Source organism: Hemitrygon akajei, chromosome 2 (genome assembly GCF_048418815.1).
Source record: "Hemitrygon akajei chromosome 2, sHemAka1.3, whole genome shotgun sequence".
Lineage (NCBI taxonomy): Eukaryota > Metazoa > Chordata > Chondrichthyes > Myliobatiformes > Dasyatidae > Hemitrygon > Hemitrygon akajei.
The window spans coordinates 179,517,588-179,649,832 of record NC_133125.1 but is presented as its reverse complement, the minus strand read 5'-3'; the positions used below and the strand labels follow the sequence as shown (position 1 = coordinate 179,649,832).

Below are 132,245 nucleotides of genomic sequence, written 5' to 3'. Positions count from 1 at the left end.
GCATAAAGATAACAGAAAATAAAAATGAAAACCAAGAGGAATAATGAGGTAGTGTTCATGGATTGTTCAGAAATCTAATGGTGGAGAGGAAGAGGCCGCGTCAGTATCATTGAGTGAGGTTCTTCAGGCTCCTGTATCTCCTCAGCGAAAGAAGTAACAAGAAGAGAGCATGTCCCATATAACCATATAACAATCACAGCACGGAAACAGGCCATCTCGGCCCTCTTAGTCCGTGCCGAACTCTTAATCTCACCTAGTCCCACCTACCCGCACTCAGCCCATAACCCTCCACTCCTTTCCTGTCCATATACCTATCCAATTTTACCTTAAATGACACAACTGAACTGGCCTCTACTACTTCTACAGGAAGCTCATTCCACACAGCTATCACTCTCTGAGTAAAGAAATACCCCCTCGTGTTTCCCTTAAACTTTTGCCCCCTAACTCTCAAATCATGTCCTCTTGTTTGAATCTCCCCTACTCTCAATGGAAACAGCCTATTCACGTCAACTCTATCTATCCCTCTCAAAATTTTAAATACCTCGATCAAATCCCCCCTCAACCTTCTACGCTCCAATGAATAGAGACCTAACTTGTTCAACCTTTCTCTGTAACTTAAGTGCTGAAACCCAGGTAACATCCTAGTAAATCGTCTCTGCACTCTCTCTAATTTATTGATATCTTTCCTATAATTCGGTGACCAGAACTGTACACAATATTCCAAATTTGGCCTTACCAATGCCTTGTACAATTTTAACATTACATCCCAACTTCTGTACTCAATGCTCTGATTTATAAAGGCCAGCGTTCCAAAAGCCTTCTTCACCACCCTATCTACATGAGACTCCACCTTCAGGGAACTATGCACTGTTATTCCTAGATCTCTCTGTTCCACTGCATTCCTCAATGCCCTACCATTTACCCTGTATGTTCTATTTGGATTATTCCTGCCAAAATGTAGAACCTCACACTTCTCAGCATTAAACTCCATCTGCCAACGTTCAGCCCATTCTTCTAACCGGCATAATTCTCTCTGCAAGCTTTGAAAACCCACCTCATTATCCACAACACCTCCTACCTTAGTATCATGGTGAAAGTCTTTAATGATGAATGACATCTTATTGAGGCACCTCCTGAAGATGTCCCTGGTAGTGCGGAGTAGATCAGTGTGCTAAGCACACAACCTTGAGGTGCACCTGTGCTGACTGTCAAAGAGGAGAAGATATCATTGCCAATACACACTAACTGTGGTCTCCTAATAAGGATGCAGTTGCAGAGTGAGGTAAAGAGGCCTAGATTTTGAGCTGTGATCTACAAACAGCAAGCTGATGCAAGTTTTGCTGTCATCCAGGTGATCCACGGCCTAGTAGAGAACCAGTGAGGTTGCAACTATTGTAGACCTACCATGACGGCCAAGGTGCTTGCTCCGTCAAGAGTGAATTCTAGCCATGATCAACTTCATTACCAACCAAACCAGTTCATTATGGTAGATGTGACTGCTTTCTGGGCAGCTCACTCTGCTCTTCCTGAGCACCAATAGGATTGGTGCTCCTTTGAAGTAGGTGAGAACCTCTGACTGCAGCAGTGAGAGATGGAAGACGTCCTTGAGCATTTCAGTCAGTTGGTCGGTGCAGTCCCAAAGATTGAAGTCATTTAAAATCAAATTAATGATGAATGTTCAAGCTTGCCGATGCTCTGTCATGCCAGAACTATTCAAGTCCTGACTTGATTCCAGCTTTGACCTAGGGCTTCTTATATTAAAAAGGTGGCGTCTGCAGGAAACAGGAGTGAAAGAGAACAAGAAGTGAATGGGTATGGAAACACGCACAAAAACAGACGGATTCATAGGAAAAATGGACAGGAGCAGAGGATTTGTCTCCTGAAGTCTGCTCCACCGTTCGAAATGACATGCTTTCTCTGCGTTCTTGCCGGGTGGGGCAGGAGGAGTTAGCACGTGCTACACCTTTGCCAAGGGTGACCTGCAGGCTAGTGGAGGGAAGGAATACCTTGTACCTCTTTTGGTAGAGATGTATCTCCAGGTGCTTTCAGCTCTGAAAAACAGAGGGCAATGGGTAACCTTAGATAATTTCTAAGGTAAGTACATGTTCGGCACAGCATTGTGGGCTAAAAGGGACTGTATTGTGCTATAGGTTTCTATGTTTCTATTATTGATGTCGTTCCTGCAGGTAGATGACCGGAACTGCACACAACATTCCAAATTCAGCCTTACCAGCCACTTCAATGTTATTGTCCTGCACCATCCCCAGATCCCTCGATCTTCTAGACATCCAGATACCTATGACCTCTCTTTTAAATGAATTCAGACACTAAACCTCTATTCCTTCCAGGATAGAGAATTTCAAGGTTTCGCCATCAAAGAAATTTCTCTCAGTCTTCAGTGGTCTGCTCGCTATTCTGAGTCTGTTGCCCCAGTGCTAGACTCCTCAGCCCGAGGAAATACCCCATTTCAGTGACATCGCCACTCATCCTTGTAAGTCCGTGAGAATATAGGTTTATCAGAATCAGGTTTATCACTAATGTCACCACCATCATCATCATCATGTGCCAAGTCGAATGTTGAGGACAATCATGGTCTTTCCATGACCATGATTGTTCTGGGCAAATTTTTCTGCAGAAGTGGTTTGCCATTGCCTTCATCTGGGGAGTCTCTTTACAGCCATTATCAGTACTCTTCAGAGATTGTCTGCCTGGCGTCAGTGGTTGCATGACCAGGACGTGATATGCACCGTCTGCTCGTACTGCCACCCACCGCCTGCTCCCGTGGCTTCATGTGACCCTGCTCAGGGTGGGGGGAGCAGGGGGTTGTAAGCAGGTGGTAGACCTTTCCCAAGGGTGACCTGCAGGCTAGTCGAGGGAAGGAACACCTCACACCTCCTTTGCTAGAGACGCATCTCCACCCTGCCACCCATTTACTGACACACAGTCTGCTGTGAAATGTTCTGTTTTCTGGCAGCGGTACAATGCAATACATAGTTTACAATAAATAAATAGATAGATAGACAGATCAATAAATAAATAAATTGTGCAAAAGATGGATGATGAAATATAGTTAATGGACTAATGGATCATTCAGGAATCTAATGGCAAAGGGAAAGATACTGTTCCTAAAGCATTGAGTATAGGTCTTCAGGCTCCTGTACCTCCTCCCCAATGGTAGTAACTAGAAGAGGGCCTGTCCCAGACAGTAATGCAGCTGGTCAGGATACTCTCCACAGTACACCTGTAGAAATTTGCTAGTCTTTGGTGGCGTACCAAATCTTTGAAACTATGAATGAAGTAGAGCAGCTAGTGTGCCTTCCTCATGTTTGCGTTAATATGGCATCCTCTGAGATGTCAACGCCCGGGAATTTGAAGCTTCTCACACCTTCTGCCACATACCCCTCAGTGAGGATTAGTACGTTCTCCCATCTTCCCTTCCCTGAAGTCCATGATCAACTCTTTGGCCTTGCCGGTGTTAATTGCCAGGCTGTTGTGACACCACTTGACCCACTAATCTATTCTGACAAGCACAAGAAAATCTGCAGATGATGGAAATCCAAGCAACACACAAAATGCTTCAGGCCAGGCAGCATCTATGAAAAAGAGTAAACAGTCAACGTTTCGGGCCAAGACCCTTCATCAGGACTGGAAGAAAGATGAGAAGTCGGTGTAAGAAGGTGAGGGGAAGGGAGGAAGAAGTACAAGGTGGTAGGTGATAGGTGTAACTAGGAGAGGGGGAATGGTGACGTAAAGAGGTGGGAAATTGAGAGGTGAGAGATAAAAGGCTGGAGAAGGGGAAATCTGATAGGAGAGGACAGAAGGCCATGGTAAAAAAGGGAAGGGGAAAGAGCACCAGAGGGAGGTGATGGGCAGGAGAGGAGATAAGGTGAGAGAGGGAAACAGGCATGTGGAATGGTGAAAGGGAACAATTGATGGAAGTTAGAAAAATCGGTGTTCATGCCTTCACATTGGAGCTACCCAGACAGAATATAAGGTGTTGCTGTTCCATCCTGAGTGTGGCCTCATCACAGCAGTAGAGGAGGCCATGGACTGTCATATTGGAGCGGGATTGGCTGGCCACTGGAAGATCCCGCTTTTTCTGGTGGATGGAACGTAGGTGCAAAGCAATCTCCCAATCTACATCGGGTCTCACCGATATACAGAATCAGAATGAGGTTTATTATCACTGGCATGTGACGTGAAATTTGTTAACTTAGCAGCAGCAGTTCAATGCAACGCATAATCTAGCAGAGAGAGAGAGAAAAAAATAAAACATAATAATAAACAAACAAGTAAATCAATTACGTATATTGAATAAATTGTTAAAAAATGTGCAAAAACAGAAACACCCTATATTTCAAAAAGTGGGATAGTGTCCAGAGCTCTAATGTCCATTTAGGAATCAAATGGCAGAGGGGAAGAAGCTGTTTCTGAATCGTTGAGTGTGTGCCTTCAGGCTTCTGTGCCTCCTACCTGATGGTAACAGTGAGAAAAGGGCATGCCCTGGGTGCTAGAGGTCTTTAATAATAGAAGCTTCCTTTCTGAGTCACCGCTCCCTGAAGATGTCCAGGGCACCTTGTAGGCTAGTGCCCAAGATGGAGCTGACTAGATTTACAACCTTCTGCAGTTTCTTTCGGCCCTGTGCAGCAGCTTCTCCATATCAGACAGTGATGCAGCCTGTCAGAATGCTCTCCACGGTACAACTATAGAAGTTTTTGAGTGTATTTGTTGACATGCCAAATCGCTTCAAACTCCTAATACAATATAGCCGCTGTCTTCCCTTCTTTACAACTACATCAGAGGTTAGATCCTCAGAGATCTTGACACCGAGGAACTTGAAGCTGCTCACTCTCTCCACTTCTGATCCCTCTGTGAGGATTGGTATGTGTTCCTTCGTCTTACCCTTTCTGAAGTCCAGAATCAGCTCTTTCGTCTTACTGATTTTGAGTGTCAGTTTGTTGCTGCAGCAAACCAGTTGTCTCACTCCTGTACGCCCTCTCGTCAGCACCTGAGATTACCAACAATGATTGTATTGTCAGCAGATTTGTAAACGGTATTTGAGCTATGCCTAGCATGTGTATAAGGAAAGCTAAGCCACACCTCATTGGCAAGTTAATTAGATGTCTTGCCTGTCAGAAAGTAGATCCTGTCTCAGATAGCAAAACAGACTGAACAATATTCAGCCATGAGATTTACCTGGTAAATAACATTTCAGTCATACAAGTGCAGGACAATGATCAGCTCAAGCAAGAGAATCGAACAACCACTTTGATATTCAAGACCATTCTCTTCCTACAAGTCATTGTTAATCAGGAATTTAACTAAAGCAGCGGTATTAATACCATGACTGCAACTGTCCAGGTAGTCTGGAGCAATTAACTCACCAGAAAGGCATGTTGGTCATGAAATGCAACATGTTCTATTCGCCTGGGTGAGCTGTAGCAACTCTCAGAAACATCAGCATTATCCAAAATACAGTCCCATCTTTTAAATTTGCAACCAACAGGGCCGCTGCTATAGCACTTTTCAAAATGTTGACTTTCCAAGCCTGAAGATATCAGGGCAATGCCCACAAAATGATAAAGGAGTTGAGAAAGTCCAGCAGCATCTAGGGAGGGGAATAAATACCGTAGTCAATGTTTTGCCTGAGACCTTTTATTGGTACTGGAAAGGAAGGGGGCTGAAGCCAAAATAGGAAGGTGGGGTGGGGGGAGTACAAGCTGGCAGGTGATAGGTGAGACCAGGTGAGGGGGGGAAGGGGGTGGGATGATGTGAAAAGCTGGGAGGTGATAGGTGGAAAAGGGCTGAAGAAGAAGGAATCTGATAGGAGAGGACAGTGAATCATGGAATAAAGGGAAGGAGAAAGGGAAAGAGGAAGGTGATGGGTAGGTTGTGATGGCAGGAGAGGACAGGAGAAGAGAAGGGATGAAGGAACTACCAGTTAAATAAAAGGAAGTGGTGGTGAGGGAAACAGAGGGGAGCAGGTACTGTAACTCTGATGAATTGATATTCATGACATCAAGTTAGAGACTACCCAGACCGAATATGAGGTATTTCTCCTCCAACTTGAGTTTGGGCACATTGTGGTAGCAGGGGGTGCATTTGGTAGACATGTTGATGTGGGAATGGGAGGTTGAATTGAAATGGTGGCCTCTGGATGATCCTGGATTTGCAATGTACAAAACCAAGGTGCTTGATCAGATCGGAGCCAGGTGACATACTCTCCTGGTCTTGAAAAGTATTAACAATCTTTCACCATCACGAGGGATTTGGCCTAAAACACCACACTCTGTTACAAAGGCTATCACAGTTCAACTGTGTCTATTTCTCACTACACTACAAATGACTGTAAGCTCACAAGAGTGAAGAAAAAGGCTAAGTTGTTAATTCAGCAGTCAGCTAATGTTACTTGCAGAACAATTCAGGAAGTGCTCAACTTATCAAGGCTATGTGACACTAAGATGTGACGTACAGTGTGATAAATTAATTTGACACACTGTTTGACACTTTGAAGTGTGGCAAAACCCCATTGGATGCAACATTTAATTCTGCAGAGCCCATGGTCACTGAGATTATAAATGTTACTCATTCTGTTCTGCATGTACTCTGCTCACAGTCCCATTGCCAACGCACTGAGGAAAGCAACCAGAATTGAGTTTGAAAACAAAATGTGTGAGTTGCTTTCTGAGAAAGAGGAGCTGATGAAAGCAGAGCTGGAGCAAGAGGAAGATAAAATAATAGATGAAATAGAAAACAGTTTAAAAAGGACAAGTGACGAAATGGCTTCCCTCGAGAAAGCTATAAGAGATCTACAAGATAAGGACGATTTACACGAAGCCTCAGAGCTTCTCAAGGTAAAGATGCCCTTTCTACTTAGGCAGCTCACTCCTGAAAGTGAGTAACACATACAAAATGCTGGAGGAACTCAGCAGATCAGCAGCATCTATAGCATAGAATAAACAGCTGGCATTTCAGGCCGAGAACCATCATCAACACTGGGTGTTGGCCTGTAGCATCAATCTCCTGTCCGCTCCATAGATGCTGCCTGACCATTTGAGTTCCTCCAGCATTTTGTATGTGTTACTCTGGACTTTGAGCCTCTGTAGAATCTCTTGTCTTTCTGAATGTAAGTGTTATGCCCTGGTTAAGGTTTTGACTGCTATCCCGCAGGTATTTCACTTCAGCAGTTCTGTAAGTGCAGTCTGTTCTGCTTTCAGCGTGTTTGGGTTTGAGCTGAGATAAGCAGCTTTGTTCTTCATCTTAGAAATGCGGTGTCAGCTGATCGGTATTTATTTTTTTAACTTTTTTGGAGAAGTCTCTAGAGAAGGCTGGGCAGAGAGGATTTTTTTGAGGGATAATAGTGTGGGTTGAGGTATATTTTATGGTGGGAGCTGGGATAGGACAGGAGGGAAGGTGGGTGAGGATGCCGTCCCTGTTGCATTAGGTGCTTTGTGCAGATGAATGGCTTCAAGGAGGAAGGACCAGCACTCCCGTTAGTTTGAGGTGGATTTCGACTGACTCTCAGATGGTGGCGTGTGCTTTCACACAGTCTGAGGCTCCAGCGCATGACTGACAGGATCAGGATGAGCACAACTTATGTGCACATTTGACTGTTTAGTTATAATGGGCCTTTATTGTTTTTTTTTCTTTTATCTAAGACTCTTTGGTTAAGTTAACATTCATAAATACACTTTCTTTATAATTGTATGCAGTGTGCGATCTGCTATTTATTGATGACGTGCAGTTACAGGGGTAGGTAAATCACACAGCATTCACTCAAACCGGGGTTTGGGTGGGTGGGACATCCCAACCTCATGGATTTGGCAGAATCAAATTTTTATGCACCCTAGACGTACGTAGCCTGAGAAAGCTGGGTTTCCCTCTGCAGAGTCCAGTGGCTGTCAGCAAGGGACCAACAAGCTGCAATTCCAGAAACACCCAATAAAAAGGGGTTTCATAAGATTTTTTTAAAATGAAGATTTATTAAATAGGATAAATCAGTTTCTACAGTAAAAATGGGTCGGTTGTTCTTGTGGTTTGTAAATATTATCTTACAAACCTCCATTTGCACCCTAGCTAAACTTAACTAACTGTGATTTTGTGTGTGTGTGTGTGTGTGTGTGTGTGTGTGTGTGTGTGTGTGTGTGTGTGTGTGTGTGTGTGTGTGTGTGTGTGTGTGTGTGTGTGTGTGTGTGTGTGTGCACTTGTTGAAAAAATGGGTGAACAGTACACAAGGCTGTAAGTCTTCCAATTGGGCAGCATCTTTAGGCAAAGTCAAAGTAAATTTATTATCAAAGTACACATATATTGTATATGTCACCATATACTACCCTGAGATTCTCCTCACCTCCATTCTAAATCTACTCCTCCAAATTGGAGGTCTATCTCTTAGTTCTAGTCTACCTACCAGCGGAAGCATCCTCTGTGTGAAAAGGCTACCCCTACCCTGAGATTCATTTTATTGCAGGTGTTTACAGGGAAGTAAAGAAATAAAATGGAAATTTATGAAAAACTATAATTAGACCCTAAGACACAGGGCAGAATTAGGCCACCTGCCCCATCAAATCCGTGCTGTCATTCTGTCATGGCTCAGTCAACCCCTCTCTCCTGCCTTCTCCTAAAAACTGATAAACATCCAGTGTATAAATTGTGCAAATACTACAAAAAAGTTAAAAAAATAAATAATACTGAGAACATGAGTAAAAAATAAATAAATAATACGGAGGTCAGTAGTTAACAGGTCTGATCCATGCCTTTCATGTGCCTGACTGAAACACCAGCAGCCTGAAATATTGTCTTCTAGAAATGCAGAGGATTTCTTGCCCCATGTCTCATTTCATCAGTTTCAATAAAACCAAGTCTGACTTTGTCAGAAGGGCCCTGACTCTGCCCCAGGGCAAGGGAATTGAACTAGGGGCATAGGCTTAAGGGGAACAAACATGAGGGGTAGCCTTTTCACACGGAGGATGCTTCTAGACTAGAGGTCAGACGAGAACTAGGGGATAGACCTCAAGGTTCGGGGGAGTAGATTTAGGTTGGAGATGAGGAGGATCTGCTTTTCCCAGAGATTGGTGAATCTGTGGAGTTGTCTGGCCGATGAAGCAGTGGAGGCTACCTCAGTAAATATATTTAAGACAGTGTTGGATAGATTTTTGCAAAGTAGGGGAATTAAGACTTATGGGGAAAAGGCAGGTAGGTGGAGATGAGTCCATGGCCAGATCAGCCATGATCTTACTGAATGGCAGAATAGGTGCGATGGGCCAGGTGGTCTACTCCTGCCCCTATTTCTTATATTCTTATATGCTATATATCATGAACGAGCTGCTAGAATTGGATAAGGCAGATCTAATAGCAACATTTAAAAAGGATCTGGACTGGTACATGGATAGGAAGGGCTTAGAAGGATCTGAGTGTACTGTAAGCAATGGGATTAGACTAGATGGACATCTTGGTTGGCATGGGTGGATTGAGCTGAGGGACAATTTACCATGCTGTGTCTCTCTGATTCTATGCACCTTCTGTGATGTAGGACTCCTGAAAATATTGGCTGCACCGCTCACTAATCTTTTGCCTTTCGTTTCTACTCCAGTCTCATTTGGTTTGCTGGGGCGTATTCTGTTCCTTCAAGGATGAGCATCTCTCTTTTCCAAATGATTAGTTAAACGCAGTGCAGTTGTCAGCCTGGTGCTGAAGATTTGAAGCTGCCTCTTTGTAACCAGAATCAATGACGTTTGCTCTGTTCCTTTCTTTCTCAGCGCATTGAAGCTGTTTTGAACTGGTAAGTAGTTCCAGTCCATCCACTCGGTCACCTCATTGTTGCAGTAACTTTTAACAAATTTATTTATCCTACTGCACTTTATTTATTTATTTATTTATTTATAGACCTTTTTTTTTATTTTATTGAATGAACACATATCTACAAACAAGCCCCGGCTATCGGTCCACAATTCACTGCACAATGGTAAATGCCTGTATTAACAATACCAGGGGTGGAAGAGTGTAGGAGCAAGAGAATGTCAAAATAAAAAGCACATACCTGCAATTGTACACATACACAAACATACACACGATCTACATACTTTACATCACCCCTCAATGTAGATTTACATCCATTTTAAATAAAATCACAGTCCTCAGTAAATCAACTCAAGTCCCATATGTTACCAGGCCCCTGTATGGGCCTCTCATTGTGCCAGGTACACTATAAGAGTCCATTTTCAGTTGTTAACTTGCTGTGATATTCTCCATACAGTTCACTTCTCTCAGTCTCTGTATCCATTGTTCCAAAGTGGGTGGGTGAGATTTAAGCCAGTTGACTGTTATCATTTTATGATCAATCAGAATCAAAACTCTTAACATGTATACCGTAGATTCCGGACTACAGAGCGCACCTGATTAAAAGCCGCTGGCTCTAATTTTAGAAATAAAATCAATTTTTTAATTGTAAAGGCCGCACCGGATTTTAGGCCGCACCGGATTTTCGGCCGCAGGTGTCCCACGTTGTAATATGAGATATTTACACAGAAAGATATTACACGTGAGGATTTTTTTAACTTTTAATTAAATCCATATGGTAACAAAAACAAATACATATTGCAAATGCTTTTTTTCGAACCGTGCCCGTACGCGGCTACTTTTAAATATACGTTGCGTATACTTCTTTACTGAACAACATTCCAATATCTCCTAACGACTGGTAAAAAATATATATATTGCAGCCTACCAGGAAAAGTTATTGATCACCTTTAACTTAAAAGCAGCGTTCGCTCAGATCCAAAGCCGCTCGCGTAATGCGCTCCCTCCCTCCGTCCCGTTTCATCGCAAACCGGCATTTTCCCACAAGACACCGCGAAACCGGGTGTGACGTCATAGCATCCCGCGATGTAGTACAGAAAACAAATATAGTTAAAGCTCTTCTAACTTTAACTAGAAAATGAATTACTAAGCGAAAATATTATAAACTAAGTAACTGCCATAAGGCAGCACAATGCTTCGAGTGTTTTCCATGTTGATGAGGGTGAGTACAAATGACTGATTTACAATAATTTAATTGTGAAAGTGCGCTTGATTTATCGTACAATTTCATTGGACCTCTGTGAACTACTCATCAATTTTATTGGTCTACTGTTATGAGGCAAAATGTTTACGAGGCGGCATGAAAAAAAACCATGTATTAGCCGCTCTGGATTATAGGCCGCAAAGTTCAAAGCTGTTCAAAATGTGGGAAAAAAGTAGCGGCTTAAAATCCGGAATCTACGGTAGTTTATTCTTCTCTAATGCAGATTGTGTGAGATTGCCTAAAATTAAGTGACTAGGTTCAAAGGGTATACTTATGACTAAAATGCTTCTTATTTCTTCAGTGAGCTTGTACCAAAACTCCATTAATTTGGGACAGTCCCAGAATATACAGTATATGCAAAATCTCCCACTAGGCCACATCCTCTCCAGCAAAGTCTGCTGTTTTTTTCTGCGTAAATATCTCACTGCAATTTATATTTTATGTATTGCACTCTGCTGCTGCAAAACAACTTTCATGAAGTGCAGCCTCCTGTACCAAGAAAGTGGCCACTGACTGTGTGTGTGTGGACTTCTGCTGTAACTCATCCACCTCGAGGTTCGCTGTGTTCAGCATTCAGGGATTCTCTTCTGCACACCACTGTTGTAACATGTGGTTATTTGAGTTACTGCCGCCCTCCTGTCAGCTTGACCAAGTCTGGCTGCTTTCCTCTGACCCCTCTCATTAACAGGGCATTTTCATCCACAGAACTGCCATTCACTGCATTTCTTTTTGCTTTTCACACCATTCTCTGTGAACTCCAGACACTGCTGTGCGTGAAAATTCCAGAAGATCTGCAGTTTCTGAGATAATCAAATGGCCCCATCTGGCACCAACGATCATTCCACGGTCAAGGTCACTTAGGTCACTTTACTTCCTCATTCTGATGTTTGATATGAATAACAACTGAACCTTTTGATCATCTCTGTGTGCTTTTATGTACTGAGTTACTGCCGTATGATCGGATGATTAGATTTTTGCATTAATGAGCAGGTGTACTTAATAAAGTGGTTACTGAGTGCATGCTAATGAAAATGAAACTTATTCTGATTCTGACTTCTGAAAGGCACTAATTTTAATTCTTGCTTTTGTAGGCCTGACTTAACGGACAACAATCCTTGTTCTCACCCAGCTGAACAATCCGTGCCAAATGGCAGTGAATCATTTCAATGCCACAAGCCTAAGGCTGGAGAGACGAGTGGTAACTCTACCGGGTATCTTTGATCTATTTCTCGAACATCCAAATAACGCTTAATGCAGAGAGGAAAAGTTACTACCATCTGGGAGAGCCACATTCAGTGATTTAGGAACTGCTTCTTCCCCTCTGCCATTAGATTCCTGAACAGTGTATAAACCCAAGAACATTATCTCGCATTTCCTCCTTTGCATGGTTCAGCTATTTTCTTTTCAAGCTTATAGAAATGTTTGTTTTGTACCTGTACTGCAGCCACAAAACAATAAACATCATGACATACGTCAGTGATAATTCATCTGATTTGGATTCTGAGCAGTTGCAATGATTCTTAGCTCTTCCTCTCGCCAGTCGCTTTGCTGTTGTTATGGTAACCCAATGCCGATGAGGACAATACCAAGTTAATATTGTGGCACTCTCATTTTCTACTGATATCCATTCACTGTATTGTGAACCAGTTGTTTGGGATCATGACTTGCATACCAACATAAAGAACACAGGGAGGACAGACAAAGAGGACTCAGTGGATGTTGTTTACTTAGATTTTCAGAAGCCCTTTGCCAAGGTGCCGCATGAGAGGCTGCTTAACGGGATAGGAGCCCATGGTATTACAGGAAAGATACTATATGGATAGAAGATTGGCTGACTGGCAGGAGGGGAAGAGTGGGAATAAAAAGGGCCTTGTCTGATTGGCTGCTGGTGACTAATTGTGTTCTGCAGGAGTTGGTGTTGGGACCACTTCTTTTTATGTTGTATGTCAATGATTTGGATGGATGGAGTTGATGGCTTTGCAGCCAAGTTTGCAGGTGATGCAAAGATAGGTAGTCGGCTCAGGTAGTACTGAGGAAGCAGGGAGACTGCAGAAGGGCTTGGACAGATTGGGAGAATGGGCAAAGAGTGGCAGATAGAATATAGTGCGGGCCAGTGTATGGTCATGCACATTGGTAGAAGGAATAGAGGCATAGACTATTTTCCAAATGGGGAGAAAATTCAAAAATCAGAGATGCAAAGGATTTGTGCGGGATTCCTCAAAGGTTAACTTGCCGGTTGAGTTGGTGGTAAGGAAGGCAAATGCAATGTTCACATTCATTTCGAGAGGGCTGGAGTATGAAAGCCAGGGTATAATGCTGAGGCTTTATAAGACATTTGTCACATCACACTTGAAGTATTGTGAGTAGTTTTTGGTCCCTTATCTAAGAAAAGATGTGCTAGCATTGGAAAGGGCCCAGAGGAGGTTCTGGGAATGAAAGAGTTAATGTATGAGTACCACTTGATGGCTCTGGGCTTGTACTTGATGGAGTTTAGAAGAATGAGGGGACATCTCATTCTAACCTATCGAATATTGAAACATCTAGACAGAGTAGATAAGAAGAGGATGTGTCCTGTTGTGTGGGAGTCTAGAACCAGACAGCAAAGTCTGAGAATAAAAGGACATCCATTTGGAACAGCAATGAAGATGATTTTTTTCGCTAGAGGGCAGTGAATCTGTGGTATTCATTGCCACAGACAGCTGCGGAGGCCAAGTCATTGGCTATATTTAAAGAGAAGGTTGGTAGGTTCTATGAAGAGTAAGACTGTCAAAGGTTACAGGAGAAGAAAAGAGAGTGAGTTGAGATGGAATGGTGGAGACAACTCGATGGGTCAAATGGCCTAATTCTGCACCTGTGTCTTATAGCCTTGTGGTCTAATATATAAAGATGTAGGTAAATTTGCAAGGCCAGGTCTGAGGAAGCTGCTCCATGCCTCTCTCTCATCTGCTGGCCAGGAAAGGCCATGTGTAGGGACTGCCTGCATTTTACCTGTGGTTGCCATGCAGTGATGGTCACCTCCGTCGTGCTTATGTGTGGATGTACCCATCAGTGCTCTCCGAGCAGCAGCTCTTCAACCAGTGGAAGATGGCCGGTGCAGAGCAATGCTGCAACGGCCCCGGCAACCCTGGCCAATCCCTTACACTGCAGATTGGTTATCCCCTAACCAATCTGCAGGATCTGGGCCTACTTGTCAGGACTTCGGGGCAAGTGTTGCACCAAAGCTACCTCTATTCTAGAAGCAAAATCAGCCCAACCTTGGCAGTTATAGAGTCATAGAACACTACAGCACAAAAACTGGCCCTTCAGCCCATTTGTCTGCCAAACTATTATTCTGCCTAGTCCCATTGACCTGACTTTGAGCCATAAACCTCCAAAACCCTCTCATCCAGATACCTACCCAAAATACTCTTAAATGTTCAAATCAAACCATAACTTCCACAGGCAACTTGCTCCACTCTCTCACAATCCTCTGAATGAAGAGGATTCCCTCCACCCCCCCCCCCCCCCCCCCCCCCCGCCACCATGTCTGTCTGAGGCCTCTGTCAGTCAGAGTTGACCATGGAAGATGCATCCTAGCTGTCTAGAAATGCCAGCCTGGGCAGTACAATAAGGAGAGCAAGCTGTTGCCCATGTAGCAAGCTACCCCTCTCCGTGCATCAGATGAACCCAAAGCAATGACAGAGACTGAAATTGTTTGGTACCAGCGGTGTTGTAGGAGTTGCCAGTCGACATCGAACTCAGTGCAGGACTGCCTTAGGGAGTCCAGCTTCAGATTTTTCCCTCGGGGTTTACTCCTGAAGCCTTCTCCATGAGTGGGTGTAACTGCAAGGCAGCAGAGGACTGAGATCAGAGCTTTCCTTCCACAGATGTTATATATTTCAACTCTTACCCAATTCATAACCTCTAGTTCAAGTCTCTCCAAACCTCATCACCAAAGTCTCCTTGCACTTATTCAATCTATAACCCTCATAATTTTCTATACCCCTATCAAACATTCCCTCATTTTCCTGCATTCCAGGGAATAATTCCCAATATTCTACCATTCTCTCTAACTCTGGTCCTCAAGTCCTGGCAACATCCTTCTCAATATTCTCTGTACTCTTTCAATCTTATTGATATCTTCACGGTAGGTAGGTGATTGAACTGTACACAATACTCCAAATTAGGCCTAATCAATGTCCTATACAACCTCAACATTACATCCCAACTCCTCTGCTTCCTGCTTTGATTAGCAGGACACGAAAGGCTGAAGGCTCTTTGGGGCACAACATTTGTGTCTGAGTTTAGAATTGGCCATAGGCTGAAGTTCAAGTCCAACTCCATTGTCAAGGGCACAGAAATGAAAGGGCATAAATGCCATGAAGATCTGCTTCATGGCGTTAGACTCTCCAGCATCAAGGAAACCTTCAAAATGTAATACTTCAAAAAGGCAGCATTTATCATTAAGTACCCCCAAAACTGGTACATGCCTTCTTCTCATTGCTGCCATCGGAGAGAAGGTGCAGGAGCCTGAAGACACACACTCAATGTTTCAGGCATAAACAAGAGAAAATCTGCAGATGCTGAAAATCTAGGTGAAACGCTCTGGTTCCATCGGCTGTGTAAGTCTAGGGGAGACAATCTTTGGCCCTGCCAAATGTGTGAGATTAAGGCACGAGCCCACCCCAAAACCCCATGTTTGTGTGAATGCTGTGTAATTCGTTACCCTGTTACAAATAAGTGCCATGAAATAATAGACAGTACACTGCATACAGTTAAAAGATTTAGCTTTATAATTCTTAATTGGACTAAAGGGTTTGGAAAGAGAGAACAAAACAAAAGGTCCTGGTTTAATGAAACAGTCTAACATCCACAAGTTGGAGCTCACGGTTTCCCCGTCATCAATCCCGCATCAATCACCCCGCGTTTCGTCAAATCACGGCCCCGCCCCAGGTTGACCCCTTTTCTCCGACGTCTTCTCTCTTCATCTCCAACAAAACCCCCAAGCCCAACCTTAGTGTCCCTGACCAGAGAAACCTCCCCTTTATCCTAGTTAGACCATCCTAACTGGATGACACACAATTCTTATCTTCAACAGTAACCCAAACATAAGCAGAAAACAAGCCACTGGCACAGAAGAGCACAAAGTGAAATACAGAACAGCATCACAGTAACAAATATGAACCAGGGCATTACATAAGCAACACACACAAAATGCTGGAGAAACTCAGAAGGCCAGGCAGTATCTATGGAAAAGAGTAAACGGTAAGAATGTGGGAGGAGGAAATACAAGGTGGTAGGTGATAGATGAAACCGGGAGAGGGGGAGGGGTGAAGTAAAGAGCTGGGGAGTCCATTGGTGAAAGAGATAAAGGAGATGGGGAGAATCTGATAGGAGAGGGTAGAAGACCATGGAAGAAAGGGTAGAGGGAGGAACATCAGAAAGAGGTGATGGGCAGGTAGGAGATAAGGTGAGAGACGGAAATGGGGATGGGGAAAGGTGAGGGTGGGGGGCATTACCGGAAGTTGGAGAAATCGATGTTCCGCCATCGGGTTGGAGGCTAACCAGATGGAAGATAAACTGTTGCTGTTCTAACATGAGAGTGGCCTCATCGTGGCAGTAGAGGAGGCCATGGACTGACATGTTGTAATGGGAAGGGAATTAGAATTAAGATGGCTGGCCACTGGCAGATCCTGCTTTTTCTGCTGGATGGAGAGTCGGCGCTCCGTGAGGCTGTCTCCCAAGCTACATCGGGTCTCACCGATATAAAGGAATCCGCACCAGGAGCACCGGATACAGTATATGACCCCAACAGACTAACGGATAAAATGTCACCTCGACTGGAAAGGCTGTTTGGGGCCTGAATCGTGGTGTGGGAGCTGGTGCAGCACTTGTTCAGCTTGCAAGGATAAGTAATAGGAGGGAGATACAGTGAGATCGAGTAATAGGAGGCAGATGAGATACAATGTTGAGAAATTGATAGGTACCTAATTAGTCAGGGTATCAAGGGATACGGGGGAAAAGCCGGAAATTGGAACTAGATGGGAGAATAGTTTGGCTGATGGAGGAGTGGCAGAGCAGACTCGATGGGCCAAATGGCCTACTTCTGTTCCTTTGTCTTGTGAACTTGTGGAGATCAGTGGGGAAGGACGAATGGACAGGGAGTCACATAGGGAGCAATCCCTGCAGAAAACAGAAAGTGGGGAGGAGGGAAATGGGGCCCTTTGGAGACAGCAGAAGTTATGGAGAACTGTGTGCTGGATGTGAAGGCTGGTGGAATAGCAGCAGAGGACAAGAAGGACCCTATCGCTGGTGGGGTGGGAGGATGGGATGAGGGCCGACACATGCGAAATGGAAGAGATGCAGGTGAGGGCAGTGTTAATGGTGGAGGAAGGGAAACTGCCTTATTTGAAGAAGAAGGACATCTCCTTAGTTCGGGAATGAGCAGATGTCTCCTCTTCCTGGACACTTTGCTCTGGTCTTCTTTTCACTGCTAACTGCTAACGAGACATCAACCATCTTGACTTCACCACTCCTCTCTCCAATTCCAATCTCGCTCCTGAACGCACTGCTTTCCACCCTCTCTGCACTAATGCTAACCTCACTACCAAACCCGCAGATAAGGGGACTGACCTCGACCTTGCTGAGGCCAGGTGACAACTGTCAGATACCTTCTCTTACTTACCCCTCGGACAGGACCCCACTCAGGAGCACCAGGCCATTCTCTCCCACACCATCACCAACTGGGGATCTCCCACCCACTACCACCAACCTCATAGATCCCGTACCACATACCTCCCATTTCTACCTCCTACCAAAGATCTACAAACCTGCTTGTCCAGGTAGATCCATTGTTTCTGATTATTTTTGCCCCACCGAACTTACTGTATATCTGCACACCTTGACTCCCCCCAGCTCAGTCCCTTCCTATCTACATCCCTGACACTTCACAAGCTCGTGATCTTTTCAATGATTTCAAGTTCGCTGGCCCTGAGCATTTTATTTTCACTCTGGATGTCCAGTCCCTATACACCTCCATCCCCCATCAGGCAGGCCTCAAAGCTCTCTGTTTCATTCTGGACACCAGACCCAATCAGTTCCCCTCCACCTCCACTCTCCTCCGCCTAGCAGAACGTCCTCACTCTTAATAATTTCTCCTTTGGCTCCTCCCACTTCCTTCAAACAAAAGGTGTAGCCATGGGTGCTCGAATGGGTCCCAACCATGCCTGCCTTTTTGTCGGCCATGTGGAACAGTGTCTGTTCCAAGAGACCAACATCCGGTGCTGCTGGCAGATCATCAACTTGGTGAAAGACGCTCTTTGGTCGGCCCGAAACTTGATGGTCTACCAGCACACGGAGATGTCCGTGGGGGAATGCTGCCGACTGGCACATTCTCGGCTGCAGGAGTACGTGCTGAGGGACGCACTCAAACTTGGTGGGGAAGGACCACAGTCTAGGGTTCTTCTCCCGTGGCAGTTGAGGGGTAGGGGGGTTGGGGGTATACCCCTCAACAAGTGCATGTAAATATGAAGTAACAGAGTGCCACCTGGGTGGCTAAAGTGTGGAAATGTAAAGACCGTAATGGAAACATTTGTAAAGGACTGAGAGTCATTGAATGGCTTATTTTATATAATTTTATTTTTGAATAAAGTATATCTTGATTAAAAAAAACCACTGGTGTCACTCCCCAACTTTTCCTGCGCTACATCGATGACTGCATTGGTGCTGCTTCCATGCACCCATGCGGAGCTCGTCGACTTCATCAAAGTCGCCTCCCTCCAACTTTCACCTCAAATTTACCTGGTCCATTTTCAACGCCTCCCTCCCATTTCTTGATCTCTCTGCCTCTATCTCTGGAGACAGTTTATCTACTGATATATTTTATTAACCCACTGACTCTCACAGTTATCTGGGCTATACCTCTTCCCACCCTGTTACTTGTAAAAATGCCATCCACTTCTCTCAATTCCTCTGTCTCCACCACATCTGCTTTCAGAACAAGGCTTTTCATTCCAAAACTAAGGAGAAGTCCTCCTTCTTCAAAGAAAGGGGCTTCCCTTCTTCCACCATCAACGCTGCCCTCAACCGCATCTCTTCCATTTCACGCATGTCTGCCCTCATCCCATCCTCCCTCCACCCGACCAGCAATAGGGTTCCTCTTGCCCTCACCTACCACACCACCAGCCTCCATGTCCAGCACATAATTCTCGATAACTTCTGCCATCTCCAATGGGGATCCTACCACCAATTTTCCCTCCCCCCCCCCCCCCACCACCCAAATTCCTGCTTTTCACAGGGATTGCTCCCTACACGAGTCCCTTGTCCATTCATCCCTCCCCACTGATCTCCCTCCTGGCACTTACCCTTGTAAGCAGAGCAAGTGCTACACCTGCCCCTACACCTCCTCCCTCAATATCATTCAGGACCCCATACAGTCCTTCCAGATGAGGCGAAACTTCACCTGTGAGTCTGTTGGGGTCATATACTGTGTCCAGTGCTCCCGGTTGGGCTTCCTGTATCTTGGTGAGACCCGACATAGATTGGGAGACCCCTTCGCTGAGCACCTATGCTGTGTCTGACAGGAAAAGCAAGATCTCCCAGTGGGCACACAAAATGCTGGTGGAACACAGCAGGCCAGGCAGCATCCAAAAGGAGAAGCACTTGGCAATGTTTCGGGCCGAGACCCTTCATCAGGATCCTGACCAGGGTCCTATATAGGTCCTGACGAAGGGTCTTGGCCCGAAACGTCGACAGTGCTTCTCCCTATCGATGCTGCCTGGCCTGCTGTGTTCTACCAGCATTTTGTGTGTGTTGTTTGAACTTTCAGCATCCGCAGATTTCCTCGTGTTTGCTCTCCCAGTGGCCACCCATTTTAATTCTACTTCCCATTCCCATTCCAACACATTAGTTCATGGCTTCCTCTACTACTGTAATGAGACCACACTCAGATTTGAGAAGGAACACCTTGTATCCGTCTGGGTAGGCTCCAACCTGATGGCATGAACATTGATTTCTCAAACTTAGGTAATGGCCCCACTTCTCCTTCACCATCAGTTGTTGTGATGAGAGATTTTAACTTTCCGAATATTGATTGGCAACTCCTTAGCACAAGGGGTTTAGATGGGGTGGAGTTTAGTGGGTTTCCTGACACAGTACTAAGAGACTTTTGATAGGTACATGGAGCTTAGAAAAATAGAGGGCTATAGGTAAGCCTAGTAATTTCTAGGGTAGGGACATGTTTGGCACAACTTTGTGGGCCGAAGGGCCTGTATTGTGCTGTAGATTTTCTATGTTTCTAATATATAGATAAGCCAGCTAAAGGAGAGGCTGTATTTGATCTGGTACTGAGAAATAAACCTGGTCAGGTGTCAGATCGCTCGGTGGGAGAGCATTTTGGAGGTAGTGACCACAACTCTATCTCCTTCACTATAGTGCTGGAGAGGGATAGTAGAAGACAATTTGGGAAAACATTTAATTGGTGTAGGGGGAAATAAGATGCTTTTTGGCAGGAACTTGGGAGCATAAATTGGGAGTAGTTCAGGGAAATGCACGACAGAAATGTGGCAAATGTTTAGGGAATACTTACATGGAGTTCTGCATAGATATGTTCCATTGAGGCGGGGAAAGGATGGTAGGGTTAAAGAACATGGTGCACTGAGGATATAGGAAAACTAGTTAAGAAGAAAAAAAAAGCTTATGAAAGGTTCAAGAAACTAGGTACTGTTAGAGCTGTAGAAAATTACAAGTTTGCTAGGAAGGAGCTTAATATTGGAATTAGAGAGCCAGAAGGGGCCACAAGAAGGCCTTGGTGAGAAGGATTAAGGAAAACCCCCAAGGCATTCTGCAAGTATGTGAAGAGCAACAGGATGAGCTGTGTGAGAATAGGACCAATCAGCTGCGATAGTGGGAATGTGTGCATGAGTCAGAAGAGGTAGCAGAGTATTTAACAAATACTTTGCTTCATTATTCATCAACGGAAAAACCCTTGGCAATTGTAGGGATGACTTACTGCAGACTGAAATGCTTGAGCATATATACATTAAGAAAGAGGATGTGCTGGAATATTTGAAAAAAGTTTGTTAAGTAAGTCACCAGGACCAGATGAAATATACCCCAGGCTACTGTAGGAAACATAGAAACATAGAAAATAGGTGCAGGAGTAGGCCATTCGGCCCTTCGAGCCTGCACCGCCATTCAGTATGATCATGGCTGATCATCCAACTCAGAACCCTGTACCTGCTTTCTCTCCATACCCCTGTCCAATCCCTTTAGAATTTTATATGTTTTAATAAGATCTCCCCTGAATCTTCTAAATTCCAGTGAGTATAAGCCCAGTCGATCCAGTCTTTCTTCATATGAAAGTCCTGCCATCCCAGTAATCAATCTGGTGAATCTTCTTTGTATCCCCTCTATGGCAAGAGTGTCTTTCCTCAGATTAGGGGACCAAAACTGCACACAATACTCGAGGTGTGGTCTCACCAAGGCCTTGTACAACTGCAGTAGAACCTCCCTGCTCCTGTACTCGAATCCTCTTGCAATGAATGCCAACATACCATTTGCCTTTTTCACCGCCTGCTGTACCTGCATGCCCACTTTCAATGACTGGTGTACAATGACACCCAGGTCTCGTTGCACCTCCCCTTTTCCTAATCGGAAATGAGGGAGGAGATTGCTGAGCTTCTTACGATGACCTTTGCATCATCAATAGGGACAAGAGAAGTACCGGAGGTTTGGAGGATTGCAAAGGTTGTTCCCTTGTTCAAGATAGGGAGTAGTGATAACCCAGAAAATTATAGACTAGTGAGTCTGACTTCAGTGGTGGGCAAGTTGTTGGGGAAGATGCTGAGAAACAGGATTTATGAGCACTTGGAGCAGTTGATGTAGTGTATATGGATTTCAGTAAGGCATTTGATACGGTTCCCCATGCAAGGCTCCTTCAGAAAGTAAGGAGGCATGGGATCCAGTGAGACCTTGCTTTGTGGATCCAGAACTGGCTTGCCCACAGAAGGCAAAGGGTGGTTGTAGATGGTTCGTACTCTGCATGATGGTCGGTGACCGGTGGTGTTCCACAGGGATCTGATCTGGGACCCCTCCTCTTTGTGATTTTTTTTATAAATGACCTGGATGAAGAAGTAGAAGGGTGGGTTAGTAAGTTTTCTGATGACTCAAAGGTTGGGGGTGTTGTGGATAGACTGGAGGGTTCTTAGAGGTTATAGTGGGACATCGATAGGATGTAGAACTGGGCTGAGAAGTGACAGATGGACTTCAACCCAGATAAGTGTGAAGTGGTTCATTTTGATAGGTGAAATATGAAGACAGAATGTAATATTAATGCTGAGACTCTTGACAGTGTGGAGGATCTAAGGGATCTTGGGGTCCGAGTCCTTAGGACACTCAAAGTTGCTGCACAGGTTGACAGCGTTGTTAAGAAGGTATATGGTGTGTTGGCATTCATCAACCATGGGATTGAGTTCAAGATGGTGCTGTAATGTTACAGCTATATAAGACCCTGGTCAGACCCCACTTGGAGTACCGTGTTCAGTTCTGGTCACCTCACTACAGGAAGGATGTGGATACAATATACAGAGTGCAGAGGAGATTTACAAGGATGTTGCCTGGATTGGGGAGCATGCCTTATGAGAATAGGTTGAGTGAACTCAGCCTTTTCTCCTTGGAGTGACGGAGGATGAGAGGTGAACTGATAGAGGTGTACAAGATGATGAGAGGCATTGATAGTGTGGATAGTCAGAGGCTTTTTCCCAGGGCTGAAATGACTAACACGAGAGAGCACAGTTTTTAAGGTGCTTGGAAGTAGGCTCAGAGGAGATGTCAGGGGTAAGTATTTTACGCAGAGAGTGGTGAGTACATGAAATACACTGCCAGCGGCGGTGCTGGAAGCAGATACAATAGGGTCTTTTAAGAGCCTCTTAGAAAGGTGCATGGAGCTTAGAAAACTAAAGCGCTATGCGCTAGGGAAATTCTAGGCAGTTTCTAGAATAGGACACAAGGTCGGCATAACATTGTGGGCTGCTGAAGGGCCTGCAATGTGCTGTAGATTTCTATGTTCTATGTTATATATTCCCCATTCCCATTTCTCACTTTATCCACTCAGCTGCCCATCGCCTCCCTCTGGTGCTCCTCCTCTCCTCGTTCCCTTTCTCCCATGGTCATCAGATTCTTCCTTCTCCAGGCCTGTATCTCTTTCACTGATCGACTTCCCTGCTCTTTACTTCACCCCCCCCACCTCCCAGTTTCACCTTGTGTTTCTTCATCCCCTCCCCCCCACCTTCTCACTGTAACTTCACATCTTTTTTACAAACATAGAAAACCTACAGCACAATACAGACACTTCCGCCCACAATGCTGTGCTGAACATGTCCTTACCCTAGAAATTACCTAGACTTATCCATAGCCCTCTATTTTTTTTCTAAGCTCCATGTACTTATCCAGGAATGTCTTAAAAGACCCTGTCGTATCCACCTCCACCACCGTCGCCAGCAGCCCATTCCACGCACTCTCTACGTAAAAAAACTTATCCCTGACATCTGCTCTGTACCTGCTTCCAAACACCTTAAAACTGCGCTCTCTCATGTTAGCCATTTCAGCCCTGGGAAAAAGCCTCTGATTATCCACACAATCAATTCCTCTCATCATCTTATACACCTCTATCGGGCCACCCCTCATCCTCTGTCGCTCCAAGGAGAAAAGGCCGAGTTCACTCAACATATTCTCATAAGGCATGCTCCCCAATCCAGGCAACATCCTTGTAAATCTCCTCTGCACCTTTTCTATAGTTTCCACATCCTTCCTGTAGTGAGGCGACCAGAACTGAGCACTGTACTCCACGTGGGGTCTGACCAGGGTCCGATATAGCTGCAGCGTTACCTCTCTGTAATATCAGTCATAGAGCACTTCTTCTGTCCTGATGAAGGGACTTGGTGCAACATGTCGACTGTTTACTCTTTCACATTGATGCTGCCTGGCTTGCTGAGTTCTTCCAGCATTTTGTGCGTAGTGTTCAATGTTTTCTGAACAGCTTCTTCCCCTCTGCCATCAGATGTCTGAATGGACAATGAATCCATGAACACTACCTCACTATCTTACACCCTTTTTACATTACTTATTTACTTACTTTTACAAATAGTTCTTACTGAAGGTTATTGTTCTTTTTTAAACGTCACGTATTTCAATGCACTGCTGCTGTAAAACAAAGAATTTCATGGCATGTGCCAGTGACACTAAAGCTGGTTCTATTTCTGATCTTTCTGCAGCCACAGCACAGTACATTACTGACACGAGTTTGTACATTACAGATGTCATGGTGGTGATAGAGCCCAGAAACAGGCCACTCAGCCCATCACAAAGATAAATTATCCATAACTGACATTAAAAAAACGTAAGAAGACTAGATCAATCTAACAGAGAGATAAAGAAATATAGTCTGAGGCAGTGTTAGGGTTCTTCAGGTCAGTTCAAGAAGCTGAAGGCAGTGGGAGAAGCTGTTCCTGAATCCTGCTGCTCTCCATGAAGTGTGTCTGCCCACTGACTACAGTGTACCTGATGGTGCTGCCAGCTCCACGTACTAGAAAGTGAGATATTATGCCCAGACAATGCCAGGACCCAGCAGACTGACCTTAGCAATGGGGAGGAAGGTCCTGCACCACAGGCCACGTCCCAGGGGAAGTAGATGGATGAAAGCCTCTTTTTACTCCGCCGAGGGAATTGGTGGTCATATGACTCATAGAAACAGAAAACACACAGCACAATACAGGCCCTTTGGCCCACAAAGCTGTGTCGAACATGTCCTTACCTTAGAAATTATCTAGGGTTACCCATAGCCCTCTATTTTTCTACACTCCACCTACTCCATTTGGCTTTTTCAATAAACCACGTCTCATTCACTAACAGCATACCCAAAATGCTGGAGGAACTCAGCAGGTCAGGAAGCATCTATGGAGGGGAATAAACCATAATGTTTTGGATTGAGACCCACCATCCTGATGAAGGGCCTTGCCCCAAAATATCACAGAAACATAGAGCACTACAGCACAGGGACAGGCCCTAACACACACTTAGTCTGTGCGGCTTAGTTTTCTGCGTTGTGGCATTAACCTACACGCAGACCATGTCACTTTATACCCCTGTCAGTCAATTACATTGAACCCACACTTACCATTTCCATTGGCAACCCAATCAGCATCCTCTGAGTGAAAAGGCTTTGCCCCACCATGGCATATTTCCCTTAAATATTTAATCTCTCACTCTAAACCTGTGGCCTCTCAATGTATTCTCACCCAACCTGAAGGGAAAAAGCCTGCATGCGTTCATCCTATCAATACTGCTCATCCTTTTCTATACCTCTATAAACGTGTTCACATTTCAAACTCCAATAAATGTTTACATTTATCATCGAAGTATGTCTAAATTATACAACCTAGTGATTCATCTCCGAACAGCAGGCCACAAAACAAGAAACCGGAAAGAACCCAATTGAAAAACAATTAACAAACACCCAATGTGCAGAGGGAGAGAAAATAAAACACGAATTGTGCAGACAATAAAAACAAGCAACAGCATTCAGAACTGAAGTGAGTCCACAGACACAAAGCCCGGAGCAGGCCCACAGCCTCAGCCTCAGTTCATCACACAGCTGAACAAATCCTCTTGGAGCTCACAGACACAAAGCCCGGAGCAGGCCCACAGCCTCAGCCTCAGTTCATCACACAGCTGAACAAATCATCACGGAGCCCGCAGAAACAAAGCCTGGAGCAGGCCCACAGCCTGGGCCTCAGTTCATCACACAGCTGAACAAATCCTCGCGGAGCTCACAGACACAAAACCCGGAGCAGGCCCACAGCCTTGGCCTCAGTTCATCACACAGCTGAGCAAATCCTCGCAGAGCTCACAGACACAAAGCCCGGAGCAGGCCCACAGCCTTGGCCTCAGTTCATCACACAGCTGAACAAATCCTCGCAGAGCTCACAGACACAAAGCCCGGAGCAGGCCCACAGCCTTGGCCTCAGTTCATCACACAGCTGAACAAATCCTCGCGGAGCCCACAGACACAAAGCCCGGAGCAGGTCCACAGCCTTGGCCTCAGTTCATCACACAGCTGAACAAATCCTCGCGGAGCCCGCAGACACAAAGCCCGGAGCAGGCCCACAGCCTTGGCCTCAGTTCATCACACAGCTGAACAAATCCTCGCAGAGCTCACAGACACAAAACCCAGAGCAGCTGGAGCAGGCCACAGCCTCGGCCTCAGTGCTGAGGAGAGCAGTGAAAACATCGCATTGCAGTGGGCATAACCGGTTCCCTGATATTGATTGCCAACTGCTTATTTCCCTGCATGCTGCTGCCTGACCTGCTGAGCCCCTGAAGCATTTTGAGTGTATTGCTCAAGATTTCCGGCACCTCCTGCGCTTTTCCCTCATGTTTTGTTTCAGTGTTGGCCCAGGAGTGTTGACCTCACCTTGGAGCCGATGATAGCCACCAGATGACTGGTCTTGCCCCAGGATCTGGTGAGCGTGGGGGCTTATGAATCAGAGCCAAATGCTTCCTGACCAGCTGAAACTATTTCAAGGAGACACATTCTGCTATGGAATCCACGATCTTCACATCTAGGAGGTGAAGTCGAATAAGAAATGGTGTCCGGGCTACAAATATCTGTTAAGAGTAATCAGAAAGAAAAAGGTGTTCACACGTTCCTCAGCAATGGATTCTGATTAAGAAAGCTGATTTTGGAGTAGGTTGCAAGTTCAGCACAGCGTCATGGGCTGAGGTGTCCGTACCGTGCCGTTCACGTTCTGCGTATTGCAACAGTCACACATTCTTCGTTAGAGTTGAAGGAGGGCCTGGGGGTCTCACTCTGCCAGTTTCTCACATGCAGATCAGAGAGAGGGCCAATACCGCAGCACAGCCGTTAGTGTTGTGCTTCAGAGCACCAGCGACCCAAGATCAATTCCTGCCACTGTCTGTAAGGAATCGGCATGTTCTACCTGCTGCATGCCACCGACGCCAGATCGGAAGATGGAACACAGTGTCCTCCATCCTTCCCCACAGTTTCTCAAACATGTGTCAAGCACTAAACTACTTCAGAATACTTATAGCTAAGCTCCTATAACTTCTATCCATTTGTTTTGAAACCCAGCATTTCATCAGCTGGCACATTGTCTGATATCTCTTGTGCTTCATTTGAACTCACTGTGAACCTTCCCAGTCTCCTAACAGACTCACTGTGATCCATTCCCCTCTCCTCACAGACTCAATGTGAACCTTCCCAGTCTCCTCACAGACTCACAGTGATCCATCCCCCTCTCCTCACAGACTCACTGTGATCCTTCCCCCTCTCCTCACAGACTCACCGTGATCCATCCCCCTCTCCTCACAGACTCACTGTGATCCATCCCCCTCTCCTCACAGACTCACTGTGATCCATTCCCCTCTCCTCACAGACTCACCGTGATCCTTCCCCCTCTCCTCACAGACTCACTGTGATCCTTCCCTCTCTCCTCACAGACTCACCGTGATCAATCCCCCTCTCCTCACAGACTCACTGTGATCCTTCCCTCTCTCCTCACAGACTCACTGTGATCCTTCCCCCTCTCCTCACAGACTCACTGTGATCCATTCCCCTCTCCTCACAGACTCACTGTGATCCATCACCCTCTCCTCACAGACTCACTGTGATCCATCCCCCTCTCCTCACAGACTCACTGTGATCCATCCCCCTCTCCTTACAGACTCACTGTGATCCATCCCCCTCTCCTCACTGACTCACTGTGATCCATTCCCCTCTCCTCACAGACTCACTGTGATCCATCCCCCTCTCCTCACTGACTCACTGTGATCCATTCCCCTCTCCTCACAGACTCACTGTGATCCATCCCCCTCTCCTCACAGACTCACTGTGATCCATCCCCCTCTCCTCACAGACTCACTGTGATCCATTCCCCTCTCCTCACAGACTCACTGTGATCCTTCCCCCTCTCCTCACAGACTCACAGTGATCCATCCCCCTCTCCTCACAGACTCACTGTGATCCTTCCGTCTCTCCTCACAGACTCACTGTGATCCATTCCCCTCTCCTCACAGACTCACTGTGATCCATTCCCCTCTCCTCACAGACTCACTGTGATCCATCCCCCTCTCCTCACAGACTCACTGTGATCCATCCCCCTCTCCTCACAGACTCACTGTGATCCATCCCTCTCTCCTCACAGACTCACTGTGATCCATCCCCCTCTCCTCACAGACTCACTGTGATCCATCCCCCTCTCCTCACAGACTCACTGTGATCCTTCCCCCTCTCCTCACTGACTCACTGTGATCCATCCCCCTCTCCTCACAGACTCACTGTGATCCTTCCCCCTCTCCTCACAGACTCACTGTGATCCTTCCCTCTCTCCTGATAAACTCACCGTGATCCATCCCCCTCTCCTCACAGACTCACTGTGATCCATCCCCCTCTCCTCACAGACTCACCGTGATCCTTCCCCCTCTCCTCACACACTCACTGTGATCCTTCCCCCTCTCCTCACAGACTCACTGTGATCCATCCCCCTCTCCTCACAGACTCACTGTGATCCATCCCCCTCTCCTCACAGACTCACTGTGATCCATCCCCCTCTCCTCACAGACTCACTGTGAACCTTCCCCCTCTCCTCACAGACTCACTGTGATCCTTCCCCCTCTCCTCACAGACTCACTGTGATCCTTCCCTCTCTCCTCACAGACTCACTGTGATCCTTCCCTCTCTCCTCACAGACTCACTGTGATACTCCCCCTCTCCTCACAGACTCACTGTGATCCTTCCCTCTCTCCTCACAGACTCACCGTGATCAATCCCCCTCTCCTCACAGACTCACTGTGATCCTTCCCTCTCTCCTCACAGACTCACTGTGATCCTTCCCCCTCTCCTCACAGACTCACTGTGATCCATTCCCCTCTCCTCACAGACTCACTGTGATCCATCACCCTCTCCTCACAGACTCACTGTGATCCATCCCCCTCTCCTCACAGACTCACTGTGATCCATCCCCCTCTCCTTACAGACTCACTGTGATCCATCCCCCTCTCCTCACTGACTCACTGTGATCCATTCCCCTCTCCTCACAGACTCACTGTGATCCATCCCCCTCTCCTCACTGACTCACTGTGATCCATTCCCCTCTCCTCACAGACTCACTGTGATCCATCCCCCTCTCCTCACAGACTCACTGTGATCCTTCCCCCTCTCCTCACAGACTCACAGTGATCCATCCCCCTCTCCTCACAGACTCACTGTGATCCTTCCGTCTCTCCTCACAGACTCACTGTGATCCATTCCCCTCTCCTCACAGACTCACTGTGATCCATTCCCCTCTCCTCACAGACTCACTGTGATCCATCCCCCTCTCCTCACAGACTCACTGTGATCCATCCCCCTCTCCTCACAGACTCACTGTGATCCATCCCTCTCTCCTCACAGACTCACTGTGATCCATCCCCCTCTCCTCACAGACTCACTGTGATCCATCCCCCTCTCCTCACAGACTCACTGTGATCCTTCCCCCTCTCCTCACTGACTCACTGTGATCCATCCCCCTCTCCTCACAGACTCACTGTGATCCTTCCCCCTCTCCTCACAGACTCACTGTGATCCTTCCCTCTCTCCTGATAAACTCACCGTGATCCATCCCCCTCTCCTCACAGACTCACTGTGATCCATCCCCCTCTCCTCACAGACTCACCGTGATCCTTCCCCCTCTCCTCACACACTCACTGTGATCCTTCCCCCTCTCCTCACAGACTCACTGTGATCCATCCCCCTCTCCTCACAGACTCACTGTGATCCATCCCCCTCTCCTCACAGACTCACTGTGATCCATCCCCCTCTCCTCACAGACTCACTGTGAACCTTCCCCCTCTCCTCACAGACTCACTGTGATCCTTCCCCCTCTCCTCACAGACTCACTGTGATCCTTCCCTCTCTCCTCACAGACTCACTGTGATCCTTCCCTCTCTCCTCACAGACTCACTGTGATACTCCCCCTCTCCTCACAGACTCACTGTGATCCTTCCGTCTCTCCTCACAGACTCACTGTGAACCTTCCCTCTCTCCTCACAGACTCACTGTGATCCATCCCCCTCTCCTCACAGACTCACCGTGATCCTTCCCCCTCTCCTCACAGACTCACTGTGATCCTTCCCTCTCTCCTCACAGACTCACTGTGATACTCCCCCTCTCCTCACAGACTCACTGTGATCCTTCCATCTCTCCTCACAGACTCACTGTGATCCATCCCCCTCTCCTTACAGACTCACTGTGATCCATCCCCCTCTCCTCACAGACTCACTGTGATCCTTCCCCCTCTCCTCACAGACTCACCGTGATCCTTCCCCCTCTCCTCACAGACTCACTGTGATCCTTCCCCCTCTCCTCACAGACTCACTGTGATCCTTCCCCCTCTCCTCACAGACTCACTGTGATCCTTCCCCCTCTCCTCACAGACTCACTGTGATCCATCCCCCTCTCCTCACAGACTCACTGTGATCCTTCCCCCTCTCCTCACAGACTCACTGTGATCCTTCCCCCTCTCCTCACAGACTCACTGTGATCCATCCCCCTCTCCTCACAGACTCACTGTGATCCTTCCCCCTCTCCTCACAGACTCACTGTGATCCTTCCCCCTCTCCTCACAGACTCACTGTGATCCATCCCCCTCTCCTCACAGACTCACTGTGATCCTTCCCCCTCTCCTCACAGACTCACTGTGAACATTCCCTCTCTCCTCACAGACTCACCGTGATCCATCCCCCTCTCCTCACTGACTCACTGTGAACATTCCCTCTCTCCTCACAGACTCACTGTGATCCTTCCCCCTCTCCTCACAGACTCACTGTGATCCTTCCCCCTCTCCTCACAGACTCACCGTGATCCTTCCCTCTCTCCTCACAGACTCACCGTGATCCATCCCCCTCTCCTCACTGACTCACTGTGATCCTTCCCCCTCTCCTCACAGACTCACCGTGATCCTTCCCTCTCTCCTCACAGACTCACCTGAGCCGCTTTTCATATAAGGTCACGAGGCCCTCATCCCCGTGTTCCTTGCAAACTTGCAATCAGGGTCACATGAATTGAATTGACTTTATTTCTCACCTTCTTCACTTGCATGAGGAGTGAAAATCTTTACGCTATGTCTCCATCTGAATGTGGAATGTGTGATTTACAGTAATTTATATTAAACAGGACTGTCAATATAGCATAGAAATACAATTATATCCATGTGAGGTAATCAGACTGATACCCTGGTGGAAGAAGCTGTCTTGGAGTCTATTGGTCCTGGCCATTACGCTGCGGTACCGTTCCCCGGATGGTAGCAGCTGGAACAGTTTGTGGTTGGGGTGACTCGGGTCCCCAGTGATCCTTCGGGCCCTTTTTACACACCTAAGGTCTCACATAGGAGATTGGTGGGTAAAATCTGAGCTCATGGTATTGGGGGGAGGATATTGACATGGATAGAAAACTGGTTGGCAAATAGAAAGCAAACGGTAACGGTGAATGGGTGTTTCTCGGAATGGCAGGTGGTGACTAGTGGGGTGCCACAGGGCTCGGTATTGGGACCACAGCTGTTTACGATTTACATCAACGATGTAGATGAAGGCATTGAGCATAACATCAGCAAGTTTGCTGATGATACTAAGCTGGGTGGCAGTGTGACATGTGATGAGGATGTTAGGAGAATTCAGGGTGACTTGGATATGCTGGGTGAGTGGGCAGATACTTGGCAGATGACGTTTAATGTGAATAAGCGTGAGGTTATCCACTTTGGGAGTAAGAACAGGAAGGCAGATTATTATCTGAACGGTATAGAGTTTGGTAAGGGAGAAATACAAAGAGATCTAGGAGTCCTTGTTCATCAGTCACTGAAGGTGAATGAGCAAGTGCAGCAGGCAGTGAAGAAGGCTAATGGAATGTTGGCCTTTATTACAAAGGGAATTGAGTACAAGAGCAAGGAAATCCTTTTGCATTTGTACAGGGCCCTGGTGAGACCACACCTGGAGTATTGTGTACAGTTTTGGTCTCCAGGGTTAAGGAAGGACATCCTGGCTATAGAGGAAGTGCAGCGTAGATTCACCAGGTTAATTCCTGGGATGTCCGGACTGTCTTATGCAGAGAGGTTAGAAAGACTGGGCTTGTACATGCTGGAATTAAGGAGATTGAGAGGGGATCTGATTGAAACATATAAGATTATTAAGGGATTGGACAAGATAGAGGCAGGAAATATGTTCCAGATGCTGGGAGAGTCCAGTACCAGAGGGCATGGTTTGAGAATAAGGGGAAGGTAATTTAGGACAGAGTTAAGGAAAAACTTCTTCTCCCAGAGAGTTGTGGGGGTCTGGAATGCACTGCCTCGGAAGGCAGTGGAGGCCAATTCTCTGGATGCTTTCAAGAAGGAGCTAGATATGTATCTTATGGATAGGGGAATCAAGGGATATGGGGACAAGGCAGGAACTGGACATTGATAGTAGATGATCAGCCATGATCTCAGAATGGTGGTGCAGGCTCGAAGGGCCGAATGGTCTACTTCTGCACCTATTATCTATTGTCTATCTTTGTAAATGTCCTGTCTAGTGCGAAGTTCCCATCTACAGGTGTGCTGGGCTGTTCGCACCACTCCCTGCAGAGCAGGAAGCATACCAGGAAGCCATGGAAGCAGATGGACAATGGTGGAATTAGCAGCTGGTGCATACTCTATCACCACTGACTCCAGGCAGACAATCTCTGAAGAGTATTGATAATGGCTAGGGTCACCCATCTTTTAAATGCACTGCCCAGAAGAAGGCAATAGGTTGAGTTTAGGGTCAGTGATGTGGGTTAGTTGGAGGCTGGGTTGGGTTTAGGGTCAGTGATGTGGGTGAGTTGGAGGCTGGGTTGGGTTTAGGGTCAGTGATGTGGGTGAGTTGGAGGCTGGGTTGGGTTTAGGGTCAGTGATGTGGGGGAGTTGGAGGCAGGGTTGGGTTTAGGGTCAGTGATGTGGGGGAGTTGGAGGCCGGGTTGGGTTTAGGGTCAGTGATGTGGGGGAGTTGGAGGCCGGGTTGGGTTTAGGGTCAGTGATGTTGGGGAGTTGGAGGCTGGGTTGGGTTTAGGGTCAGTGATGTGGGTGTGTTGGAGGCCGGGTTGGGTTTAGGGTCAGTGATGTTGGGGAGTTGGAGGCCGGGTTGGGTTTAGGGTCAGTGATGTGGGTGTGTTGGAGGCCGGGTTGGGTTTAGGGTCAGTGATGTGGGTGAGTTGGAGGCCGGGTTGGGTTTAGGGTCAGTGATGTGGGGGAGTTGGAGGCCGGGTTGGGATTAGGGTCAGTGATGTGGGTGAGTTGGAGGCCGGGTTGGGTTTAGGGTCAGTGATGTTGGGGAGTTGGAGGCTGGGTTGGGTTTAGGGTCAGTGATGTGGGGGAGTTGGAGGCCGGGTTTGGTTTAGGGTCAGTGATGTGGGGGAGTTGGAGGCCGGGTTGGGTTTAGGGTCAGTGATGTTGGGGAGTTGGAGGCCGGGTTGGGTTTAGGGTCAGTGATGTGGGGGAGTTGGAGGCCGGGTTGGGTTTAGGGTCAGTGATGTTGGGGAGTTGGAGGCCGGGTTGGGTTTAGGGTCAGTGATGTGGGTGAGTTTGAGGCTGGGTTGGGTTTAGGGTCAGTGATGTTGGGGAGTTGGAGGCCGGGTTGGGTTTAGGGTCAGTGATGTGGGGGAGTTGGAGGCCGGGTTGGGTTTAGGGTCAGTGATGTTGGGGAGTTGGAGGCCGGGTTGGGTTTAGGGTCAGTGATGTGGTTGAGTTGGAGGCCGGGTTGGGTTTAGGGTCAGTGATGTGGGTGAGTTTGAGGCTGGGTTGGGTTTAGGGTCAGTGATGTGGGGGAGTTGGAGGCCGGGTTTGGTTTAGGGTCAGTGATGTGGGGGAGTTGGAGGCCGGGTTGGGTTTAGGGTCAGTGATGTTGGGGAGTTGGAGGCCGGGTTGGGTTTAGGGTCAGTGATGTTGGGGAGTTGGAGGCCGGGTTGGGTTTAGGGTCAGTGATGTGGGGGAGTTGGAGGCCGGGTTGGGTTTAGGGTCAGTGATGTTGGGGAGTTGGAGGCCGGGTTTGGTTTAGGGTCAGTGATGTGGGGGAGTTGGAGGCCGGGTTGGGTTTAGGGTCAGTGATGTGGGGGAGTTGGAGGCCGGGTTGGGTTTAGGGTCAGTGATGTTGGGGAGTTGGAGGCCGGGTTGGGTTTAGGGTCAGTGATGTGGGGGAGTTGGAGGCCGGGTTGGGTTTAGGGTCAGTGATGTTGGGGAGTTGGAGGCCGGGTTGGGTTTAGGGTCAGTGATGTGGGGGAGTTGGAGGCCGGGTTGGGTTTAGGGTCAGTGATGTTGGGGAGTTGGAGGCCGGGTTGGGTTTAGGGTCAGTGATGTGGGTGAGTTGGAGGCCGGGTTGGGTTTAGGGTCAGTGATGTTGGGGAGTTTGAGGCCGGGTTGGGTTTAGGGTCAGTGATGTGTGGGAGTTGGAGGCCGGGTTGGGTTTAGGGTCAGTGATGTGGGTGAGTTGGAGGCCGGGTTGGGTTTAGGGTCAGTGATGTGGGGGAGTTGGAGGCCGGGTTGGGATTAGGGTCAGTGATGTGGGTGAGTTGGAGGCCGGGTTGGGTTTAGGGTCAGTGATGTGGGGGAGTTGGAGGCCGGGTTGGGTTTAGGGTCAGTGATGTGGGGGAGTTGGAGGCCGGGTTGGGTTTAGGGTCAGTGATGTGGGGGAGTTGGAGGCCGGGTTTGGTTTAGGGTCAGTGATGTGGGGGAGTTGGAGGCCGGGTTGGGTTTAGGGTCAGTGATGTGGGGGAGTTGGAGGCCGGGTTGGGTTTAGGGTCAGTGATGTGGGGGAGTTGGAGGCCGGGTTGGGTTTAGGGTCAGTGATGTGGGGGAGTTGGAGGCCGGGTTGGGTTTAGGGTCAGTGATGTGGGGGAGTTGGAGGCCGGGTTGGGTTTAGGGTCAGTGATGTGGGGGAGTTGGAGGCCGGGTTTGGTTTAGGGTCAGTGATGTGGGGGAGTTGGAGGCCGGGTTTGGTTTAGGGTCAGTGATGTGGGGGAGTTGGAGGCCGGGTTGGGTTTAGGGTCAGTGATGTTGGGGAGTTGGAGGCCGGGTTGGGTTTAGGGTCAGTGATGTGGTTGAGTTGGAGGCCGGGTTAGGTTTAGGGTCAGTGATGTGGGGGAGTTGGAGGCCGGGTTGGGTTTAGGGTCAGTGATGTGGTTGAGTTGGAGGCCGGGTTGGGTTTAGGGTCAGTGATGTGGGGGAGTTGGAGGCCGGGTTGGGTTTAGGGTCAGTGATGTGGTTGAGTTGGAGGCCGGGTTGGGTTTAGGGTCAGTGATGTGGGTGAGTTTGCGGCTGGGTTGGGTTTAGGGTCAGTGATGTGGGGGAGTTGGAGGCCGGGTTGGGTTTAGGGTCAGTGATGTTGGGGAGTTGGAGGCCGGGTTGGGTTTAGGGTCAGTGATGTGGGGGAGTTAAAGGTCAGGTTAGGGTTTTGGGACAGGTGTGTGGGGGAGTTAAAGGTCAGGTTAGGGTTTAAGGACAGGGATGTGGGGGAGTTAAAGGTCCGGTTAGGGTTTTGGGACACTCAACCTTTCTCAGTTGACACTAATTCAATTTAATTTATATATATATATATATAATATATATTTTATATATATATAATATATATATATATAAAAAATTTTATTGGGTGCAATGTACTGCTGTCACAAACAGATTTCAAGACAAATGCCAGTGATATTATACTTGATTCTGATTCTGATTCAGTGCAGGAGGAAGCACGAAAGGCATTCAGAGAGTAATATAAAAACCACCCACGCCATACAAAAAAAAGGGTCAAAACTAAACGTGGTGAAGCAGCTCTTAGTTACTCTGCTCAGGAGGATCTGAAGTCTGGCCCAACTTTCAGCTCCTTTAAATTAAGGCTTAGAACTTTTCTTTTCACAGTAGCTTTCAATTAGAATCTCCTGCACTGTAACTTATTCCTATTTAAACTATTTATCCTATTTTTGCATGATTTGATTCTCTTTTATATTATCTGAAATTTGATGTTTGATGTTTATATCTTGCTCCGTGTAACGCACTTTGAACTGTCTTGTGTTTGAAAAGTGCTGACTAGTAGGGACCATTGCTTGTGCCTTGGATAGTCACAATGCATATGGATGACTTGGATGAGGAAAACAGGCGTACTGTTTCCAAGCTTGTCGGTTCCGCAAGACCCAATGGTGTTGTGAGTTGTGAGGAGGGAGGAAAGCAACTTCAAGACAACTTGTCCAGACTATGCTGGGATTAGAGAAAATGTTTTATGAGGATAGGTTAAGTGTGCTGGGTATTTTCACCTTGGAGAGAAGGAGGATGAGGTGTGAATTGATAGAGGCATAGGTAGCGTGGACAGCCATTAATATGGTTAATATGAGGGTGCATAATTTTAAGGCAATTTCAAAGTTCAAAGTAAAATTTATTATCAGAGTACATACATGTCACTACATACAACCCTGAGACTCCTTTTCTGCGGGCAGACTGAACAAATCTGTACAACAGTAATTAAACTGTAAACATCAGGGACTGTAAACTGTAAACAAACTGTGCAAATGCAGATATAGACAAATAGCAATAAATAATATGTGTGAAATTATAATAGAGTCATTAAATGAGTACAGCCACCCGCTTTTGTTCAAGAGAAGAGCCTGATGGTTGAGGGGTAATAACTGTTCTTGAACCTGGTAGTGCAAGTCCTGAGGCACCTGTAGCTTCTTCCTGACGGCAGCAGCGAGAAAAGAGCTTGGCCTGGGTGGTGAGGATCTTTGACGATCGCCGCTGCTTTTCTACGGCAACGTTTCACGTAGATGTGCTCAATGGTTGCGAGGGGTTTTGTGCCAAACCCATTACCTTTTGTAGGATTTTCCACTCAAAGGCATTGGTGTTCCCATCCCAGGCTGTGATGCAGCCAGTCAGTACACTTTCACCACAGATCTGTACATATAGTGGGATATAGAAGGGAGGGTCTCTTTTCTTACACACAGAGTGCTGCCAGGGATAGTGATAGAGGCAGGTGTATTTTGGCACATTTAAGAGATTCTGAGATAGGCACATGGATGAATGTGTGAGGGAAATTTAGATTGATCTTGGATTAGATAAATGTGTGAGGGAAATTTAGATTGATCTTGGAGTAGATTACAAAGTCAGCATAGGATTGTGGGCCAAAGGGCCAGTACTGTGCTGCAGTGTTCTATGTGATATGTTCTATTTCCATCTTTACTTTCCCCTTTCAGGGTTCTATTGAAGACCCTGAACTGGAGTTACACGCTGACTTTGGTTCTTTGCGGGAATGGGACCCGCTCTCGGGGTTTCAGGACTGGCCATTGTTCGGCACGCCAAGGGATCGGCCTGAGAGTCCGGCTCGGATTTAAAAGCCTAAAATCTTGGGGATCTGGAGACGGGTGGATCGAGGGTCGGTGTCTTGGCAGGAGACCCGTGTGTCATCAGGGAGTCGTAAATCTACTGCTGTGGGCCTGAAGACCTGAGATCTTTGCGATCTTCAGGCACAAAGCTCGGGAAAAAGCAAAGTTACAGACTTTTAACATCACAAACCAGTGAGTTGTTAGTTATGTCTCCCTGCTCTCTGGGAAAATGGAGACACTTCTTTCTCCCTTATTAGGGAGAGTGAGAGAGCCTGCGGTATGCTGAGTAGCGGGTGAAATGCAAAGTCTTTGGGGTAACTACAAGTCTGTGTCTTTGCTATTGCTTTGCTCACACTTAAGTGCTCGGTGGCAGTGCCGATGCATGCTTTTTTTTTATGCGCGGAGGGGAGATGGGGGTACTTTGGGGTGCTTACGTTTAACTGTCCTTCATTCTTTGGGGTACCTCTCCGTTTTCGTGGAACTTTGCAAAGAAAGAGCATTTCAGGATGTATATTGTATACATTTCTCTAACATTGAATTGGACCTTTGAACTTTCGACCTTTTCTAAACTGAGTGGATGGGCAAATAGAAGTAGACACTGCAACACAGGGAAACGTGAAGTTGTCGATGTTCAAACCAAATCAAATCAAATTCATGCTTAATTATCACACAAACATATTTGAATACAGCCAAACAAAACAGCGTTCCTCTGGGGCCAAGGTGCAAAACAAACACAGTACATGCAAAACAGCGAGCAAAAAATACCAGACACTTCAAAAAACACATATATAGCCCAAGACCCTGAGCATCATGTCCCACAAGGACCAAGGAGATGGTGGTGGACTTTAGGAGATCTAGGCCTCATATGGAGCCAGTGATCATTAATGGAGAATGTGTGGAGCAGGTTAAGACCTACAAGTATCTGGGAGTACAGTTAGACGAGAAGCTAGACTGGACTGCCAACACAGATGCCTTGTGCAGGAAGGCACAGAGTCGACTGTACTTCCTTAGAAGGTTGGCGTCATTCAATGTCTGTAGTGAGATGCTGAAGATGTTCTATAGGTCAGTTGTGGAGAGCGCCCTCTTCTTTGTGGTGGCGTGTTGGGGAGGAAGCATTAACAAGAGGGACGCCTCACGTCTTAATAAGCTGGTAAGGAAGGCGGGCTCTGTCGTGGGCAAAGTACTGGAGAGTTTAACATCGGTAGCTGAGCGAAGGGCGCTGAGTAGGCTACGGTCAATTATGGAAAACTCTGAACATCCTCTACATAGCACCATCCAGAGACAGAGAAGCAGTTTCAGCGACAGGTTACTATCGATGCAATGCTCCTCAGACAGGATGAAGAGGTCAATACTCCCCAATGCCATTAGGCTTTACAATTCAACCGCCAGGACTTAAGAACTTTTTAAAAGCTATTATTAATGCTTTTTGAGATAGTGATTTAGATGCATATCATATTTTTTACTGAGTTAAGTATTGTATGTAATTAGTTTTGCTACAACAAGTGTATGGGACATTGGAAAAAAAGTTGAATTTCCCCATGGGGATGAATAAAGTATCTATCTATCTATCAATTTGATGGTACAGCGAGCAGATGCATGAAATCTATACACTCGCTTTATCTAAGCAGAAGAGTGTTATTGAGAGAGTATTGTATAGTGAGAGGAGAAACATTACCGTGGAAAGGAATTTTGGTGTCCCTTTACACAGGTCACTGAAAGGGAACTGGAAGGTATGAATTGAATTGAATTGACTTTATTACTTACATCCTTCAAATACATGAGGAGTAAAAATCTTTACATTATGTCTCCGTTTACATGTGCAATGGGCAATTATATAATTTATAATAAATATTATGTACAACAGGATAGTCAATATAACATAGAAATACAGTAGTGTCAGCATGAATTAAGCAGTGTGATGGCATTCAACACCATCATGCCCTTAGTGCTAATCACCAAGCTCCAAAACCTGGGCCTCTGTACCTCCATCTGCAACTGGATCCTTGACTTCCTCATTGCATAACATAGAACATAGAATAGTACAGCACAGTACAGGCCCTTTGGCCCACAATGTTGTACTGACCGTCAAACCCTGCCTCCCATATAACCCCCCACATTAAATTCCTCCATATACCTGTCTAGTAGTCTCTTAAACTTCACCAGTGTATTTGCCTCCACCACTGACCCAGGCAGTGCATTCCACGCACCAACCACTCTCTGAGTAAAAAACTTTCCTCTAATCTCCCCCTTGAACTCCCCACCCCTTACCTTAAAGCCATGTCCTCTTGTACTGAGCAGTGGTGCCCTGGGGAAGAGGCACTGGCTGTCCACTCTGTCTATTCCTCTTAATATCTTGTACACCTCTATCATGTCTCCTCTCATCCTCCTACTCTCCAAAGAGTAAAGCCCTAGCTCCCTTAATCTCTGATCATAATCCATACTCTCTAAACCAGGCAGCATCCTGGTAAATCTCCTCTGTACCCTTTCCAATGCTTCCACATCCTGCCTATACTGAGGCGACCAGAACTGGACACAGTACTCCAAGTGTGGCCTAACCAGAGTTTTATACAGCTGCATCATTACATCATGTCTCTTAAACTCTATCCCTCAACTTATGAAAGCTAACACCCCATAAGCTTTCTTAACTACCCTATCTACCTGTGAGGCAACTTTCAGGGATCTGTGGACATGTACCCCCAGATCCCTCTGCTCCTCCACACTACCAAGTATCCTGCCATTTACTTTGTACTCTGCCTTGGAGTTTGTCCTTCCAAAGTGTACCACCTCACACTTCTCCGGGTTGAACTCCATCTGCCACTTCTCAGCCCACTTCTGCATCCTATCAATGTCTCTCTGCAATCTTTGATAATCCTCTACACTAGCTACAACTCCACCAACCTTAGTGTCCTCTGCAAACTTGCCAACCCACCCTTCTACCCCCACAATCACGAAAAGTAGAGGTCCCAGAACAGATCCTTGTGGGACACCACTAGTCACAACCCTCCAATCTGAATGTACTCCCTCCACCACGACCCTCTGCCTTCTGCAGGCAAGCCAATTCTGAATCCCCCTGGCCAAACATCCCTGGATCCCATGCCTTCTGACTTCCTAAATAAGCCTACCCTGTGGAACCTTGTCAAATGCCTTACTAAAATCCATGTAGATCACATCCACTGCACTACCCTCATCTATATGCCTGGTCACCTCCTCAAAGAACTCTATCAGGCTTGTTAGACACGATCTGCCCTTCACAAAGCCATGCCGACTGTCCCTGATCAGACATGATTCTCTAAATGCTCATAGATCCTATCTCTGAGAATCTTTCTCAACAGCTTTCCCACCACAGACGTAAGGCTCACTGGTCTATAATTACCCGGACTATCCCTACTACCTTTTTTGAACAAGGGGACAACATTCGCCTCCCTCCAATCCTCCGGTACCATTCCAGTGGGCAACAAGGACATAAAGATCCTAGCCAGAGGCTCAGCAATCTCTTCCCTTGCCTCGTGGAGCAGCCTGGGGAATATTCCGTCAGGACCCGGGGACTTATCCATCCTAATGTATTTTATGTTCTGGATGAAGATGGCACCGGTGAATCTCAGCTTGCTGCTCCACTCTGTGTTGATCTAAGGGTCTAGGTATGGACTTTCCGAGAACTTCGGTTCAGATTGTTATTTGCTGGTGCTTTTATTGGCACAATTTCTTTTCTCTCTTTCTGCACATTGCACTGTGGAAAGGGGTGAAGTTTCAAGTTCCTGGTTATCAACATCTCTGAAGATCTATTTGGGGCCCAGAATATCGATGCAGTGACAGTGGCTATATTTCATTAGGAGTTTGAGGAGATTTGGTACAGCACAAAAACTCTTGTCAATTTCTACCGATGTCCCGTGGAGAGCATTCTAACTGGTTGCATCACCGTCTGGTATGGAGGGGTCACTGCTCAAGCTGCAGAAAGTTGCAGACACAGTCAGCTCCATCATGGGCACCAGCCTCCCCAGCACCAAGAATATCTTGAAAAGTGGAGTCCATCGCTGTCACCCTGGACATGCTGTTCGGGAGAAGGTACAGGACGCTGAAGACATGCACTCAATGTTTTAGGAACAGCTTCTTCCTCTCCACCATCAAATTTCTGAATGGCCAATGAACCCATGGACTCTACGTAACTGTTTAATATCAGATGCACAAATACATGAATGCACATGTGTAGTGAAAATCTTAACTGCAGCAGCATTTCAGGCTCAAACGATCAGATATTTCTTATAGTAGCTTATAGCTTTTTTTATTCTGTATTGCAATGTACTGCTGTCACAAAACAAATTTCATGAAGTACAGTATGCCAGTGATATTAAACTTGATTCTGATTAATTGCAAGGCTCACTGCATTTGCAGAGAGCTTTAGTGAGATCACGACTGAAGTACTGTGTACAGCTCACGTCTCCTTTCTCAAGAAAGTACATGTATATATGTCACAGAGAGAATGTAACAAAAATTCTGCGGACCTAGATGGCAGGACTGTCAGATGAGAAGCAACTGGGACAACTAAACCAGTCTTCAGTAGAGTTTAGAGGAATGTGAGGGAATCTTCATGGAACTTTTACAGCACTAGGTAGGGAGTGATGATTGCCTCCCCGGGCATTGGTACATAGAATGAGATGTCATGGTCCAGTCTGGTCCAAGTTCCTTATTCCGGGTTTTCTGGTTTTCCCCAGTTTTTGTTGAGGCAGCTGATTCTCGTTTGGACTGGCTTCATAAATAGCTTCAGGATTCGGCTTTGGGCTGTGGACGAGTGGGGTGGCTGTGGAACTGCTGCTAGCTGGCTGGGGACAATCCTCTCAGTATCATGGAGAGCACTTAGTGAAATGGTTGATGGTTGTTGGTGTGTTGTTGGGTGATTGCGAAGGCTGGAGGAACTGCTGGGGTGTTGTGGGGGGACATTCTGTGGGAATATTGACCAATGGCCTGTATAGGTCTGGAATGATATTCATACACAGTTCTTTGCAAACTCCGATAGGATGGCAGTGAGGGAGACTGATGGTGACAGCAGCAGCAGCACGGAGTTTGAGTGAGAAGAGGTGGAGAGAGGGACTAAGAATAGGAAGGTGATGGGTCAGAAGAGAAAGAAAGGAGGTGGGTCTAGTGTAGGTGGATCGGAAAATGAGGGAAGAGAAGTTGAGGAGAAGGGCCTGAGGGCAAAATTGCTAAATGTAGTGGTAAGATTTGAGGGGGGGGGGTAAAGAAAATCAATCTGCTTAATCTAACAAAAATCATCAGAGGGCAAGTAGGGGAAGTGAACCATGTGAGAATTTTAGGAGATGAAAACCTGCTGATAGGATGTAAAACTAAAGAGCAGATGGAGAAGGCAATGAAGGTGACTAATGTTGGGAAAGTCAAAGTGTCCAGGGTTGTAAGAGTTGGAGCACAAAGGGTCAATGGTTGCAAGGGGGTGATCTCTGGGGTTGCCCTCAGTGTTAATATGAAGGAGCTAGTGGAGAACTTAAGGGTGAGGAATAGTTCAGTGAAGAGTGAAAAGAATGACAAGGGGAGCAGAGAAAAGGGAGACTGAAACTGTTCTGGTAGAATTTGAGGACAACGTGCCTCCAAAGGAGATATATTTTGGATTTCTGAGATACAATGTAAGAGAATATATACCAAAATCTATGAGGTGTTTCAATTGCCAGGAGTTTGGGCATGTGGCAAAAGTGTGAAAAGAAAAGAGAAGATGTGCAAGGAACATGAATATGGAAAATGTGGAGAGGGAGTGGGACCAAAGTGCTGTAATTGTGGAGGTGACCATAGTGTAGTGTACTAGGAATGTGAAGTGGTGAAAAAAAGGTGGAGGTGCAGAAGATAAGGGTGAAGGAAAAGTCTCATATGCTGAGGCAGTCAAGTTGGCAAGACAGAAGAAAATGAATGAGGGAGGATGTAGCAAAGAGCAAGTGGCAGCTAAAGAAAGGCAAGATAAGAAGAATGCATGGATAGAGAAGAAGAAATTGGTGACCTTTATAGCAGGAGCGGTAAATGCAACTTGTGAGATCATATCTAAAACTGAAAGGTTTCAGATTATTGTGAAAGCTGCAGAGCACCATTTGGGTATGATAGGATTAAAATGGGAGATGAACTTGGTACAGTCAAGTCAAGAGACAGGATGTGTGGGTTGATATTGCTAATAACGCTACTTCTTCAATGGAATACAAGAAGCCTGATTAGTAATGTACAAGATTTCAATCCAGGAGACCTAGTTAAAACCTAATTTAGATTTTGTTTTGTATGGTTATGAGGCAGTAAGGCGAGACAGGAGAAAGGGGGGAGGAGGAGGATGTGCAACTTATATAAACTTCCATCATGATTCAGTACAAAGCTCAGGCAGTAGTAAGGAGGACAATAAGACATGCTAAAAGGTTGCACTGGAAAAAGTATTGTGATTCAATTGGAAACACAACCCAAGTAGGAGAGGTGTGGGGGATGATAAAAAGGATGGGAGAGGAAAGGACAGAATGGAGGTACCCAGTTCTGGTAGATGGAAATGTGACTGCAGTAACAAATAAGGAAAAGGCAGAGTTGTTGGCAAGTACTTTTGTTATGGTACATAGTTCTGATAATTTGTCTGAGAAGGGAAGAAGAGGTAAAGAGAGAACACAAACTGAAAATATGGAGGCTTTATGTAGGAAAACTAAACTTGATGGTGTGCAAGATGTCCCTTTTGACATGGGAGAATTAAGAAAGGCACTAGATAGAACAGGAAAGACTGCACCAGGTAAAGATGAAATATGCTATAGTATGATAAAACACCTGAGTGAAGGAAATCTGGAGCAACTACTGCTTCTGTATAACAAAGTCTGGGATGAAGGGAGAATACAAGGGAGCTGGAAAGAGGCAATTATTATTCCAATAAGGAAACATGGAAAAGATGCAGCAGGCCAGGAAATTTATAGGCCAATTGCCTTGACGTCTCATATATGTAAACTTATGGAATGTATGATAAATGAGAGGTTAGTGTACTTTCTGGAGAGTAGAGGTATAGTGGCTATGTATCAAAGCGGGTTCAGGAAAGGAAGGAATACTATGGATCCAGTGTTGTGTCTAGAAGATAAAATAAGAAAAGCACAAGTAAATAAACAGACAGTGGTTGCAGTTTTTTCTGATGTTGAGAAAGCTCATGATATGTTATGGAAGGAGGGGCTCCTAATCAAACTGCATTTAATACATATGGATCAAACAGGATTTATTAAAAATAGACAATCGGCAGATAATGTTACTCGATTACTTAGCATCATTGATTTGGCACAAAAGAGGGAGGAAATGAATGTGGCAGTTGCTTTGGATGCAGAAAAAGCATTTGATCGATTGGAATGGGATTTTTTATTTAAGGTATTGGAAATATATGGGTTAGGAGTATCTTTTATAAATTGGATTAAAACCTTGAATACTAGTCCCAAAGCTAAAGTAGTGACAAATGGCCAAATTTCAACATCATTTCAGTTAACTAGACAAGGCTGTCCATTATCACCTGCTTTTTTTGTATTGGCGATAGAACCATTAGCTCAATTAATTAGAACTGATCCTGACATTATGGGTTTTAAAGTTAATCAGGAGGAATATAAGATTAATCTATTTGCTGATGACATTTTGATTTATTTAACAAACCCTTTGCATTCATTGTGTAAATTATCTTTTAGATTGGAAGAATATGGGAAAATATCAGGATATAAAATAAATAGGGACAAAAGTGAAATTTTACCTCTTTCTAAAGGAGACTATAGTCAATGTCGATTAGTAACTCAATTTAGATGGCCAACAAGTGGTATAAAATATTTAGGTATAAGAGTTGATAACAATATAAAGAATTTATATAAATTAAATTTACCGTTATTAAGAAAAATTCAAGAAGATTTTGATAAATGGATGATGTTATCAATAACATTAGTAGGCAGAGTCAATGCTGTAAAAATGAATATATTTCCTAGATTACAGTATTTATTTCAAACATTACGAATACAGCTGCCACAGAAGTTTTTTCAAGAGTTAAATAAATGTGTGAGGAAGTTTCTTTGGAAAGGTAAGATGTCAAGAATATCGTTGGAAAAATTGACATGGAAATTTGACTTAGGAGGGTTACAACTCCCAAACTTTAAGAATTATTATAAAGCAAATCAATTTAGATTTATTGCATCTTTTTTTAATGAAAATAAACCAGCATGGATTAGAATAGAGTTAGACAAGATAGGAGAAAATATACCAGAAGATTTTATATATAAATGGGAATCTAAATGGATACTGGAAAAGGAAGAATCTTTTGTATTAAAGCATTTGATTGACTTATGGAATAAAACACATGTTGATGATGAGACAAAGAAATCCTTATTAGCAAGGAGACCTCTAATTCAAAATAGACTTATTCCTTTTACAATGGATAATCAACTTTTATATAATTGGGTTCAAAAAGGGATTAGATATATAGGAGATTGTTTTGAAGGAGGTATACTGATGTCATTTGATCAGTTAAAGAATAAATATAAAATATCAAATAACACTCTTTTTTGTTACTTCCAATTAAGGGCTTATCTAAGAGATAAACTGGGTCAAATAATGTTAATGCTGAAACCTAATGAAATAGAGATTTTAATTCAAAAAGAAAAAATAACAAAAATTACTTCTTGTATGTATAATTTGATTCAAAAACAATAATTTAAACAAGGTATTCATAAGTCAAGACAAAAATGGGAAACAGATTTGAATATTAAAATTGATGAAGCAAGTTGGTCAAGATTATGTTTTGACAGTATGACAAATACAATAAATATTCAACTTAGACTAATACAATACAATTTTTTGCATCAATTATACAATACACCGCAAAAGATAAATAGATTTAACCCAAATTTATTTGATTAATGTTTTCGATATAATCAAGAAATTGGTACTTTTTTGCATTCTACCTGGTCTTGCCTTAAAATTCAACCTTTTTGGATAAATTTAAGAGTTTTACTGGAACAAAGTATTGGAGCACAGCTTCCACATAACCCAATATTATTTTTGTTAAGCGATATTGAAGGGAAAAAACCAAAACTCAAACTGAACAAATACCAGAAAGAATTTATAAAAATTGCTTTGGCAGTAGCCAAAAAGGCTATTGCAGTCACTTGGAAATCGAATTCACTCTTAAGTATAGAGCGTTGGAATAATGAAATTTTTAGCTGTATTCCACTTGAAAAAATTACTTATAATTTAAGGAATAAATATGATACATTTCTGAGAATTTGGTGCCCTTTTTTTTTTACAAAAGATAGGATTAAATATATAAATTCTCTGAATCCTTTGGGGAAAAATAAATACATATATTAAAGTTATTTTGAACTCCATGGAGCATGTGGCGATCTTCCGTTATCCAGGCAGTCTTTCTTTCTTTTCTTTCTTTTAGATAGGGATGCTTGGGGGGGAGGGGTTGAGGGGAGGGGGGAGGGATGTTATCATAGTATTCATTACCTTTTTTCTATGTATCTTTGTAACTATCTTAAAAATTCAATTAAAATTTTTTTTAAAAAAACTGCATTTAATGGGAATTGGGGGGGGGGGGGGAATGTTTAATTGGGTTAAGAACTTTAACCGGGAGAACTATTCAGGTGAAGATAGGATCAGAGCTATCAAGCCAGTATGTTGTAGAAAATGGGATGCCTCAGGGGAGTGTAGTGAGTCCAATGTTATTTTCCATTTTGATAAATGATATATTTGTAAATATACCAATGGAACTGGGGAGGTCATTGTTTGCAGATGATGGGGCTTTGTGGAAAAGAGGGAGGAAATATTGAACATATAGTTATGAAAATGCAAGATGGAATTAATCAAGTTGAAGAGTGGGGGACAAAGTGGGGTGTTAAATTTTCAGTGGAGAAGACAAAAACTATATTCTTTACAAGGAAAAAGCTCAGGGGACTTAATCTGACTCTGTATGGAAGTAACCTGGAGTGAATTGAAAGTTTTCAGTTTTTGGGAGTGCACTTTGACTTGAGATTAACATGGAGAGAACATGTTCGATATGTAGTTGCTAAAATGTAAAAATGTGATGTCATGAGGTGTCTTGCTGGTTTGGAATGGGGTGCTGATTTTGCATCACTGAAGTATATTTATGTAGCATTAGTAAAATCAAGATTAGATTATGGGAGTATTGTATATGAGTCAGCAGCAAAATATGTGTTAGCAGAACTGGATATTGTGCAAGCTCAGGCTCTAAGGGTGTGCTTGGTAGCAGTTAGAACTTCCCCAGTGTGTGCATTCCAAGTTGAAGCAAAAGAAATGCCATTGGGGCTGTGACGTAAACAGCTGGAGGCCAATTACTGGATTAATTTAAGGGGCATGGTGATAGCCGTCCTACAAAAAGGGTGTTGGAGACATGCTGAGAGAAGGAAAGGACACAAAAAGAAAGTTTTGGCTGGACAGGAGAGCAAACAGCAAAAGATATGGGCGTATATGATAAAGAGTTTTGTCCAAGTGTTCTGGGTATTAGAAAATCCCTCTGTAGATTTGGAATTGCTTAAGATTAAATGCAGCAATAAAACGGCTGATATACTCAGTGATTATCATAGGTATAGGGAATGTAAATATAAAGATGTACAGATTTTTACAGATGGATCAAAGGATCCAGAAACGGGTGCAGCAGGGTCTGTAATTGTTGTGCCAAGTTATCAAGTGGAAATTAGCAAGGGGACGCCGAATTGCTTGAGTGTTTATGCAGTTGAAATGTTTGCCATATTGTTAGTACTAGAATGGAGTGAGCAGGGAGAAGGTTCAGGAGCATGAAGATTTGTACAGCCAGATTTGGGAACAGCTTCTTTCCAACTGTGATAAGACTGCTGAACAGATCCTGACCCAGATCTGGGCCGTACCATCCAAATATCCGGACCTGACTTGCACTATCTTACTTTCCCTTTTCTATTTTCTAATTATGATTTATAACTTAAATTTTTATTATATTTACTTCCATTTGTACTTCAGGGAGCGTGAAGCGCAGAAACAATTATCGCTGTGATGATTGTACGCTCTAGTATCAATTGTTTGGTGACAATAAAGTAAAGTAAGTTCCTGGTAGTTCAGTGTATGTGTCTTGTATTTGGGTCAGCTCCCAATGCCCCCCGCCCCCCATGACATGAGAGGCCACACTCACAGGATCCAAAATATGATATTTAGGATTGAGCTGAGGATACAGTTCTTAAAACTGTGTGGGGAATCTGTGCAATTCTAAAGCTCATACTCCCCATTTCTAAACCCATAAGGCAGCATGTAATAGGAGGAACATAGAAAGGACAGCACTGCACAGGAGCAGGCCCTTTTGACTATGGTGTTTGTGCTGAACATGATGCCAAATTAAGCTACACCTCTCCTGCCTGTACATGATGCACCTCTCTCCCCTCTCTGTTGTTACGAACCCCGTAACTGGGTCACTTACCAGCAAAGATAGAGAGGTCTGTTGAAGTCTGATGGTACTATTTTTAACAGTATTTATTAGTAAAAATACACAAAAATAATATCAATGCAAACATACAGATAATATACGTTGTCAATACTAAATCTAAAAGTGCGGGTATAATAATAATCAATAAGAAATAAGCTCTATCGTTGTCTAGGGGATAATGTATTGTCCGATGGAAATATAAAAGTCACTCAGTTCATTCAGGCTGCAGCCTTTTGGTTGTCGCTGTGTTGCACTTTGTTGGAGAGAGAGAGAAATAGGAATAGAATGGGAACAGTTACCGCTGCGGGTTTTCCAACCTTTACAATTTCGATCCTTCAGAGTCTCGTTGTCGTGGCCGTTCACTTGTGGCCTCTCATTTAGCTAAGCCATTCTTCCGTGGTAAGGCCGCCAATCCCAGGCAAAGGGAAAGGACGCACACGAGCCCCCCACCGGCTGTCGCTATTAAACGCTGTCACGGGATTTCTATCGTTTCTCCAGGTGCGTCTAAAGGGGTTGTTCCCCAGACCCTCTTTTATCCTTACTCACGGGGTCTCAGATGTCAATCAGGTTGGGATGATGCAATCCCTCAACCAGCCCACTCTGGTCATTCCCTGAGGGCTTCAATGAATAGTACAGTACTCAATACACAATTCCGTCTCCAAGAGACAATAGCCGTTATCACTGGCTTTGTTTCCGCTGAGGCCAGGACACATTCCAAAACCTTGTGGATTCTCTCTCATTTCCTGGGTCCCAGACCCAAATTAATAGGATCTTGCAATTCTCAAGAAGGAGGGGGCTACTTTGTACCCTTCGGCCCCTCAGAGTTGTGGCACATTCGTAACAGTCTCCATTACTACTTCATCGGCATCACTTTCCAGTGGACCAATATCAACTCTCATCTCCCTTTTACTCCTTATATAACTGAAAAAGCTTTTGGTATCCTGCTTTATATTATTGGCTAGTCTACCCTCATATTTCATCTTTTCCCTTCATATAGCTTTTCAGTTGCCTTTTGCTGGATTTTAAAAGCTTCCCAATCATCCTTCCTCCCACTCACTCTGATTTGATTCAAGTGTCTGATGGTTGAGGGTCAAAACTTGTTTCTGAATGAGTGGTGGGGATCCCTGATGGGTCTCCTAGTTCGGCGCTGAGTTGCACATTCAGATTTTCCTCACCATTACTGAACCGCTATCTCATCAAAGTCTTCCGCATCACCGAAGGCTGGTCCTGAGGGACTTACATCCCCAGGACCTCAGATACTCCTCCCTCTCTCACAATGATCCCCCCTCCCCCCGGCCACGAGCACACTCACACACACACACTCACACACACTCTTTACTTCGCGGGCGGTCAGAGCCAGCGCACGGCGGGGTTTACCACAGGTCGGCGCGCTCGTTTAAAATAACTTCATAGGGGTTTGGTGTCATTACGGTTGTGAGAGTGGGAGCGTCAGGCTTTGGTTCAAAGGAGGCTTCGGCTCGGAGGAGGCCTTGGTTCTGAGTAAGTTATCCGAGTAAATTTTATTAAATTTTCCTTTTTTTTCCTTTCTGATGCGGGGTGGGGGGGGGGGGCGGTGTGCGGGCTTCGGGTACTGGGATCATTAGGATCTATTCTGGGGGAGGCATGACTTATGCCAAAGGGACGGGTTGCACCTGAACCTAAGGGGAGGGTTTAAACCGAGCGGGATGGGAATCGGCGTGAAGGACCCCAGGATAGAAAAGATAGCGTGCAGTTAGGCTGTCAGGAAGGCAGGCAGATGTAGGACAAAATTGCTACCAGCAGCGTGAGTATCAGTGCATTAGGGATGTAGAAGCAAAAAGGGTAACGAGTACAGTCCTCAAAAGTGTTGCATCTCAATGCGCGGAGTATAGAAATGAGGTGGATGACCTTGCTGCACTTTTACAGATCGCCAGGTATGATGTTGTGGCCATCACTGAATTGTGGCTGAAGGATGATTGTAGTTGGGAGCTAAATGTCCAAGGATACATTTTGTATCAGAGAGATAGAAGTTACGCAGAGGGGGTGGAGGGACTCTGCTGGTAAAAAGGTGGCATCAAATCGGTACATAGAACATAAAAATCTACAGCACATTTCAGGCCCTTCGGCCCACAATGCTGTACCAACCATGTAACCGACTCCAGAAACTGCTTAGAATTTCCCTCTCACATAGCCCTCTATTTTCCTAAGTTCCATGTACCTATCTAAGAGGCTCTTAAAAGATCCTATTGTATCCATTTCCATCACTGCCACCAGCAGAGTATTCGACACACCCACCATTCTCTGTGTGAAAAACTTACACCTGACATCCGCTTGGTATCTATTTCCAAGCACCTTAAAACAGTGCCCTTTTTTTCTAGCCATTTGAACCCTGGGAAAAAGCCTCTGGCTATCCACATGATCAATGCTCCTCATCATCGTACACACCTCTATCTGGTCACCTCTCATCCTCCGTTGCTCCAAGGAGAAAAGGCCAAGTTTTTTTTTATTAAACAAAATATACTTTATTCAAAAATAAAATTATATACAACAACCATTCAATGATTTTCAATTCTTTACAGTTATTACCATTACCGTTTTAACATTTTCAAAATTCAAAATTTTGCCACCCACGTGGCACTCTGTTCTTTCATATTTACATTCAGGGGGTATACCCCCAACCCCCCACCCCTCAACTCCCACGGGAGAAGAACCCTAGACTGTGGTCCTTCCCCACTGGACCCTTGCGGTGGCTGCACCGAGTTTGAGTGCGTCCCTCAGCACATACTCCTGCAGCCGAGAATGTGCCAGTCGGCAGCATTCCCTCACGGACATCTCCGTGTGCTGGTAGACCACCAAGTTTCGGGCTGACCAAAGAGCGTCTTTCACCGAGTTGATGATCTGCCAGCAGCACCAGATGTTGGTCTCGGTGTGCGTCCCCGGGAACAGCCCGTAGATCAGAAAGTCCTCTGTTACGCAGCTGCTGGGGTTGAACCTCGACACTGTCCCTTCCATCCTCCTCCACACCTTCTCCGCGAACCCACAGTGTGCAAAGAGGTGGGTCACCGACTCCTCCTCACTGCAGTCCTCCCGTGGGGCAGAGGGGTGTGGAGACGACGTTCCGGGCGTACAGGAGGGATCGGACTGGGAGGGCCCCTCTCACCGCCAGCCAGGCGAGGTCTTGGTGCCTGTTGGTGAGGTCTGGTGATGAGGCATTTTGCCAGCTGAACTGAACGGTCTGCTCAGGGAACCACCCCACTGTGTCCATCACATCCTTCTCCTGCAGTGCCTGCAGGACCTTACGTGCTGACCACTGCCTGATGGCCCTGTGGTCAAAGGCATTGACCTGAAAGAACTTCTGACCCCTTTCCCGGAGAAAAGGCCAAGTTCACTCAACATATTCTCATAAGGGACACCCTCCAAAACAGGTAACATCCTTGTAAATCTCCTCTGCACTCTCTCTATAGTATCCACATTCTTCTTGTAGTTAGGCAACCAGAACTGAACACAGTACTCCAAGTGAGGTCTGACCAAGGTCTTATATAGCTGTAACATCACCTCACAGGATGCAGTGGATGCTGTATATTTGGATTTTCAGAATGCCTTTGACAAGGTGCCACAAATGAGGCTGCTGACCAATTTAAGAGCCTATGGTATTACAAGGAAGTTACTCACATGGTTAGAGTATTGGCTGGTTGGTAGGAGGCAGCTTGGGAATAAAAAGATTACACACAGAATGCTGGAGGAACTTGGCAGGCCAGGCAGCATCTATGGAAAAGAGTATGGTTGATGTTTCGGGCTGAGACCCTTCATCAGGTATTGAGGAGTCTGATAACTTGGGGGAAGAAATTGCTACATAGTCTGGTCGTGAGAGCCCAAATGCTTCGGATCCTTTTCCCAGACGGCAGGAGGGAGAAGAGTTTGTATGAGGGGTGCATGGGGTCCTTCATAATACTGTTTCCTTTGCAGATGCAGCGTGTAGTGTAAATGTCCGTGATGGCGGGAAGAGAGACCCCGATGATCTTCTCAGCTGACCTCACTATCCACTGCAGGGTCTTGCGATCCGAGATGGTGCCATTTCCGAACCAGGCAGTGATACTTTATCAATATATAATCAGGATAAGATACTTTATTGATCCCAAAGGAAACTACAGTGTCACAGATATAGAAATATTAGAAGAGAATTAAGAAAGATTAAAAAATAAGTTACCTCAAACAGTCTAACACGGTTGACAAACGTGGGTTGTCTTCTCCGGGGCGTCGGGTGCTGAGGGCAGCCCGGGTAGACGCACACGGCCAGTATCTTTGGCTCATACAAGATTATGAGAGGCATTGATACTCAGCCAGAATATCTTCCTCAGGGTAAAAAGGTCACGCATTTAGCAAGTGTGTGCTGGGGGGGGGGGGGGGGGGGGGATTTTTCTTTACACTGTTGGAAGCCTGAAATGAGCAGGCGAGGGTTTTCCAAACTGTCAGGCTCCTGAACGTGCAAAGAACGAGCACATATGGGCATTAGAAACATAAAAAAAAACATACAGCATAATACAGGCCCTTCGGCCCACAATGCTGTGCCGAACATGTCCCTACCTTAGAGCTACCTAGGCTTTAACCATAGCCCTCCATGTAGTCATCCAGGAATCTCTTAAAAGACGCTATCGTTTCCGCCTCCACTGCCACTGCCGGCAACCCATTCCACGCATTGAGCGGACAGAAAAGATTAGCTTTAGTTCGGCATCAAACTAGCTTAATTAGTATGCCACAGCATTGTGGGCCGAAGGGCCTGTTCTGTGTTCTGTAAGAATTGGAGGCTCGAGCGGGAGTGGAGAGAATGGTTGAAGTCAAAGGTAGGGGAGGGTGTGGCGCTGACACAGAGGGCGGGAGAACATGTGTATAGAAAACTGGAGCTTTCTGCCTCTCGTCTACCATCTCTCTGTCTAGTCACTTCCTTCCCGTTCACCGGCTTCTACACAGCCGCTGGTCCCTTCTCCAGAAGGGTTTCTCCTGCCTATTCCCTCCTTGCAAAGACAAACAGAACCTGATTCAGCAGAGATAATATATAATTACTTATATTTTGTGCTTGAGTTTCAAATTTGTGATTGTGTAATCGACGTATAACTGCAAAAAATATAAGCGAGTGCATTAAATGCCGCTAATTGGTGTATTATCACGATCCCATGAGGAATATTAATAGTTACCAGCATTTAAAGACTAATGGTCATCTCATTTCAGTCACGATCATTGGATACTTCGTGTAATTAAACTGGTATATAGTCGGCAAATCCGAGCGAAATCTTGGACAAGTCAGACTGAAAAACCGCACCGTGTTACTGCGAGGCTTCAGCGCTGCCGGAACGTCAAGGAGCTTGCAAAGCAGCTGTCGTTTCCGTAATGTCCGAATACAGTTTCTACGCTATCGCCGTTTTATTCCTGCGCCTTGAGCTCGTTGTTTCAGCAGGTAAGCTGCAGAGGAGTTTTAGAACAAATCTCGCCGTTTGTGAAAGTTGTGAGAGCTGATCTCCAAGCGCGCTGCAGTGGGGTCGGTGGAAACTGCCCTTTTCTCACAGTTCGTGTTTCCCTATCCAACAGCGGGACGGGATTTGAAATTACCCGCTTGAATGACTTTTAGCTAGATGCCCCTTGCTACGGCCCCATTGTAACTGTTCTCTCCCATCGACTTCTTTGCTGACCTTTCATTCACCTGCTTCGGGCGGCACTCGGACAGACTCGTTCACCGCTTGCCGGGTTTCATGTGGTCCAGCTGCTATGGGCACTTTATCTGCTATATGCACGCATTTTATTCCTATGTCCGTGCATGGCGTAAATTCGGATTTCTCACGCCACCTTTGTCATGGGGTAATTTTTAATCCGTATTTTCCCGCCGACGCTTTGAACTTTTTCCACTGAGACCAGGTCGAAAAGCAGAAATGGAACCTGGGGCATGATGATAAGTGTTAAGGGTGAATTGAGTGTAAATCCTTTACTGGGGCAAGTCTGATGAAACATGGCAAACTGAGCGAAGCTATTGATGGGTAAAATGGTAGAGTTTTGTAATATAAAACACTCAAAAAAAGTCAAACGTGTTCAGGAACCTGGAAAAATGGGGGAGATAGGAAGAAATTCAAATCAAACTGTACAGAATGTAAGATTTAATAGAAGGAAACTGGAAGTGAATTTAATTGTTCATGCAAATTTGAACAAAATATATACAGATATTTACAGTTTAATTAAGGATGCGAGAATGAAATATAAAACCTTAAATGATATGAGCGAAATTTAAATACATACATTTGAAGAAACTCTTTGAAGCTTAGTTTGAGGCTTCACTTTTTAAACATATTATTTTGGTCTTTTGTATGATTTTTAATTTTTTCAATATACATATACTATAATTGATTTACCTATTTATTATAATTATTTGATTTTGTTTTTTCCTATATTACATATTGCATTGAACTGCTGCTGCTAAGTTAACAAATTTCACAACACGTGCCAGTGATAATAAACTTGATTCTGAGTATTATGTTCATTTCTGGTCACCTACCAACAGGAAAGGCGTCAATAAGATTGAAAGAGTGCAGTGAAAATTTACAAGAATATTGCAAGGACCTGACCTGAGTTATAGTGAAAGGGTGAATGGATTAGAACTTCATTCCCTGGAGCAGAGGAGAAGTTTTTCGATAGGGTGGCGGGATGGAGGTGTAGGTGTACCTCTGCCAATGGAGGTGTAGGTGATCCTTCACTCTGCTAGCCTACAGGCCACCCTTGGGTAAGGTGTAGCACCTGCTTAGCCCCACTACCAGGGTCAGGTGAAGCCATGGGCTGGTCGTATGACCAGCTAATGCATATCACAAGTCCTGGTTATGCGACCACTGACGCCAGGCTGACAATCTCTGAAGAGTATTGATATTGGTTGGGGTCACCCATCTTGTAAAGACACTGGCCAAAAGGAGACAATGATGAACTGCTTCTGCAGAAAAAAATTTCCAAGAACAATCACGGTCAGAGACTATGATCACACATGTTATACAACACAGCACATAATGAAATTGATAATACAAAATTATGAGGGGTATAGATAGGGTTAATGCAAGCAGGCTTTTTCCACTGAAGTTGGGTGAGGCTAAAACTGGAGTTCATGGGTTAAGGGTGAAAGGTGATATTTTTAAGGGGAACCTGAGGGAGATCTTTGAGTGAAAGTCACCTTTCACCCTCAAACCATGAAATCCAGATTGGGTGGTGAAAGTATGAATGAGCTGCTGGAGGAAGTGGTGGATCCAGGTTCAATTTCAGCATTTTGGAGAAATTTGGATAGGTATATGGATGGGGGAAGGAGTATGGTCCAGGTGCAGGTCAATGGGAAGGTATATGGATGGGAGAAGTATGGAGGGGTATGGTCCAGGTGCAGGTCAATGGGAAGGTATATGGATGGGAGAATGAGTATGGTCCAGGTGCAGGTCAATGGGACTAGGCAGTTTAATAGTTCAGCATGAACTAGTTTCTGTGCTGTAGACTTCTATGATTCAATGACTTTGTAGCAGAACAGCAGAGGAACAGAGTCTTGTGTGAGAACATAATGTCTGATTCAATTGATCCCATCTGATGAAGAGTCCCATCCCAACATGTTATGTTTGTTCCTCTCCATGGATGCTGTCTGAACTGCTGATTCCCTCTGGCATTTTGTACATTGTCATTCAAGATTTCTAGCATTTGCAGAATCTATTGTGTGACCTCTTCTGCCTGCATATGATCACTGCCCCACCAGCCCTACACAATCATTTGCCATGTCCAAATGTCTCTTAAGTGCCAGGAGTTTATTAATCAAAGTAGAGTTTATTGTCATATGCAAATTTACTTACAATTGGATCATGGGCACATATAAGGATAGAAGCAGTATTCATAAAAAATAAAACATAAATTAAATATAAATGATGCACAATAATTACAGGAAATTGGAATAAGACATTGCTACGGCCTAATTTGGAGTATTCAGTTTTGGTCATCTACATACAGAAAAGATATAAATAAGGGTGAAAGAGTACTGAGAAAATTTACAAAGATGTTGCCGAGTTTGGGGGATTTGAGTTATAAGTAAAGATTGAGTAGCTTAGGAATTTATTCCTTGGAATGTAGAAGATTGAAAGTTTTTTTCATGAAGGTTGGGTTAGAATATAACTAGAGGTCATGGGTTAAGGGTGAAAAGTGTAAAGTTTAAGGGGAACATGAGGGGAAACATCTTCACTCAGAGGGTTGTGAGAGTGTTTTACGAGCTGCCAGTGAAGCATGCAAATATAATTTCAACATTTAAGAGAAATTTGTATAGGTTACAAATGTTAGGGATATGGAGGGCTGTAGTCCCAGTGCAGGTTGATGAGACAGGGCAGATTAAATGATTGGCATCGACTAGATGGGCTGAAGGGTCTGTTTCTGTGCTTTATGTTTCTGTGACTCTATGAAATAAAACAAATAGAACAGAAAGTATTTTAATACAATGTGGTTAAACTGCGAAGATCGAAGCAGGCTGGTGTAATTCTGTCACAACTTTAAAGTTTAAATAACAATTACCTAACAAAAGGGATGATGTAAAGTCATGGACATTCTCTAAGATTAGCACCTCCTCCTATAATTAAAAAAAATATATTTTCAAAGTAGGCATATGTTATCATGTACTACCTTGTGATTTGTTTTCATGCAGGCATTTACAGAGAAGTTAGACATGCAAAAACTACGCAAAAATGGACAAAGACTGACAAATACACAATGTGAAAGTCAAATTTTGCAATTGAAAATAATACTGACAATACGAGTTGTAAAGTGTCCTTGCAAATGAGTCTGTAGCTTGTAGAATCAGTTCAGAGTAATGGTGAGTGAAGGTATCCATAGTGGTTCAGGAGTCTGATGGTCGGTGGGTAAAAATTGTCCCTGAACCTGGTGGGGTGGGACTTAAGGCTCCTGAACCTCCTGCCTGATGGTAGGATCTAGAAGAGAGAATGGTCTGGATGGGACCTATTTTTGATGATGGATGCTCATGTGAATGTACTCAATGGTGGGGAGGGCTTTGCCTGATATGTATTTGCCTTTAAATTTCAGCTATAAAATACTTTGTTCACATTGCAAAAGAAATGTATGTAAGCTTGGAGAAGCTAGGTCAAAGTCTCATTGAACCGTGCTGTGTGCTTTCCATACAATTTAAAATTGATACTGATGGAGGAAAAGGGGTTTCAGGGGAAATCACTTCCCTTTTGTCGTAGATTCATGATTTACTAGAGATTATCAGAAGTACACAAGGGTTTGGTGAGAAAGTGGTGGAAATACTTGAGCCACAATGGAATCCAAAGTCAAGGCCCATAAGCATAAGCCAATCACCTATAAGGAACATAGGAGTTCCAAGCCTGGATTGATCGGCACAATAATTTGGGGTATACACAGGAAGTACTTGGGGCAAACAGAGTGGAAGTTCTTTAGAGTAAAGTTGGATGAATATTTGAGGGAGAAAAAGATATAAGTGTATTCTTGGACATCAGTATGCTCATATGATACCAGCCTACATCAAATGGGCCAACTCCTGACTGTAAATTTAATGCAATTCAGGTGCACTTTTTACAAATATTCCTACTTTTATTTCTAGTTTTTTTCCAATTGCTGTTCTAACTTCTCACTTCTGTTTCTTCCAACTAATATCCTGTAAAGTACCTACATTACAAATGCTATGTAATGGAAATTTTTGATCTCTTATTAACAATAATTACATTACTAATTTTGCTATGGAATTTTCTCTTCATTTTTGCCTATTGCTACTCCTCTGCAAATTGCTGATTCATAAGACCGAGGGCTGAATTCAGCCATTCAGCTCATCTGATCTGTTCTGCCATTCAATCATGGCTGTTTTTTTTAATTAGTTTTTCAAAACATTTTACAAAATTAAAAACCCCAAATCCCAATGAGGAGCATTAATACAGAGCAAGGTTAAGCATACAATAACAATATGCTACAGAGGAAGAGAATTTAACAAAAAAGCACCTAAATTAAAGACAAGTGAGCTTAGTGTCCTCCCCAAGCCCCACAACACAAGAAAAAAAAACAACAATTCCAGACCAACCACCACACAATATAGAGAGTATAAGTCCGGACAGTCAAACTCCCAGACTGTGAATACACTTAGCAACAGAGGATAATAATGCCTACTACCAGAAAAAAAAAGGGAGCTGAAAGCAAGGGACCGAAAAGAAAAAAAAAACCCTCGTCAAGAGGAAGGTTATGAAAGTACTCGATAAAAGGCCCCCAGATCTTATGGAACTTTAAATCCGAATTGAGAACTGAATAATGAATTTTTTCGAGGTCCAAGCAGGCCATAATGTCGTTAAGCCATTGCGCATGAGTGGGCGGGGCAACATCTCTCCATCTAAGGAGGATCAAGCGTCTCGCCAGGAGAGAGGCAAAGGATAGTATTCGGCATTTGGTCAGACCCAGACATAAATCTGTCTCGCCCCAAAGACCGAACAGAGCAATTAAGGGGTTAGGTTCTAGGTGCTGATTCAGAATACCCGATAGTGTAGTGAAGACATCTTTCCAGAATTTCTCCAAGCTAGGACAGAGCCAGTACATATGGATGAGAGAGGCCACGCCCCTCTTGCATTTATCACAGAGCGGACTAATGCCAGGGTAGAATCGAGATAGTTTAGATTTAGACATATGGGCTCTATGAACAATCTTAAACTGTAAGAGACAATGGCGAGCACAAAGAGAGGTTGAGTTAACCGATTTGAGAACTGAGTCCCAGCTCTCCTTGGATAAGGAGATATTTAAATCCTGCTCCCAGGCCATTTTAATTTTATCCACAGGGGCCCATCGTAAGGCTGCTAGTTTATCTTGGATAATTGAAATTAAACCTTTACCTAGTGGATTAATGGAGAGAAATAGGTCCATAGCATTTTTCGCAGGCATTTCAGGAAAGTTAGGAATTAAAGGAGCAGTAAAGTGTCGGATTTGGAGATATCTGAAAAAGTGAGCATTAGGCAGGTTGAACTTAACAGAGAGCTGTTGAAAAGAAGCGAAGCGGTTATCAATGAAGAGATCTTCAAAATGTCTAATGCCCTTCCTGTACCAAACATGGAATGCTGAATCGAACGTGGTAGGTAAAAAAAGGTGATTATGTGCGACAGGGCTAGAAACGGAAAACCCCTGGAAACCATAGCATTTCCTGAACTGAGCCCATATACGCAAAGTGTGTCTAACCAGAGGATTAGCTATTGATCTGGGCAGACTGCTAGGGAGTGCAGAGCCAAGAAGTGCAGATATAGATAATTCTTTAGTGGAGCTCAACTCCATTGCCACCCAGTTAGGGCACTCAGGTTGACTGTGAAAGAAAGACCAGAAGGCAGCACAACGTATATTAGCTGCCCAGTAATATAAGCGAAAGTTAGGTAAAGCCATGCCACCCTCCTTTTTAGATTTTTGGAGGTGGATTTTATTAATTCTAGAGCGCTTATTCTGCCACAGATATGACAAAATAATAGAGTCTAAGGAATCAAAAAAAGATTTAGGAATAAAAATTGGGATAGATTGAAATAAGTATAAGAATTTGGGGAGAACATACATTTTGACAACATTGATATGACCTACCAAGGACATAGATAGAGGTGACCATTGTACCAGACTCTGTTTTGTAGCATATGAAAGATTGACAAAGTTTTCATGAAAGAGATCTTTAAACTTCCTTGTGACTGTAATTCCAAGATAAGTAAATTGATTATGGACTACTTTAAAAGGGAGATCACGAAATATTAGTTCTTGTGCTTCTTTATTAATTGGGAAAAGTTCACTCTTATGTAAGTTGAGTTTATAGCCAGAGATCTGGCTAAACTGGTCAAGAAGTGAAAACATTAGAGGTAAGGATGTAGACAGATATGAGAGAAAGAGTAGTAGGTCATCAGCATAGAGAGAGATTTTATGCTCAACACCCCCTCTCCAAATCCCGGTCAGTTCAGGACATTTTCGAAATGCTATCGCCAGAGGTTCTATAGCCAAATCAAAGAGAAAGGGACTTAAGGGGCATCCCTGATGGGTGCCACGTTTGAGATTGAATACTTGGGATTTCTGAAAGTTAGTTAGAACAGAAGCAGTAGGACACAGGTACAGCAATTGGATCCAAGAGATGAAACTTTGGCCGAGGTCAAATTTTTCTAAGACTGCAAAAAGGTAGTTCCACTCTATACAATCAAATGCTTTCTCCGCATCAAGGGAGATAACACATTCAGGAGTCCCAGTTGGGACTGAATATAAAATATTAAATAGACGCCGAATGTTAAAAAAAGGGAGACGGTTTTTAATAAAGCCTGTTTGGTCATCAGAGATAATGGAGGGCATAACGGTTTCTAATCTATGAGCCAACACTTTAGCTAAGATCTTTACATTAACATTGAGCAGAGAGATCGGCCTGTACGAGGAACACTCTGTTGGGTCTTTGCCCTTTTTTAAAAGAAGAATAATAGATGCCTCATTGAAAGAGGGTGGCAATTTGCCGTAGTTAAACGAGTCAGATAATACTGAAAGTAACTGAGGAGAAAGAAGTGAGGAGAATGATTTATAGAATTCCACAGGGAACCCATCAGGATGGCTGTTTTAACGCTATTTATTTACCTGCTCCCTGAAAACCTTAATTCCCTTATCCATCAAGATCCTATTAATCTCTGCCTTAAACATACCCAATGGCCTGGCCTCCACAGCCCTCCGTGGCAATGAATTCCACAGATTCATCACCGTCCAGCTGAAGAAATTCTCCTCATCTCATTTCTAAAGAGAATTTTTAGAGAATGGGACAGATTAGGCATTAAACAATTTCAGGATCTGTTTGTTGGAGGGAATCTTTCTTCTTTCGAGCAGCTTTCACTGAAATATCCCAAGATCACAAGACAAAGGAGCAGAAGTAGGCCATTCGGCCCATCGAGTCTTCTCTGCCAGGCCACTGGGCAGAAAATTGCGCAGCATAAGATTTTTATGCACACTGGTCACTGCCGCTTTCTCATAAAATTTGATGCCCTTACGAACATATCAACCTCCACTTTAAATATATCCACTGACTTGGCCTCCACAGCCAACTGTGCCAATGAATTTCACAGATTCATCACAATCTGCCTAAAGAAGAGGTCCTCGTTTCTGTTCTAAATGGATGTTTCTCAATTAGATGGAATTAAGCTTTGGGGCAGCATGGTATTGTAGTGTTTAGCACAACGCTTTACAGTACCATTGACCCGGAGTCATTCCCTGTTGCCGCCTGTAAGGACTGTGTACATTCTCCCTGTGACTGTGTGGGGTTTCCTCCCAAAATGCAAAAACATACCAGTTGGTAGTTTAATTGGTCATTGTATATTGTCCCATGATTAGTCAGGAATTAAGCTGGGGGATTGTTGGGCACCATGGCCCAAAGAACCAGAAGAGCATATTCCGTGGGATATCTCAATAATTAATTGATTAACTAGATTCAAAGGCTGTGCCTTCTGGTCCTAGACTCTCCTACTATTGAAAGCATCCCCTCCACATCACTCTGTCTAGGCCCTTCACTAATTTAACTTAAGATTCATTATTTGAAAAATATCAAATCAATTATTGAAGAAGTAATTGTGAAATCATAATCTGGTCAAAAAAGTCAGCATAGCATCATGAAGGGGTAATAACTTGGAATTGGTTTATCATTGCCATGTGTACTGAAGTACAGTGAAAATATTGTCCTGCATACTGTTCAAATAGTTCAATACTTTACATCATGCACCAAGACTGTACAAATGCAGCGTGAAGTGTAACTGTGGCCCAGGTAGACAATAAGGTGCAAGATTATATGAGGTGGATTGTGAGGTCAAGATTCCATTTTATTGTTACTCATACAAAATGCTGGGGGAGCTCAGTGAGTTAGACAACACCCACGGAAAGGAATAAACAGTCAACGTTTCGGGTTGAGACCTTTCGTCAGGATTGGAAGAGAAGGGGGAAGAAGCCAGAATGAGAAAGTAGGGGAGGGAAGGATTAGAAACTAGAAGCTGATAGGTGAAGCCAGGTGGGTGGAGGAGGATAATGCTGGGAGGTGATAGGTGGAAAATGTAAAGGGCCAAAGAAGAGGAACCTGATGGGAGAGGAGAGTGGGCCACGGGAGAAAGGGGAGGTGATAGGCACTTGAGGAGAAGAGAAGAGGTAACACCATAAGATATATGAACAGGATTAGACCATTTGGCCCATCAAGTCTGCTCCACCATTTCATTATGGCTGATCCAATTTTCCTCTCAACATCAATCTGCTGCCCCCTCCCTATATCCCTTCATGCACTAACCAATTAAGAATCTATCAACCTCTGCCTTAAATATACATAAAGACTTGGCCTCTGCGGCTGCCTGTGGCAAAGAATTCTACAGATCCACCGTTCTCTGGCTAAAGAAATTCCAAAAGAGAGGAGCCAGAGTGGGAATGGGAGGGAGAGAGGGGAAAATTACAGGAAGTTAAAGGAATCAATGTTCATGATCTTGAAATGGTGGGTTAGAAGCTATCCTCAAGCCTGGTGTTCTATGCTTTCAGACTTTTGTAGCTTCTGCCTGTGGAGAGAAGATAGAAGGTCAGGGGTGGGTGGGAATTTTTGATTATGCTGGCTGCTTTACTGAGGCTGCAAGAAGTGTAGAGAGTGCATGATAATTCCTTGAAGAAGAATAAGTCAGTCGATAGAGATAACCATGCCACAGAAGAAAGTGCCATGCAAGATAAGAGCTTGTGCTGTTGGAAATAATATATTCACCTGGGGGTGGATTACCAGAAAGCAATGGTGAAAAGGTCATCTGTAAGTTGACAACTGTAATGAGTGGCTGCAGAGAAACTGCAGTTGATTTCAACAACAGGCAAAATTATGCAAGTAAAATAAAAGATAGGGGCCAGGACAATTGATTTAAATAGAAACACTGACAGAATCTGTGAGTGGGCAAAAAGTTCATAAATTGAACATGGTGTGCATCAGAGAGCAGTGGCAGGAAGAACGATGAGTTGGATTGTTATTTAAATAGAGAAAGGTAGTAGGGAAAGCTAATGTAATGGTGACTTATGCTTCAAGATAGTTGGAATATAAGTGTAGGAAGTTTTGCTGCTACTGCATGAGACCACATCTGAAATACTATGCAGCACTTTGTTCTACTCATTTAAGAAAGGATTTGTTATCTTTGGAGTCAGTTTGGAAAAGGTTTACATGAATATGTGAGATTGCCTTTATTTAGATCATCACCATCTGCAGAGTTACCTTTATTCTTTGGCTTAAAAGAAAAAACTGGCTAAAGTTTTTAGCCGTAATCTAAATTACATCAGTAAATGCTGAAAACACTCAAATCCGGAAAGAGAAATTCAGATTTGGTTTCAGATTTGGTCTGTTAGTTCAGGACTGAGAAGGGGAGAAAGAATTAGGCGGAGGTGGCAGAAAGTGTTGGAGGGGTGGTTGTAGTGGGGCAAAGGGAGTTTCTGTAATGTTGTGGTTAAACTTGTTCATCTGTGCAATGCTGTGAGGCAGTATAGAAATGATAGGAAAAAGAAAGCGGGGGTTGGCTGGAAAATATAGACAGTCATGACACAAGCCAAAAGAAAGAGCAGGTTGAGTCCAGCAGACCAGATGACAGATGAGGTGTCATTCCTTGAGCTTACCTTGGGCTTTGTGGTAGCAGAGCAGGAAACCACAGAGAGATCAGAATCGATGTGAGCTGGGGAGTGAAGACACAGGAAGCTGGACATTCTAAATTGTATGTGCGGATTGAGGACTGATATTCTGCAAATCGAATGCCTGATCTGCATGTGGTCTCTCCAGAATATATGGTAGTGAATACAAGAGGCGCAAATGAGTTGACTGCTTCAGCTGGAGAGATCACTCGGGTCCTTGGAGGTTGGCAAGGGAAGAGGTGAAAGGATGGGTGTTGTAAATCCTCTGATTACGTGGGGACGTGTCACACGGTAGGGAGTGATACTCTGGAACAGAAGAGCAAGCCTTGTAGTTGTGAAAGGAGCAATCTCGCTGAATCGCTGAACGGGGAGGGGAATATTACTTCTCATGGCGAAATATTGATGGAGGTGGCAGGATGATGCTTTGCATGTGGAGGTGGAAGACGAGGGCCAAGGGAACTCCTCCAGGAGGAGAAGAGAGGGGTGCATGAAACAAAAGAGAAGTGGTAGAGGGATTCCAGGCTTCAGGAAGAAAGAAGGCAATTCAGAGGCATCTGGGGCATCTCATCATTGGAGAGAATGCAACATTGAGATGGAGGGGGAATGGGGAAAGCGAGGCATGTTTGGAGGAAATATAGTGAGGGAACATGTGGATTTGTCTGGACAATCAGAGACTGGATGAAGATGGAGAGATCCAGAAAGGAAAGGGTTGAGAATGGAATAAGTAAAAGTAATGAGCTGGTGAAAAAATGGCAGCAAAATTGTTATGTTTCTGAGTTTGGTACGAGCTGCAGGAAGCATTATGAATACAGAGTCGCTGACTCTTCCAGAGAATTTGGGGAGTGAGCTTGAGCAGGACTGAGGCAAAGCTTCCTCTACTGTGTCAATGAGGCCACTCTCACTCACGCTGGAGGAGCGACACATTCAAATTCCACCTGGGTTGTCTCCAACCTGACTACATGCACCGTACATCTACTTCTCTGACTTGTGGTAATTTTCCCTTCCCTCTCCCTTCTGCCACTCACAACTCCAGGCCCCCTCTTAACTCTTTGTATCATCTGTCTCCCACCACCCTCTGGCGCACTCCACCTTCAAATCAATAAACTGAAAGAGATCTGCATTAGTTTATCTAACCTCTGGTAATTCCCCCCTTACCTTTCTTCCTCTTTCTCTTCCCCATTCTGGCTTCCGTCTTGCTTCTCCTCTTCTCCTCGCCTGCCTATCACTTCCCTCTGCTGCTTCTCCTCCTTCCCCTTCTGTGGTTCGCTCTCCTCTCCTATCAGGCTCCTTCTTCAACCCCTTCACCTCCCAGCTTCTCACTCCATTCCGCCTCCCCCCACCCACCGATCTCACCCCTCACCTATCACCTTCTCGCTTGTGCTCTTTCCGCTCCCACCACCATCTTATTTTGGCTTCTCTCACCTCCTTTCCGCTCCTGAAGAAGGTTCTCATCCTGGAACATTTACTATTTGTTCCATTCCTTGCCTGTTGCCTGGCTGGATTCTTACTGTATTTTGTATCTGTTGCTCTGGATTTCCAGGATATAAAGAACGGTTTGAGTTTCTGAAACTAAGATCACGGTTTCTTTTTCCTCTCTCTCTCCCATGAGCAAAGTAGCTTACACCCATAATGACACTTTTGACTAGAGGAAGTGAGTAAAGGTGGAGTCTCTTTATGTGAAGAAACTCAGCTGCCAAATTAGTTTGTTTGAAAGGAGACTAGTGTTGAAATTGTAGGGGCCCTGGCAGATATATTTAACATGTCGGTATCTACGTGAGGTGAGGTGAGGTGCCGGAGGATTGGAGGACAGGCCATGTTTTTCCATTGTTTAAAAAGGGCTCTAAAAGTAATCTGGGAAATTATAGGCCAGTAAGTTTGATGTCGGTAGTAGGTAAATTATTGGAAGGAGTACTAAAAGGTAGGATCTACAAGTATTTGGATAGACAGGGATTTATCAGGGAGAGTCAACATGGCTTTGTGCGTGGTAGGTCATATTTAACTAGTCTATTGGATTTAACAAATCTATAGGATCGGAAGGTGCAGAATCTTTATGGGTTGAGCTAGGAAATCACAGGGGTAGACGGATCCTGATGGCAGTTATATACAGGCCTCCTAACAGCTGCAGTGATGTGGACTACAAATTACAACAGGAAATAGAAAAGGCTTGCCAGAAGGGCAGTGTTATGACAATTGTGGGGGATTTTAACATGCGAGTGGATTGGGAAAATCAGGTCGGCACTGGATCTCGAGAGAGAATTTATAGAATATCTTGTTGTTGAGCCTACTAGGGGATTGGCTGTATGGATTGGGTATTGTTTAATGAACCAGAGGTGATTAGAGAGATTGAAGTGAAGGAACTCTTAGGAGGCAGTGATCACAACATGATTGAGTTCACTGTGATATCTGAGAAAGAGAAGCCGAAATCTTACGAGAGACTTGGATAGATTGGGGGAATGGGCAAAGAAGTGGCAAATGAAATACAATGTTGGAAAGTGTATGGTCATGCACTTTGGTAGAAGAAATAAACAAACAGATTATTATTTAAATGGGGAGAGAATTCAAAGTTCTGAGATGCAAAGGGACTTGGGAGTCCTCGTGCAGGATACCCTCCAGATTGAGTCGGTGGTGAAGAAGACGAATGCAATGTTGGCATTCATTTCTAGAGGAATAGAGTATAGGAGCAGGGATGTGATGTTGAGGCTCTATAAGGCACTGGTAAGACCTCACTTGGAGTATTGTGATTAGTTTTGGGCTCCTTATCTAAGAAAGGATGTGCTGACGTTGGAGAGGGTTCAGAGAAAATTCACTAGAATGATTCCGGGAATGAGAGGGTTAACATATGAAGAACATTTGACCGCTCTTGGACTGTACTCCTTGGAGTTTAGAAGAATGAGGGGGACCTCATAGAAACATTTTGAATGTTGAAGGGCATGGACAGAATGGATGTGGCAAAGTTGTTTTCCATGGTGGGGGAGTCCAGTACCCGAGGGCATGACTTAAGGATTGAAGGGCACCCATTCAGAACAGAGGTGTGAAGACATTTTTTTCGCCAGAGGGTGGTGAATCTGTGGAATTTGTTACCACGGGTGGCAGTGGAGGTCAAGTCATTGGGTGTATTTAAGGCAGAGATTGATAGGTATCTGAGTAGTCAGGGCATCAAAGGTTATGGTGAGAAGGCGGGGGAATGAGACTAAATGGAAGAATGGATCAGCTCATGATAAAATGGCAGAGCAGACTCGATGGGCCAAATGGCCGAATTCTGCTCCTTTGTCTTACGGGGGTCAATTAGAGTTTTTTTGAGGAAGTTACCAAGAAAGTGGATGAAGGGAAGACAGTGGATGTTGTCCACATGGACTTCAGTAAGGCCTTTGACAAGGTCCCGCATCGGAGGTTAGTTAGGAAGATTCAGTTGCTAGGTATACATGGTGAGGTAGTAAATTGGATTAGACAATGGCTCAGTGGGAGAAGCCAGAGAGTGGTAGTGGAGGATTGCTACTCTGAGTGGAGGCCTGTGACTAGTGGTGTGCCACAGGGATCAGTGCTGGGTCCATTGTTATTTGTCATCTATATCAATGATCTGGATGATAATGTGGCAAATAGGATCAGCAAATTTGCTGATGATAAAAAGACTGGAGGTGCAGTGGACAGTGAGGAAGGTTTTCAAAGCTTGCAGAAGGATCTGGACCAGCTGGAAAAATGGGCTGAAAAATGGCAGATGGAGATTAATACAGACAAGTGTGAGTCACTGCACTTTGGAAGGAAACCAAGGTAGAACATACAAGGTAAATGGTAGGGCACTGAGGAGTGCAGTAGAACAGAGAGATCTGACAATACAGATTCAAAATTCCCTAAAAGTGGTGTCACAGGTAGATAGGGTCGTAAAGAGAGCTTTTGGTACATTGGCCTTTATAAATCAAAGTATTGAGTATAAAAGCAAACACGAGGAAATCTGCAGATGCTGGAAATTCAAACAACAACACACACAAAATGCTGGTAGAACACAGCAGGCCAGGCAGCATCTATAGGGCCGAGAATGTCTCCATTTATCTCCATCTTCCTCTGGTGCTTCCCCCCCCCTTTCTTTCTCCCTAGGCCTCCCGTCCCATGATCCTTTCCCTTCTCCAGATCTGTATCACTTTCGCCAATCACCTTTCCAGCTCTTAGCTTCATCCCACCCCCTCCGGTCTTCTCCTATCATTTCGCATTTCCCCCTCCCCCCACTACTTTCAAATCTCTTACGATCTTTTCTTTCGGTTAGTCCTGACGAAGGGTCTCGGCCCGAAAAGTCGACAGCGCTTCTCCCTTTAGATGCTGCCTGGCCTGCTGTGTTCTACCAGCATCTTGTGTGTGTTGTTGTATTGAATATAACAGTTGGAATGTTATGGTGAGGTTGTATAAGGCATTGGTGAGGCTGAATTTGGAGTATTGTGTGCAGTTTTGATCACCAAGTTACAGGAAGGATATTAATAAGATTGAAAGAGTGCAGAGAAGGCTTACAAAGATGTTGCCGGCACTTGAGAAACTGAGTTACAGAGAAAGGCTGAATAGGTTAGGACTTTATTCCCTGGAGCATAGAAGAATGAGGGGAGATTGGATAGAGGTATATAAAATTATGATGGGTATAGATAGAGTGAATGCAAGCAGGCTTTTTCCACTGAGGCTAGGGGAGAAAAAAAATCAGAGGACATGGGTTCAGGGTGAAGGGGGAAAAGTTTAAAGGAAACATTGGGGGGGGGGGGCTTCTTCACTCAGAGAGTGTTGGGAGTGTGGAATGAGCTGCCAGATGAAGTGGTAAATGCGGGCCCACTTTTAACATTTAAGAAAAACTTGGACAGGTACATGGATGAGAGGTGTATGGAGGGATATGGGCCAGGTGCAGGTCAGTGGGACTAGCCAGAAAAATGTTTCAGCACAGCCAAGAAGGGCCAAAAGGCCTGTTTCTGTGCTGTAATACTCCATGGTTCTATGGGAAGAAGCGAATCCTCTGGATCTGGAGTGGAGGCATAAAGGCACTGCACATCTTGAGTACAGGGGGGCCAGTTAGGAATAGGGAACCGGAAATCTAATTTGCAGAGGGCATCCTGGTGTCATGGCTGCAAATTGGAAGGGAAGTTATGTTGCTAATACTGCTTTAGTATTTTCTGTCAGATCTGCAGAAAAGGCTATAGGCTGCAGTCTACCATTTCTGCAGGCCCTGTATGTGTCCAGGATGAAAAAGATGGGCAGGAAAAATCATTGTGGATGCTACTGACCCTGTAAACTACCTTTCCAGAAAGTACCATAGGGATAGTAAAATACAAAAGTTATTCTGAAAAGTTTCTTCATCTCCAGTTCTGCTTCTGGTTTGTTTACCAATTTCATGAGTGCTCTGGCTATTTTAACTTGTGCTGAGTATTCAGAATTCTGCAACACAGAAGTAGACCATTCAGGGCCATTGCCCTATGGTTTAGAGTCGTAGAGCACTACAGCTTAGTAACAGGATCGTCAGCCCAACTGTATTGTTACTCTGCCTACTGAGAGCCATCCACTGAGTCCCATTGTACTGCACTTTTTATCCAGCTCTGTGTTCTTTTTTTTATCAACTTCACATTGACATTTACAATTGAATCCCCCATTTCACTCTCCGGTCAGCCATTCTCAATTGCAATATCCTTCACTGAATGAAAATATCTCCTGTTACTCCTGTACTACGTTTGCTGGAAATCTCAGACCTTTGGAAAATGCAGTTGCTGGGGCGTCCAGTCAAGTTGGCACCACCGAACCATGATTCATCGGGTGACATCTTTCAGATAGCCAGTCCCTTCACTTACTCACTTTTCTGTGCCTTCTGCTTTGTCAACAGAAGCTGAAAATTCTGGAAGTTCTCAGCAGCACAGGTCACATCTCTGGAAAGAAAAACAGGCTGAAGGGCCTTTATCAGATGAAGGGCCTTGGACTGAAACGTTGACTATGCTTCAGAGTTGGTGCCTGGGCTGTTGAGTTCTACCTGCATTTTGTGTCTGTGTTACTCATCCAGTGATGGTGAGAAATAGAGTCAAATGAGAAATTCCTCTAACGTCTGGTAAATACTTCCCACGTCACCTTCTCTTGTTTTTCCACTTTCAATAAGAAAGCAATTTTGACTGGATACTCAGTCACCCAGTATTACAGGTAACCCCCCCCCCCCCCCGCTCATCTCCCCAATCATCTGAGCATTTTCACAACAATCAGCCCCACTCTTGGGAAATGCCTCTTCAATCTCTTCAGCGCAATAACAGGAGAACTGGAATCTGCCCAGTGCTTCTACCTGGAAATGTCTGTGCCTCCTGAGTGATCACTTCTTTTCTTGGCCACCAGGACACCAGGAAACGTGGAAGGTGAACCAGGAACTCTTTGGTGCTATTGGCTTCTCCATTTTATTGCCTGGTTTCAACAATGAAGAAATTAAAAACGTACAGCATATTCGGTGGGTGTTTGGAGAGACACGGATTCTAGATTATTATGGTAAATCAAAAAACGCCAGCTTCACCATCCCATACAGGAACCGATGCACCTTCTCCCATTCCAATGGATCACTGCTTCTGAAAAATATTGTGAGTCATGATGAGGGACTCTACAGAATTACCATCAATTTAGAAGCCAACAGCAGCAAAGTCATAAAACTGAATGTCATTGGTGAGTGCAGAGTCTATATATTATTGTGTTGTTTCAACTCGAGTTTCTTGTACTGTATTGAAAGATGGCAAGCCTACTATTCCATTCTTCACAGTCAATGTGCTTTAAAGAAGAAAAACTTGCATTTATAATGTGTCTTTAATATTAATCAGAAATGCTGTACCTAATATTTGTGGCCACTGAGTGTATGTTCATGGACTTCCAAGAATCGACGTGCAGGTCAGAAATACCCCTCCATACACCACTTCTGTAATGCATGGTTATCTGAGTTACTGTTGCCTTCCTGTCAGCATGACACAGTATGACCATTCTCCTCCAACCTCTCATTACTTTTGCCCACAGAACTGCCACCCACTGGATTTTTTTTTCAGTTTTTGTAAACTTTAGAGACTGTTGTGCGTGGAAAATCTCGGGGGGTCAGCAATTTCTGACATTTTCAAACCACCCCACTGGCACCAACAATAATTCCACAGCCGACATCACTTAAAAGACAACAACACACACAAAATGCTGGTGGAACACAGCAGGCCAGGCAGCATCTATAGTGAGAAGCGCTGTCGACGTTTCGGGCCGAGACCCTTGGTCATTACTTTTCCCCCATTCTGATGTTAGGTCTGAACAACAACGGAAGCTCTTGACCACGTCTGAATACTTTTATGCATTGAGTAGCTGCCACACGATTGGCCGATTAGATACTTGCAATAACGAGCTGGTGTACCTAATGAAGATTCAATAAACCAATTGCTTGGAATCAAATTACCTTGCCAGGTGTGCTGCACCAATGCCACATCCTGCCCTGCACTCCTTCTCCGCCACTGGTCCCACACCTCTCCTATGGCTCTTCACGATGTATATCTCTCAGATTTTGGTGCATCAATGAATTTGACATAGGTGAAAGGGGTATTGTTTCCAGATTTGCAGATGACACAAAACTACATTGTGAAATTTGAAGGGAATACAGACCAGAAGACAGAAAATGCTGTTGAGTGACAGATACAATTTACAAGTAAAGTATTTTTCAGTAAATAACAGCACTAATGTAACTAGTGTTACGGACTCAGCAACAATAAATATATGAGTGAGGCAGGGTATTGATAACAAACAAAACGTTTATTAAACACTGAAAAACAAACCCCCAAAAGTAAACAAATCACGGTCGTAACCGGAAATCAGCTGCTGTGTGGCAGCTTAAACAGTTCTTAAAGCAATAATGCAAAAACAGTTCTTCAAAGTAGTGTTGCAAAAGTTCAAAATGCTTACAGTCCATTTAAGGAGAGACTTTTTAAAGACGATTTAAATTCTCCTTCACGTCGTGTCGTTGCGATTCCCAGTCGAACTATACTTTTCCCACGGAGAATTTACGAAGATGGAAAATGAAACAGCTTAAAGGCACTGACCTTTCCTTTACAAAACTGTTCCCAATCCTTTCTGCTATTCGCAGGGATTAACACGGGGACAGTCAACGAATTCCTTCCAAATGAGGATCAAACAAGGTCGAACCTGTTTCACCGTCGAAATCGACTTTCCTCGATCTTTTAACTCCCGAACTCCGATCTTCACTCTCCACTGATTCTCAACTAGCAGTATTATAAAGAAACTGCTGGCAATGACCTTTTAAACTTTAGGCATTAAATAAAACTCCATCTTTCAACTAAACTGCATCATAACACTAAATTACGCAGTGACATGAAGTCAACATGGCAAATCCAGCCACGAACTGCCCCTCCTCACAGGGAGGGGTCCTCCTTTTATACCCTGTAAAAAAAACCTGTCACATGATCTCTACTGGCGGGAAAATGACGTCACTCCACCATCACAAGACCATTACCTCAAGTCCAGTATAGCTTCAACACCTGTCACATGACAAGTACACCACTGTCACGTGTCACGGGTACATAACACTAGAAAAAACCTTCAGAAACAGTGGAAGCATGGGATTTATATGGACACATGCAAACACTTAGAAACACGTATGGAACACACACAAAATGCTGGAGGAACTCAGCAGGCCTGGCAGCATCTATGGAGAAGAATACAGCTGACGTTTCGGGCCAGAGATGCTGCCTAGCCTGCTGAGTTCCTTCAGCATTTTGTGTGTGTTGATTGGATTTTCTACATCTGTAGATTTTTCTCTTGTTTGTCATTGAAACACATGCGATCTTGCCCAAGGGAAGTCAAAGATGGCATAAAAGCAAACAAATGGAATGGAATAGAGCAAGCATCAATGGGAAGTTGAGAACTGGGAAGTTTTTAAAAACCAACAGAAAGCAACTAAAAAGCAATATTGAGAGAAACGATGAATTATGAAGTTAAACTGGCCAATAATATCAAAGTTTTTTAAAGAGAAATAAAGCATAAAAAAGAGACAAGAGAGGATATTAGTCAGCTGGAATTTACAATGGAGAGGTAGCATTAGGGAACAAAGAAATGGCAGATTAACTTAATAAGCAGTTTGCATTAGTGTTCACTGTGGAAAACACCAGCAGTATGGCAGAAATTTGAGAGTATCAAGTATTTTAAGACATAAGACATAAGACAAAGGAGCAGAAGTCGGCCATTTGGTCCATCGAGCCTGCCATTCAGCCCATCGACTCTGCTCCGCCATTTTATCATGAGCTGATCCATTCTCCCATTTAGTCCCATTCCCCCGCCTTCTCACCATAACCTTTAATGCCGTGACTACTCAGACACCTATCAATCTCTGCCTTAAATACACCCAATGACTTGGCCTCCACTGCCACCCGTGGCAACAAATTCCATAGATTCACCACCCTCTGGCTAAAATTTTTTTTCTCATCTCTGTTCTGAATGGGCGCCCTGCAATCCTCAGATCATGTCCTCTCGTACTAGACTCCCCCACCATGAGAAACATCTTTGCCACATCCACTCTCTCCATGCCTTTCAACATTCCAAATGTTTCTATGAGGTCCCCCTCATTCTTCTAAACTCCAAGGAGTACAGTCCAAGAGCGGTCAAACGTTCCTCATAGGTTAACCCTAACATTACTATTCCTTAGGCGAAGGTGCTTGAGAAACTGAAAAGTCTAAAGGTAAATGAGTCACCGAGACCATATGGATTACACCCCAGGGTTTTGAAAGAGGTGGCTGAAGAGATTATGGAATCTTTCAAGAATAGCAAGATTCTAGAATGGTTCCAGAGGACTGGAAATTTGCAAATGGCACTCTACACTTCAAGATGGGAGAAGGCAGAAGAAAGGAAATTATAGACCAGTTATAAGAATCCTGCCGAAGGCCTCAGCCTGAAAGGCTGACTGTCCTGCTGAGTTCCTCCAGCATTTTGTGTGTTGCTTGAATTTCCAGCATCTGCAGGATACAGTTTATAGGTCAGTTATCCCTGACTTAAGTAGTTGAAAGGATGTATTACTAAGGATGAGGTGTCAAGGTACTTAGCGGCACAGGATAAAATAAGTCAAAGTCAGCGTGATTTCCTCAAGAGGAAATCTTGCCTGTCAAAGCTCTTGGAACTCTGTAAGGACAATGTAGAGCCAGTGGATGTTGGATTTTCAGATGCTGTTTGACAAGGTGCTGAACAAAAGACTGCTGAATAAGAAAAGAGCCCATGGTATTACAGGAATGATACTAGCCTGGCTAGAAGCTTGACTGATTTCCAGGAGGCAGATGGGGAACAAAGCGAACCTTTTCTGATTGGCTGCCGGTGACCAATGGTGTTCCACAGGGGTCTGTGCTGAAAATGCTTCTATGTACATTATGTATTAATACCTTGGATGACAGAATTAATGGTTCGGTGAGAAGTTTGCAGACAATACAAAGGGAGGTGGAGGGGCAGTTAGTGTTGAGAAAGCAGGGCGTCTGTACAAGGACTTAGATTGTGAGAATGGACAACAAAGTGGCAGATGGAATAGAGTATTGTGAAGTATTTGGTCATGCACTTTGTTAGAAGGAACAATGGCATAGACTATTTTATAAACAGGGAGAAAATTCAGAAATCAGAGGTGCAAAGGGACCTAGGAAACCTCGTGCAGAATTCCCTAAAAGTTAACTTGAAGTTTGGGTAGGTGGTAGAGAAGGCAAATGTGATGTTAGCATTCGTTTCAAGAGGACTAGAACATATGAACAAGGATGCGATGCTAACGCCAGACCACACTTTGAGTACTGTGAGCAGGTTTGGACCCCTTATCTAAGAAATGGTGCGCTGGCATTGGAGAGGGTCCGGAGGATGTGGAGAGAACGAATCTGGGAATGAAAGAGTTAACTTATGAGGAGTGTTTGATGGCTCTGTGTCTGTACTGACTGAAGTTTAGAAGAACGAGGGGGGAATCTCATTGAAACTTATCGAATATTGAAAGGCCTAGATGGAGTGGGCATGTAGAGGGTATTTCCTAGAGTTAGGACCAGAGGGCAAAGCCTAAGAATACAAGGACCCCCCCTTTCCAACAGAGATAAGGAGGAATTTTATTAGCTAGAGTGTAGTGAATCTATGGAATTCATTGCCACAGATGGGTTTGGAGGTGAAGTCACTGGGTATGTTTAAAATGGAGGTTAATAGGTTCTTGATTAGTCAGGGTGTCATAGAGAGAAGGAGGTTGAGAGGGATAATAAATGAACTATGATGAAATGGTGGAGCAGACTCAGTGGGCCAAATGACCTAATTCTACTCCTATGCCTTGTGATCTTATGGTCTAAATACTCCTCCACAGACATGTCAAAGGAATCTTGCTTAAAATATACAATAGCCTATAATCCCTATCAGAGTGTCTGATATATTCTGATAGGTCCATATTTTCTCCAATTACTTGAGGAAATTCATCATAAATATGGCCCTTTTTCAACATACAGTATCCTAACACTACAAAGCCCAAAAGAAGCACATTCCCTGCCTATGTATTATGAAGGGAAAATTCTTTGATTCCTTAATGTCCAATGGGATAAGATATTATTGGAGTCCCAGAACAAGTTATTATAGACTATAGATATTCATGTCAATGGTTAATGTTTACTGGATGCAGTCTCACACAGATAAAACTGTTACAAAGCACATAGACAATAACAAAAGTAATTTGTATGTGGATCTGCAGGTTGGGCAGCATCTGTGAAGCAAGAGGCGAAGTTAAAATCTTTTGTCAGTAGTATTTCAGACTGGAAAAATGGGAAAAAACGTATTGGGAAAGACCAGAAGATAATGGAGCAGAATTAGGCCATTTTGCACATTGAGTCTGCTCTGCCATTTCATCATGGCTGATCCATTTCCCTCTCAGCCCCAATCTCCTGCCTTCTCCCCGTAATCCTTCAGGCCCTGACGATTCAAGAATCCATCAATCTCTGCCTTTAATCTACCCAATGACTTGACCTCCATAGTTGCCATAAATTCCTCCTTATTTTCGTTCTAAATCGACGTCCCTCTATTCTGAGGCTGTGTTCTTTGGTCTTAAGCTCTCCCATCATAGGAAACATCTGCTGCACATCCACTCTACTGAGGACCTTCAACATTCAGTAGGTTTCAATGAGATCCTCCCCTCATACTTCTGAACTCCAGTGAGTACAGGCCCAAAGCTATCAAGTGCTCCTGATAAAAGTGGAACATTGGCATGTTTTTGCCGCATATACCAAGACACATTGAAAACCTGCCTTGCATACCATTCCTACAAACCGATTCTTTACAACATTGCATCGAGGTAGCCCAGGGTAAAACCATAACAGTGCAGAACAGAATGTTACAATTTTAGAGGCTGTGGAGTGCAGGTAGACAATCAGGTGCAAGGTCATAATGAGATGCACAGTGAGGTCAATAGTTCATCTTATTGTAAAAGTAAATTATTCGATTGTCTTATAAGTGTGGTAGAAGCTGTCCTGGATCCTGTTGGTATGTGCTTTAAGGCTTTTTTTTATCTTCTGGCTGAAGGGAGGGTGCAGAAGAGAGAATTCCTGGGGTGGGTGGGTCTTGGGTTATGCCGGCTGCTTTATCAGGCAGTGAGAAGTATAGCCAGTCCATGGAGAGGAGGTTTCTGTGATAACGTTGATGCCTGTGCAAACTCTTGCAGTCCCGGGCTGAGCAGTTGCACATCTAAAAATAATAGAGTGCCGACTAAAGTGCTACAGTCATAGCGAAAGTGCAGGGCAGGGAGACAGTGAGGTGAAAGGTCACAACGCAGTACACCTGGAGATCATATAGAGACTGAGAACAGAGAAAGGAGGGACAGGGTTCCAACCAAGGCTGTCCGTGTAACAGAAATGTTGTCATTTACAGTTGATCTGTTGATTTAAGAGGTGAACGAAGGCAGTCAAGAGAAAAATGCAATCTTGATAATCGTAGCGGTATCGAGCAGACCAAGTAACATACGTGGAGGGAAAAACAAAGTTCTGTCCAATCAGGGAGGAGTCGACATAATATCCACTTCAGGACAACCAGACTCAAAAAACAGTTACTTTCCCCAAGCAGTAAGGCTGATCAACACCTCTACCCACTAACCCACCCCTCCACCACTACTTTATCATTTCCTGTCAGAGTCAACTTTGTACAGACAATCCTGTGCCTAGTCACTTCATGTACATAAAATCGATCAATCTGTACAAGCTATCTTGTGTATTTATATTTCTTGTGTTTTTTTTAATTATTGTGCTCTTTATTGTGTTTTTGCATGCTACATCAGAGCTGGAGAACTATTATTTTGTTCTCCTTTACGCTTGCGTACTGGAAAAAACATTAAGCAATCCTGAATATAAAGCTTGGATAAATAACCCAGTTTTTCACGGATAAGCCCTGTGGTACAAAACCATAATGTGGCCTTAATACTCAGACTATTTATTTTCGTTAATTATCAGAACGACTGTCAGAACCTTTCATAAGCAGTAATTCTACCTCTGTGGACACCGACATTGCACTGGTTTGCCAAACATCTGTGGGAATTCCACATTCCGTTCTCTGGATGAAAGATAATGAAGTGATAACCAATGGCCAGTACCAATTCATGGAAGACAATTGCACGTTACTGATTTCTCAAGCCGAGAAATCGGACTGCGGGATATACTCCTGCGTAATGGAAAACGCAGTGAGCAAAGTGAACAACTCTTACCAGCTTTATGTTTACGGTGAGTGAAATCTATTTCTTGTTGAAAATCAATCCATATACCTTTCCACTGGACTCAAAAGAAATTCAAGAATACACTGTGTGTTGTCACAGACACTTACATGGGAGTTCCCCAAAGTTGCCTTGAAGTTCCTGTTGAGAAGAAATGAGGCGCCAGAGTAGTGGTTAGCATGACACTCTTAAAGCTCAGGTCATCAGAGCCTGGAGTTCAGTTCCGGCGCCGTCTGTAAGGACTTTCAAAGTTGTCACGTGACACATAGATTTCCTCTAGGTGCTCAAAGACATACCAGTTTGTAGGTTAATTGGTCACTAAACAGTCTTGTAATGAGGCTACTGTTAAATAGGTGGGTTGCTGGCTGGAGCCGATTATCAGGCATTTAGACTGCCTGTTCCTTTCTCTATCCCGAAATTAATGAAAATAAATTTTTAAAAAGATTTGGTTTTGTCCACTTTCAGAGTATACATTACTTTTTGTAGATACTATAGAAACATAGAAAACCTACAGCACAATAGAGGCACACAATACAATGCTGTGCCAAAATGCACTTACTTTAGAAATTAGCTAGGGTTACACATAGCCCTATTCTATTCTAAGCTCCATGTACCTATCCAGGAGTCTCTTAAAAGACCCTATTATATCCACCTCTACCACCATCACCAGAAGCTCATTCCACACACTCACCACCCTCTGTGTAAAAATAACTTGCAATTCCTCTGTACCTACTTCCAAGCACCTTAAAACTGTGCCTTCTCATGTTAGTCATTTCAGCCCTGGGAAAAAGCCTCTGACTATCCACGCGATCAATGCCTCTCATCATCTTATACACCTCTATAAGGTCTCTTTTCATCCTCCGTCGCTCCAAGGAGAAAAGGCTGAGTTCACTCAACCTATTCTTATAAGGCATGCTCCCTAATCCAGGCAACATCCATGTATATCTCCTCTGCACCCTTTCGATGGCTTCGACATCCTTCCTGTAGTGAGGCGACCAGAAATGAGCACAGTACTCCAAGTGGGGTCTGACCAGGGTTCATTATAGCTGTAACACTACCTTTTGGCCTTTAAACTCAATCCCATGGTTGATGAAGGCCAATGCACCGTATACCTTCTTTACTACAGAGTCATCCTGCACAGCAGTTTGAGTGTCCTATGGACTCAGACTCCAAGTTCCTTCTGATCCTCCACACTGCCAAGAGTCTTACCATCAATACTAAATTCTGCCATCATATTTGACCTACTAAAATGACCACCTCACACTTATCTGGGTTGAACTCCATCTGCCACTTCTCAGTCCAGATTTGTATCATATCGATGTCCCACTGTAAACTCTGACAGCCCTCCACACTATCCACAACACCCCCAACATTTGTATCATCAGCAAATTTACTGACTCATCCCTCCACTTTCTCATCCTGGTCACTTATAAAAATCATGAAGGGGACTAAGAACAGATCCCTGAGGCACACCACTGGTCACCGACCTCGAAGCAGAATACGACCCATCTACAACCACTCTTTTCCTTCTGTGGGCAAGCCAGTTCTGGATCTACAAAGCAATGTCCCATTGGATCCCATGCCTCCTTACTTTCTCAATAAGCCTTGCATGGGGTACCTTATCAAATGCCTTGCTGAAATCCATATACACTACATCTACTGCGCTTCCTTCATCAATGTGTTTAGTCACATCCTTAAAAAATTCAATCAGGCTCGTAAGGCACAACCCGCCCGTGACAAAGGCCATGCTGACTATTCCTAAACATATTATACCTTTCCAAATGTTCATAAACCCTGCCTCTCAAGATGTTTTCTATCAGCTTACCAACCACTGAAGTAAGACTCACTGGTCTATAATTTCCTGGGCTATCCCTACTCCCTTTCTTGAATAAGGGAACAACATCCACAACCTTCCAATCCTCCGGAACCTCTCCCTTCCCCATTGATGATGCAAAGATCATCACCAGAGGCTCAGCAATCTCCTTCCTCACCTCCCACCGTAGCCTGAACATCTCATCCGGTTCCAGTGACCTATCCAACGTGATGCTTTTCAAAAGCTCCAGCACATCCTCGTTCTTAATATCTATATGCTCAGGCTTTTCAGTCTGCTGTAAGACATCCCTACAATCACCAAGATCTTTTTCTGTAGTGAATACTGATGCAAAGTATTTATTAAGTAGCTCTGCTACCTCCTCCGGTTCCATACACACATCTCCACTGTCACACTTTATTGGTCCTATTCTCTCATGTCTTACCCTCTTTCTCTTCGCATACTTGTAGAATGCATTGGGGTTTTCCTTAATTCTGTCCACCAAGGCCTTCTCATGGCCCCTGCTGGCTCTCCTAATTTAATTCTTAAGCTTATTCCTGCTGGCCTTATAATCTTCTCAATCTCTATTATTACCTAGTTTTTGAACCTTTTGTAATCCTTTCTTTTCTTCTTGACTAGATTTTGAAAAGCCTTTGTACACCATAGTTCCTGTACCCTACCATCCTTTCCCTGTCTCATTGGAACATACCTATACAGAACTCCACGCAAATATCCCCTGAACATTTGTCACATTTCTTATGTACATTTCCCTGAGAACATCTATTCCCAATTTATGCTTCCAAGTTCCTGCCTGATAGCCTCATGTTTCCCCTTACTCCAGTTAAGTGCTTTCCTGTCTGTTCCTATCCCTCTCCAATGCTATCGTAAAGGAGATAGAATTGTGATTACTATCTCCAAAATGCTCTCTCACTGAGAGATCTGACACCTGGCCAGGATCATTTCCCAATATCAGATCAAGTCAGCCTCTCCTCTTGTAGGTTTATCTACATATTGTGTCAAGAAACCTTCCTGAACACACCTAACAAACTCTATCCCATCTAATCCCCTTGCTCAAGGGACATGCCAATCAATATTTGGGAAATTAAATTTTCCCACCACCATTACCTTGTTATTATTACACCTTTCAGAATCAGTCTCCCTATCTGTTCCTCGATATTACTTTTATTATTGGGTGGTCTATAAAAAACACCCAGTAGAGTTATTGACCCTTTCCTGTTCCACCCACAGAGACTCAGTAGACAATCCCGCCATGACTTCCTCCTTCTCTGCAGCCATGCATTATCTCTGATCAACAGAGCCACGACCCCACCTCTCTTGCCTTCCTCCCTGTCCTCTCTGAAACATCTATAGCCTGGCACTCCAAGAAACCATTCCTGCCTTCTAACTCTCTGTAATGGCCACAACAACAAACCTCTGAATACTGGTCCATGCTCTAAGCTTATCTGCTTTGGTCATAATGCATTAAATAGACACATCTCAAACCATTGGTCTGAGCACATCCCTTCTCTATCACCTGCCTATCCTCCCTCTCGCACTGTCTCCAAACTTCCTCTATTTGTAAGCCAACCGACCATTCCTCCATCTCTTCAGTTCAGTTCACACCCCCCCCCCCAGCAATTCTAGTTTAAACTCTCCCCAATAACCTTAACAAACCTCCCTTCCAGGATATTGGTCCCCCTTGGATTCAAGTGCACCTGTCCTTTCTGTACAGGTCTCGCCTACCCCAAAAGAGGTCTCAGTGATTCAGAAACCTGAATCCCTGCCCCCTGCTCCAATCCCTCAGCCATGCATTTATCCTCCACCTGATCCTATTCCTATACTCACTGTACGTGGCACAGGCAGTAATCCTGAGATTACTACCTTTCAGGTCCTGCTTCTCAACTTCCTTTCTAACTCCCTGTAGTCTGTTTTCAGGACCTCCTCCCTTTTCCTACCAATATGTGCCATGAAGGGCTGTTCTCCTTCCCACTTCAGGATATCATGGACACGATCAGAAACATCCCGGATCCTGGCACCTGGGAGGCAAACTACCATCGGTGTTTCTTTCCTGCGTCACAGATTCGCTTATCTGACCCCCTAACTATAGAGTCCCCTATCACTGCTGCCATCCTCTTCCTTTCCCTACCCTTCTGAGCCACAGGGCCAGACTCTGCGCCAGAGGCACAGCCACTGTTGCTCCCCCCAGATAGGCCATCCCCAACAGTACTCAAACAGGAGTACTTAGGGTTAAGGGGTCAGCTACTGGGGTACTCTCTAGTATCTGACTCTTGCCCTTCCCTCTCCTGACTATAACCCACTTATCTGTGTCCCAAGGCACCGGTGTGACTACCTGCCTGTAGCTCCTATCTGTCAGCTCCTCACTCTCCCTGAGCAGATGAAGGTCATCGAGCTGTATCTCCAGTTCCCAAATGCAGTCCCTAAAGAGCTGCAGCTTGACGCAGTTGGCGCAGATGTCGCCATCTGGGGTGCTGGGAGTCTCCCAGACATCCCACATCTGACACCCAGTACAGAACACCGGCCTCACAGATATTCTTCCTATTCCTATTCTTCACAGGTATCCTACCTCGCCTCGACCTGTTACCGCCTAAGCCCTGTTGAGCCAAAACCCTCCTACTCTGTGTCCCTCTATTCGAGCACCCGCTCTATAAAGTTGTCTTCATTTAAAACTCTTTTCGCTGTTCTAACTCACTAACGTCCACATGCTTGTGCAGTTGTGCCTCGATCAAAGAGAGAGAGCGTAGAGGAGATTTACAAGGATGTTGCCTGGATTGGAGGGCGTACCTTATGAGAAAAAGTTGAGTTTGCTTGGCCTTTTCTCCTTGGAGACGGGGGATGAGGGGTGACCTGATAAGAGGTGTATAAGACGATGAGGGGCATTGATCATGTGGATAGCCAGAGGCTTTTTCCCAGGGCTTAAATGGCTAACATGAGGAAGCATAATTTTAAGGAGCTTGGAAATAGGTACCGAGGGGATGTCAGGGGTAAGTTTTTCACACGGAGAGTGGTGGGTGCGTGGAATGAACTTCCAGCAGTGGTGGTGGAAGCGGATTCAACAGGGTCTTTTCAGAACCTCTTGGATAGATACTGGAGCTTAGTAAAATAGAGGGCTATGCGCTAGGGAAATTCTAGGCAGTTTCTAGAGTAGGTTGTATGGTCGGCACAACAATGTGGGCCAAAGGGCCTGTAACGTGCCGTGAATTTCTATGTTCTATGTTATTCTACACAGGGTGGAAAAGTGGATAGAAAATCATAGACCCAAGAGATTCTGCCGATGCCGAAAATCCACACAAAATGCTGGAGCAACTCAGCAGCTCAGGCAGCATCCTGACGAAGGGTGTCATTCTCAAATATTGACTCTATTCCTTTTCCTAGATGTGGCTTGTCCTGCTGAATTGCTCCAGAATTTAGTGTGTGTTACTCTGAGAAGAAAATCACATTTTTAAGTTAGTATTTTAGAGAATGTGCATCTTTCACATAACTTGCTAGTGTGGAAATCTTCCCATTGTTTTCACATACCTCCAAGCGTTAAGTTCAGCTGAGAACACTGGGAACTGCTGATAAAAGTATCCTTTCTGAAATCGAGTTCACGATAAAATTAGCATCAAAGGATCCCAACAAAAGGCCTGATGTTGGTAATGAAAATTTCATCCCACAAAATATATTTCTGAGGGCTGAGTCTTGGAATAGGTTGAAAGCTTCATCTACATTGGACTCTCGCCCAGGGAAGGTGGGAACTGTACAGTAGAGACAGCTTACACTTGAATGTGAGTGGGATTAATATCTAAACAAGAAGGTTTACTAATTCAGCACAGGGAGTGGGGGGGGGGGGGGGGTGTGTGGCTAAACTAGAGTTACAGGGTGATGGGAACCAGACTGCCAGAACAGATAGTGGAGAAGTTATGGAGACAGATGTTGTTAAGCCCTCAGACAAGGTCAGGAATCAAAAGGTTGAGCATGGCGTGACTAATGTCATACTTATTTAGCCAAGTCTTAATGCTACTTTTGTGGAATATGGTTTGTACAAAAACTTGTTGCAAATGTTTTTGTGCAAAACCATATAAACCATATAATGAGCAAACACGAGGAAATCTGTAGATGCTGGGAATTCAAACAACACACACAAAATGCTGGTAGAACACAGCAGGCCAGGCAGCATCGATAGGGAGAAGCGCTGTTGACGTTTCGGGCCGAGACCCTTCCTCCTGATGAAGGTTCTCGGTGCGAAACATCAACAGCGCTTCTCCCTATCGATGCTGCCTCCCACAGACCCCGGTATAAAGGCGATTCAGGCCTGAGCCCGGCCCTCAGTCTCCAGGATGTAGTATGGTGGTCAACTACTGCTTGTTCTTTCTTCCAGTCAATAAAAGCCGATATCTCGCCTTCATGTCTCAGAGAGAGTTATTGATGGTGCATCAACCATACAACAATTACAGCACGGAAACACGCCATCTCAGTCCTTCTAGTCCGTGCCAAACATGTACTGTCATTTAGTCCCACCGAACTGCACTCAGTCCATAACCTTCTATTCCTTTTCTGTCCATATACCTATTACCTTTCTTGGATTTACTGTGTATGCCCACAAGAAAATGAATCTCAGCGTTTTACATGGTGACAGGTATGCACTGTGATAATAAATTTATTTTGAACTTTTGACATTGATGTTAATGCGACAGAAGTGTGTCTGAAGTAAAATACAGAAACTTGAGGAACTCAGCAGGTCAGGAACGGAAATGGGAGTTTCAGGCCAAGCTCCCTTATCAGGACAAGGGTTTGAGATAAGATAAGGTGCTTATTTTAGTGGTGGAGACAGTTGCAGCCGCTGATCCGCTCCTCTGTTTTCTACGTTGTTGTGAATACTTGAGGTGACAAATTCTGGATATAATTCCACAATAAATGGCATTTGAACTTCAAACTGACTGAAGACCAGATGCTTTTGTCTTCCCCATAACACACCCCTGCTTGATGCTAGATCATGTGCTTGATAAGTATGAGGAAATTCCCAGTGAGTCATTTCAGATGGTGTTGAAATAAGCATATAACCATGACAACACAGAAACAGGTCATTGCGGCCCTTCCAGTCTGTGCCAAATGCTTACTGTCATCTAGTGAAGCTTTTGTTGGAACTTTTCAGCTTCGGTAGGAAAATTTGTTGAAAATGTTTGTGCTCCATTATCACCTGCTTTATTTGTGTTGGCGATAGAGCCATTAGCTGAACTGATCAGAATGGACCCAGATATTAAGGGTTTTAGAGTTAACCAAGAAGAATACAAGATCAACTTATTTGCTGATGATGTTCTACTTTATCTAACAAACCCATTGCAATCGTTGCGTAAATTATCCTATAGATTAGAAGAATATGGGAAAGTATCAGGTTACAAAATAAACTGGGACAAAAGTGAAATTTTACCTCTTACTAAAGGAGACTATAATCAATGTCGATCAATAACCCAGTTTAGATGGCCGGCAAATGGTATAAAATATTTAGGTATAAGAGTCGATAATGATATAAAAAACATATACAAATTAAATTATTTACCACTATTGAAAAAAATTCAAGAAGATCTTGATAAATGGATGGTATTACCAATAACATTAGTAGGTAGAGTAAATACCATAAAAATGAATATATTCCCTAGATTACAATACTTATTTCAATCACTACCAATACAATTACCCCAGAAGTTTTTTCAAGAGCTGAATAAATATGTGAGGAAGTTTCTTTGGAAAGGTAAGATGTCAAGAATATCGTTGGAAAAATTGACATGGAAATTTGAGCTAGGAGGGTTACAACTTCCAAATTTTAAGAATTATTATAAAGCAAATCAACTTAGATTTATTGCATCCTTTTTTGAGAAAGACAAACCGGCGTGGATCAGAATAGAACTAGATAAAATAGGAGAAAACATACCAGAAGACTTTATATATAAATGGGAATCTAAATGGATACGGGAAAAGAAAGAATCTCCTATATTAAAACATTTGATTGATTTATGGAATAAGATAAATGTTGACGATGAGACAAAGAAATCCTTATTAGCAAAGAGATCTTTAATCCAAAATAGACTTATTCCTTTTACAATGGATAATCAACTTTTATATAATTGGTTTCAAAAAGGGATTAGATATATAGGAGATTGTTTTGAAGGAGGTATATTAATGTCATTTGATCAATTAAAGAATAAATATAAAGTATCAAACAACACTCTTTTTTGTTACTTTCAACTAAGGGCTTACTTAAGAGAAAAGCTAGGTCAAACAATGTTACTACCGAAACCCAATGAAATAGAAACTTTAATTCAAAAAGGAAAGATTAAAAAATTTATCTCTTGTATGTATAATTTGATTCAAAAACAGGCAATTAAACAAGGAGTCCATAAGTCAAGACAAAAATGGGAAAGTGATTTGAATATCAAAATTGAAGAAAAAAACTGGTCAAGACTATGTCTTGAGAGTATGACAAATACAATAAACGTTCGATTAAGATTAGTGCAATACAATTTTTTACATCAACTATATATTACACCACAAAAAATAAACAAATTAAACCCAAATCTATCTGATCAGTGTTTTCGATGTAACCAAGAAATTGGTACTTTTTTACATTCTACTTGGTCTTGCTCCAAAATTCAACCTTTTTGGACAAATTTAAGAGTTTTACTGGAACAAATCATTGGAATACAACTTCCACACAACCCAACATTACTTTTACTAGGTAATATTGAAGGGATAAAACCGATATCCAGATTGAATAAATATCAGAAAGAATTTATAAAAATTGCATTGGCAGTAGCCAAAAAAGCTATTGCAGTGACTTGGAAATCGGATACATATCTAAGTATAGATCGTTGGAAGAACGAAATTTATGGCTGTATTCCACTTGAAAAAATCACTTACAATTTAAGAGATAAATATGAAACATTTTTGAAAATTTGGCGCCCTTATTTACAAAAGACAGGATTAAATATATAGGTGCTCCGAAGATGAAATAATTGGTTACTTGGGGAAAGAAATAAATGCATACACCAAAGTTATTACGAACTCCGTGGAGCGTGTGGGGATCTTCCAATATCCAGGCATTCCTTTTTTTTTTTCTCTTTCTTTTTTTTTAGGGATGTTAGGGGGGAGGGGTTAAGGGGAGGGGGGCTGGGTAACATTTTTTTTTCTCATACACTTTTATTTTGTAACTATTTGAAAACAATAAAAAAAGTTTAAAAAAAAAAAAAAAAAAAAAATGTTTGTGCAAAACCATATAAACCATACAACAATTACAGCACGGAAACAGGCCATCTAGTACCTTCTAGTCCGTGCCGAACGCTTACTCTCACCTAGTCCCACAGACCTGCTCTCAGCCCATAACCCTCCATTTCTTTTCTGTCCATATACCTATTATCTTTCTTGGATTTACTGTGTATGCCCACAAAAAATGAATCTCAGCATTTTACATGGTGATTTTCCTGCTGAAGTAGGAACAAATATTCCTACTGTCAACTTAGTCAAGGGATATGGGGAGAAGGCAGGAATGGGGTACTGATTGTGGATGATCAGCCATGATCACATTCAATGGCAGTGCTGGCTTGAAGGGCCGAATGGCCTACTTCTGCACTTATTGTCTATCGTCTATAGTCCCACCAACCTGCACTCAGCCCATAACCTTCCATTCCCTTCCTGTCCATATACCTATCCAATTTTTTTTTAAATGACAATATTGAACCTGCCTCTACCACTTCTACTGGAAGCTCATTCCATACAGCTACCACTCTGTGAGTAAAGAAGCTTCCCATTGTGTTACCCCTAAACTTTTGCCCCCAACTCTCAACTCATGTCCTCTTGTTTGTATCTCTCCTACTCTCAATGGAAAAAGCCTATCCACGTCAACTCTATCTATTCCCCTCATAATTTTAAATACCTCTATCAAGCCCCCCCCCCCCCTCAACCTTCTATGCTCCAAAGAACAAAGACCTAACTTGTTCAACCTTTCTCTGTAACTTAGGTGCTGAAACCCAGGTAACATTCTAGTAAATCTCCTCTGTACTTTTTCTATCTTGTTGATATCTTTCCTATAATTCGGTGACCAGAACTGTACACAATACTGCAAATTTGGCCTCACCAATGCAATTTTAACATTACATCCCAACTCCTATACTCAATGCTCTGATTTATAAAGGCCAGCATATCAAAAGCTTTCTTCACCACCCTGTCCACATGAGATTCCACCTTCAGGGAACTATGCACCATTATTCCTAGATCACTCTGTTCTACTGCATTCTTCAATGCCCTGCCATTTACCATGTATGTCCTATTTAGATTATTCCTACCAAAATGTAGCACCTCACACTTATCAGCATTAAACTCCATCTGCCATCTTTTAGCCCACTCTTCTAACTGGCCTAAATTTCCCTGCAAGCTTTGAGAACCTACTTCATTATCCACAACGCCACCTATCTTAGTATCATCTGCATACTTACTAATCCAATTTACCACCAAATCATCCAGATCATAAATATTTTTATTGTTCTGTGCATTGTGTTGGCATTTATCTTTATATTGGACATGACATTCAGTACAACATACTGATAGAGCTCTTTGACAACTTCATTCTTTCCTTATCATCCAATCTGCTTTCACCATCCTTTCAGGTATTGAATTTTGGATCAGAAGAACTCACAGCTTAAACAAGTCTGCTCTGTGATTTTTTTCCCCATGGTTTACCTTAAATTTGTATCCACTAGTTGCAGACCCCATCCTTTCATCAAAATTCCTCACAATTTTAATTACTTTCAGTAAATCCAAGTAGTAAATTTATTATCAAAGTACATATATGTCATCATATACTTCCCTGAGATCGCCCTTTTGCCCTTTCTACTCTGAGTGTTCATAGTTGTGGTTTTGAGAGAAACACATTCCTGTAGCAATTTGCAATGTTGTTTTGAACTAAAATGTTTAATATTCACTCTTTCAGGTTTATCAACTCTGCAACTCTCTACCTTGAATCTGTCCATTGTAGCACTAATTTTTGGAGTTGCTGTCCTCATCGGCATAATAAATTTATGTTTGCATGAAAAAGACACAATAAGTAAGAGGACTTTGTTATTTGTACTGTTGAAATTTTTAAATGTATTACATCTTAAACATTGAGCCCTGTATAAATTGGTTTATGACATCCAAATGATCTTAAATTCTTGTCTTTGGGTGTGAAGCAATAGTTTGAGTGTGTGGATGATCTGTGTTTGCAAAGGCTGTGGACCTTAAGACCAGGGGTTCCCAGCCTTTTTTTGCCATGAGCCCCTACCATTAACCGAGGGGCGGGTGGTGTCCATGGACCCCAGGTTGGAAACCCCTGCTTAAGACCATAAGACATAGGAGTAGAATTGGGCCATTCAGCCCATCATGTCTTCTCCGCCATTCATTCATGAATGAATTGTTTCCCCCATCAAACCCATTCTCCTGCCTTCTCTCTGTAACCTTTGACACCCTTACCAATCAAGAAATTATTAACTTTTGCTTTAAATATACCCAAAGACTTGGCCTCCACAACAGTCTGTGGCAATGAATTCCACAGATTCATCCTCTGGCTAGAACCAGATTTGATCACAGCTTTCAAGTGGCATTAGATCAATAGAAAAAGTTTATAAGAATAAACTGAAAATGGCTCTCAATTTGAATTTCTCGATCAGAATTGGTTTATTATTAATGAGGTACAGTGTTCATACAGATTGAATCATTACAGAGTACATTGAGGGTGGCACAAGGTAAAATGGTAACAGATGCAGAATAAAGTGTAACAGCTATAAAGAAATTGCAGCACAGATGAACAATAAGCTGCAAGATCATAACGAGGTAGACTGTGAAGTCAAGAGTCCATTTTAATGTACCAGTGAAAAATTCAATAGTTTTATTGCAAGCAAGTAGAAGCTGTCCTCGTGCCTGGTTCGTGCTTTCAGGCTTTTGTATCTTCTGCCCAATGGGGGAGGGAGGAGCGAGAATGGCTCCTTAATTATGCTGGCTGTCTTACTAGGCAGTGGGAAGCGTAGACAAAGTCTATGGGGGAGAGTTGAACATGTTGCTTTTCAATTAAAAAGTAGACAGGACCAGATAACTGAGCAATTTCTGAATGCTAACGTTGTATGATCCTAGGTGTAATGTTGAAATGGAATGCTTGTTTTTTCCAGCTCTTCACTTGCAGAGATTGATGCTGCTATTTCCCCTTTGTGCCGGAGCACTTTCGCTCATCGTTCTCTTCGCTGCTATTTTGTGCTGGGGAGCAACTGCAGGTACAGTATGTGCATCTGTTTCTCTCTTAGCTGATAACTTTTTATATAATCTCGTAGGTAGAATAGTATAGTGAGCATTTAGTATAGGAGCACATCTACAAGGAGTCCTGCCACAAGTAGGCAGCATCCGTCATCAAGAACCCCCACCGTCCAGGCCATGCTCTCTTCTCTCTCAACCGTTGGGAAGGAGGTGCAGGAGCCTTGGGTCAGGTACAGTCATTACCCATCAACCACCGGGTTCCTGAACCAGCACAGACAACTTCACTCACTTCAACAGTAAACTGATTCCACAACCTTTGGTTTCACTTTCAAGTACTCCCCAACTCATGCCCTCAATATATCCATCTACGTATCAATTCTTATGGCTTTTTCCATTTGTCGTTCTTTCTGCATAATTTTTCATTGATTCCATTGTATTTCTTTGTTCTACTGTGAATCCCAACAAGAATACGACACATACACACTTTGACAATAAGTTTACTTTGAAGATAAGTGTGGTCAAAATCCTGCACTTTCTATTTGTAACTGTTACATTACAGGATTTTCCTTGGTTGCCATAACATTGAACCACGTAATTCCTTTGTCATACCCTCTCTTTCCTGATTTAAATGTGCTCCCTTGGCAATGGTTTCAGTTGGTTTCATATCTCCTTCAGGAGTGTTTGCATCAGATCATGTTTCATAGCACTTATACAGGGATTTGGGTTACTTTACTATCTTGTATATGCTCTTTAATTACAGCTGAAAGAGGTGGTGATAACCAACAGTTAACCATGAAGGAATAATGTGGTTTATACAGTTCTTTTCACTTCTTTCCTGCTGAAGAAGTATTTTTGAATGTGGAAACAACTAACACTGAATTAATTTCAAGTGAAAATTCAAAGTAAACTTATTATCAACATACTTATATGCCACCATTTACTACTGAGATTCATTTTCATGCAGGCATTATTAGTAGAACAGCGAATGCAATAGAATTAATGAAATCAATGATACACACAAACACTGACAAACAACCAATGTGCACTGAAGACAAACTGGCCAAATATAAAAAAAATAAACAAATGAATAAATAAATAAATAAATAAATTAATAATACTGAGAGCATCAGAATCAGATTTAATATCACCAGCCTGTGTCATGAAATTTGTCAACTTTGTGGCAGTAATACAATTCAATACATAATAATAGAAAATACCTATAAATTACAGTGTGTGAATGTATAATATATTAGTCAGGTGAAGTTTATTGGCATTTAACAGCATATAATGTATAGAAAAGAAATGTTTCTTTGAGCTAGGGTGTAAAACACAACACTTGGTTACTTGTGAAGGGGAGGATAAAATCTACAGATTAATCACAGATAAATAAGAAGCGAAGTGCATTAATATTAAATATCGAAAGGCACAGAACAGTTTAACCTGTGACAGTTTGAATACGATGCGGCCAGAAATTTAGTATATAATGGCTGGGGGAAATAACTGGTTCTCATCTTGACTAATAAATAAAATAGTTAAAGTAGTGCAAAAATAGAATTTTTAAAAAGTAGTGCTGTAGTGTTCATGGGTTCAATGTCTGTTCAGAAAGTGGATGGTAGAGGGGAAGAAACTGTTGCTGAATTACTGAGCATGTGCCTTCATGCTTCTGTACCTCCTTCCTGGTGGTAGCAATGAGAACAAGGCATTACCTGGGTGGTGGGGTCCTTAATGATGGACGCCACCTTTTTGAGGCACCGCTACTTGAAGATGTCCTGGATAATATGGAGATTAGTTCCCATGATGGAGCTGACTAAGTTTACAACTCCCTGCAGCTTGCTTTGATCCACCCCCATACCAGTTGGAATGTTCTCCACGATATATATGTAGAAACTTTGGTGACATAGCAAACATCCTTGAACTCTTCAAAAGTCCTTGAAAGATAGATAGATAGATAGATAGATAGATAGATAGATAGATAGATAGATAGATACTTTATTCATCCCTATGGGGAAATTCAACCTTTTTTCCAATGTCCCATACACTTGTTGTATCAAAAACTAATTACATACAATACTTAACTCAGTAAAAATATGATATGCATCTAAATCACTAACTCAAAAAGCATTAATAATAGCTTTAAAAAAAAAAGTTCTTAAGTCCTGGCGGTTGAATTGTAAAGCCTAATGGCATTGGGGAGTATTGACCTCTTCATCCTGTCTGAGGAGCATTGCATCAATAGTAACCTGTCGCTGAAACTGCTTCTCTGTCTCTGGATGGTGCTATGTAGAGGATGTTCAGGGTTTTCCATAATTGACCGTAGCCTACTCAGCGCCCTTCGCTCAGCTACCGATGTTAAACTCTCCAGTACTTTGCCCACGACAGAGCCCGCCTTCCTTACCAGCTTATTAAGACGTGAGGCGTCCCTCTTCTTAATGCTGCCTCCCCAACATGCCACTACAAAGAAGAGGGCGCTCTCCACAACTGACCTATAGAACATCTTCAGCATCTCACTACAGACATTGAATGACGCCAACCTTCTAAGGAAGTACAGTCGTCTCTGTGCCTTCCTGCACAAGGCATCTGTGTTGGCAGTCCAGTCTAGCTTCTCGTCTAACTGTACTCCCAGATACTTGTAGGTCTTAACCTGCTCCACACATTCTCCATTAATGATCACTGGCTCCATATGAGGCCTAGATCTCCTAAAGTCCACCACCATCTCCTTGGTCTTGGTGATATTGAGACGCAGGTAGTTTGAGTTGCACCATATCACAAAGTCCTGTATCAGTTTCCTATACTCCTCCTCCTGTCCATTCCTGACACACCCCACTATGGCCGTGTCATAGTTTCTAGTATCAGTTCGGTTTGATGTGAGTGAAGTTATCCACCCTGGTTCACGGACCTGATGGTTAAGAGGTAATAACTGCTCATGAACCTGGGGATGTAGGTCCTGAGGTTCCATTACCTCCTTCCTGATGATAGCAGTACGAAAGGAGCATGGCCTGAATGGTGCTGCTTTTCTGTGACAATGCTCCATGTAGATGTTCTCAGTGGTGGGGAGGTTATGATAGACTGAACTCTACAATTTTTTGTGGGCTTTTCCACAAAAGAGAATTGGAGTTTCCTTACCAGACCATGATGGAACCAGTCATTATTCTCTCCACTGTGCATCTATAGAAATCTGTCAAAGTTTTAGATCTGAGCAAAACCAAATCTGAGCAAACTTCTAAAAAGTAGGGTTCCAAGAAAACCTCAAAGTGTAACTTTCAGGTTGAGTCGGTGGTGAGGAAGGCCAATGTTAGAATTCATTTCAAGAACTCTAGAATACAGGAGCAGGGATGTGACGCTGAAGCTTTATAAGGCACTGGTGAGGCCTCACCTTGAGTATTGTGAACAGTTTTAGGCTCCTCATCTTAGAAAAGATGTGCTGGTATTAGAGAGGGTTCAGAAGAGGTTCACAAAGATGATTCTAAGAATGAAAAGGTTATCATATGAGGTACGTTTGATGGCTCTGGGTCTATACTCGCTAGAATTTAGAAGGATGAGGGGGGGATCTCATTGAAACCTTTCTAATGTTGAAAGGCCTAGACAGAGTAGATGTGGAAAGGACATTCCCAATGGTAGGGGAGTTTAGGACAAGCGGACACAGCCTTAGGATAGAGAGGCATCTATTCATAACAGAAATGCAGATAAATTTCTTAAGCCTGAGGGTGGTGAACTTGTGGAATTTGTTACCACAGGCAGCTGTGGAGGCCAGACCGTTGGGTGTATTTAAGGCGGTGATTGATAGGTTCTTGATTGGACATGGCATCAAAGATTATGTGGAGAAAGCCAGGGAGAAGGGCTGAGGAAGGGAATAAAAGATCAGCCATGATTGAATGGTGAAGCAGATTTGTTGGGCTGAATGACCTAATTCTGCTCCTATGTCTTCTGGTCTTGTATAGGGACACTGCCATGCCCTCTTTGTGATGGTACTTGTACACTGGTTCCATGATGATCTGAGAAATTTAATGTCACTGAGGTGGTAAGCAGATGGGTTGGGAAGAATCTCCTTGATACCAAGATTATTGAACCATAACCTGGGCTGGAGCCCTAAGACCACAGTACATTCTGAAGGAATATTAGAGAGTCTGTGGAGAGTCAGCAGGGTGAAGCAATTCAACATGAAACTGCAACACGTCCCATGAGTCAAATGAGCTGTATCTCTACTGTCAACATGCAGTTCAGGAAACAAAATAATCATCATTACTTCTCATGAAATTACAAATGACAATGCAATATCAAATCTTTAATAAGTAATCCCGTTATAAGACATAGTAGCAACATTAGACCAACACCCCATCAAGACTGTTCCACCATTCCATCATGGCTGATTTATTAACCTGTCCTCTCTCCAAACCCTTTGCCCTTACTAATCAAGAACCTATCAACCTCCACTTTACATGTACCCAATACCTTGACCTTCACAGCTGTCTATGGCAATGAATTCCACAGATTCATCACCATTTGGCTGAAGAAATTTACCCTTCATCTCTGTTCTAATGGGACATCCTTCTACTCCGAGTCTGTCCCTCTGATCCTCAGCTCTGCCACCATAGGGAAGAACATCCTTTGTATATCCACTCTATCTGGGCCTTTCAACATTCGATCAGTTTCAATGAGATCCTCTTTCATAGTTCTCATTCCCCCTCGTTAGGTGTGCCAATGGTAACAGCAAACTTGTGATCCCTGCTACAGACAGTGCCCAGCCGCTTGTCAAGGTGATCACCCAAGTGGTTTCTGGGTTTAGAGAAGGCCACACTTCCGAAGATCAAATTCTGTTCAGCAGACAGGAAGGAGGGCAGGTGGATCACTGCCTCCTCTCTATATCGGAGGGGCCAGGCATAACTTGTTGGATCACTTTGTGAAGCACCCACTCCCAGTCCTCAGAAGTGAAACTGAGTGTCTGATTGCCTTCCAACATAATTTACTGTCCCACTTTGGCTCCCTGCACTGTAACAAGGCCCAACCAGCTCCTACAACATCACTTCAGCTTTTAACTGGGCACAAAGCATCAATAGGACATCATGTTCACTGCTCAATTTCAGATACACTCAGTGGCCACTTTATTAGGTACAGGAGGTAATGAATAAAGTGGTCATTGAGTGTATCTTTACTTGCAGTTCCCTTGGTTTCTTCTCTCATTGACCTTTACTGCTGTTTTAACATATATAACATTATCGAGCTAGGCTGCCTAAGACCTCTGAATAATACTGTATTTGTCAAGGTAGAGCAGAGAGCGAGTTTGAAATGTGATGGGAGCAAAGGATGTTGGGAATGGCAAAGATGGAGCAGTGAGAGAGGGTTTTGAGACAGCAGTGCCAGGGGTGAGTGTTTAGGTGCAGGCACAGCCAGTCCAGACACACCAGGCAAGGTCATTTGATTCCAAACAATTGGTTTATTGATCATTACACAATGTCGCAAACAAGAGAAAATCTGCAGATGCTGGAAATCTGAGCAACACCCGCAAAATGCTGGAGGAACTCCGCAGCATCTATGGAAAAGAGTACTGTCAACGTTTCAGGCCGAAACCCTTCCGCAGGACCCTTCTGTTTCCTGCTCCCTCTCCTCTCCCCTCCCCCTTTCCCATTTCCCAACCATGATTCCCCTCTCCTTGAACCCTTCCCACTCTCAGTCCACAGCAGAGACCCATATCAGAATCAGGTTTATCATCACTCGCGTAGGTGCTCCCTTACCTGTGAACTTGATAGCCCACTTAATGGCTGCAATATTTCATTGTATCACAGAAATTCATTTTGTTCCACTGGTTGGCCTCCCCTACCTTATCTGCAAATTCCAGTAACTGGTTTCCTCTTTCTCAGTTCCGATAAAGGATCTTCGAACAGCAATGTGAATGATTTCTCTTTCCGCAGATACTGCCTGACCGACACTTATTCCGGCATTTTGTCTTTATTTCAGATTTTCAGCTTCTTGATTATTCTTTAATGCAATGCTCAGTGTTCTTTGTAGTTTTAAGTTTCATGTATAAAATAGTTTTATCTTGTTCTTTTATTAGGATATTCTGACATCCTGGTGACCATGATGGTGATTTTGTGCCTTCTGCTAATACTGATCTTTTTGGCGATGTGTAGTATGAAGAAATATGACACAAATTGGATCAATGAAATGTTCTCATCCAAATGTAAGTTCAAATAAGAGTTATTGGATTTTTGAAAAAGAAGCCACACTCAGGTTGAAAGAGCCTCATATTCTGTCTGGGTCACCTCCAACATGATGGCTTAAACAACAATTTCATTAAACTCTATTAACTTCCTGCCCCTTCCCCTTCTCTCTTAGATAGATAGATAGATAGATAGATAGATAGATAGATAGATAGATAGATAGATAGATACTTTATTCATCCCCATGGGGAAATTCAACATTTTTTCCAATGTCCCATACACTTGTAGTAGCAAAAACTAATTACATACAATACTTAACTCAGTAATAATATGATATGCATCTAAATCACTAACTCAAAAAGCATTAATAATAGCTTTAAAAAAAAAAGTTCTTAAGTCCTGGCAGTTGAATTGTAAAGCCTAATGGCATTGGGGAGTATTGACCTCTTCATCCTGTCTGAGGAGCATTGCATCGATAGTAACCTGTCGCTGAAGCTGCTTCTCTGTCTCTGGATGGTGCTATGTAGAGGATGTTCAGGGTTTTCCATAATTGACCGTAGCCTACTCAGCGCCCTTCGCTCAGCTACCGATGTTAAACTCTCCAGTACTTTGCCCACGACAGAGCCCGCCTTCCTTACCAGCTTATTAAGACGTGAGGCGTCCTTCTTCTTAATGCTTCCTCCCCAACACGCCACCACAAAGAAGAGGGCGCTCTCAACAACTGACCTATAGAACATCTTCAACATCTCACTGCAGACATTGAATGACGCCAACCTTCTAAGGAAGTACAGTCGACTCTGTGCCTTCCTGCACAAGGCATCTGTGTTGGCAGTCCAGTCTAGCTTCTCGTCTAACTGTACTCCCAGATACTTGTAGGTCTTAACCTGCTCCACACATTCTCCATTAATGATCACTGGCTCCATATGAGGCCTAGATCTCCTAAAGTCCACCACCATCTCCTTGGTCTTGGTGATATTGAGACGCAGGTAGTTTGAGTTGCACCATATCACAAAGTCCTGTATCAGTTTCCTATACTCCTCCTCCTGTCCATTCCTAACACACCCCACTATGGCCGTGTCATTCCATTCCACATTCTCACTTCCTTCTTAACGCTTCTCCTCTCTTCACTTGCCCATCACCTCCCTCTAGTACCCCTCCCCCTTTCCTTTTTTGCATGGTCCATTCTCCTCTCCTATCAGAGTCCTTCGTTTTCAGCCCTTTACCTTTTCCACTTCTCACTTCATCCCCTCTCCTCTATCATCTATCAGCTGGCAGCTTGTAATCACGACCCTTCCCCCCCACCCCCACCCCCACCCCCAGCCCATCTTCTTAATCAGGCTTCTTCCCCCCTCCTTTCCAGTCCTGATGAAGGGTCTCTGCCTAAAACATTGACTGAATATACCCCTCCATCGATGCTGCGGAGTTCCTCCAGCATTTTGTGTGCATGTTCCTCAGGATTTCCAGCATCTGCAGAATCTCTTGTGTGTATTCTAACTTGAAAAACATGTTTAAAAGCCAAGGTTAAATTTCTTCATAGTCTACTTATTTAGACTTCATCCTTTTCTACTTCTCTAACTGCTCTCTATAGCTTTAACCCATTCTCATTGAATCCTGTTAGCCCTGTCGACTTCATCAGTATGTCTCCCAAAACATTAATGATTCCTGGCTTGGTTTATCAAGAGAATATTTCCTTCAACAATTACTCAAACAGAATGAACATTTTCTGTAAACTTCTCTCAGGAAAGTTAACTTGCTTCCTCTAGCTAGTTATCTTCCTTGTTGTTGAGATGATTGAGTCTGATGTTTAACTGATATGCACTGAAGGGAGCTCAATTATATTTCTGCTTGTTTGCGAGAGGCAAGATAAAGCCCAATTATTCTTGTCTCTTACAAACAATCTAAGTAAAGCACAGGAGAATGAGGGGCAATGCCATAGAGGTAGACAAAATGATGAGGGGTATAAATAGGGTGAATACATGCAGGCTATTTCCCTCTGGTTGGGTGAGATGTGAACCAGAGCTCATTGGTTAAGGGTGAATGGTGAAATATTTAAGGGACATCTGAGAAGAAATTTCTTCACTCAGTGTTGAACGAGCTGCTAATGGGGATGGCAGATGTGGGTTCCTTTGGAACTTACGAGAAGCTTGGATAAGTACATGGCAGCGATGTGTGCAGGTAGATGAGACTAGGCAGAAGATCAGGCCAGCGAGGACTACATTTGGACTTCCAGAAGACCTTTGACAAGATGCCACACATGAGGCTGATTACCAAGTTAAGAACCCATGGTATTACAGGAAAGTTACTAACATGGTTAGAACATAGGCTGATTGGTAGGAGGCAGCAAGTGGGAATAAAAGGAGCCTTGACTAGCTGGCTACCAGTGACTAATGGTATTCTGCAGGTGTTGGTGTTGGGACCACTTCTTTTTATGCTGTATATAAATAATTTAGATGATGAAATAGATGGTTTTGTTGCCAGGTTTGCAGATGATATGAAAATTAGTGGAGGGGCATTGAGGAAACAGGTAGAATGCAGTAGGACTTAGAAAGATTAGAAGAATGGGTAAGAAAGTGGCAAATGAAATACAATGTTGGAAAATGCATGGTCAAGCACTTGGGTAGTAGAAATAAATGTGCAGACTATTTTCTAAACAGGGAGAAAATCCAAAAATCTGTGATGCAAAAGGAATTGGGAGTCCTTGTGCAGAACACCCTAAAGGTTAACTTGCAGGTTGAGTCAGTGGTGAGGAAGGCAAATGCCATGTTGGCATTCATTTCAAGAGGTCTAGAATACAAGAGCAGGGATGTGATGCTGAGGCTTTATAAGGCACTGGTGAGGCCTCACCTTGAGTATTATGAACAGTTTTGGGCCCCTCATCTTAGAAAAGATGTGCTGGCATTGGAGATGTTCCAGAGGAGATTTACAGGGATGATTCCAGGATTGAAAGGGTTTTCATACGTTGAACATTTGCTGACTCTAGGTCTGTACTCACTGGAATTTAGAAGGATAAGGGGAGAGGGTGGATCTCAGTGAAACCTTTCAAATGTTGAGTTGCCTAGGCAGAGTAGTTGTGGAAAGGATGTTTCCTGTGGTGGGAGAGTCTAGGACAAGAGGGCACAGGATAGAGGGGCGTCCATTGAAAACAGAGATGTGGAGAAATTTGTTTAGCCAGAGGGTGGTGAATTTGTGGAATTTGTTGCCATGTGCAGCTGTGGAGGCCAGGTCGTTGGGTGTATTTAAGGCAGAGATTGATAGGTTCTTGATGGCACACAGCATCAAAGGTTACGGGGAGAAGGCTGGGAAATGGGGTTGAGGAGGGAAAAAAGGAGCAGCCAAGATTGCATAGTGGAGAGCAGACTCGATGGGCCAAATGGCCTAATTCTGCTCCTATGTCTTTTGATTTGATAGATGAGCTGAAGGGCCTGTTTCTGAGCTGTAACTCTCTGACCCTGCCACTGAAGAGAGAAATGATGTATAATTGATCACTTTCACAGTCATTCAGTCAGCACACATCAACCAAGACTGATAAAATCCACTTGGAAAACCACAAATAAAGAGCAGAGATCTTTTTAACCAGTAGCTCAGGACCATGTATTCAGCTTGGAAAAGGAGCCTCAAGTGGCCTCAGTCAACAATTCAGAAAAACATCTATTGAAAACAATTCAAAGGTTAGATGATGAATGCAGAAAGCCCAAAGTAACCTTCAGCTTGGAAAAGGAGCAATAGACCAAGTGGCCTCAGTCGGCAATTCAGAAAAACATCTATTGAAAACAGAGTTCAAAGGTTAGATGATGAATGCAGAAAACCCAAAGTAACCTTCAGCTTGGAAAAGGAGCAATAGACCAAGTGGCCTCAGTCGGCAATTCAGAAAAGCATCTATTGAAAACAGAATTCAAAGGTTAGATGATGAATGCAGAAAGCCCAAAGTAACCTTCAATGTTAATGCCATGATGGTTGTGATATCAAAAACAAACTTTGAGCAGAGAGGAAGCTCTTTTTAGTGGTAGCAGAGGCAGATTCATAAGGGACATGTAAGAGACTCTTAGAAAGGCACAATGATGAAAGTAAAATGGAGGGCTGTGTGTGCAAGGAAGGGTTGGAGAAGGTTAAAACGTCAGCACAACACTGTCGACCAAAGAGCCTGTACTGTGCTGTATTGTTTTATGGTAATTCAATGGTTGAATGCATCCAGATTTAATCTCTGGTGTGCTCCCACCTTCAGCACTGCAGTGTACAGGAAAACAAAGTCCAGAATCCTTTGTACCTTCCAGGAGGTCAGTAGGGTTAGCTAGTATCTGGCAGAACAAGTAAAAAGCCATGAGAATTGGCCAGAGAACGAGAGGATTTTTTGGTCATTACTTAAACCCATAGAAAATTCTTCCCATTTTCTATGCGTCCACCTGTCTCCTAAACGTCTAGTAAACACCTACTGTCCTCAGCAAACAACTTCCCCCTCGTGCACTAGAGGGAACGGAGAGTTTAGTGTTGTTGAGACACAAGGGACTGCAGATGCTGGAATCAAGAAAAATGCACAAGGTGCTGAAGGAGCTCAACTGGTCAGGTAGCATCTGTGGAGGGAAATGAGTAGTTGACGTTTCAGGTTAAGACCCTTCATCTGGATTCAAGTCTCACTTGGAGACTTGGTATGTCCCCATCGGCCCTCACCAATTATGTTATCGAGGTACCATAGAAAGCATCCTATCTGGGTGCACCATAACCTGGTATGGCAACTGCTCTGCCTGTGACCTCGAAAAACACACTGCTGAGCACATCACAGAAACCAGCCTCCCCTCCATGGACTCTGTCTACACTTCTCACTGCTTTGGTAAGACAGCCAGCAAATCGAACAACCCAGACACGTCCTGCACTTCCTCTCTTCTCTCCTCTCCCATTGGGCAGCAGATACAAAATCCTGAAAGGATGTACCACCTTGCTTAAGAACAGCTGAACGGATGACCACTGAACGGTTCCCTAATCCACTATGCAACGAGTCAGTCAGTATGAACAGTATACGAGACAAACTTCTTGCTACAACAATAATAAATCTTCCGTAGTTGCTGCCTGGCCTGCTGAGTTCCTCTTGCGCTTTGTGTTTTGGTTTAGCATTGGGTGCATTTGTTGAGAATACTGTAACACCTTCTGTTTTATTTGGCGACAGTTTGCAGGGTCACCCTGGATGTAGTAAGCCCCCTGAGTGGAGTCATTGTCATCTGTTCAACTTCAATTCTGATCTCACAAATAACAAAGGAAAGCGGTGAGTGTTAACTGGTGGTCACCATGATCATAAGGTTAATTCTTAAAGTAATAGTCCATGAGATAGTAGAGAAACTGCTGAGAGATGCTGTGGAAAGCCTTAAAAACAAAATTCAGCACCTAGGAGGGGCCGACTTGCTGCGCCGGTGCTACACTTTGCTGGACTAATCAAAGCACAGCAGTGCTCAACCAGACTTCCACCTTAGTCCTGTGTTAATCTTCCTCTTATCAGGTGCAATGATCCCCATCTCAGCCACTCCTTGTGACGGTGCATCTAGTGAAGAAAATTTTCAAGCCCCTTCACACCCCGACTAAAGTTCGTTATATTTCAAAATCTTTATTCACATTAATACAAGCATACACAAGAAGATGCAGTGTAGAACTATTGCATTCAGTTGTGTCACTTGTTTTTAAACTCTGACACCATTGCCACTCACGAGGCCCCCTATGGTAACACAGTACATTGATGTTTGAGGGGCACTTCCACCCTGCTCAGCCCATCCCTGTGCAGTAGTGGAAGACACCGATCCTGTAGTTCTTCCCCACAGAGCCCCAGCACGTACTCCGGTACCCGGGAATGCATCCAGTCAGCACCATTCCCTTATGGATATGTCGCTGTGCTGGAACACCACAGTAAGTTTCGGGCGGAGCAAAAAGCACTCAGCACTGAGCTGACGCCACTCCATTGGCAGATGATGTCTGCCTCAGTGTGCGACCCCGGGAACAGCCCGGAGATCAGAGAGTCCTCTTATTCAGCTGCCGGGGATAAAGCGCGGCACAGAGCCTTGCACCCATCTCCGCAGCATCTTAGCAAGAGCACAGTCTGCCGAGCCGTGGGAGACTGTCTCCTGTCTGCTGCAGTTGTCCCGAGGCCAGTGTGCATTGGTGATGATACATCAGCTGTAGGGGGAAGCTCTGACAGGAAGGGCACCACTCACTGTCAGCCAAGTTCCGGCAATGAGGCAATGGTTTGTACATTGTGCTCAGAAATAGACTTACAATTCTAACCCTTACCTTCAATATTGGGGCACAGTGCATAATGCTCCCTCAATTCTACATCCCTCATTTTATCAGTGGCTCCAAGATGAAGCCACCCTCTTATTAAGAGTTAGAAGTTGCACGTGGTTTTTTAACTGGTAAATTGCAAACAATACACAGTGTGTTTATTGACACGATGCTCTCTGTTGGCAGGTAAAGGGTGCAAAACACCCACCCATTTACAGGAAAGTGTCATCTGTACCGTGGTGGTACCGTTGATAATTCTGGTGATCATCTTCTCGATTAAGGCCTTCTTTTGTAAGTAACCTTACCAGAAACACAACAAAAAAATTATGTCACAGCAACCGTGTATATATGACGCAGAGTAATACGATAATTTAGAACACAGATCATGAAGGATCCCACCCACCCTGCTCATGGACTGTTTGTCCCACTCAGATCTGGGAAGAGGCTCTCTAGCATCCATGACAGAACTACCAGACTCGGTCACTTTCCCAAAGCAGTAAGGCTTGCCAACACCTCTGCACCCCAAACACCACTACCTTATCATTTTCTGATGGTCACCGCATGTACAGACGCACCTGTGTCTGGCGTAATTTTATGGACGTTCAATCAAGCTATGCATATAAGCTATCTTTTGTATTTATATTTATTGTGTTTTTTTACTATATGGTTCTTTATCCTAGTGTGCTTTTCACATCTGGAGTAACAACTGTTTTGTTCTACTTTACACTTGTGTACTAGAAATGATATGGAACAATTTTGAATCTTGAATTTTAAACCTTGAATTACAGCACAATACAGGCCCTTTGGCCCTTAATTTTGCACTGATCATTTAACCTACTTGAAGATCAATCTAACCCTTCCTTTTGACATAAACATCTAGTTTTCTATCATCCATGTGTCAATCTAAGAGTTTATTAAATGTCCCTAATGTATCTGCCTCTGCCACCACCCTTGGCAGTGCGTTCCATGTACCCACCACTCTCTGTGTTAAACAAAAACAACCTGTCTCTGACATCCCCCTGTGCTTTTCTCCAATCACCTTAAAATTATGCCCAATCCTATTTCCCATTTCAAACCCAGAAAAAAAAGTCTCTGGCTATTCACTCGCTCTATGATCCTATATCCTCTGCACCTCTATCAAGTTGGTTCTCACATTCCTTCACTCCAAAAAGAAAAGCCCTAGCTCACTCAACCTTTCTGCATAAGACATGCCCTCCAATCTAGGCAGCATCCTGGTGAATCTCCTCTGCACCCTCCCTAAAGCTTCTACATCTTTCCTATAATGAGACAACCAGAACTGAATTCAATATCCTGAATGTGGTCTAAGCAAAATTTTATAGAGCAGTAACATTGCCTCATGGCTCCCGAACTCAATCCCTCACTAATGAAGGCTACCACTCCATATAGTCGCTTACTTTGGCCGAGACATTGATGTACACTTGGAAAATAGAATGGGGGCAACACATATTTTGTGCATGAGTTCACGTCACAGAGCTCCGTCACATAACGGTCCTGATCATATCCATCTTTGACACTTTGCACCTCTCGGTCACCCTTGGCTGTTGTCAGGCAAGAACATGGATCTCCAGGATGAGTTGAAAATCTGCATGAGAGCTGGAGACGTGATGTGCTGGGAGACCATTGTGGTTGTGATGGGACGGTGAGGAGGAATTGGGAATCCTGGTGGTAGTTGCGAAGGTGGTGGAGGCAGAAGGACTAGGATTCGTGGTGAGGGGCAAGTAGGGAATTTCATGAGGACCCAGCCCCTCCAGTTATTCAAAGGCTTGAGACTCCACTTCGTCACATCTGATCAGGCAAGCAACCTGGAGCAGGTCTCTCACCCATTGTGCTGGCTGTCTTCTGTTCTAGAACCCAGGTTATGAATCCACAGTTCACTTTGGTGAAAGGTCAGAAAAGCTGTGCGTTTACCATTGTTTGGATACCTTAGTAAAAGCACACACCTACCAGTTTCTAAAATATCCCTCAAGTTTCTGCCTCTACCACACTCCTGGTAGCATGTTCCACAATAACCAAAATAAAAGAATAACAAAACAAATTAAAATGAAGTACCTAATTCTGACATGTCACTATCATTATCATCATCATATGCAGTGTTGTATGACGTTGGCAGTCCATGGTCCACATGATTGTTCTTAACAAATTCTTCTGCAGAAGTGGTTTGCCATTGCTTTCTTCTGGGCAGTGTCTTTACAAGACGGGGAACTCCAGCCATTACTAGTACTCTTCACAGATTGCCTACCTGGCATCAGTGGTTGCATAACTGGCACATGGGATATTCACCAGATGCTTATATGACCATCGCAACCTGCTCCCTGTAGCTTCATGTGGCCTTGATCACCTTGCCCAAGTGTGACCTGCAGGCTAGCGGAGAGAAGGACCACCTTACACCTCCTTTGGTAGAAATGTATCTCTGCTCTGCCACCCCCTTAATATCATGCCCCCTCATGGCAGCCATTTCTGCCCTGGGGGGGAAAAATATCCTTGGCTGTCCACTCGATCTATGCCTTTTATCATCTTGTACACCTCTATCAAATCATGTCTCATTGTCCTTCGTTCCTAAGAAAAAAGCCCCAGCTCACCCAACCTATCCTCATAAGACATGCTCTCTAATGTGGGCGGTACCTGATAATTCTCCCTTGCACCCTCTCTGAAGTTTCCACATCCATCCCATGAGGAGGTGATCACAATACTCCAAGTGTTGTCTAACTAGGGTTTGAAAGAGCCGCAACATAACCTGGTGGCTCTTGAACTCAATCCCCCGACTACTTATGGCAAACGCACCAAATCACCTACTTTGGTGTAGAAATGGAGTGTAATTGACCATCTCCCGTGGCCCGTGCGGGCAGGCAGGATTTCAGGTGAAACCTGTTGCACAGCACACAAAGCTGTTGTGGCACACACCACAGAATTTCTGCATCGCTGATTCCAATCAAGGAAGAAAACATTCAGCTGTAGAAACAGAACCGGATTCAGCTTTATTGTCGCTGATATATCATAAAATTTATGTTACAGTAAGAAATATATAAAAGGTAAATATATTAGTGCAGAAAGAGAGCAAAATAGTGAGGTAAAGTTCATGGACCATTCAGAAATCTGATGACGGAGGGCAAGAGGCAGTTCCTAAAATGTTGAGTGTGCCTCTTCATGATGCTCTACCTCCTCGCCGATGGTAACAAAGAGAAAAGTCATGTACTGGGTAGTGGGGGTCCTTAATGATGGATGCTACCCTGTTAAGGTATGGGGAATGATGGGGAAGCTTATGCCCATGATCGACCTGGTAGATTTTACAAACCTCTGCAACGTTTTTCGATCAAAATGAAAAGCCAGGTTAATAAGGTGGGTTTTTAAGGAGCATTTTTAACAATTATGCTGCAAATAGAGCAAAATAATGCATTTGTAAGAAAACTCAAAAGAGAACATTGGAAATATTCAGCAATTAATGAGGTATCCGTGGGGGAAGAAACAGATCTTCCATTTCGTGTCAATGAACAAAATCATAAGACTTTGGATGTTGGAAAATTTTAAAAACTTTTTTCTGGCAATGCTCTGCAAATTATGCAATTTTTGTGGATAGAGAAACAGGGTCAATGTTTGAGGTCAATTGTTACCTTAAACCAAAATGCTTTAGGTAACAATTCCCTTTTAAAAACTGGTATCATTATTAAACACTGACATCCTTTTGTGCTAGGCCACACACACAAAATGCTGGAGGAACTCAGCAGGCCAGGTAGAAAAGAGTAGAGTGGACGTTTCGGGCTCAGACCCTTCAGAAGGCCGAAACATTGACTGTACTCTTTTCCTTAGATGCTGCCTGGCCTGCTGAGTTCCTCCGGCATTTTGGGTGTGTTGCTTGGATTTCCAGCATCTGCAGATTTTCTCTTGTTGGAGATCCTTATTTGCCAAGTTGCATGACATTGGTAATAACGGTTTTCCAATCTGTCTTTAATCTGAGAAGTTCTGATAAGCCACTCAAAACTTTTGCCTTGATGTAACTCGTGACTGTCACATGTTGACTGATTATTCCATGAATTTTCCCCAACGCTGCAAGATGTTCAAGCTTCTCTTTCCTCAGTACCTGTTCCAGAAATTTCCTAATTGGTGGAATCGGCTCTCTTCTTATCTTGGCTTTTCACACTTCCTCATTTGTCCTTCCGTGATCATTCTTTTCAAAAACCGTATTCCTGCAGCCTCAAGTCTTCGTTCATTTTGCTTCTATATGTTAGTGTGGAATGAACGTAGCACCACAACACCCTGAGTTTCATACCCATAGAAATTATATTCTTTAGTATCTTGCTCAAACACTCGAATGTACAATTAGCAATCCCAATCCTTCTAATTTCAATGTCAGCCCTACCATCAGACGTTACCGTGCTCACTAAGTAATTGAACTTCCATGTTTGTTCGACTGTTTTGTTGCCCACGTTCAGTTCGAATTTCTTATTTCTTCTTTGCGATAGCCATACATTTGGTTTCTTGCAGTTGGTGATCAGTCCATTCCTTGGGCTTTCTTCAGCAACTTTATCTAGTATTCTTGGAGATTCTCTTAAAGCTAGCTATCAGGACTGTACCATCTGCTTGTTGGAGGTTGTTCAGATTGTATCCCCCCATTATCGTGCCTGGAATACTGTTAACTTCTCTTAGGATCTTCTCCCTGTAAAGATTGAATAGGTCAGGCGAGAGTCTGTTTCCCCTCTTAATCTGGACAAAATCACTTGTCCCATTTTCAACTCTCTTTCCTGCTCTTAGTTCCCAATACAAAGGGAACAACAGGAAAAACTGGAAGGTTTTCAAAGCTTGCAGAGGGATCTGGATCAGCTGGAAAAATGGGTTGAAAAATGGCAGATGGAGTTTAATACAGACAAGTGTGAGGTATTGCACTTTGGAAGGAAAAACCAAGGTAGAGCATACAAGGTAAATGGTAGGACATTGAGAAGTGCAGTAGAACAGAGGGATCTGGGAATACAGATACAAAATTCCCTAAAAGTGGTGTCACAGTTAGATAGGTTAGTAAAGAGAGCTTTTGTTACATTGGCCTTTATAAATCAAAGTATTGAGTATAAGAGTTGGAATGTTACGATGAGGTTTTATAAGGCATTGGTGAGGCCAAATTTGGAGTATTGTCTGCAGTTTTGGTCACCAAATTACAGGAAGGATATTAATAAGGTTGAAAGAGTGCAGAGAAGGTTTACAAGGATGTTGCCAGGACTTGAGAAACTGAGTTACAGAGAAATGTTGAATAGGTTAGGAGTTAATTCCCTGGAATGTAGGAGAATGGGGGAGACTTGATAGAGGTATATAAAATTATGATGGGTATAGATAGAGTGAATGCAAGCAAGCTTTTTCCACTGAGGCCAGGGGAGAATAAAACCAGAGGATATGGGTTAAGGGTGAAGGGGGAGAAGTTTAAAGGGAACATTAGTGGGGGCTTCTTCACACAGAGAGTGGTGGGAGTGTGGAATGAGCTGCCAGATGAAGTTGTAAATGTGGGCTCACTTTTAACATTTAAGAAAAACTTGGACAGGTACATGGATGAGAGGTGTATGAAGGGATATGAGCCAGGTGCAGGTCAGTGGGACTAGGCAGAAAAATGGTTCGGCACAGCCAAGAAGGGCCAAAAGGCCTGTTTCTGTGCTGTGATGTTCTATGGTTCTGAAAGCTGTCATAAAGTGAAATCGAAACAAACACAAGTTTGCGTGGAAAGAAACTGGCTGAGAGGTATGACAAAGGTGCAGGGGGTTGGGCTTCTGATGTTATCAAACTAGTTCCAGGAATTGTACTGTGGTTAGTTTTGAAAAACGTATCACGATTAAGCAAATGTGTAGTTTGTCAAGTCTACATCGAGCATTGGATGAAGCTGAATTGAGACCAGTAAGAATGGTGCAGAGGATCTGACCATGGGCATGTCGGAGCATATGGCCACACTTGGGGGTTTCCCCTGGCATGTCAAACGGAACATTTACTGTCTGTTTTGAGCTCGGTCCAAATCTGATTCATGAGTTTGGAAGCTCAGGGTTGCACCAGCAGTTTGAACAGAGATGACTATCTTTCATGAGGAAGTGCAGAGGATCATTTCAGACTGAACCCAGTCATGGGTGGTGGGGAGGGAAGCTACCTGATGTTTTAAAGTTTATGTGAAAGGTAAAACAATCTAGAGAAGGGGTTCCCAACCTTTTTTATGCCATGGGCTCCAAGTTGGGAACCCTGGATCTGGGAGAGTTAGGCAGCTCACCAAGAGGAGTCAGGAAGTCATTTGTTCACTGCAAAGTACCTAGCCTCTGACCTGGCATCTCTCCCCAGTCAATGCTTTCCTGGGTTTTGATAACGGAAGACTCAGCGATGCTTTTGTTTGTGACTATAATGGACACTCACCCTCTCCCCGCCTCACCTGATCTCACCTATCACCTGTCAGCTTCTTTTCCTCCCCCATCCCCCCCCACACCACCTTATCCTGGCTTTCACCCCTTCCCTTTCCAGTCCTGATGAATGGTCTCAGCCCGAAACATCGACTGTTTATCCCCTCCAGATATGTTGCCTGACGCACTGAGTTCCTCCAGCCTCTTGAGTGTCACTCTGACTATTGCAGGCGGTTGGTTGGGCACTTGCACATTGGAGACAAACGCAGGCGTGTGACATACCCCGTATCCCGTAGCCTCACTAATGGGGGGTGTCTAGACCTTTTTCCCACAAATTCCTCACTGTTTACAGAAGGGCTGTGCTGCTTTTTTTTGGCTCAACTTTCAATGACTCTTCCATAATTTATCTCATTTTGTTTTGACATCAATCTTCCAGTTATCAAATCCTCCTCGCTGGCTTCCACTTTAGTCTGTTTGTGTCCTGTCCAGTTTCCTTAACTCATGTCATTGTAAACCACAGTTTAAAGTGGAGTCACAGAGCACTGCCGCACAGAAACAGGTCCTTCGGCCCATCTAGTCCAGGCCAACCCATTTTTCTGCTTTGTCCCATCTGCCCATAGCCCTCCATAGTCCTCTCATTGATGAACCTATCCAAAGTTCCTTTAATTGTGTTAATTGAAGCTGCATCCACCACTTCTGTTGGCAGCTTAATCCACACTTGCAGCCCACTCTGAGTGAAGAAGATTCCCCTCCGGTTCCCCTTAAGTTTATGGTGAATGTGAAATACATATGACCTCTAGTTCTACTCTGATTCAACCTCAGAGGAAAACACCTTGTGTTTACTCTATTTATATCTCTCATAATTCTGTATACCTCTATAGTTTTTAATTAATTTCCTGCTATGCTGCTAGCTGGCATTTAGAGCAGCAATGAAGGTGCTCCATCTCGCTCTGTCCTTGGCCACGTAGAATGGATGTTCATTGCTGTTTTCCTAACGAATTTTTGTTTGACCATTCAGGGTTGTTAGCCCTGAGCTGAACCTCCAGACCTGGAGGACAAGTAGACCACTCTTTAGTCTGGCCTCTACCCTTTGACCTGCTTGGGGTGGGTGACCCTACCAAGAGCCAAAGCATAAAGCCCCAGGCTCCTGCCAACATAGCTCTCGGGGTCCTTGAGACACACAAGCCTCCAAACCCTACAATAAGGGTCAGAGGAAGCCTTCAACAGTTTGTACTAAGCTCTAACTTGGTCCGGCTCCAACCTGATCCCAAAGCCACAAAGTAAAATTTTTAATAAACAAAGTTTTAAAAAAAAACAAAGTACTGGAGGAACCCAGCGGGTCAGGCAGCATCTGTAGAGGCAACATCTGGGCAAGACCGTGCTTCGGGGCTTGACTGAACTCCATTATGTCTTCCGGCATCGTCAGTCTCTTGTGTCCACTCTCCTTTCGCTTCTGCAGATCAAAGGTCAAGATAAATTTATTACCAAAGTGGATTCTACCGTGAGATTTGTTTTTCTGGCAGGCAAATATAAAGAAATGCAAGCCAATTTATGAGAAGCTATAAGTTGCAAAGACTGACAAACAACCAGTATGCAACAGAATATAAATCATGCAAATAATTTTAAAAGCAAATAAGTTTGTCCTACTCCCATCGAGGAGGAGGCTATGTAGCTACTTTCCCTAAACAGTAAGACTGATCAGTACTTCCACCCACTAACCCACCCCTCCACATCCCCAAACACCACTACTTTATCATTTCCTGTCAGTTGTCTCATGTACAAACACTCCTGTGCCAGGCCTCATTTTACAGAAGTACAATCAATAAACATGCATAAGCTTTCTTAAGTATCTATATTCATTGTTTTTTTTATATTATCTCTGTGTTCTTTATCTTATTGTGGTTTTTTTTGGTCCTGCGTCAGATCCAGAGTAACGATTATTACGTTCTCCTTTACACTTGTACTGGAAATGACATTAAACAATCTTGAATTACATAACTAATACTGAGTTGTAGAGACCTTGAAAGTGAGTCTATAGGTTGCGGAGTCAGTGTTGAGGGGAATCAGAATCAGGTTTTATATATATATATATAGCCAAATTAAATATGGTGCAAAAATAGTAATCAAAAAGTAGTGAGGTAGTGTTGACTCAGAAACTGGATGGCAGAGGGGGAGAAGCTGTTCCTGATCCACTGAGCGTGCCTTTAGGCTTCTGTACCTCCTGCTTGATGGTAGAAATGCAGACAAGGCATGCCCTAGGTGACTGAGGTGTTTGATGATAGGCGCCACCTTTTTGAGGTGTGGCTCCTTGAAGAGGTCCTGGATAATATGGAGCCTAGTGTTCATGATGGAGCAAGCTGAGTTTACAACTTTCTGCAGCTCACTTCCATCCTGTACAGTAGCCCCCCTCGCCCCATACCAGACGGCGATTCAACCAGTTAGAATCCTCTCCACAATACATCTGTAGAAATTTTCAAGTGTTCTTAGTGGCATACCAAATCTTTTCAAACACCTAATGAAATATAGCCGCTGTCTCGCCTTCTTTGTAGCTGCATCGATATGTTGAGTTCAGGTTAGATCCTCTGAGATATTGACACCAAGGAACTTAAAATTACCCACTCTTTCCACTTCTGATCCCTCTCTGAAGACTGGTGTGTGTTCCTTCGTTTTACCCTTTCTGAAGTCCACAATCAGTTCTTTGGTCTTACTGCCGTTGAGTGCAAGGTTGTTGCTGTGACACCACTCAACTAGCTGATATATCTCACTCCTGTACTCCCTCTCGTCACCAACCGAGATTCTGCCAACAATGATTGTATCATCAGCAAATTTATGAATGGCCTATTCACACAGTCGTGTGTAGAGAGTGTAGAGCAGTGGGCTAAGCACACATCCCTGTGGTGCGCCACTGTTGATTTTCAGTGAAGTGGAGATGTTATTTCCAATCCATAAAGATTAAGGATCAAACTACAGAGGGGGTACAGAGGCACAGTTCAGAATCAGGTTTATTATCACCGGCGTGTGTCGTGAAATATGTTAACTTAGCAGCAGCAGTTCAAACATCTCTTAAATCTCCCAAATGTATTTGCCTCCACCACCATCCCAGACACCGTATTCCTCAGGCACCCACCGATCTCTGTGTAAACAAAAAACTTCCCCTCACATCTCCTTCGAATTTACTCAAATGCATGGCCTCTGGTATTAGGCACTTCAACCCGGGGAAAATGATATTGTCTGCCAACTCTATCTATGCCTTTATAATATTATAAACCTCTATCAGATGTCCCTCAGCCTCTGATGCTCCAGGGAAAGTAACCCAAGTTTGCCCAACCTCTTGTGACACCACACACCCTCTAATCGAGTCATCATCCTGGTAAACCTATTCTGCACCCTCTCTTAAGCCTAAGCATCCATCCTATAGCATACACAGTACTCCAGATGTGGCCTAACTAGAGACTTATAAAGCTGCAACATATCTTTCTGACTTTTGAAATCAGTGCCTACAAAAAATAAAGGCAAGCATGCCGTAGGCCTTGTTAACCACCCCATCGAACTGGGTAGCCACTTTCAGGGAGCTATGAACTTGAGCTTCAACATCCTCATCAATACTGTTAAGGACCTTGTCCTGAACAGTGTACTTTCTCTACATTTGACCAACCAAGGTGCAACAGCTTCAACCATTTGGTCCCTTCTACCACCTCCCCCTGTCTTCTACAGGCAATCCAGTTCCAAATCCAAACAGACAATTCACCATTGATCTCATGCATCTTAATATTTAGTATGAGCCCCCCCCCCATGAGGGACTTTGTCAAACGCCTTCCTAAAATCCATGTAGACAACAACCACAGCTCTACCTACATCAGTCACCTGAGTCTCCTCATCAAAAAAACTCAATCAATCAAGTTCACTTCCATAGAAGCTGCCTGACCTGCTGAGTTCCTCCAGCATTTTGCATGTGTTACTCGAGTTAGACACGAGCCATGCTAGCTCTCCCTAATTAGGCCATGGTGTTCTAAATGCTCATAAATCCTATCCCTGTCAGGGTCCAGTCCGGTCCGGAATCCGCGTTCCGGTTCTCAATCCGGTCCGAGTGTTCCAGACTCCGGTTCTTGCAGCTGTCCCTCCCGCCCCCTTTGAGCCCGTTAAGATCAGCCTGGATCAAGGAGGCACACCTGTGGCCAATTCGGCTGCAGGTGTTTATAAGGGGCCCTGGGATGGAGACCGGGTGGGTGGTTGTTCTGTATATGTTCTATCTGGTTGGTCTTGTTCCCCTGCTTCTCTCCTGTGTGCTGGTCCCGCTGTTCCGCCTTATTCTCCTTGCTTGCGCTGCCACGTTGTTGGTTGCCTTTCCCAATTTACCAATGTACCTGGTGGATCTCTGTAGTTTTGCTGCTTACCCTGGACCCAGCTTCGTACTCGTTGCCTCCGTCGGGTGGATCCGGCTGGACTGCCGCTGCCCGGTGAGGGTTCTGCCCCTTCCTACCTGTTGCCTCTGTTGGGCAGGTCCGGCTGGACTGCTGCTGCCTGGTGGAGGCTCTGCCCCCTCCTACTCATTGCCTCCATCGGGCAGATCTGGCTGGACTGCCGCTGCCCGGTGGGGGTTCTGCCCCTTCCACCTATTGCTCCCATCAGTGGGTGGTGTGGAAGCGATGGACCGGATGGCTCTGCAAGAGGTAGACAAACCTGCCCGAAGCATCACGGGCACCGGCCTGCCCGTCAAAACGGGCATGTATACAGAAAGGTGCCAGCAAAGGGCCGGTAACATCGTGCAGGACCCTACGCACTCTGCTGATGGGCCTTGTGGAAGGGAGAGGAGGGTGGTCAGTGGCAGCAAAAATAATTTTGCAGGGAGGTGTTAGATTAGATGAGCTCAGTGTGTCTTATTTGTTTCGACACATACAGTGAAACGTGTCATTTTGTGTCAAGTCAAATCAGTAAGGATCGTACTTGGCTTCCCCCAAGTGTCACTGTGCTTACGGTGCCAACGTAGCACGCCCACAGCTCACTAACCCTAACTGATACACGTCTTTGGAATGCGGGAGGAAACCAGAGCACCCGGGGAAACCCAAGCACCCACTGGGAGAGCACACAAACTCCCCAAAAGGCAGCGGCAGGAATCGAACGCCGGTCCTACGGCTGTAATGCAACAAGCTTACCACCGCGGTGCCGTGCCGCCTCGCCTCACGATACTCGGTCCAGAAGCAAGAGGAGCTCCCACAGCTCCTTGTGACTAAAGGTGAGCTCGGTGCTGCAAAAGAGCCCTGGAGTCCACATTTTTAAGCAGGGCATTTTCATTTTCATGAGAACAGGTGGGAGAGAGTGGCTCTTTGAGAACGGTTTGTAATCCGTGTACTGGCCAGGAATGAGCCAAGTTGAACCATTCATTTCACATCTGTTGGGAGGAGGGCTGGAGGTGATGTCAACAATGGGAACATGTTCTCTCACATGTAATACTGGATAAAGGCAGCAGTGAGTCCCTCACAGCAGAGGACACAATCTAACCGCTCGTTACATGGTCATGCCAATTAAACTCTGCCAAGTTTGGCTGCTGACAAAGGCTCATTCTGCATTAAATCGTAGCATTTCAATAACGTAGCATGTTAAAGACTTCAATGGGGTGACTGGCAGACTTTCCCGTTAACCCCATCGACTCCACAACACACACTTCTTGCTTCGGATTTACACAGATAATTAGGAACAGCATCTCCAGCACGATAAATCAGCTGCAGGTCTGCTGGATAGGTCATGTCATTTGGATGCCTAGCTCGCGTCTTCCCCCGGCTGATCCCTTACTCCCAGTCGAAGGAAGGTCAGAGAGCCCCTGGTGGGCAAAGGAAACACTTCAAAGATAACAGCAAAGTCAGCCAGGGATTCTGCATTGCATCTCAGATGTTCAAACGTTCATTTTTCATCAAAGCACACGACTTGAAACTCTTCTTCTTATCCAGCTAGCCATTAAATCAAGAAGGAAAAGTCAGGCAGCGCGATCACCAGCCCCCAAATCCTCCTCCCTGCAGAAGAAAATGAACAAAACGGAACAGGTACATCAACCCCCAAATCCCCCTCCCTGGACAGAAAAATGAACAAAACGGAACAGGTACATCGACCCCCAAACCCGACTTGCTGCACAAAAAAATTAACAAAAACAGAATAGACACACCAACCCCTAAATCCCACTCCCTGCACAAAAAAACAAACAAATGGAACAGCTATGAAAGCTCTCCGGGCGTATTGTAACCTTTTGGACTCCTCTGGAATAGGAACTGCGATGGGCCTCACTGTGACAGCACTGGAGCCCAGATGCTGATAGGTCAGATGGAGAGTAAAATGACAAATTAAGCTGGCAGGCAATAGAATCAACGTACGGAAAATGCGGGAGGAACTCAGTGGGTCAGACAGCATGTGTAAAGGGAAACAAACAGTCAATATATTGGGCTAAGACCCTGCGTCAGGACTGAAAGGACACGTGGCTGTGAAAGCAGGAACATGAGCACCCAGTTGAAGTGTCAGAGAGCATCAGAGATCACAAAGGGGCAAGCAGTGGGAGAGGGTCTCACAGGACAACCGTCAAGGAGAAGAGGAAATCTTTAGGGTTGCCTCTGCAGAACAGACACAGGTGAGAGTTTCTGCAGATGCTGGAAATCCGATCAACGCCGGAGGAACTCAGCAGATCAGGCAGCATTTATGGAGTCAAATGAACAATTAACGATTCGGGCTGTCATCCTTCACCAGGACACTCGCAGGGGGTTGGGGGTTGTGACAGACCATCACACAGAACTTCCATTGAAGAGAGAAGGAAAACTTCATTCCGGGGGTAACAGGGTTGTGCCTGCAGATTAAATTAAGTGCAGTTGTTCAACAAAGTGTTTCCTATCAGAATTAGTTTCTCAAGTTATAGAGACCACATCAGACGGTTTCTTCCTTGTAGGCAACATACTCAGAAATCAGAGAATGTTTGGACATTCCAATAATATTACAAATCCTTTTTAATCCAGTGCCTTTCTTTGAAACCGCAATGAGCTGCAAACTGATCTTCCTCAACTTGTCATCTCATGATAAATTTGGTTATAATATGAAACTTACGCGTCACCTGAGCAACATATGTTTTTAAAAACAAATGTACAAGGAAGTTTCATAACATGAATATGATCGTACTTGCTGAAAGTTCAGCTCAGAGTATACTGGAAATGAGCAGTTGGAGCAGATTTTCCAGTTCCCCAGGTCAAACTGGAGAAGGAGGCGAATGCAAATTGGTAAATTGGTTTATTGAAGTACAGTGAAAAACTTTGTTTGGCATGCCATATGTACCGAGCATTTCTTCACATCGAGGTAGTACAAGGGAAAGTGATCACAGAGTGCAAAATGAAGTGATACAATAGTGGAGAAAGTGTAGTATAGGCAGACAGAAACTTGCAAGGCCATTACAAGGTGGATTGTGAGGTCAAGAGTCCAACTTATTGTATGGGGATGGGGAGGGGTTGGTCTGTTCAATAGTCTTATAATGGTGGGATAGAGACTGTCCTTGAGCTTGGTGGTACGTGCCTTCAGGCTTTTGTATGCCCTGCCCAGTGGGTGGAGGGAAAAAGAGATGTCCAAGGTGGCTGGAGCGGCTGATGATGTCTCGTTGCTTTAGTTTCCATGGAGAGCAGGATGATTTCTGAGCTGTGTCCACAAACCTCTGCAGTTTGTTGGGGTCTCAGGTAGAGCGGTTGCCATTCTGTAGAACATAGGACAGTACAGCACAGGAACAGGCCCTTCAGCCCGCAATGTAATGCTGAACCAGCTAAAAAATAAATCAACCCCCCCTAAAAAAACTACTTCCTCCTACCTACACAATGCCCATATCCCTCCATCTTCCTTAAACACCTCTTAAAAGCCTCTAATGTATTTGCCTCTATCACCATACCAGGCAGCTCATTCCAGGCATCCACGTATCTCTGAGTAAAAAAGTTACCTCTCACATTGCCTTTGAAGCTACCCCACCTCACCTTCAATGCATTCCCTCCGGTATTAGGCACTCCTACCCTGGGGAAAAGATATTCCCTGTCTACTCTGTCCATCCCTCTCAATCTTCAGATCTCCCTTCAGCATGTGCTGCTCCACAGACAACAACCCAAGTTTGTCCAGCCCTTCAAAATAATACTGATGCACCATCAATAACTCTCGGAGACGGGAGGCGAACGATAGGCTTTTATTAGCAACAGAAGAACCCACGACATTCTGGAGACTGAGGGAGGAGCAGTGCCTCCAATCGCCTTTATACAGGGGTCTGTGGGAGGAGCCACAGGAGCAGTCAGCAGAGGGGCGTGTCCAAACAGATATACATAGTTTACCATATTCACCCCCCCCCCCTTTGTTTTAAAAGAGAGGCCCCACGGGGCGAAGTTTCTCACAAGTATATTTACAGGTTAAGCCTATCAGGCGGTCGAGTCTGTCGCTGCAATTTACGTAGCACCGGTGGTGATTGCACCGGTGACGGTGGTCCGGCCTGACTTGAGGTGCCAGCCCGTTAGGCGGCAGTAATCCCTCATGCGTGTGCAAGGTGCCCGGTATGGGAATGTCGTGAGGAGTCTGTGTAGGGCTTGGTGTGCGCGGTGTCTCGTGGGTATATACATCGGTGGGTACGGGGTTCATAGTCACCGTGGAGTGTTCGGGGTAGTGGTCTGGTGCTCCTGCGGGCGCCAGGTCGCGGATGGAGACCGTGTCCTCCCGCCCATCAGGTAAGACCACTTAGGCATACTGGGGGTTCGCATGAAGTAGGTGAACCCTCTCGACCATCGGGGAGTATTTATTGCTCCTCGCATGTTTCCGGAGCAGCACTGGCCCTGGGGACGTCAGCCAAGCCGGTAGGGTGGTCCCAGCGGCAGACTTCCTGGGAAAAGAAAAGAGTCGCTCATGAGGGGTGGCATTGGTGGACGTGCATAACAGGGAGCGGATGGAGTGGAGTGCCTCGGGGAGGACCTCCTGCCAGCGAGAGACCAGCAATCCCTTTGACCTAAGGGCTAAGAGTGTGGCCTTCCACACTGTGGCATTCTCCCTCTCCGCCTCTCCATTTCCCCTGGGGATTATTGCTCGCGGTCCTACTAGTAGCAATACCCCTAGCCAGCAGGTACTGGCGCAGCTCGTCACTCATAAACGAGGACCCTCTATCACTGTGGATATAGCAGGGATATCTGAACAGAGTGAAGAGCTGGCGCAGGGCTTTTATGACGGACGTAGCAGTGGTATCGGGGCAGGGGATGGCAAAGGGCAACCGCGAGTAGTCGTCGATACATGCCTTCTAAACCAGGAGGCATCATGGTAGCCCTCTCCTGCACCTTCTCCAAAGCCCCAACATCTTTCCTACAGAGGGGTCACCAGAACTGTAAGCAATACTCCAGATGTGGCCTAACCAGAGTTTTATAAAGTTGCAGCATAACCTCCTGACGTTTGAACACAATGCCTCTACTAATAAAAGCAAGTATTCCATTAGAGTTCTTAACAAACTTTTTGACCTAAGTAGCCACTTTCAAGGAGCTATGAACTTCAAGTCCAATCTCTGTCTGCTAAGCAACACCATTTCAGGTCCTTGCCCTTAACGTGTGCAACACCTCAAATTTATCTGGGTTATACTCCATCTGCCATTTCTCTGCCCATATCTGCAACTGATCGCCCCATATTCATTGCCAACCAAGTAATAATACATTACCTAAAAGGTTTTCTATGGTGCATTGATAAAAATTGCTGAGGTGAAGTTCAAGTTCAACTTCAGTTTATTGTTATTCAGCCATAAAAATGTATAGAACCATAGAACATTACAGCACAGAAACAGGCCTTTTGGCCATTCTTGGCTGCGCCGAACCATTTTTCAGCCTAGCCCCACTGACCTGCACCTGGGCCATATCCCTCCAAACCCCTCTCATCCATGTACCTGTCCAAGTTTTTCTTAAATGTTAAAAGTGAGCCCACATTTACCACTTCATCTGGCAGCTCATTCCACACTCCCACCACTCTCTGTGTGAAGAAGCTCCCCCTAATGCTCCTCAGACAGGATGAAGAGATCAATACTCCCCAATGCCATTCAGCTTTACAATTCAACCGCCAGGAGTAAGATATGTTAAAGTGCCGGGGTTAGGACTGAGCTTAAGTTACCATTCAATGTATTTTAGTAAACTATTTAAGAACTTTTTAGAAGCTATTTATTAATGCTTTTTGTGAGGGTGATTTTAGATGCATATCATATTTATACTGAGTTAAGTATTGTATGTAATTAGTTTTGCTACAATAAGTGTATGGGACATTGGAAAAAATGTTGAATTTCCCCATGGGGATGAATAAAGTATCTATCTATCTATCTATCTATCTATCTATCTATCTATCTATCTATCTATCTATTTATCTATCTATCTATCTATCTATCTATCTATCTATCTAATGTTCCCTTTAAACTTTTCCCCCTTCACCCTGAACCCATGTCCTCTGGTTTTTTTCTCCCCTAGCCTCAGTGGAAAAAGCCTGCTTGCATTCACTCTATCTATACCCATCATAATTTTATATACCTATTTTATATCAAATCTCCCCTCATTCTTCTACGCTCCAGGGAATAAAGTCCTAACCTATCCAACCTTTCTCTGTAACTCAGTTTCTCAAGTCCCAGCAACATCCTTGTAAACCTTCTCTGTACTCTTTCAACCTTATTAATATCCTTCCTGTAATTCGGTGACCTAAACTGCACACAATACTCCAAATTCGGCCTCACCAATGCCTTATACAGCCTCACCATAACATTCCAACTCTTATACTCAATACTTTGATTTATAAAGCCCAATGTACCAAAAGCTCTCTTTACGACCCTATATAACTGTGATGCCACTTTTAGGGAATTTTGTATCTGTATTCCCAGATGCCTCTGTTCTACTGCACTCCTCAGTGCCCTATCATTTACCTTGTATGTTCTACCTTGGTTTGTCCTTCCAACCTCTCTGTTTATACCAAGTGACTGAATCTTCCTAACTAATGTCCCATGCGGGACCTTGTCAAAGTCCTTACTGAAGTCCATGTAGACAACATCCACTGCCTTCCCTTCATCCACTTTCCTGGTAACCTCCTCAAAAAACTCTAATAGATTTGTTAAACATGACCTACCACGCACAAAGCCATGTTGACTCTCCCTAATGAGTCCCTGTCTATCCAAATACTTGTAGATCCTATCTCTTAGTACTCCTTCCAATAATTTACCTACTACCGACATCAAACTTACCGGCCTATAACTTCCTGGATTACTTTTAGAGCCTTTTTTAAACAACGGTACAACATGGGCTATCCTCCAATCCTCCGGCACCTCACCCGTAGATACCGACATTTTAAATATATCTGCCAGGGCCCCTGCAATTTCAACACTGTCTCCTTCAAGGTCTGAGGGAATACCCTGTCAGGTCCTGGGGATTTTTCTACTCTGATTTGCCTCAAGATAGCAAGCACCTCCTCCTCTTCTATCTGTGTAGGTTCATGACCTCACTACTTGTTTGCCTTATTTCCATTGACTCCATGCCAGTTTCCTTAGTAAATACAGATGCAAAAATCCCATTTAAGATCTTCCCCATTTCTTTTGGTTCCATACATAGCCGACCATTCTGATCTTCAAGAGGACCAATTTCATCCCTTACTAACAAAACAACGTTCCTCCAAACTGAAGTACAGAACACAGTACGTTTAACTTTCACAGATAACACATAAGTTAATATTACCACAAATAAATTAACAGATAACAAAGTGCATATACAAGTTAAAAAGTAAACAGTATAACCCTACTAGCTCTTTACACGTGACAAGACCATGGTGTGGCTGGGAGTTCCCATCAAAGGGGAATGCCAAATTTCTAAACACGAGATTCTGCAGAACCTTGAGGGGCTCAGCAGGTCAGGCAGCATCTGTGGGGAAGAATAAACAGGTTGACAGACCCTTCATTAGGACTGGAAAGAAAGGGTAATAAATCAGAAAATGAAGGTGGGGGGGGGGGGGAAGGCTGGCAGATGATATTTACTTATTTAAGGATATAGCATGGAATGGACCCTTCTGGTCCAATGAGCTGTGCTGCCCAAGCCCCTGCAGCCTCATCACAGGGCAATATACGATGACCAATTAACCTACTAACCGGTGCATCTTTGGACTGTGGGAGGAAGCCCGTGTGGTCACAGGGAGAAATTACAAACTCCTTACAGATGCACCAGAGTTCAAACACAAACTTGGAAGCCCTGAACCATAGTAGTGTTGTACTGACGGTTACATTGCCGATTCAGCTCGGGCGATGGGTGAAACCAGTTGAGGGGGAAGGTGAGTGGTTGGGGGAGGAAGGATGAAGAGAGAAGCTGGGAGGTGATCAGAGGTAAAGGAATCTGACAGGAGAGGACAGTGGACCATTGGAAAAAGAGCAGCAGAGGGAGATGATATGCAGGTGAGGAAAAGGGAAAGGGGTAAGAGGGGGAGCCAAAATGGGGAATGGAAAAAGAAAGAAGTGGGGTGTAGAGAAATTATCAGATGTTAAAGAAATCCATGTTCATGCCATCATATTGGAGGCAAGCCAGATAATATGAGATGTTGTTCCTCCAACCTGAGAGTGTCCTCATTGTGGCAGTAGAGGAGGCCATGGACTGATACGTTATAAGGTGATTGGAAAATCTGACTGAAGTAAGTGACTACCAGGAAATCTTGCCTTTTGTGATGGATAGAGAGAAGCTGCTCGACAAACTGGTCGCCCAATCTATGTCAGGACTGACCAATGTATAGGAGGCTGCACTGGGAGCTTTGGATTCAGTAGATAACCTCGGCAGACTCACAGTTAAATTGTCACCTCACCTGCAAGGACTGTTTGGAACCCTGAATGTTGCTGAGGGACATGTGGCCATGTGGAATAAAAATATGGAAGGAAATGTCAAACTCAGATGGGTCAAGGACGGTGGAAGCAGACTACCCATTTGTCTTTGTTCTTGCCATGAGGTTGAAGAAATAAAGGTTGCTGTTTTGTTAAACAGCTCTGTGTCCACCATTTTGTGAGATGAAGTTGCCTGGTTTCTTCATATGTCCTGCTGAAGGGTTTCGGTCTGAAATGTTGGCCGTACTCTTTTCCATAGACGGTCCCTGGCCTGCTGAGTTCCTCCAGCATCTTGTGTGTGTCACTTGGCTTGATTAATGCTTTGAAGTAGACACAATGATGCTCCAGATAATCTGATGGACTAGAGATAGTTTCCAAACAGGAGGTTATTTGTCAGGTGTTTTCTGTAGTTAGATACGACATGCAGGTTTGTGACTGTTGAGGTCTGTTTCTGCTCTGAGTGATTCAAACTGGTTACTGGTTTTGTAATTGATTTTAAACAAAGAGCCATAAATTACCAGTTGTCAGTTGTCAGATGTGGAAGAAGGGCAATAAATGGATGCTGGCTTGGATCAGACCAATAAGAATGTGTAAAGGTCAGTCAGATGACCCATAGCCAATAACACTGAGAGGTAACATCTGAACTGGTAAGGATTGAATATAAATGCAGAGGTTTTCAGGTACAAGATAGCGATAACTCTCCCCAGAGACCTACAGTCACAGGGAAGAGCCCCCATTCTGGGGACTGGGAGAAGAAAGGTTTGATAATCTGGCCAACGGAGATCCCCTATTTCACTGTTATAAATTGGAAATGTAGTTTGAGTGAGTATTGGCACAGAGGAAACAGTAGAATTCATGTTTTAAGTTGTTGGCCTGGATTCAATAAAGCGCAAGCTTCCATTAATTACAAGTTGATTACTAAGTTTCCTAACTTAGATCCGTTGAAGAAAGAGTTGCAGGAGTGGGAGTAGCACTCGTCCCGATTGCAGGGAGATCAGTGGAGAGGGACAAGTGGACAAGGAGTGACATAGAGAGCAACTCCTGCGGAAAGTGGAGAGATTAGCTTTAGAGGAAACAGAGGCATTGTTTATCTTTAATGGGCATGGTATCCATGTGGTTCATTTCCAGGAAACCAAGATTCTCAATGCTCAGCATCGTTGATAAGAACAGGAGCATGTACGCCAAGCCAACTCCCTGACCAGCTCCATTTTTTTGGCTAACAAAGAAGTAAAGATTATTGTCTTGGCACCATGCTACAAGGCTGTCTGTCTCCTTCCTGTACTCTGACTTGAACTATGAAATTCTGTGGAATTCTCTGCCCAATGAAGCAGTGGAGGCTGCCTCAGTAAATATACTTAAGACAAGGTTGGATAGATTTTTGCATAGTAGGGGAATTAAGGGTTATGGGGAAATGGCAGGTAGGTGGAGACGAGTTCATGGCCAGATTAGCCATAATCTTATTGAATGGTGGAGCAGGCTGGATGGGCCGGATGGTCTACTGCTGCTCCTATTTCTTATGTTCTTTTGGCCCGTGAAAGTTGTGTCATTTGCAAACATGGATGGAGGTGGAACAGAATCTGGTCAAACAGTGATGAGTGTACAGGGAATAAATTAGAGGGTTGAGGATGCAGCCTTGTGGTGTATCATTGCTGAGGGTAATCATGGTAAAGATGTTGCTTGCTATCCTTACTGATTATAGTCTGTTGGTCAGGAAGTCAAGGATACGGTTGCAAAGGGACATCTTGATTTGCAGGTGAGTTTACTTGGAAATATCAAAGGTTCAATTTATTGTCAAAGTATGTATGTATGAAACAAGTCTGATATTTGTCTACTGCAGATAACAATCAAATACAGAAAGACCCACCGCCAATCGCCCACAGGAAAGAAAACACAAAAAATGAAGGAAAGCAATATAGAGTACAGTCCAATAATCCCATAAACCTCAGAATATGGAAAATGTCTTTTTATCGGTATACCAGGAGTGCAGCCGCACGAATTCAGTCCTGCTGTAAAGAGTGACTGCCTACCCAGGTCTGAACACTGCCAATCCGGGTCGAACGTGCCAAACCAGCTGGTAACCGTCTCTGTTGGGAGACATCTCTGACCACCTCCACGTTCACCTCGTTGCTTCGATCTTCCTCACCGATTCAAGATGTATCATGATCCCTCACCTCACTCTGGTCTTTTCCACAAGTCGGCTTGTGTTCTCGGACCTTTTTGGAACCCTCCCCCCACGCTCCCCCATCTCTGATCTCCGGGAGGCTGCTCTCCGGACAGAGCAACGCGCTGCATCCTTCAGTCGAGTTCCAAACTGTACCTCACATGCACCAACATTTTCTGTAACACTAACAAGACAAAAATAAAAGCAACACGTGTAGAAAAAAGAAAAGTTGGATGGATTTGCTATCTGAAGGGTGTCGCCCGAGGAATCGTTGTTTGCTGGTGTCATCTTGACCGAGAGATAATGTATTGAAGGCTGAGTTGTAGTCAATAAGTAGCTTAACATAATTGTCATTACTGTACAGATGCTCCGGAGATGGATGTAAGACCAAGATGTCATCCACTGTAGACCTGCTCTGATGGTAGACAAATTGCAGTGTGTTGATGGAGTCTGGGAGGCTGGAGTTATTGCACCATCACCAGCCTCTTGAAGCGCTTCATAATGGTGGATATCAGGGCCATAGGGCATTAGTCATTAAAGCATGCAGCCTCTCTTTTAGCACCATAAGATATAGGAGCAGAATTAGCCCATTTGGCCCATTGAGTCTGCTCCTGCATTTCTTCATGTTTTCTCAAGTGGGGGAGTCTAGAACCAGGGGGTACAACCCTATAATAGAAGGGTGTCCCTTTAGTACAGGGATAAAAAAAGACTTTCTTCAGACAGAGGAGAGTGAATCTATGGAATTCATTACCACAGGAGGCTCAGTCATTGGGAAAGTCTAAAGTGAAGGTTGATAGGTTCTTAATTGCTAAGGACCTCAAAGGTTATGGGAAGGCAGAAGAATAGGGTTGAGTAGGACATTATACATCAACCATAATGGAATGACAGAGCAGACTCGAGGGGAAATGACTTATTCTGCTCCTGTGTCTTATGGTGTTACAATCATCAACGTTGGTGTCAATGGGCTGGTCATTAGCTGGTAGTATGCTGGGTCTGCAGTGGTTGGAGGGGGGGAGGTATGCTTGAATCCTTTCTGAACTTTGTGTACCAGAGATCCAAAATAAAATCAGAACATGATGAGGACAGAAAGCATTGATGGGAGAAGAAGCAGAGAGAACATTGCAAACCAATGACTTTCCAGTAGGGGGAACTCTTCTTCTTCAACCCATCAGCCCTGCTGGGGCACAGACCACCAAGAGCAACTCAGTCCTGGGCCAGTCTTTCAAATTGTTCCCAGGTGTAGCCAATCTTCGAAGATACTTTCTCTTCCAGGGATGAGATCTTTGGAGCTTCTATTGGTATTTTTGTAGCACAGGGTTTTTATGGGATGAGGTTGCTTGCCCAATGTCCAACCCTCCCCCTATTGCAACCGGGCTGGGGACCTTCCATGGTGGAGTTGGAGGATACCTGAGGCATCTTCAATTTCAAGTACAAATATTTTCCAATATTGCAATATTCTTGGGGAGTTGGAAATCATAAATTCTGCAGATGCTGGAAATCCAAAACAACACAGACAACACGCTGGAGGAACTCAGCAGTTCAGGCAGCGTCTATTGAAATATTCTTGGGGAGTTGTGTCTTTTTTTCAATTATCTGAATGTATCAGTATGTGAAAAATAACGTTTGGTAAATTTAGGGATTAAAATAACTTGTTATGTGGTCTAATTGACAGATGCAAAAGACAGGAAGCAACAGAAAACTCGGACGTCTCAACAAGAAGAAGTCACGATCAGCCTCACAGGACTGTTAGTACCTGGCAGATGCCAAGTCCATAATCTGTTGAAAGCAGTATCACGTGTAGAAGGGGTCATAAAGAAAGCCTTTGGCACGTTGGCCTTCATAAGTCAACGTATTGAGTACAGAAGATAGGATTTTATGTTGAAGTTGTGTAAGACATTGGTGAGGCCTAATTTGGAGTTTTGCGTGCAGTTTTGGTCACCTACCTACAGGAAAGATTTAAACAAGGTTAAAAGAGTACACAGAAAATTTACAAGGATGCTGCCAGGTCTGGAGAACCTGAGTTATAAGGAAAGATTGATTAGATTAGGACTGTATTCCTTACAATGTAGAAGATTGAGAGGAGATTTTTTTGGAGATATACGAAGTTATGAGGGATATAGATAGGGTAAATGCAAGCAGGCTTTTTCCGCTAAGGTTGTGCGGGATTGCAACCTGAGGTTATGGGTTAAGGGTGAAGGGTGAGAAGTTTAAGAGGAATATGAAGGGAAACTTCTTCACTCAGAGAGTGAGAGTATGATAGGAGCTGTCAGTGCAAGTGGTGCATGCAAGCTCGATTTCAATGTTTAAGAGAAGTTTGGAGAGGTACAAGAATGGTAGGGGTATGGAGTGCGATGGTCAAGGGGAGTAAACGCTCAAATAGTTTTGGCATGGACTAGATGGACTACCGTGTTTCGTTTTTGCTGTGAATGCCCTCAAGAAAATGAATATTAGGATTGTATGTGGTAACATATGTGTACTTAGATAATAGATTTACTTTGAACTTTGAACTTTGAATTTGCCTGCCACCAGAGTTACAATTGGTCAGGCAAACTCTGCAGAATTTACAAGCTTGTTTTAACTTCTTTTTACCTGGCCTTTACTTTCTTTTAACTCTGATGTCTGTTTTCTTTCAATTGCAGTGATTCTGCTAATAGGACAGAGCCATCTTAAACACAGAACCCCAAAGGGATGCAAAATGACACAATCAAGACTCAGTGATCTTTTACCAGCAACAAGCAAAATCACTTACTGCATTATTAATTGCACTAATTAATTAATCATTTTTTTCTGGCAATCAACAACCTGTAACTTCCCTTTGTGAGTCGTGCTTTTTAAAATGGCAGTACACCTTTGCACTTATGCTGTGTTTCGAGGGATTCGATGAACTGGAGTTCCTGGGGTACAATGCTGCAGCGGACTTGGGGATGGATCGAGGCTGCCGGTCCCAGGCCCAAAAGTGTAGACTGAACCAACGTTTGGCCTTTGCTGCAGCAGACTAGGGGCCTGATTGAGGTGGTGGAGCCTGCTCCCGAAAGCAGAATTGGCCATTGCTGCAGCAGACTTGGGCCCTGATTGAGGTGGTGGGGCCTGCTCCCGAAAGCAGAATTGGCCATTGCAGCTGCAGACTTTGGGCCTGATTGAAGCGGCAGAGCCCAGGCCTGGGAGCAATGAATGAGTCGATGCTTAGCCATTGTTGGAAAGGACACGGGGCAGATTGAAGCAGCAGAGCCCAGATCCGAGAGTGAGGACTGAGCTGAGGTTCGGGCAATTTAAAATTCCAGCTAGATTGGAAAGGTCAGGGGTAGGGGGAGGGGTGATGTCCAGCTCAGTGCTCCACGAGGTTTACTCTCATCTGATCTGAACTGATTCTGCTCATCAGGCTCACTGTCTGGCTGCAGTGCTGCGTCTGCTCTCTGGCCGTGGTCTCACTTCCCAATTTCATGGACTCTGCATTTTCTGTTCTTGAGGAAACCATGTTGAAGATGGCCTATTTTATCATGTGCCTCCAAGTACCCCAAAACTACATCCTTAGCTATCAACTCCAACATCTTCCCAATCACTGAGTTTAGACTAACATGTCTATAATTTCCTTTCTTCTGCCTCTTGCTTTCTTAAATAGTGGAGTGACATTTGTTGTACGCATTCAAATATAACACCTTCAGTCCTATATTCACCCTTTTTGATTTTGTCCACCTTTTACATTGCAACTCATCCTGTTGACTGCAATTTTGCCCTTTCATCAGCCTCTCCTTGCAGGCAGTCTCTGTGGTAAACTACATATTGATGGTGCATCAGTCTCAATTCACATTGCCTTTATTTGTAAACCAACTACCTCATCCTTAGCACTAACCCTGTGGTTCCCATCCCCCTGCCAAATTACTTTAAACCCACCCAGACACTGCAGATCAATCACAAAATTACCAAGGCACAATCGCTTTTCATCCACGTTGTGTGTGCATTGTTATTTGCAAAAAGCATTAAAGCTAAACTGTGTCTTTGAAATAAGCTGACTCATTGCCTTGGTGTGTAGCGTCTCCTGGACTTGCAAACTCTACCTCCAAAGATAAAACAGCAGGTGCATGGGAACACCACCGTTTTCAAGCTTTCCTCCGATTATACACTGGTCTTGGAAATACGCTCAGTCGCTGCTTTATTAGGTAAAGCTGCTTGTTATGCAATTATTTAATCTTCCAACCATGTGGCAGCAACTCATTGCATAAAGGCATGCAGACATGGTCAAAAGGTTCAGTTGCTGGTCGGACCAAGCATCAGAATGGGGGGGCAGCACTCTGAGGATCGTGTTTATTTTTATTTCCTAAGTGCCTTCAATACCAAACAGACCTCACTGCTGGGGGGAGAGCTCTGTTCAATGGAGGTTCGCACTTCCATTGTATCCTGGACAACGGACTAGCTGACTGAAGACCGCAGACTCTATGGCTTCAGAGATTTGTGTCAGACATGGCTCTAAGCAGCACTGGGGCCCCGTGGGGGGAATGTATTTGCTCCCTTCCTGTTTACCCTGTATAGCACAGATACAACACTAAGTCATGTCATTTGCAGGCATTCTCTGATGACTCTGCAATAGTTGGGTGTATAAAGGGAGGTCGGGAGAATGAGTTCGGGGCCTTGGGGGAGGACTTTGTTGAATGGTGAAAGCTGAATCATCTGCAGCTCAACATCAGTAAGACAAAGGAGATGGTGATGGAGTTTAGGAAGAGAAAGCCTGCACTGCTCTCTGTTACTATTGATGGTGAGGACGTGGATGTGGTGAGGAACTACAGGTGCACCTAGATGACAGACTTGAGCAGAGCACCAACAGTCACCTTTACTTCCCAAGGAGACTGAGGCCCTTTGAAATATGCAAGCCTCTCCCTCACATGTACTACCAGTCTGTTGTCGCCAATATAGTCTTCCATGCGTGGTGTTCTGGGGCAATGATGTCAACAGGGGTGATGCCAACAGGCTCAATAAGCTGATTAGAAAGACTAGCTCTGTTATAGGAGTTAAACTGGACACACTGGAGGCTGTGGTAGAACAAAGGACCCTACAGAAAATCCTGGCAATTCGGGACAATGTATCTCACCCTCTGCAAGCCACCTTGGCTGAACAGAGGAGCACTTTTAGTACTAGACTAAGACAACTGCACTGTTCCAAAGAGCACCTGAAGAGGTCATTCTTACCCTCAGCCATTAGGCTCTATAATAACTCATCCTATAGCCAGGGAGGTGAGACTGTTTGAGGAAACTTATTTTTTATTCTTTCTTATTTCTCTTCTAATATTTGTATATCTGTGTACTTGTAATTCCACTGTGACACTGTAATTTCCTCTGGAATCAATAAAGTATCTTCTGGCTTGTGGATCCACATTCTCTGGTCCATTTGTTCGATGGCTCACTTGGAGCCTGACCATTCACCATATGTCTTCCCAAAGTCCAACACATCACACTTGCCTGCATTAAATTCCATATTGATTGGCAGGATAACAGCCAAATCAAAGTTCCCTTTCAGTACTAGGCATCATTCATGTGCCCAAGACCAGTCAGTCTCCTGAAATACGCCCTCTATTCCCAACTCTCTACGAGGAAGAAATTACTAAAGCGGAGAAAATGAATGTTTCAGAACTGTTCTCAAAGCCTATTGGAACCAGAATGAGCAACACGCACAAAATGCTGGAGGAACTCAGCAGGCCAGGCAGCTTCTACAGAAAGTAGAGTTGACATTTCGGACTAAGACCCTTTGGCGGGACTAGAGAAAAAAAACTGAGGAGTAGATTTAAAAGATGGAGCAAGGGAGAGAGAAACACATGGTGAGAGGTGAATCGTGAAGGGAGAGGAATGAAGTAAAGAGCTGGGAAGTTGGTAGGTGAAAGAGATACAGGGCTGGAGAAGGGAGGTGTCTGTTAGGAGAGGACAGAAAGCCATGGAAGAGAGAAAAGTGGGGAGGAGCACCAAAGGGAGGTGATGGGTGGGAAAGGCGATAAGGTGAGAGAGGGCAAAGGTGAATGGTTGGGGGTATTACCAGAATTTCAAGAAGTTGATATTCATGCCATCAGTTTGGAGGCTACCCAGACAGAATATAAGGTGTTGTTCCTCCAACCTAAGTGTGGCCTCATCATGACAGTGGAGGAGGCCATGGATAGACATATGGGAATGGGAAGTGGAATTAAAATGGGTGGCCGCTGGGAGATTCCGCTTTTTCTGGTGGATGGAGTGTAGGTGCTCGGCGAAGTGGTCTCACCGATATGCAGGAGGCCACACCGGGAGCACCGCACGCAGTAAATAACCCCAAAAGGCTCACGGGTGAAGTGTCATCTCATCTGGAAGGACTGTTTGGGGCCCTAAATGGTAGTGAGGGAAGAGGCGTAGGGGCAGGTATAGCACTTGTTCCACTTGCAAGGTTAAATTCCAGGAGAGAGATCAGTAGGGAGGGATGAACGGACAAGGGAGTTGCGTAGGGAGTGATCCCTGAGTAAAACAGGAAGTTTGGGGGAGGAAAAGCTGTCCTTGGTGGTGGGATCCCATAGGTGGCGGAATGCTGCGAAGAATTATGTGCTGGATGCGGAGGCTGGTGGGGTGGTAGGTGAGGACAAGTGGAACCTTATCCCTGCTAGAGTGGCGGGAAGATGAGGTGAGAGCCAACATGCGTGAAAAGGAGGAGATGTGGTTGAGGGCAGCATTGATGGTGGAGGAAGGGAAGCCCCTTTCTCTGAAGAAGGAGAGCATCTCTTTCGTTCTGGAACAAAAAGCCTCGTTCTGAGAGCAGATGCGGTGGAGACGGAGAAGGGTTGGCATTTTTACAAGTAACAGAGTGGGAAGGGGTATAGTCCAAGTAGCTGTGAGAGTCTGTGGATTTGTAACAGACATCAATAGATAAGCTGTCTCCAGAGACAGATGCAGAGAGATCAAGAAAGTGGAGGGAGGTGTTGAAAATGGACAAGATAAATTTGAGGGCAGGGTGGAAGCTGGAAGCAAAGTGGATGAAGTTGACGAGTTCAGCATGGGTGTAGGAAACAGCACCAATGCAGTCGTCGATCTAGCGGAGGAAAAGTGCAGGACGATCACCAGTGTGGGCTTGGAACATAGACCGTTTCACATAGCCGAGAAACAGGCAGGCATAGCTGGGACCCATGCGAGTGCCTATGACTGCCCCTTTTGTTTGAAGGAAGAAGAAGGGGCCAAAGAAGAAATTATTTAGAGTGAGGACAAGTTTCACTAGATGGAGGAGAGTGGTGGTGGAGAGGAACTGGTTGGGTCTGGTATCCAGAAAAAAAAAGAGCTTTAAAGCCTTCCTGGTGGGGATGGAGGTGTATAGGGACTGGACATCCATAGTGAAAATAAGATGATGGTGGTCAGTGGACCTGAAATTATTGAGAAGATCCAGAGCATGTGATGTAGGCAGAATGGATCGAAGTAGGGGGATAAAACAGAGTCAAGGTACTGTATGCCGATATGAATTCAGTGGGGCAGGTTCAAGCTGAAACAATAGGTCTACCTGGACAAGCCGCTTTGTGGATCTTGGGTAGGAGGTGGAAATGGGAGTTGCGGTCATGGGAACTATGAGCGGTGGCTGGGAGATCCCCAGAGTTAATTACGGTAGGTTGGTGATGGTGTGGGAGACGATGGCCTGGCCAGAAGGACATTTAATGGGAATTTTAAGTGACTACTTAAATTTGAAAAGGGAGACCCAGAAAGGCATGGAGTATCTCGGGCATGAGGGGGCCAAGCAGAGGTGAAGAATGAGTGTGGCACCTCCTGATCTACCCACTCCGGCAATGGAACAGAATGGGAACCATAAACAAGTATCTCCAGGCACAACACAACCCACAAGGCTGAAGCAGAATCTTGTCATAGTTAATCCTGCAAAGGCTGCCAAGTTTCACCAACTTAGCTTCTACATTGTAACCCCGGAGAGCATTGACCAAGAATGGACTTATTTACTGCTTGTCGAGGCGATGCCAACAACCCCTGGTCGGTAGGCATTGTTGCCTCAGTCACAAATATCTCCTTGCTTCTCAACATTGTCCTGCCCCACTTTCTGCCCCACAACAACCATGCCTGAGGGAAGTATGAGAGCTATAGACTGGGTATTTGCAAGCTGCAGATGGTGAGGGTA

At 44.2% G+C, this 132,245-nt stretch overlaps 1 protein-coding gene across 2 annotated transcripts; it reads left to right on the top strand.

The window, feature by feature from the left end:
• Positions 1–50,311: 50,311 nt before the first annotated feature.
• LOC140718851 (uncharacterized) lies at positions 50,312–129,491 on the top strand. 2 transcript variants are annotated; one of them, XM_073033086.1, is made up of 11 exons: positions 50,312–50,397; positions 54,103–54,328; positions 70,882–71,199; positions 78,000–78,266; positions 89,047–89,160; positions 90,257–90,358; positions 96,388–96,513; positions 101,652–101,747; positions 102,938–103,042; positions 125,806–125,878; positions 126,773–129,491. In XM_073033086.1, exons 2-11 carry the CDS (start codon positions 54,262–54,264, stop codon positions 126,801–126,803), a joined length of 1,299 nt encoding a protein of 432 aa, XP_072889187.1. In that variant the 5' UTR covers positions 50,312–50,397; positions 54,103–54,261; the 3' UTR covers positions 126,804–129,491. The 2 variants fall into 2 exon arrangements, with proteins under 2 accessions (XP_072889187.1, XP_072889177.1); XM_073033076.1 differs by lacking the exon at positions 50,312–50,397 and having other exon boundaries at positions 53,840–54,328.
• The last annotated feature ends 2,754 nt before the right edge of the window (positions 129,492–132,245 follow it).

Bases quoted from the DNA above. Each gene is read 5' to 3' on its own strand.
- LOC140718851 (XM_073033086.1), top strand. From the start codon at position 54,262: ATGTCCGAATACAGTTTCTACGCTATCGCCGTTTTATTCCTGCGCCTT. The intron at 78,267-89,046 runs GTGAGTGAAATC...TCACTCTTTCAG, and splicing joins TTACCAGCTTTATGTTTACG to GTTTATCAACTCTGCAACTC. The intron at 96,514-101,651 runs GTAAGTTCAAAT...ATTTGGCGACAG, and splicing joins TGAAATGTTCTCATCCAAAT to TTTGCAGGGTCACCCTGGAT.